The 129,054-nt window shown below is 66.4% G+C and overlaps 34 protein-coding genes across 34 annotated transcripts; 19 read left to right on the top strand and 15 right to left on the bottom strand.

The window, feature by feature from the left end:
• Positions 1-2,380: 2,380 nt before the first annotated feature.
• EMIHUDRAFT_199930 (hypothetical protein) lies at positions 2,381-3,852 on the bottom strand (the record flags this gene model as incomplete). Its single annotated transcript, XM_005791838.1, has 6 exons — positions 2,381-2,458; positions 2,530-2,814; positions 3,029-3,090; positions 3,250-3,284; positions 3,359-3,464; positions 3,528-3,852. The coding sequence occupies 6 exons, from the start codon at positions 3,850-3,852 to the stop codon at positions 2,381-2,383; spliced, it is 891 nt and encodes a 296-aa protein (XP_005791895.1).
• A 3,939-nt stretch (positions 3,853-7,791) lies between these two features.
• On the top strand, positions 7,792-9,998 carry EMIHUDRAFT_199932 (hypothetical protein; the record flags this gene model as incomplete). The annotated part of the gene is made up of 5 exons (XM_005791839.1): positions 7,792-8,455; positions 8,665-8,786; positions 8,861-9,411; positions 9,527-9,635; positions 9,756-9,998. 5 exons carry the CDS (start codon positions 7,792-7,794, stop codon positions 9,996-9,998), a joined length of 1,689 nt encoding a protein of 562 aa, XP_005791896.1.
• A 1,059-nt stretch (positions 9,999-11,057) lies between these two features.
• On the bottom strand, positions 11,058-12,452 carry EMIHUDRAFT_41564 (hypothetical protein; the record flags this gene model as incomplete). Its single annotated transcript, XM_005791840.1, has 2 exons — positions 11,058-11,909; positions 12,255-12,452. Coding segments are annotated over 2 exons (1,050 nt in total), but the record flags the coding sequence as incomplete, so codon positions are not given.
• A 1,240-nt stretch (positions 12,453-13,692) lies between these two features.
• On the top strand, positions 13,693-15,832 carry EMIHUDRAFT_199934 (hypothetical protein; the record flags this gene model as incomplete). Its single annotated transcript, XM_005791841.1, has 7 exons — positions 13,693-13,773; positions 13,858-13,920; positions 14,221-14,328; positions 14,646-14,705; positions 14,779-14,849; positions 14,975-15,008; positions 15,383-15,832. The coding sequence occupies 7 exons, from the start codon at positions 13,693-13,695 to the stop codon at positions 15,830-15,832; spliced, it is 867 nt and encodes a 288-aa protein (XP_005791898.1).
• An 858-nt stretch (positions 15,833-16,690) lies between these two features.
• On the bottom strand, positions 16,691-20,081 carry EMIHUDRAFT_97687 (sarcosine dehydrogenase; the record flags this gene model as incomplete). Its single annotated transcript, XM_005791842.1, has 6 exons — positions 16,691-17,836; positions 18,009-18,512; positions 18,677-18,830; positions 18,955-19,052; positions 19,131-19,304; positions 19,638-20,081. The coding sequence occupies 6 exons, from the start codon at positions 20,079-20,081 to the stop codon at positions 16,691-16,693; spliced, it is 2,520 nt and encodes an 839-aa protein (XP_005791899.1).
• A 756-nt stretch (positions 20,082-20,837) lies between these two features.
• On the top strand, positions 20,838-21,577 carry EMIHUDRAFT_199938 (hypothetical protein; the record flags this gene model as incomplete). Its single annotated transcript, XM_005791843.1, has 2 exons — positions 20,838-21,340; positions 21,481-21,577. The coding sequence occupies 2 exons, from the start codon at positions 20,838-20,840 to the stop codon at positions 21,575-21,577; spliced, it is 600 nt and encodes a 199-aa protein (XP_005791900.1).
• Positions 21,578-22,273: 696 nt separating this feature from the next.
• Positions 22,274-22,791, bottom strand: EMIHUDRAFT_199939 (hypothetical protein; the record flags this gene model as incomplete). Its single annotated transcript, XM_005791844.1, has 3 exons — positions 22,274-22,337; positions 22,418-22,546; positions 22,778-22,791. The coding sequence occupies 3 exons, from the start codon at positions 22,789-22,791 to the stop codon at positions 22,274-22,276; spliced, it is 207 nt and encodes a 68-aa protein (XP_005791901.1).
• A 3,789-nt stretch (positions 22,792-26,580) lies between these two features.
• EMIHUDRAFT_199941 (hypothetical protein) lies at positions 26,581-27,938 on the bottom strand (the record flags this gene model as incomplete). The annotated part of the gene is made up of 3 exons (XM_005791845.1): positions 26,581-26,916; positions 27,012-27,248; positions 27,921-27,938. The coding sequence occupies 3 exons, from the start codon at positions 27,936-27,938 to the stop codon at positions 26,581-26,583; spliced, it is 591 nt and encodes a 196-aa protein (XP_005791902.1).
• Positions 27,939-28,220: 282 nt separating this feature from the next.
• EMIHUDRAFT_199942 (hypothetical protein) lies at positions 28,221-30,418 on the top strand (the record flags this gene model as incomplete). The annotated part of the gene is made up of 6 exons (XM_005791846.1): positions 28,221-28,545; positions 28,609-28,714; positions 28,789-28,823; positions 28,983-29,044; positions 29,259-29,543; positions 30,152-30,418. The coding sequence occupies 6 exons, from the start codon at positions 28,221-28,223 to the stop codon at positions 30,416-30,418; spliced, it is 1,080 nt and encodes a 359-aa protein (XP_005791903.1).
• Positions 30,419-32,666: 2,248 nt separating this feature from the next.
• On the bottom strand, positions 32,667-33,052 carry EMIHUDRAFT_46631 (hypothetical protein; the record flags this gene model as incomplete). The annotated part of the gene is made up of 2 exons (XM_005791847.1): positions 32,667-32,867; positions 32,963-33,052. Coding segments are annotated over 2 exons (291 nt in total), but the record flags the coding sequence as incomplete, so codon positions are not given.
• Positions 33,053-34,971: 1,919 nt separating this feature from the next.
• On the top strand, positions 34,972-37,339 carry EMIHUDRAFT_199945 (hypothetical protein; the record flags this gene model as incomplete). The annotated part of the gene is made up of 6 exons (XM_005791848.1): positions 34,972-35,155; positions 35,224-35,273; positions 35,415-35,732; positions 36,883-36,927; positions 37,003-37,051; positions 37,179-37,339. The coding sequence occupies 6 exons, from the start codon at positions 34,972-34,974 to the stop codon at positions 37,337-37,339; spliced, it is 807 nt and encodes a 268-aa protein (XP_005791905.1).
• Positions 37,340-37,698: 359 nt separating this feature from the next.
• Positions 37,699-39,276, bottom strand: EMIHUDRAFT_309114 (hypothetical protein; the record flags this gene model as incomplete). The annotated part of the gene is made up of 1 exon (XM_005791849.1): positions 37,699-39,276. The coding sequence occupies one exon, from the start codon at positions 39,274-39,276 to the stop codon at positions 37,699-37,701; it is 1,578 nt and encodes a 525-aa protein (XP_005791906.1).
• Positions 39,277-40,126: 850 nt separating this feature from the next.
• EMIHUDRAFT_351411 (hypothetical protein) lies at positions 40,127-41,628 on the bottom strand. The gene is made up of 5 exons (XM_005791850.1): positions 41,547-41,628; positions 41,178-41,423; positions 40,842-40,938; positions 40,696-40,750; positions 40,127-40,521 (listed from the first exon to the last, which is right to left on the bottom strand). Exons 1-5 carry the CDS (start codon positions 41,617-41,619, stop codon positions 40,393-40,395), a joined length of 600 nt encoding a protein of 199 aa, XP_005791907.1. The 5' UTR covers positions 41,620-41,628; the 3' UTR covers positions 40,127-40,392.
• Positions 41,629-42,725: 1,097 nt separating this feature from the next.
• Positions 42,726-43,637, top strand: EMIHUDRAFT_97694 (hypothetical protein; the record flags this gene model as incomplete). The annotated part of the gene is made up of 1 exon (XM_005791851.1): positions 42,726-43,637. One exon carries the CDS (start codon positions 42,726-42,728, stop codon positions 43,635-43,637), a length of 912 nt encoding a protein of 303 aa, XP_005791908.1.
• Positions 43,638-43,889: 252 nt separating this feature from the next.
• EMIHUDRAFT_199949 (hypothetical protein) lies at positions 43,890-44,702 on the top strand (the record flags this gene model as incomplete). The annotated part of the gene is made up of 1 exon (XM_005791852.1): positions 43,890-44,702. One exon carries the CDS (start codon positions 43,890-43,892, stop codon positions 44,700-44,702), a length of 813 nt encoding a protein of 270 aa, XP_005791909.1.
• A 3,986-nt stretch (positions 44,703-48,688) lies between these two features.
• On the top strand, positions 48,689-49,609 carry EMIHUDRAFT_433395 (hypothetical protein). Its single transcript, XM_005791853.1, has 3 exons — positions 48,689-48,788; positions 48,826-48,982; positions 49,031-49,609. The coding sequence occupies exons 2-3, from the start codon at positions 48,879-48,881 to the stop codon at positions 49,440-49,442; spliced, it is 516 nt and encodes a 171-aa protein (XP_005791910.1). The 5' UTR covers positions 48,689-48,788; positions 48,826-48,878; the 3' UTR covers positions 49,443-49,609.
• A 126-nt stretch (positions 49,610-49,735) lies between these two features.
• On the top strand, positions 49,736-50,395 carry EMIHUDRAFT_199952 (hypothetical protein; the record flags this gene model as incomplete). The annotated part of the gene is made up of 1 exon (XM_005791854.1): positions 49,736-50,395. The coding sequence occupies one exon, from the start codon at positions 49,736-49,738 to the stop codon at positions 50,393-50,395; it is 660 nt and encodes a 219-aa protein (XP_005791911.1).
• Positions 50,396-51,655: 1,260 nt separating this feature from the next.
• Positions 51,656-53,008, top strand: EMIHUDRAFT_199953 (hypothetical protein; the record flags this gene model as incomplete). Its single annotated transcript, XM_005791855.1, has 3 exons — positions 51,656-51,718; positions 52,409-52,647; positions 52,954-53,008. The coding sequence occupies 3 exons, from the start codon at positions 51,656-51,658 to the stop codon at positions 53,006-53,008; spliced, it is 357 nt and encodes a 118-aa protein (XP_005791912.1).
• Positions 53,009-53,379: 371 nt separating this feature from the next.
• Positions 53,380-58,996, bottom strand: EMIHUDRAFT_462143 (hypothetical protein). Its single transcript, XM_005791856.1, has 6 exons — positions 58,314-58,996; positions 57,939-58,161; positions 57,341-57,840; positions 56,415-57,311; positions 55,774-56,343; positions 53,380-55,576 (listed from the first exon to the last, which is right to left on the bottom strand). The coding sequence occupies exons 1-6, from the start codon at positions 58,968-58,970 to the stop codon at positions 53,507-53,509; spliced, it is 4,917 nt and encodes a 1,638-aa protein (XP_005791913.1). The 5' UTR covers positions 58,971-58,996; the 3' UTR covers positions 53,380-53,506.
• Positions 58,997-59,282: 286 nt separating this feature from the next.
• EMIHUDRAFT_351413 (hypothetical protein) lies at positions 59,283-60,344 on the top strand. The gene is made up of 2 exons (XM_005791857.1): positions 59,283-59,886; positions 59,914-60,344. The coding sequence occupies exons 1-2, from the start codon at positions 59,326-59,328 to the stop codon at positions 60,325-60,327; spliced, it is 975 nt and encodes a 324-aa protein (XP_005791914.1). The 5' UTR covers positions 59,283-59,325; the 3' UTR covers positions 60,328-60,344.
• A 247-nt stretch (positions 60,345-60,591) lies between these two features.
• On the bottom strand, positions 60,592-61,782 carry EMIHUDRAFT_351414 (hypothetical protein; the record flags this gene model as incomplete). Its single annotated transcript, XM_005791858.1, has 3 exons — positions 60,592-61,429; positions 61,516-61,573; positions 61,651-61,782. Coding segments are annotated over 3 exons (356 nt in total), but the record flags the coding sequence as incomplete, so codon positions are not given.
• Positions 61,783-67,851: 6,069 nt separating this feature from the next.
• On the top strand, positions 67,852-68,673 carry EMIHUDRAFT_62607 (tRNA-pseudouridine synthase I; the record flags this gene model as incomplete). Its single annotated transcript, XM_005791859.1, has 2 exons — positions 67,852-68,480; positions 68,538-68,673. Coding segments are annotated over 2 exons (765 nt in total), but the record flags the coding sequence as incomplete, so codon positions are not given.
• A 3,252-nt stretch (positions 68,674-71,925) lies between these two features.
• Positions 71,926-73,093, top strand: EMIHUDRAFT_433397 (hypothetical protein). Its single transcript, XM_005791860.1, has 2 exons — positions 71,926-72,012; positions 72,063-73,093. Coding segments are annotated over exons 1-2 (681 nt in total). The 5' UTR covers positions 71,926-72,010; the 3' UTR covers positions 72,742-73,093.
• Positions 73,094-73,316: 223 nt separating this feature from the next.
• On the bottom strand, positions 73,317-77,181 carry EMIHUDRAFT_462145 (hypothetical protein; the record flags this gene model as incomplete). The annotated part of the gene is made up of 5 exons (XM_005791861.1): positions 73,317-75,172; positions 75,315-75,799; positions 76,040-76,243; positions 76,422-76,955; positions 77,032-77,181. 5 exons carry the CDS (start codon positions 77,179-77,181, stop codon positions 73,354-73,356), a joined length of 3,192 nt encoding a protein of 1,063 aa, XP_005791918.1. The 3' UTR covers positions 73,317-73,353.
• A 13,483-nt stretch (positions 77,182-90,664) lies between these two features.
• On the top strand, positions 90,665-91,874 carry EMIHUDRAFT_462146 (hypothetical protein). Its single transcript, XM_005791862.1, has 2 exons — positions 90,665-91,255; positions 91,416-91,874. Exons 1-2 carry the CDS (start codon positions 90,698-90,700, stop codon positions 91,737-91,739), a joined length of 882 nt encoding a protein of 293 aa, XP_005791919.1. The 5' UTR covers positions 90,665-90,697; the 3' UTR covers positions 91,740-91,874.
• Positions 91,875-92,675: 801 nt separating this feature from the next.
• EMIHUDRAFT_448837 (hypothetical protein) lies at positions 92,676-94,962 on the top strand (the record flags this gene model as incomplete). Its single annotated transcript, XM_005791863.1, has 6 exons — positions 92,676-93,413; positions 93,483-93,677; positions 94,004-94,200; positions 94,277-94,373; positions 94,442-94,532; positions 94,613-94,962. 6 exons carry the CDS (start codon positions 92,676-92,678, stop codon positions 94,960-94,962), a joined length of 1,668 nt encoding a protein of 555 aa, XP_005791920.1.
• Positions 94,963-98,622: 3,660 nt separating this feature from the next.
• Positions 98,623-99,012, bottom strand: EMIHUDRAFT_199969 (hypothetical protein; the record flags this gene model as incomplete). Its single annotated transcript, XM_005791864.1, has 1 exon — positions 98,623-99,012. The coding sequence occupies one exon, from the start codon at positions 99,010-99,012 to the stop codon at positions 98,623-98,625; it is 390 nt and encodes a 129-aa protein (XP_005791921.1).
• Positions 99,013-101,876: 2,864 nt separating this feature from the next.
• On the top strand, positions 101,877-102,803 carry EMIHUDRAFT_97705 (hypothetical protein; the record flags this gene model as incomplete). The annotated part of the gene is made up of 1 exon (XM_005791865.1): positions 101,877-102,803. The coding sequence occupies one exon, from the start codon at positions 101,877-101,879 to the stop codon at positions 102,801-102,803; it is 927 nt and encodes a 308-aa protein (XP_005791922.1).
• A 1,298-nt stretch (positions 102,804-104,101) lies between these two features.
• EMIHUDRAFT_433399 (hypothetical protein) lies at positions 104,102-104,846 on the bottom strand (the record flags this gene model as incomplete). The annotated part of the gene is made up of 3 exons (XM_005791866.1): positions 104,508-104,846; positions 104,376-104,436; positions 104,102-104,206 (listed from the first exon to the last, which is right to left on the bottom strand). Coding segments are annotated over exons 1-3 (336 nt in total), but the record flags the coding sequence as incomplete, so codon positions are not given.
• Positions 104,847-105,630: 784 nt separating this feature from the next.
• On the bottom strand, positions 105,631-106,679 carry Rab7 (rab family GTPase). Its single transcript, XM_005791867.1, has 3 exons — positions 106,133-106,679; positions 105,945-106,050; positions 105,631-105,855 (listed from the first exon to the last, which is right to left on the bottom strand). The coding sequence occupies exons 1-3, from the start codon at positions 106,549-106,551 to the stop codon at positions 105,763-105,765; spliced, it is 618 nt and encodes a 205-aa protein (XP_005791924.1). The 5' UTR covers positions 106,552-106,679; the 3' UTR covers positions 105,631-105,762.
• A 705-nt stretch (positions 106,680-107,384) lies between these two features.
• EMIHUDRAFT_54983 (hypothetical protein) lies at positions 107,385-107,957 on the top strand (the record flags this gene model as incomplete). Its single annotated transcript, XM_005791868.1, has 1 exon — positions 107,385-107,957. A coding segment is annotated over one exon (573 nt), but the record flags the coding sequence as incomplete, so codon positions are not given.
• Positions 107,958-108,397: 440 nt separating this feature from the next.
• On the bottom strand, positions 108,398-109,234 carry EMIHUDRAFT_97708 (hypothetical protein; the record flags this gene model as incomplete). The annotated part of the gene is made up of 3 exons (XM_005791869.1): positions 108,398-108,672; positions 108,741-108,873; positions 108,947-109,234. 3 exons carry the CDS (start codon positions 109,232-109,234, stop codon positions 108,398-108,400), a joined length of 696 nt encoding a protein of 231 aa, XP_005791926.1.
• Positions 109,235-110,566: 1,332 nt separating this feature from the next.
• EMIHUDRAFT_199976 (FAD binding domain protein) lies at positions 110,567-112,430 on the top strand (the record flags this gene model as incomplete). The annotated part of the gene is made up of 5 exons (XM_005791870.1): positions 110,567-111,355; positions 111,509-111,603; positions 111,676-111,840; positions 111,907-111,955; positions 112,116-112,430. The coding sequence occupies 5 exons, from the start codon at positions 110,567-110,569 to the stop codon at positions 112,428-112,430; spliced, it is 1,413 nt and encodes a 470-aa protein (XP_005791927.1).
• Positions 112,431-124,110: 11,680 nt separating this feature from the next.
• Positions 124,111-128,067, top strand: EMIHUDRAFT_433404 (hypothetical protein). The gene has a single exon (XM_005791871.1). The coding sequence runs from the start codon at positions 124,805-124,807 to the stop codon at positions 127,853-127,855; it is 3,051 nt and encodes a 1,016-aa protein (XP_005791928.1). The 5' UTR covers positions 124,111-124,804; the 3' UTR covers positions 127,856-128,067.
• Positions 128,068-129,054: the final 987 nt, after the last annotated feature.

Genomic DNA, 129,054 nt, shown 5'->3' on the forward strand with positions numbered 1-129,054 from the left:
TACTGGACAAACACAGGGGCCGATTCAAACTCTGTGAGACGCCCACCAAGGTCGGCAAGACGAGCTGCGCTTTCTCGGATGCAATCACAGGCTGCTACCCACCCCCCTCCCCCCCTCCGCCTTCCCCTCCACCGCCGTCGCCTCCCCCGCCATCGCCGCCTCCGCCATCCCCACCCCCGCCATCGCCGCCGCCGTCCCCCCCGCTGCTGTGCACTAGCATCGCAGGGCGTACCGTCACTAGCAAGTGCAGTCACGTTGCATACCCGGCCAATGACTGCACCAACTTTTACTGGACAAACAACAAGGGCCAGTTCAAACTCTGTGAGACGCCCACCAAGGTCGGCAAGACGAGCTGCGCCTCCTCAGATGCAATCACAGGCTGCTACCCACCCCCCTCCCCGCCTCCGCCTTCCCCTCCACCGCCGTCTCCTCCCCCGCCATCGCCGCCTCCGCCGTCGCCGCCGCCGCCTGCGCCGCCACCCTCGCCGCCGCCACTTTCCTGCAGCGACCTGGCAGGGCGCGCAGAAGTTGACAAATGTGGTACCGGCGCAGATATTAGCGATTGCGCGTCTTTCTATGCGGTGAAGGATGCCGCAGAAGGCAAGTACCATCTGTGCTACAAGGAGGAGGGAGAGGACCGGTGTAGCAAAGAGAAGGTGATTTGCGCAAGCTTGCCAACGATTGCGCCGACAAATGCTCCAACGGTTGCACCAACGATTGCACCGACAGCCTGCTTTCCGGAGGGCCTTAGCATCGATTTTGACGGGGCTGGGTACAGCAATGACATCAACAACCTCGGAGGTTATCGCGGCCCTGGCGTGACCCTCAACAAAGAGAACAACGTGTGCAAAGGAAAGCTGGACTGGGGAGTGGAGCCGCCTCTCGGCGGCTGCCCATGCGGCTGCGGCTGCGTCTGTTCGGACCTTCCACCCGCACCTCCGGGCTCACCACAGCAGCTGCTCTTTTCGCAAGTTGCCAAGCAGTACGACGGCACACAAAGCGAGCCGGTCCGGGTCTTGGTGCCGCAGCCTATTGATCATACCCCACCCAACCTCAGACCACCTCATTCACCCCACTCCGCTTGGCCACCTCCGCAGGATCTCATCCTGACGAACGAGACCGAGTATACGCCGTGGAGCTCGATGAACAATGGGCGGCAGGGCAATTCCTTCGGTGAGGTTTCGGTCGCCGCCGGCACCGACACGCGGTTCAAGTTCGCGTTTGCCGACTCGGACGACCCGGAGAAAGTGCCCGTCGAAGTGCCACATTGTGCGCGCCACCGCACCTCCATGGAGTAGTCGTCCGCGCACAGCTGCACAACGCTGACAGAACCCCGTGCGACCCGCTGTGCAGCTTTCGACTTTTGCTTCTTCGACATCGACACGGGGGTCGACGGGGTTCTGTCAGAATCGATTGAGGTAAACCCTCGAGTATAGCCCTGCATGACCACCGAATCTGAATGGTCTCATGCCGCACTGTGCCTCACCTTCACTGGGTCCGATCACCAGGCGTGTGGCATCCTTGACTACTTTCATCATGGAGGTGGGGAGGACGGCGTTCCTGAGGGGCACGCGCTCTCATACTACCTGTGCGACAACATCAAGGGCGACGAGTACTTGGAAGTGACGACTCCCTCGGCTGGCTGCAAGCTCGTCACAGCCTTGCGAGAGGGCATCGGCAGTGATAACCCGGTGACGTGGCTCGATGTGCTCGCGGGTCCTAGCGGCGGCTTCACCTGCGAGGACTATGACTTGTGCCCGAGCAACGGCGTCTCGGGGTATGCCCGGGGTCCGAGCAATGCGGTCGTCGACATAAAGACGTGCGCAACCGACGGCAGCGAGGGGGCTGGCCTCTTCCCCCAGTCGAGCGTGAATGTGACTGCACGCCTGCGCGGCGAGCCAATGCGCTACACGATGCCCAAGTTCGTCTGCTTCACGTACCCCGCCGGGCTCAGTAGCTTTGAGCTGACGTACCACGTAGGGCCAAATCCGGGAGCACCACCCTACTACGGCCGTAATTTCTTCTTCTCGGGGGCTTATATCGTCGCTGCCGACGCCTCTTGTACCGCGTCGGAAAGATAAAGCTTCACCCTCTTCGAAGCCCGGGGCTGGGGCGCGGCCCCGGAGCCCAGCGCGGCCGCCCGGAGCCCAGTCTGGGTCACTGAAAGTAGAGAAACTATTCTCCATCACGTACTGTCTGACGTTGTACTGGTACTGGTGAACTCCGGGAGTACATGTACGACCCTAAAGGAGAAATACACAGTAGCCGCAAATATGTACACGCACACGACCCGAGACGTCTCTTGATCTGGGTGCGGCTCTACATATACTGCCGGGCGCGCGGGGCGGAGATATGGGAGGTGCTTGTTCATGTTCATGCGTCACCGCCTGGCGGTAGCAGCACGCTTCTCTAGCATCCCCTGGATAACCTTGAGGCAGGAGAGTAAACAAAACACAACCTGCAGGCACAAACCGTCACCACGAAGTCAAAACATGTTCATGCGTCAGAGAGCTTGATCGCGAGTGCAACCGTGAGCCACGACCAAGGGACGTGCGCCGTGTTTCCGTGCCGATTGATTGTGCACAAGTCGGGGCGCGCGGCGCCGCTCCCCTCGCCGTCCCCCTCGTCGGCAGCCTCGGGCGGCGCGGCGGCGCGCTCGAGCGCGCTCTTGATGATGTTTGGCGTGCGGTTGGGCGCGAGCGGGGCGGAGTGCCGGCAGAGCGGCTCCAGCAGCGGCGCGAGAGGCACCACGCCGAGAAGCGCGCCGCTCTCATCCACGTGGCGGACGGCGGCGCGCATGGCGCCGACGGCGGACTCTCCATCGCAGCCGGGTCCGAGGACGAGGTGGGTGCACCTGCGAGCTCCGGCGTGTGGCGTCACGGGCGGCGCCATATGGGCGTGAGGGGGCCATAGTGCCGAGAGGGGTGGGAGGGTGGGTTGGTCGGGGAGGACGAGCGTCTGGGCGAGGGAGAAGGGCGAGAGCGGGAGCCGCGCACGGGATCCGACTCGCGCGCAGCGCGTGCAGCACCTGCCTGTCGCGGCCGCACTCCGGGTCGCTTGCAAAGTCGACGCCTCCCGTCAGCGAGTCTCCTGGGGGCAGCGAGGCGGGGCTCGAACGGGGATGCAACGTGCGGGAGTGCAGTGCGAAGGGAGGGCCTCCTCCCCAAGCGCCGTGCAGTGTGCCGAAGTCGACCGACAGAGGGCGCAGTGAGTCTCACTCAGAGCTCTCCCCCGTCATAGCCGAGGCACCTCCGAGGTCGACTGCGAGGATCGCGTCGACGCGCCTAGGGATGCGTCCCACGGCGGGCTGCAGGAGGCGGGCTGCGGCGGGCTGCTTGGCGGCTCCAGTGGAGCGCACAGGCGAGCGAGCGAGGAGGTGATAGCCCCGGTGTTTGCACGTGTCACCTCCTCCACAGAAGAAGGCCCCTTCCCGTCCTCCGGCACCACGAGCAGAAAGGGAGAGCCTGCGGGACGGCAGGGCGGTCGGTGACACGAGGCGAGGCGCCCTGGCGAGCCGGAAGCGACACCTTCGGCGCCGCGCGGAAGGCTCTGCTCGAGGCGGGTGGAGCCGTAGCACCCGTCTCCTGCCGCCAGCGGGACGACGTTCGGAGGGCAGCGCCACAGGTGCGGTGCGAGCTGCTCGTGGCTCGGCATCGGCCGCGGAGAAACGCAGTTGGCAAAGAGCACTGTAGCACCCGGGCTCCGAGCCTCCCACGCCTGCGCGAAGGCCAGTGCACCGAGCACATCGCAGCCTCCGCCCATGCCGATGACGATGCCGCGTTGGCCCGACCGCAGCGACGGCAGCTCAAATATGCTGAGCGCGCGGGGCAGGAGGCCATCGTAGAGGCACATAATTGGGGCCCGGGCGGAGGGACCAACCAACACCGCGCCACCGCTCCACAGCTCGGTGGGTTCGGCCCTCCTGCCACCTAGGGGATGCGCCCCGAGCGCAGGCAGTGCCCACAGGTCGGACCTTAAGACAGGGGATATCACTTTACTGCAGCAGGCGAAAGTAGGTGAAGCCCAAAACCTGGCTGCGCTGCCAAACGCGTCGTCCTCCGCAAATCGCAGCCCATTAGCCCTTCTGAGCCTCCTCCACTAGAAATTGGGCGACGCGCGATGTCGGCGATCGGTACAGTATCCAAGCACCCTCGGTGGTGAGGTGCCTCTGCATGTGACGGACAGACCTAGAGCGCAACCAGGCGAGTGCGGCAGGAGCACGGCGGGTGCGGTGGGCGTCGCGAGAGCGCGACGGGCGTCGCACATATCTCATCTCTCGGAGGCGCCTCAGAGTCAAGCCACCGAGAGCGTGTAGCAACGCGCGCGTCGGGTCCTCCATCCAGCGCCGCTCGTCGATCCGGAGCGTAAAATCTGCATACGGCACGCGTGGAGAGAAGGGGAGGTCCACATACCTGGCCAGCTCCGTCTCTGCAGAGACGTAGCGCGAGTAGCTGCCTGCGTCGGCGAATGGCGGTTAGTCCTCGCCCGGAGGCGCATCATGGAGAAGCGGCGTCGGTGCCTATGAGAAGAGGCAGGCAGCCCGCGGCGATGGCGTCCGAAAACCGGCTCGAGGAGGGTGTGTCGCCTCGGATCACTGGGCAAAACACGCTCGTTGCCATCTCCGCCGCGAGCGCTCGCTTACTGAACACGTCCTTTGAGCAGTTGGCCTTGCGCCTGTCACATCGCCTCACCTGACAGACAGCACGCACACACACTTGCCGTTCCGAGCGAGGACCGCTCGCAGAGCTGTCTGGCGGGCGCTCAACCTCCTCCAAAATGAGCCCGCGCGTGCAGCCGAAGCGAGTGATTGGTAGTGCCGACGTATTGAGTCGACTCAGAGCTTGCCGCGCCGGATAATGCAGCGCCCCCCGGAAGCTGAGCAGCGTCGTCCTGGATGCACCTCGCAGCATCTCTGCCCGGCAATACCTACGGGAGGCGAACGTCCTCTGCCCGCGGCGCTTTTCCCCAATGCACTTGTGGGGCCAGTGCACGCGTGGGCCAAGTGGATACCCCCCCTCCCCTCACGTCTATGGCTGCAGGCACGTGTTTTCCACGTATGGCAGCGGCACAAAGCGGCGGACGCGTCCGAGAAAGGGATGCGCCGTGTCATTCCAGAGGCGCGGGCGGCCACCGTCGACGAACCCAGCCAAGCTGCAGTTCTGTGCCGCGTAGTGCCCGTCCTCCGCCTTCAAGGAGAGAATATCGCCCCAGAGGTAGCTGCGGTTCCAAAAGTTGCTGACGAGCAGACCTGTGAGAAGGAGACGGTTTTTGCGGCGCATCGTTGCGCAGTGAGAGACCAGGTATCGCCCCACCCGCGCGTGTGTGGAGATCTAATGGGCAGACATGTTCTGGGTCGCATCCGCAGGAGACCCCGTGCGACTGTCGTCATGCGCTGCTCGTGCGTGAGGCCGAGGCACCGGGAGCTGAGCAAGCTGAGCTGCGGCAGCACTGGCAGATAAAAGGGCAAGGCGGAGAGTCGAGGGTGGAGGAGGAGCTCCGCCGCGTGCTCCCACTTGACCTGACACGGGTAAAGAGGTGCACGCCCGTCGGGCGGTGGCCCGGGCCAGAGGGCGAGTGTCAGGGGGGGTGTCTGACCGCATCTTTCGAGAATGCGCGCGCAATGCTGCTTCCCCGTCGGCGGAGGCAGCGTTCGTACTCGTGCGGTGCCACGAGCTGGAGGCTGCCGATGGCGCGGGAATTGGCGCCGAGAGTCGGCATACAAGTTTGAATCGGGTCGCTTTAGGCACCAGGCACAGGCCGGTGAAGGTCCAGGGCTCACACCTCTCGTAGACTCGAACAAACAAACAACGCGCAGTCGGGGCGTGATTTCTTTCTTCCAAGTGTGCGTGTCGCGCACTCACATTCATGCATGTCCGGTCTCAATGAATGTCCCACCCCCCTGCGCGCGGGCCTTCTAGGCCTGCGGGTAGTCTCCCCCCCATCCCCAGGGCCCCCAGGGCTCGCACCTCAACCTCTCTAGACCAGTTGTGTTAGGTGCCTATATGGGCTTCCAGTATCGGACCTTCAAGACATGCGCTTTTGGCCGGTGGCCTCTTCGGACATGGTACCGACCGGTGAGCAGTGCGGCACTGAGGCCGACATGAGAGCTGGTGCGGCACACAAGCGAGATGTGTTGCCGCACAGCATTTCCGGCTTACGCTCGATACGTTGGCTGGCACCATGGGCACCTGCGCGAGCCGTGGTGATTGGCTGGGCACAGAGGCTCGGCGCACGGTGGCACAGCGGCCGCCAACTGCTCGGCTCGGAGGCTGAGCAGAATGAGTACAACCGCAACATCAACTTGGGTGCTTGCGGATCTTCTGCGACAGAGCGCATCTCCGCCAGCACTGCGGCTGTGTGGACACGAGTATCCCCTCTTGCTTCTCCTTACCGGTCCGTTCTCCTCGCCTACGGACCACCATCGCAGCTGCTGCCTCCGCTACCAGCTCTCGGGCTGCTGCAACGGCAGTTACCGCAAAGATCTCGCACCGAATGTGGACCCTGCCTTTCGCCGCCGCTACTTCCGACGTCGCCGCTCGACACGACCGGAGCTGTACGCGATGAACACGCGACGATCGACACACGCCCTCTCTGCCTTGTGTGGCGATTACCACGTCGTGGGGGAGTGTTGGGCATCTGTTCGACGTGGCAATGCCACTCTACCTCATTGCTGTCTCTTCCTCGTCTCGCCTCCTCGCGCTAGCCCGTCCCGCTGTCCAACGCCTCTGGCAAGAAGTCCAATGCGCCTCTCTACGAGCGTCTCTGGTCTGCACGTCTGAGACTGAGCCTGCCATCTCCGACGTCGGCGGCCCGTGGCGCAACATCAACGTTCGGGGCATTGAAGATCGTCCTCACGTCCCTGATGCGCTCATCCGCGTCAACGCGGCGAGGCCTCCCAACGGCCCAATCGCCGCGCCGCAAGGGGGCGCCCCCGCTGCCGCTCCCGCGCCCGCCGCTCCCGCCGCGCCCGCTCAAGCCACCGCCCCGCGACGCTCAGCCCGGATTGCAGCTCGCGGCGCACCATGACCGAGCTCCACAACGAGCTCCTGTTCATTATCTCCCCTTTCTCTCTCTCCGCCCACTCGGCCGCGCTTTGACCCCTTCACTGGATCATCTTAGCGCGCAAGTCTTGCCAACAAGCAAGACCATCCTTCGCGAAGACGCAAGGTTGGACGCTTAGCCAGCCCCGGCCCCCGCGAGACGCCGGCGGGTAACCGGCATACCTACGCTCAGACACATTCACACTCTGCTGTTGTTGTCTGCCGCATCCTCATTCATGAAGACTGCGGAGACAATGGGGGAGTGTTGGAGAGTGTGAACTCAAACCTACTTCCTGACCGTAGCCTGACCGTCCATCCTTTTCTCTCTTCTTGTGTATGTATCAAAAACAAAACTTAGTCTTAGAGTTGTTTGGTATTGCTAAAAATCTCTCTCTCTGTATGTAACCGTCTCATGTTTGGACTTTGGTTTGTCCTGCCGCGCACATTGTCATCGACTTGTATCCGACTTGGTGGCTGTGGTGATGTACTCGAGTAGCGATGGTGTGGGTCTCTAGTGACCTATACAGCTCCTCCGTGTTCCGTCTCCTGACAGCTTCCTTAGAAGCCGCGCCATACGATTTAAAAGAATTCTTAAGATACAAGCCTCTCTCACAGCACACTGGCACGACAAGGGCGCGGACTGGCGCGGACTGGCACACTGGCACACACACCAGAAAAAAGAAAGGGCGCGTGGCGCTGAAGAGTTGACCACCTCCCTCGCCCTCGCCGCCGCCGCCAGCCCCGCCGCCGTATGTCTCGCCCGCCTCCCGTCCCGCCACCCGTGCCTCCCGTATCGCCGTTGTCGATCGATACGGCCGGCCACCAATCCCTGGACGACGATTGCCGGGTCTGGTCGCCTGCACGGGCGTGGCGTGAGTCGCCGCGGTGGCAGAGGTCGGCGGATGGGAGCCAGCCTCACCCGGCGGGGCTCGGCGAGCCCTTCCTCGACGAACGTGTGGCCTCAGGTGCCTCGCCGCTCACCAATGAGCGGGTCGTAGCCGCTCTGCTGCCGAACCAGGCGTCGAGCATATCCAGCTCCGGGGAGCACGAGCCGTGGCCACCGGCGGACGGCGTCCCGGTCCATAGCGGGGACGAGCTGCCGCCCTTCCGCTTCAGCTGGCGGAGGCTGTGGCGTTTCCTGGGCCCGGGCTTCCTGATGAGTCTGGCTTACCTCGATCCCGGCAACCTGGAGAGCAACCTGCAGGCGGGGGCCTACACGGGCCTGCGGCTGACGTGGGTGCTCTGGTGGGCGACGATGATGGGGCTGGTGATGCAGGAGAGCGCGGCGCGGCTGGCGCTGGTGACGGGCTGCGACCTCGCCCAGCTCGTGCGCGCGAGGTACCCGCGCTGGCTCAACTACGTCGTGTACTTTAACATGGAGGCCGCGGTCATCGCGGCAGACTTCCAGTGGTGCGGTCCCCGCCACCCATGACACGTCCTTGACGCGTCCCTGACACGCCCCACAGGCAGACATCCAGGAGGTGGTCGGGTCCGCCATCGCCCTCTCGCTGCTCAGCGGAGGGTGGGTCCCCCTCTGGCTCGGCTGCATCATCACCGGCCTCGACAGCCGACCCTTCCCGACGCGCCCGACCCGGCCCCGACCCGGCCCCGCCATGTCGCGCAGGCCTCGACACCTTCACCTTCCTCGCGGTGCAGCAGCTCGGCGTGCGCTACCTCGAGCTTCTCATCTGCGCGATGATCGGCGCGATGGCGGTCTGCTTCTCTCTCAACTTGGGCCACACCGGGGTCGACTCGGCACGAGCCGCAGCTGGCTGTGGGTGTGAAGAGGGTCGTCGCTGCAGGCCGCCGCTTGCGAGTAGGCCGAGCTGCTGCGCGGGTGGGCGCTACCCGGCCTGCAGAGCTACGCCGTCACGCAGGCCGTCGGGACGGTCGGCGCCGTCATCATGCCGCACAACCTCTTTCTGCACTCGGGGGTGGTGCTGTCGCGCCGCGTGCCTCGCTCGACGCCGCGCCGCGTCAACGAGTCGATCTGGTACACGCGGATCGAGTCGACGCTCGCGCTGCTCCTCTCCTTCTACATCAACCTCGCCGTGGTCGCCACCAACGACGCGAGCTTCTTTGACCCCGCGTGCGCCACGCAGCCCGACGGGCCGAAGGCGTGCTTGCCTGCGAGCGCGGCCGATACGACCATCACCTCGCACCACTGCGACCGGCCGGGCGGAGGAAAGGGCGTGTGCGGCGAGCTCGGCCTTCTCGCCGAGGGGTACGCGCTCGAGGCGAGCCTCGGGCCGACTTCGCTCTACGTGTGGGCCATCGGGCTGCTCGCCGCGGGCCAGGCGTCGACGATGGTGTGCACGTACGCGGGACAGATCATCATGGGCGGCTGCCTCGAGCTCTCCCTCGCGCCGTGGTGCGGCGCACACAAGTAGCTCCGCCGGCCAGCAGCTTCGCCCCTCTCCCCCTCTTGCGCCGCCGCGCCTGGCCGCTCCAGCCGCACGCCAGCTGACGCCGAGCGCGACTCACAGGAAGCGCGTCGCGCTCACGCGCTCCCTCGCCCTCGGGCCCGCCCTGCTGGTGGCGGCCTATACCGCGCCCAACCCGGCGCTCTTCTCCAACATCAACGAGTACCTCAACGTCCTCCAGTCGGCAGCCCTGCCCCTCGCACCCGCCAGCCATTCGCCCGCACCGTCACACGCGTAGCCTCTCGCCCCCTCTCCAGTTGCGCCCTCCTCCCTCCTGCCCACCTCAACGCAGGTGCAGCTCCCGTTTGCAGTCTTGCCGGCGCTCACTTTCGCCGCCTCCAAGCCGCTGATGGGCCCCTTCCGCACGCGGCGCGCGCTGCTCGCCGTCTCGTACGCGGTCGCCACCGTCATCATCGCCGTCAACATCTACCTCGTCGCGCAGAGCGTCGCGCACCTCTCCTCGCTCGCGGCGCTCGCCGCCTTCGCCTACTCGGCGCTCTACGTCGCCGTCTGCATCCGGATGGCATGCGGCTGAGTCAACAGTTATGCCGAGCAACTTGCAGGCGGCCATCGATCGACTGTAGCTACACCGCGACAGCACTCAGCAAAAAAAAACGCTCTTCACTTATTTGCATACTCCTCCCTCGAGAAATAGCGCCGTATGGACTATGGTCGACCAGGGCCGGCGAGTACAGTACCGAGTACAATTTTCTCCCGTCACATCCTTCGCGCTTTTCTCTCTCCAAAACGAAACTCCGAGAATGCGCCAGAATCTCGAGAACGGCGGTTCTTCTCGTTTTATCTTTTGGCGGTTCATCTCTCCACCCTCGCCCAGGGATCTACAACGCTGTCTTAAGGTCCGACCTGTGGGCTCTGCCTGCGCTCGGCACCCGGCACCGCCTCGGTATACAAAATGCGCCTGCGGGCGGACCCTCACAGATCACAGATCACAGATCACATCACGACACGCTTACAAGGCACACTGACACAACTGGCGGCAATGACGAAGTTGGCGCATGGCGGCGAGGAAGTGAGGTGGGCGGGTTCCGAACTTTCGACCTTTCCCCGCCCTCCTCTAGGTCACCACTCTGGCCAAGCAGAGCCCGAGAAGCTTCTCAGAAGGGATTTCACCAGCGAGGAGCAGAAGATCGGAAAGCGCTGTTGCGCAACCAACGACAGGCACAGAACCCATGCCAATAGCGCCATGCGCGTCTCCGACGGGTGGGTCTGAGTGAGGTCCTGCCACGTCCTCGTCCTTCTGCTCGTTGGCGTTTGCCGGCTCGCTCTTCTTTAAGCGCAGCGGGCGGGAGAAGTCAGGCCTCGCGGGTACCTGATCTACCTGCCCGCGCATCGCTTGGGAAGTATCAGTACCATCCGTGTGCTCTCGATCACTCGAGACGCGGTCTGGTTCTGGCTCAAGTTGCTTTTGCTGCTTATCTGGCGCCGCAATCCACTCTGGGGTGAGGGCAGCCGCCGCCTGCCGCCGCGACTGATCGTACGAGCCAGTGATTTCTTGCGATCCCTTCTGGCCAGCGGTGAGCGCTCCACGGGCCCAGCTTCCAGAGACCCTGGCTGAGGTTGGCAGCGTGACCATCCCGTGCCCATGACGAAGGCCGCCATGCCACTGGCCTTCGTAGCGCCGCCCGTCTGGCTCGAAGCAAATGCCGTGGTCTTCGGGAGCTCCTGCTCGGAAAGTGCCCTCGAAGCGAGCGCCGTTTGCATACCTCATGCTGCCGCGCCCATCCGGCGCGCCCGACCGTACCTGGCCATCGAAGCGGTGACCGCCCGAAAGCAGGAGCGTCCCACGGCACGAGTGCGCCTCTCCTCCTCGCCATTCGCCCTCGAGCTGGGCACCGCTTGTGTAGGTAAGACGCCCGCGGCCGTGCGGAGCGCCCGCTCGCCAGCTCCCATCGAACGTACCGCCCTTGTGTGGCACGCTGTCGGCATGCGCCGCCTTATCCGGGCACAGTGCGCCCTTTGCAAAGGTCCCCCTCAGTGAGGCGCCTTGCGCTGATTTCAGGACACCTTTGCCGTGTGGCTGACCGCCCACCCAGCCTCCCTCCCAATGGGATCCGTCCCCAATCGTGCATGAGCGCCACACTGGCAGCGCCTCGTCGAGGCAGCCATTCGCCCAAGTGCCCTTCGTCTTCGAGCCATCGGCGGCAGTGAGTATGCCTCGTCGCCGCTCGCCCTCTACCCACTCCCCCTCGAAGGACTCAACGCCTCCGTTCTCGCCCCTGCGCAGCTCGTATCCAGGACCGTGGCGCCGCCCACGCGCGAAGCTTCCTCTGAATTCGACCGTACCGTCCGCCGACACAAAGTTGCCCTCTCCTTCGAACTCGTCGCCGGCAAAGCGGCCTTCGTATCTCCCCTCAGAGCAGTGGAGCACGCCGCCCCCCGTCCTTTTGCCCTCCTGCAGCCTGCCGGAGAAGCTCCCACCGCCGGGCTCGAGGAAGCCTTGCGCCACAACGCAGTCGTGAAACGTGCCTCGGAAGGTGCCGCGAATCGATCGTGGGCCGAGTGCAAGCAGCCCGTCGCCACACCACTGGCCGGCACGCCAAGCCCCACTAAAGCGGACAGGTTCGAGCTCCGTGCGCAGCAGGATGGCCTCGCCCGTGCCGTGCGGCGCGCCGTCCTCCCAATCTCCTCGATACTCCCCCCACCAGCAGTGGCGCTTACCCGACCACCAGCCGGCAGCCTTCATGCTCCAGGGCCAGTCATCCTTCCACAAGCCCTGCAGCCTGTCGCCGCCGTCACCTGCTCGTGTGAGGACGCCCTCGCCGTGCCGGACGCCGCGCTTTTGCCCAGCGATCCCGGTGGTCCTCCAGCCCCCGTCGTAGGCGTCGCCGTTCGTGTAGGTGTGCCGCACCGTCCCCTCCATAAACTCTCCGTCAGCGCTCCAGCTGCCGACCAAGCGATCTCCGTCCTGGAAGGTGAGGCTACTGCGCTCCCCTCCTCGCCGGCCCAAGGTGAAGCTGCCTTGGAAGACCGCCTTTGCTGCGCCCGACACGCCTTCGCGAGCGAGCGAGCCGTCTTTGGTGCACAGCATCGCGAAGCTGCCTTCGGCGTTGTACGGCTGACCCAATCGCCACTCACCGCTGAGCAATCCTATTTTAGTTGTTGCCGTGCCAACGCCGTGACGGAGCCCGCACCAGTGATCGCCCTCGTAGCAGCTGCTGTCGCCCTCCACCCGCCTGCCCGTCCCGCAGAAGAGGGCGTCGCCCGGCTCGTCCCCGGCCCGGCCCTCGACGGAGAAGCGAAGCGAGTACGGCTGGCTACGCGCGCTCGTGCCTCCGCCCACTCCGCCCACCGCCACGAAGAGGCGGCCAGGATGCACGCGACCCTGATAGATCACCCTCTGCAGGGCTGCCATGGATGCGTCCGCCGATTGACCTGGTGCTGTACGGGCATCCCTGGCCTCTTGGCCCGGTGGTTGCAGGAGCAGCTCGCCTGTCAGCGACCTCCAGTCCCAAAACGTCTTGTTGGGCTTTCGATCTCGCTGGACCCACATCCCAAGCATAGAACCGTCCTTCCCATTGTGCTGGTGCCCATCCACCGACAGGCTGAGCCTGTACGGGGGGTAGTCCTTGTCGCCAATCATAATTTCGTGAATCTGCAGCGAACCGCCCGCTAGCCTACCGTGGATCTCGCGGCGGAGCCCCCCGGGCCGAGCCCCGTGCCCTGGGTGGTCTGCCGTCTCAACCGACTGCGGAGCAACTTTAAGCAATGGGGGTGAAGAACATGCCTTTCTTCCATCCACGGCGCGTGGGCTGGCTGCCGCGAGTACCTTGGATTTCTCGTTGCGCGAGCCATCAGAGCGCTTCGCAGCGGGCAGCACCGAGCCGGCGGACAGCTTTTGTGCCATTGCAGCATCGAGCTGGCGCGGTTCTCGCACAGCCTTTGGCGAGGCCTCGCTCGATTGGGCGGAGCTTGTGATCCGAGGTGCAGGTTGGCGGCTGAGTTCCCGTGGTGCTGACTGTGTCGGCTTTGGAGGCGGTGGCCGCTTGGGAGGCGGTGACGGCTTTGGTGGTGACGATCTTGGCGTCGATTGAGCCTGCGGTGGTTGTTGCGCCTTGCGAGGTGGAGGCTGCGACGAAGCAGCAGCTGGAGGCGACGGCGGCAACGCCGTCGTTTTGTCGCGTGGCAGAGGAGTCGGAGATGCGGTGGACTGTTGACTCGTTACGGACACGTGCAATGACACACCAACAGCAGGCGTACTTCCCGAGCATATGAGCTGCAACCGGACCCGTGCCAACTGCCTGTTTCTCACCCCCTTGTCCTGGACGGAGGCTGCTCGCGCACGATTTGCGGTGCCTGTTGTCTCTAAAGTCTCCGTGCCCCTCGATACTTCGACGTCGGCTTGAGCTGCTGTCCTTGGTAGCTCTCCCTCAAAGGAATCGGGCGGCAGCTCCAGCGACTCGAGAAAAGCGCGCTCGCTCGAGGCATACGAGCGGGAGGTGCCCATGACGTTTCCCCATGTCCATGTGACGGTTTCCGTTACGTCGTTGCAAAAAGAAACATAAAACTCGACTTACTTAGTTTTCGTACAACCAACTCATCTTAAGGCCCTTTTCGGCTTTCGGGAATTTCGGCTTTCGGGAGTCAAGTTTGATGACTCCCGCCCAACTTTCGGCTTTCGGGAATCAAGCTTGATGACTCCCGCGCCAACCAACTCATCGTGGAGTAGGCCCTCCGCCGGGGGGTTTCAAGAACGGAGATCGTCCTCCTCTCACAGCCCCCCCCTGCCAACTTCCCAGCGTGAGACTCCGCGTTCCGACTGGGGTCAGCGCTCGGATTGCGACCTACCAATACTGACGCTGGAGGACTGGCGGAAGAAGCATCCCGAGGGTTATCCGCAGATTCCGGTGCTCTTCAAGCCCTCCCCTGAATTGATGAAGCGCTCAAGCGTGGGCCTCTACTCGCAGAGTGTGGGTAAACGAAAGTACCGTATTCGGTACTATCAAGAAAGACACCGAAAAAAGTCGCCGCGACACTCCACGACGAGCCAGCCAGCTGCCGGCTCGCACGGCAGCCTCTTCCTATGGACCAGCCTCGACTTCCATACAGTCAACATTTTGTCGCTGCGTGCTCGTGGTGAGCTGTGGCGGCGGTCGAAGTTCGCCCAGATTCGGTGACGAGCGCCGGACGATAGTACCGCCTCTGTTCGCCCTGTGCATGTCAGGCCAGGCTGCAGCAGAGCACTACCAACGTGCTGCCCTGTTGCAGCCTGACTTTGCCCACTGTGCACAGTCGCCAGAGCACCACCACCGCCCGGCATCGTGTCACGGCGAGCTCCTTCTGCGCCCGCTCGCGAGGCTCTCGCGCTGGCACACTTTGGCCATCTGCTGCTCGCGTTCGGCGAGCTCTTCTCCGCACTCCTGCCACGGTGCCGTCACCACACACCTTCTGGCTGGCCTGAGCCGCGCGGGGTCGCCGGCGGGGGCAACGCGTCGACCTCTCTCTCTGGTGCACCACGGGCCGCAACGGCCTGCGAGCAGCGTGCGCGAGGAGGCAGTGTGCCGGCACAGTCGAGCCGGAGCATCGGGTTCTTGATGCTTCTGGGGTCAAGTTTGACCTTATGTGGTATAATATGCAACAATAATGCTATGCTCTCACCCAGCCTTTTGAGATATGATCCCTCAAAGTCGAATTTTCGTTTACTGGTGACCATAGTACCGTTTGTCTTGTTTGCGTTTCTTCAAACGAATCCTTTAAAGTCTCGACAATCACTCAGCTGCTTATGTGGCACCGCAGAGGCTCCCTTGGGGATGCCTGAGGCCACCCCAACCACACACTAAGCCGTACGTAGACGAATTGCGCGCTACTTTTTTCGTTTACCCACACTCTGCGAGTAACCAGTCGCGAGTTCCTGGACGAATATGGCGACACGATTGTCAATCACGGCCAGGCTACACACAGGCCGGTGGGCAGCTTGCACTGCCCGCCGAGCAACAACGCGCATTGCGAATTCAGGATTACGGGACGCTGAGGAACCTCGCAAGCACGTGGCACAATCAGAGCCGCGGCCGATATGTGAGCCTCTTCCACTGCCGTAGCATCTTCTGCCACAGGCTCTTTTCCACGCTTGGCGTTCCCCGGCAGCTCGACGGCGGCCGGGAGCCCTCGTCTACCAATCTTCTCATTGGCGGACCCGGCAGTGGGCTTCCCTTTCACTTCCATCGAGCCAATTGGCAGATGCAAATATTGGGAGACAAGGCATGGTTCCTTCTGCCTCCGTCGGGCATGACCGCTGAGCTGTCCAAGAAGGTTGGGCCCTTTCTCTATCCCGCAGAGGGCTGGGCGCCTCATCTGAGCGGACGTGCTATTGGCGAGCGTCCGCTGGTGTGCGTGCAACGGCCGCGCGAATAATTTTTTCCCTGATAATTGGTGGCATGCGACGATGAACCTGGCGTACGGAGAGAAGTTGAACGAGGGATGGCAGAGAGGAGGCAGAAGCAGCGTTCAGCTGGCCGACCCGTTCCAAGGTGGCTGCCCTCAGACCGTTGGAAGCTGTGGCCCAAGTTGCGGGGACGGCTACTTCAACTTCATTCGCGCTGCCAAGTTGGCCACGAAGGGCTACCCGCAATCGCTCATCGCGTCACTCGCTGTCATTCGCGCTGCTGCGGACGCAGTCCCTGCCGCCACACCGCTCGGGGTCTCGCCTGTCGCGATGGAGGCGAGGGAGATCTGGAGTGATCATTCGCGTCAGGTGATGCTTGAGACCGCTGCTTTTGCACACTGCGTGGCCGCAATTGTCGTTTCCGCCAGATCGCATCCCTCGTCGGGAGCGGGATCGGACTGCGGTGCTGACACTGGCTCTGCGCAAGCTAGCCACCAGCTGACGACCACCTTGATCAAGCGGTGGAAGAGCGTGGCCTTCAACTTGTCGCAGTCAGTCTATCACAGGCAGTGCAGGATGGCCCCGGGTCCCCTCTGCTCCGCCTTGTCCGAGAGCGAGCAAACCGCTCGAGACCCGAGAGTCGTGGGCGGGGCAAAGCCGCCGGTGCATGATCGAGAGATCCCGCGGTGCTCGCACCGCGGTGCTCCACGGATGATTTGAGTAGGCAGGTGATCAGAAACAACTCCGATCACAAGGCTATGCGACCCTTTTCACATGGTCTTAGATATCTGAATGTACACGCGTTTATACTCTCCAACTGAGGCGCGAGTGGGCGGCCTCACGGTCAGTCGCGCCCTCGTCACGCCTCGAGCAAGTGAGTACTCCGCTTATTGGGCCACCTCGAGCAAGTCCTCCGCCTCGGAGTAGTCGCCAGCAATCCGCTTACCCTCCGGATCGAAGGGCGCCTTGAGGTGGAGCGTCGCGGGCAGCGGCGCGCGCCGCTTGCTGCGCACCGCCCACGACCCCTCGCGCAGCCACTTGGGCGTGATCTTTTCCAGCCCGTCTGGGCAGCGGACGTAGCCCGTCACCACCTGCTTCCCGATGCTGTGCCCGTACGCGGTGGAGCGCACGATGCCGAGCGGCTCGCCGTCGCGCTCGATGAGCTCCGCGCCGTGCAGCGGCGGCGCCCCGCCCGGCCCGCCGTCGGCGTCGAGCGTCAGCGTGACGATGCGGCGCTGCAGGCCACTCTGCATCTTGGCGAGCAGCGCGTCGCGGCCGAGGAAGCCGGGCGCGTCCTCGCGCCGCAGCTTCGGCAGGACGGTGAAGCCGATCGCAGCCTCCTGCGGCGAGTCGCCGCACGCCAGGTCGGCGTGCCAGTGGCGGTAGCTCTTCTCCGCCGAGAGCGAGTCGATGGCAAAGTAGCCGGCGTCGCGCACGGGCGCGCCGCTCCGTCGCTCGAGGGCGGCGCCCGCCTCGCGGAGCGCGGCGTACACCTGCGGCGCGCCGCCCGCCGGCATGTGCAGCTCGAAGCCCAGCTCGCCCACGAAGGTGAGCCGCAGCAGCCGCACGTCCGGCACGCCCGCCACCGTCAGTCCCTCCCTCGCCGTCGAGAACGGGAAGGCGGAGAGGTCGTCGATGGCGCCGCCGCCGACGAGCGGCGCGAGGAGCTGGTGCGAGAGCGGGCCCTGCACCGAGAGCAGGGTCAGCTCGTCCGAGATGTCGGCCACAGACACGCCGCCGCCAAACCCGCCCTCGTCGAGCGCCGACTCGATCCAGCGCAGGTCGTGCGACGCCGTCGCGCCGCCCGTGCACATGTACCAGCGGTTGTCAGCCAGCCGCGTCACCGTCACGTCCGCCTCGACGCCTCCGCGCGCGTTGCAGAGCGGCGTGTAGACGACGGCGCCCGGGGCGCGCCCCTCCATGTCGTTGCCGCACACCCACTGCATCGCCGCGTCGGCGCGCGGGCCGCTGATCAGCAGCTTCCCGAAGTAGGACTGGTCGAAGAGCGCGACGCCGGACCTCGCCGCGCGCACCTGCCGGACGAGTCGCGGGCGTCTCTGCGGCTGTGGCGTGCGCAATGCCGTGGGCGTCGAGAGGCAGGTGCGTGGAGAGGCGAGTGGCGCCAGAGAAGCGCGTGGTGGTGTGGGGAAAAGGAGGAAGGGTGGGGGGGGCGTCTCGGGCGGTGTCCCTCGCCTCCTCCGCCACGCGGCCGAACGAGGCCGGCCAGCCAAAAGTGAGCTCGCCCTCCACAAAGTCGAGGTACGGGTGCGACTCGTGCGCGGCGACATCGGCGCGGCCGGCGCCCAACCGCCACCCGCTCTCCTCGTCCGCATACGCGCCGTAGTAGTCGTAGCTCCGCGGCAGCGCGCCTGCGCCGACGTCCGGCCCGACGAACCAGCCCGGCCGCTCGAAGCCGTGCCGCGCCTGGAAGACACATCCGGCGGCGGCGAGGCAGTCGTGCAGCGCGGAGCGGCGGGCGCCACGACCCGCGAGCGGCTCGTCGGACGGGAAGACGATCGCGTACGTCTTTGCGTAGGACTCGTGCGTCCGGTCCTGCACCCAGCGCGCGTCGGCGACGGTGGACGCGTGGAAGCGCGCCGGGTCGAAGCCGAACAGGTCGAGGGTGGGCGCGCCGTGCAGCACCCACGCGGCGAGCTCTCTGCCGATTCCGCCGCTGAGCATCATGCCCATGGAGTTGAACCCCCCCCCCTGGGGGGATTTTTGGGGGGGGTCGGCCCAGCGGGGGCCTCAAAGGGCGGAACCCCCCCCCCCCCCCCCCCACGCGCGGCCTCTGCCGCCCCGCGCGTGCGCGTGTGGCTCTCTCGCGCGAAGCTTTCTCGCGTGCCGCCGCTCGCCTGCCACAAGCCGCGCACGCCCGGCTGCGGCCCGACGAGAGGCTTGTGGTCGGGGGTGAAGGACTCGGGACCGCAGACGGTCGAGGCGATGCCGGTGTGCTCGACGGCGGGGCAGCGCTGCACGTGCCCCGTCATGTTTTGGAGGAAGGTGTCCCAGTCGAGGTCAAAGAGCCTGGCGAGTCAGAATGGGCTGCGGTGATGGACCGGCGTTCAGCGACGGCGGTCAGTCGTGCTGGCGGCGCCCAAACGCAAAGTCGGACGCCGGCTGTGCCCAAAACTCGGGGTTGGTCTCGTACCCTCCGATGGCCATCGCGCTGCCCTGCGCCTTGAGGTACACGGACAGGTCGTGGTCCCGCACGTTTGGCAGCCCGCCGTGCATCCCCTCGAGCGGCTCCTGCTCACGCGAGACGGGTGTGAAGAGACGCCGTCCACGGGCCCCGCCCCTCGCCCCTCTCGCGCGGCTCTCCGTCACGACGTACGCGTGCTTCATCGCGAGCAGCGGCAGCGGTGCGCCAGCCATCTCCGACACGGCGCCCGCCCACGCGCCGCACGCGTTCACCACGTGGCCCGTCCGGATGGTCTGGCCGCAGGAGGTGTGCACGCCAACCACCCGCCGGCCGACCGTCCCTGTGGGGCTCGCGTACTCCTTGGGGAGGCGACGGCGGGCGGGCGGTCAGCAGGGAGGGCAGCGGCAGCAGGGAGGAGGAGAGCCAGCCAGCAGGGAGGGGAGAGGCGCTCCTCTGTCACTAGACCCGCCACTCGCACGCCCTCGCGCACTGTGGCGCCAAGCCTCCGCGCGCCCTTGGTGTACGCGCTGACTAGCCCGGCTGGGTCGAGCGTGCCTAGAGAACCGGCGTGTTCGTGTCGACGACACGCTCTCCCTCTCCCTCGCGCCTTGGCCGGGCTGCGCTCCGTCGGTCGGCGAGTAGAGAGCGCCGTACACGTCGTCTGTCCGGAGGAGAGGGTGCACCCTGGGCACCTCGCTCGGCGAGAGGACCTCGGAGGCGATGCCGTAGTACTCTCCCGTCTGACCCAGCCGCTCGTACTCGGCGAGCCGCTCCTTGTTGCCCGCGATGAAGAGGCCGCCGTTCTGAGTCCACGCGGCGCCGGGCGCCTCCTCGAGGCGCATCGCAAGCTCGCGCGTGTGCGTGTGCAGCTCGATGTCGACGTAGGACGGGCGCAGCCGCCACAGCATCCCAGCGGTGTGCCACGTCGTGCCGGCCGTGAGCGAGTGAGCCTCGAGCAGCAGCGTCGAGAGGCCCTGCTCCTGCAGGTGATAGCACGCCGAGGCGCCGACGCAGCCACCACCGATGACGACCGCGTCGACCGAGGCTGGCAGCGCCGCAGCGGGCCCGCTGCTCAGCCGGCGAGGAGAGAGGGTTCGCTGGCCGAGGCGACCGAGCTGGGGCGGACGGAGTCGCATGTATGTTGCACCCCTGTGATGTTGCACCCCTGTGGAAGACAAGAAATTCGAGTACCTGGCGGCCCCCCTTAGCTACACAGTGAGAGAGAGAGAACAAAAGTACACTGAAAACCTCGGACCCTCGCGCCTAGGCCCGCCGCCCGCCGCCGACGCCCACCGCCAATCCGACGCCAACAGCGACCTGGGCTCGCCACTCGACGACGACCTCTCCGACCGAGGAGGAGGAGGGTGGAGACCACACGGCCTAGACTCCCAGAGCCCCGACGACGACGGGGAAGGCCCGCCGCTGCTCGTCCCCGCCTCTGCTGTCACCGTCTCCCCCGCCGCCGCGGGCCCCTTTGCCCGCGTCGCGCAAGTAATCCCTGACTCTCCCTTCACACTTACCGACCCGATCCCGTCGACCGATCCCGCGCCCGGCCGATGACAAGCCCTACGTCTGCCCCCTCGCCGACTGCCCATGCGCATATGATGATCGGCCGCGCGCGGCACCCTCCTTTGTGGAAGAGAATACATTTCCCACGAAAAGATGGCCCTGGGTTCCAACTTTTTCCGGGTATGGTATGGTACACTGGTCAGTTGACACGCGAACGTTCGTACGAGTTCCGAGGCGGAGGCGACGCTGCAGGACCCCCCATTAGCGATTGCCTTCGGCGGAGGCATTTTCGACTCACGCTGAGGCACTCGCAGTGGTACCTAGGTAGCGGCGTGTCGGCGACAGCGTCTGCGGCCTGAGGGCGGGATGCTCTGAATGCACGAATGCACGTCGCCCTCGCTGCACTCGCCTTTTTTCCACCAGAGACCGTGGTCGACCCACCGCTTACGGGCGTCATCTGCTCCGTCCTCGACCACGGGGCCGTCGGTGACAACCGCACCCTCAACACGCCTGCCATCCAGGCGGCGATCGACACTTGCCACCGGGCTGCACCAGCGGGATCCACAGTGCTCGTCCCACCTGGTGCCTATCGTCCCGCGGCCAGCATCCACCTCCGTTCAAACTTGCGTCTCCACCTCGCCCTGGGCGCTGGCCTCTATGGAAGCTCCGATCCGAGCGACTACAGCGTCTCGCTGCAGTGGTTTGGTGGTCGGCATGTGGCAAACTTTGACGCACTCGTTCGCGGCGCCAACCTCACGAATGTGAGCGTGACGGGCTCAAACGGTGCGGCGCTTCCAGGTAATGCGTCGATCATTGATGGCGTGGGTTGGAAGTGGTGGTGCTGGGCAAAGGCTGAGGGTCGTGGCATGCCGCTGTACCAACCGTGGTGCCGGCTATTCAACCCAAATATAATGAACTCTTCCCCTCCATGGGCGCCCACGTCTAATCAGGCGGGACGATCCAGTGCCGCCGCCCCTGCCCGGGGAAACCTCGGCCGGGCCATCGACGCACTCGGAACCGGTGGAGCCGGGAGAAGATGGAGAAGAAGAGAGACAGCATCGGAGGAAGCGACACCAACAACGAGGGAAACGGCCACAGCGGCTGTCGCATGTTGCTCGGCTGACGAGCAAGCGAGCGAAGGGGAGAACCGGAAGCCCCGGGAGGACGGTCGGTGAGCCCCGAAACGAGGGTCTAAGCAGGTGTCTGTACAGGAGAGTGGTGTTGCGACGGTGTATCATTCACTTTATGCCACCGTTGCATATCCGGATATGCAACGTACGGTGGCATAAAGTGAATGATACACCGTCGCAGGTGTGCAGTGTTGTGTCTATTAGCTCTGAGTAGAGGGCGCGTCCTGCAGTTAAGGGGACACCCGGTACGCGGGGCCAACCCTCGGAGACCCGTGTTTACTTTACGGCCCTTTCCCTGCGAACGCGCACCCCTGGCGCACCCCCTAGGGCTAGGGCTTTCTTGCCCGCAACCCGATCCCGCTCATCTGGCCCGCTGGGTGTGCTTCTTAGCTCCCCGGCCCTGGATGTGAGGCTGCCGACTGCACTCCAAGTGCTCCAAGTGCCTTCTCAGCGTGCACTAAGAAACCCCAACACCTTCGGAGTACAAACTGTCAACGTCCACTTCATTGCACGGGACGCGGCACAAACGGGGCACAAACGCAAGGCTACAAACACGGGGAGGCACGTAGTGACGCAGGGGAGTCTAGGCGACGGTGGCGCGTCCTCCGCCGCCGCGAGCTTCACTTCACTTTTAGCAAGTTTTCTGTGCAGTCGGTAGCCTCACATGGCTTAATTTTTTAGAATTCTTTTCACTCACTGTCGCGTCTTGGCAGCACAAAGCCGCGCCAGACGTCCGCCAGCTCCCGAGCCTCCCTCGCGGCTGTCGAAGCGCTCCTCGTCCCAGCCCACGCCGCACGCGATCACGGGTACGGCCCAGCCGCATCAGCCATCACCTCGACCGCCCACTTGCGAGCCGCGCCGGCTCCGGGAAGAGCTCGTGCGACTGCGGCGACCACTCCGCCGCCTTGAGGATGAGCCTGCCCACCTCCACCGCCTCGGCCGCTGGCTGCAGGTTGGCCGGCCTGAGGGAGGGCAGAACCAAGCGCGCTGCGCCTGGGCGAAGTCTAGGGGGCCAGGCCGCCGTCGGGCGGGGGCGGCGGCGGCGGCTCGCATCAGGCTGTGAGCTGTGAAATAGTCTGGGTTCAGGCAGATTTATCCCGAGGCGGTACCCGGCGCCGAGCGTATTTGTGAAGAGAGAGAAAAGTCTTTGTGATCGACGTTGCGCTGATACCTGGGTCTGTCCCTTTCTCGACCGTCCCCTTGACATTCTGTGTGACTTGGGGCCGCTGGGCGGGTAGGGGTTGCCGGTTCTTCTTGTTTGTGTGAAGCCTCAGCTTGGACATGGACATGGGCTGTAGGGCCTCCTGGGTCTGTCTCTCACACCCTCACTGTTGGCGTGTCGTGAGAGATCGCCAGAACGCGCAGCTTCTCGTCAGCGCCGCAGCAGGCGGAGCACGACGGCGGCGCGTCCGAAGAGGGCGGCGATAATCAGCGCGGTGCATCCGTCGATGGTCTGCTGGTTCACCTCCGCCCGTGCTGTATCGGCGTGTAGACCACATCCTCGTGGCCGTCGATGGCGGCTAGTATCAGCGCCGTCTTGCCCCTGCAGGTTGAGCTCCGCCCCGTGCTGAAGCAGTGCATCGACCACCCGCTCGTAGCCCTGGTCAGCGGCCCACATCAGCGCGGGCTCGCCTTCACTGTTCTGATGGTCGGTCGAACCGCCACGCCGCAGTCGAGCCAGGCCAGCACTGCCGCTTCGTCGCCCTCCCAAGTCGCGTCCAGGACCTCGTCGGGGACGGCGTCCACGCCCGAATCGCCCTCCACCGAATCGCCCTCCACCCCGTCCGAAGGGGGCGCGGCACTCGCTGCCGCCGCGTCGTCCCCGGTCGAGCCCGCCTCCACCGCTGCCCGCTCACCGCTCCCCGTCACCTCCCGGAGGTGCTGACGGAAGGCCTCGATGCACTCGGTGTGGCCCCCCTCCTTGGCCCTTTGCAGCGCCGTCCCTCCCGGAGTGCGCAGCGTCATGTCTGCGCCCGCACGCAGCAGCCGCAGCACGATGGCGGACCGGCCGCGGTAGACGGCACTCATGAGCGCAGTCCAGCCGGCACCGTTCTGCAGGTCGACCACCGCGCCACACTTCAGCAGCAGCTCGACCAGCTGTGCATGACCGTAGCCGGCTGCGATCATCAGGAGCGTACAGCCACTCCCACTGTCATCTCCCTCTGAGAGGGGAGGCAAATGCGGGGGAGCGGAGTCGGAGGGGGGGCGTCCTGGATGGATGTGAGGCAGTCGAGGCGGTTCTTACTGACCGCACTCCAAGTGCTCCAAGAGCTCTGGATGTGTGAGGTCACTGACTGCACTCCAAGTGCTCCAAGCGGTGCCTAGTGCTGCGCGAAGGCCCGGCCGGTGGTGAGCGTCCCTCCCGGTGTGGTCATGTGTGCTCAAGCACATGTACATGTTGTGCCTCTGTGTGTCTGTGTGTCTGCCCCTCGTTGTATGTGTGATGATTGTGTGAGGATTCCTCGTTCGTTCCCGCTCGTTTCCCCGCACCTGCACCTCCGACACAGCGACTCGGTCGCGTTTTTCTCTCGCGAGTCTCTATCTCGACACTCGCGAGGCTGAGGGTGTGGTGTGCGGACACGATACACGTCTGAGCACTGTGACTGAGCACTGAGGTCTGTCCGTCTGAGGTCGTATGTGCGTGGATGGTGCGGCAGAAAGAGACTGGCCGCCCATCTTTCCTAGGGGTGTCGAGGGGTGTCGAGGTGTCGAGTTTGGCACCTTGACACGGTCGAGCATGGTTTCAGCCTAGGGGGTGTCGAGGGGTGTCGAGGGGTGTCGAGGGGTGTCGAGTTGGTCGAGTTGGCATGGGGTGTCGAGGTGTCGAGTTGGTGTCGAGTTGGTGTCGAGGTTTGGTGTCGAGGTGTCGAGGCCAGGGCTCAGCCTGAAGATTTCAGGGCAGATCTCAGTCTCTAGTCCCGCCCTTGAGATCTCCCAAATCTTCGTCGAGACTTCAGCCACGAAATCTCAGTCTTCCCGTCGCTCGGTGTGAGTTTCTAGAGGAAACGCGTGAGATCTCAAATGGCGAAGATTCCTTTTCGCTTTGGGAGTTTGAGATTTCGATGAGGGGTGGGAGAGACTGAGACTGCAAGCAAGAGAGATTCCGTTTTCGATGCAGAATGCTGTGAACTTCCTCAACCTTCCAACGCCTTTACCTCGCACCGAAATCTACTGAGTAGGCCAGCGTGACTCGAGATTTGAGATTGAGACTGAAAGCAGCACGCTCGGCCTGCAATGCTTTGCGCCGCCGCCGCCGCCCATCTCGCCGCCGCCTGAGGCGGTTCTCCACGAAGCTGTGGCCGCTCGAGAGTGAGGATGAGATCGTCGTGCTTCTCCTCGGCATGGCCCGCTACCCAGTCGACACACCCGATCGCGCAGAGGTCATCGCTGCCGACATGCAAACAAAGCACGCGTCCACGACCATCAACGTCCTCGTCAGCAGCATCGAGAGCGAGGCGGGCATCAGCGCTCTCGTGGATCTTCTCGACCCCATGCGCTCCCATGAGCAGGAGAAGTCCACGCCGCTCCACCTGGTCCCTTGAGTTCTGCGCCGTCTGCGCTTTGCAAGGGCAGAAGGTGCGCCTTGTGGTCAGCGACGAGCCCGTCCGTCCAACCGTATACTGCACGCACGGGCGCTTTGACAGGCTCCTCTACTGCAAGCGCTGCCCAGATTGCCGCGCCAAGCACAACCTCTCATATGCCGAGGAGTCAACTCGGCTGGCTCAGGGCAAGCAGGTGCGGCGTATGACGGCGCGATGGATCGGACTCGCAAGTACGTCCAGCTGTCGCGAGACATCATCTTTGAGGGCGAGATGCTGTGGCGCCTCGACACGCAGATGCTCCACTCGCACACCGGCTTTGAGCCGTACGCCAAGGAGTGGACGACCTTTGCGGACGAGCCGCCGCAGCTGGTCGAGCCTTTGCGGATAGCGCTGTCCCTCTCATCTAATTCGGCGTAGACCGCGCGCGCAGCGCGCTCCGTGTTTGCAGACCGCCCTGGCGGACTCGTTTACACTTCCAAGCTCAAGCCAGGCGCCGCAGGCCATAAAGAGGAGCGCAGATTAAAATGGCGCCGCAGGCTCCCCGGGCCCCAAATCTCAATCTCAAATCTCAATCTCAAATCTCAGACCTCAGACCTCAATCTCACTGCAGGTCAAACCCACCCAACCCTTCTAGAAGCTTCGAGGCTCTTGTCTCAGTATTCACGCCGCAAATCTCCAAATCTCAGCTCTCAAATCTCTAGGTTGGAGGCCGTCCAAAATCTTCAGTCTCAAATCTTGAATCTCGAGCGAACTCGACCGCAGATTCCTTTTGGTGTGGGAAATCTCATTCTCCAAGTCTCTGGTCTCTAATCTCAAAGTCTCCCACCGGAGGCCGAGTGACTGAGCCGTCTCAAATCTCAAATCTCTGGTCTCAAATCTCTGGGTAGCACTGTAGACCCGAGTGGAGTCTTTCAAATCTTTAAGCTCTCAATCTCTAAAAAAGACTAGAGATTTCAATTACTCGTGCAGCGTAGCCCTTGTGTGCTCCGCCTTTCGTGGAGCACACAAGACCATGGGAGCGCGTGCTCGGCCGGCGGCCCCCCAACGCACGAGTATCAGGGTTCAGGTTATCGCCGATACCCTGATACTGACGTATACCCTCCTCTTACCTCTAACGGCTTTACGGCTCTACGGTCTACGCTCTAGCTCTACCGTCTTGCGTCTTCTACGCTCTAGACCTGTCTGCCGTCTCCTTTTCGTAATAAATAAATAAATAAAAACGGACACCTCTACTGTGAGATGGGTAAATAGGAACAGGTCCCCGCCCTTGCGATCTTTGTGCAGGGTTCTTTGTGGGTGTGGTCGGCGACTAGCCGGGGTCGTCCTCCCGTGCGTCCCGATGGCCGATGGGGGACTAGCACTATTCGTAATAAATATCCAGACGCTCTAAATAGTAAAAGAGAAATAAGCAGCTCGCCCCCGCTCTAGATCTCTCACCGCGTTCGGGCACCCCTTCAGCCAATCTTGCAGTGCTCTGTGTCACCCTGCGGCACAGCGGCGCGATAGGCCATGTACGTGTGCCAGGCAGTGGACACAAAGGCGGTCGCAAAGGGCCGTACGAGGGGCGGGATCACAGCGAAGGTGATCACGTCATAGGCCGGCCAGACGCGCAGGTCGGCTGAGAGGACCGACGGCATCTCGGCCGTCACCGTGCAGCAGCAGCGCGAGAGGCGGCACGCCAAGCCCTCGCCCGGCTGCGGCGATGGTTGCGCGTACCGTCGCCACAGCAGCGAGAAGTAGTTGCCCAAGGTGGAGAGGAGGCTGCAGGAGACAATCACCTTGGCGAGCACCTGAAGGGCGAGCACCAGAAGTTGAAGCGAAGAGACCACGAAACCTAACCACCCAACCACCGATGCTAGTTAATACACGCCTTGGCGGGCGAGACTCCGGGAAATAATCCTTCGGCGAGCTGATAAACAGATGGCAGCATGAAGCCGCCGTAGACAAAGCCAAGGCCGGCGGCCGACGCGATGCGCCGAGGCTGCACAAGGGGGACGGGCGCAGCCACGGCTCTGTCCGCCGACAGCGGCCCGATCCATCTGCGAGCAATCTGTAGCCTCCGCTCCATCTGCTGAGCGACGAGATCGCCGGTCGCAAATATGGCGACCGAAGCCAGAGCGTCCTGCGGCGTCAGCTGGATGTGCACGCCGTGCGCAGTGCCGGCGATGAGGCACAGCAGCATGTGACAGCGGGATCACGAGAGGAGGGATGGCGTTCGGCACGTGAGAATAATTCACGGCCTGCGCATCTGCCCCTCTTCTGGCTTCAAACGAGAGTGGACCTGAGCAACGGCTTCACAGGGCGGGATATGCTCGCAGTGGGAGTCAGAAATGTGGTCCTTGCGCGAGGAATGCTCGATAAACTCGAGGGACCAAAATACGCGGAGAGGAGAGCGGAGTTACGCAGAAAGGCGAGAGAAGCAGCGAGAGCAAGCAAGAGATCGGCAGACGACAGCGGCGTCTCAGAACGAGGCCGAGGAGAGCGATGAGTCAGGGGAAGAGAAAGCAGGAGAGAGAACGACGAGAGTGGGAAGAATGCGAGGTGGCATGAAGGTCGCTGCAAGAATCGGTGATAAACTGCGGAGAGAGATAGGAAGTGGTAGACGCCCGAGGGTGGGCGACGGCTAACACCACACTTCTCCCCTAAAATCCCTGTGTGGTGGCGGAGTACCGTCCTCCCATCCCTCCCTTGGGTTGGCTGTTTTCTTTCTTTCTTTCTTTTTCTGGCTTCATTGGGATGCGTAGGTCTGTCCGTCACATGCAGAGGCACCTCACCACCGAGGGTGCTTGGATACTGTACCGATCGCCGACATCGCGCGTCGCCCAATTTCTAGTGGAGGAGGCTCAGAAGGGCTAATGGGCTGCGATTTGCGGAGGACGACGCGTTTGGCAGCGCAGCCAGGTTTGGGGCTTCACCTACTTTCGCCTGCTGCAGTAAAGTGATATCCCCTGTCTTAAGGTCCGACCTGTGGGCACTGCCTGCGCTCGGCATCGAGCACACCTACTCGAGTACCCGGGTAGGTGGCAGGAGAACAAGAAACCCTCCGGCCGGTGGAGCGGTGGCGCGGTGCTCGTTGGTCCTTCCGGCCCCAATTATGTGCCTCTACGATGGCCTCCTGCCCCGCGCGCTCAGCATATTTGAGCTGCCGTCGCTGCGGTCGGGCCAACGCGGCATCGTCATCGGCATGGGCGGAGGCTGCGATGTGCTCGGTGCACTGGCCTTCGCGCAGGCGTGGGAGGCTCGGAGCCCGGGTGCTACAGTGCTCTTTGCCAACTGCGTTTCTCCGCGGCCGATGCCGAGCCACGAGCAGCTCGCACCGCACCTGTGGCGCTGCCCTCCGAACGTCGTCCCGCTGGCGGCAGGAGACGGGTGCTACGGCTCCACCCGCCTCGAGCAGAGCCTTCCGCGCGGCGCCGAAGGTGTCGCTTCCGGCTCGCCAGGGCGCCTCGCCTCGTGTCACCGACCGCCCTGCCGTCCCGCAGGCTCTCCCTTTCTGCTCGTGGTGCCGGAGGACGGGAAGGGGCCTTCTTCTGTGGAGGAGGTGACACGTGCAAACACCGGGGCTATCACCTCCTCGCTCGCTCGCCTGTGCGCTCCACTGGAGCCGCCAAGCAGCCCGCCGCAGCCCGCCTCACGCAGCCCGCCGTGGGACGCATCCCTAGGCGCGTCGACGCGATCCTCGCAGTCGACCTCGGAGGTGCCTCGGCTATGACGGGGGAGAGCTCTGAGTGAGACTCACTGCGCCCTCTGTCGGTCGACTTCGGCACACTGCACGGCGCTTGGGGAGGAGGCCCTCCCTTCGCACTGCACTCCCGCACGTTGCATCCCCGTTCGAGCCCCGCCTCGCTGCCCCCAGGAGACTCGCTGACGGGAGGCGTCGACTTTGCAAGCGACCCGGAGTGCGGCCGCGACAGGCAGGTGCTGCACGCGCTGCGCGCGAGTCGGATCCCGTGCGCGGCTCCCGCTCTCGCCCTTCTCCCTCGCCCAGACGCTCGTCCTCCCCGACCAACCCACCCTCCCACCCCTCTCGGCACTATGGCCCCCTCACGCCCATATGGCGCCGCCCGTGACGCCACACGCCGGAGCTCGCAGGTGCACCCACCTCGTCCTCGGACCCGGCTGCGATGGAGAGTCCGCCGTCGGCGCCATGCGCGCCGCCGTCCGCCACGTGGATGAGAGCGGCGCGCTTCTCGGCGTGGTGCCTCTCGCGCCGCTGCTGGAGCCGCTCTGCCGGCACTCCGCCCCGCTCGCGCCCAACCGCACGCCAAACATCATCAAGAGCGCGCTCGAGCGCGCCGCCGCGCCGCCCGAGGCTGCCGACGAGGGGGACGGCGAGGGGAGCGGCGCCGCGCGCCCCGACTTGTGCACAATCAATCGGCACGGAAACACAGCGCACGTCCCTTGGTCGTGGCTCACGGTTGCACTCGCGATCAAGCTCTCTGACGCATGAACATGTTTTGACTTCGTGGTGACGGTTTGTGCCTGCAGGTTGTGTTTTGTTTACTCTCCTGCCTCAAGGTTATCCAGGGGATGCTAGAGAAGCGTGCTGCTACCGCCAGGCGGTGACGCATGAACATGAACATGCACCTCCCATATCTCCGCCCCGCCCGGCAGTACGTAAACGTATATGCTGAGCCCTGGTCTGACAGCCTGGGACAGCAAACCCCGGACAGCGCATGACAGTGCCCGACAGCCTGACAGCGCTGACAGCACTTTCTCCGACAGTCTGACAGCACGTATCTGACAGCCTGACAGCAGAGCCTGACATCAGAGGCGTCCCGTCGCTGTCAGGCCCTAACGTGACAGCCTGACAGCTGCCCGACAGCCCGACAGCACACAGCGGCCTGACAGCAGCGCTGACAGCCCGACAGCCCGACCAGCCCGACAGCAGCACAGACCGTACTCAGGCCGTGCAGCCTCTTTCTTGTGTCCCATGAGGGTATAGCAAAACTATTACATGCAAAGACATGTGGATGTGGTCCGCGCCTTTGATTCTGTGGAGTCCGCGCCAACCTCTGTGCACAGACCGGCTTCTTCAAGCAGCCGTGCTTGCGCTTTCCTCTGGCTGACACCTATGTCCAGGGTGGCGCGTTGCTGGAGGAGCCGGGAGAGAAGGAGGATGATCCAAACAGCACACCCGATGCTGAGCCGGCCGAGCTGACCGCCATGGGCGCACAGGATGCTGCAGATGCCGAGGCCGTGCTGAACCAGCTGATGCGGACGGGCTGTTGTTTGTCCAGTAAAAGTTGGTGCAGTCATTGGCCGGGTATGCAACGTGACTGCACCTGCTAGTGACGGTACGCCCTGCGATGCTAGTGCACAGCAGCGGGGGGGACGGCGGCGGCGATGGCGGGGGAGGCGACGGCGGAGGCGGCGATGGCGGGGGAGGCGACGGCGGTGGAGGGGAAGGCGGAGGGGGGGAGGGGGGTGGGTAGCAGCCTGTGATTGCATCTGAGGAGGCGCAGCTCGTCTTGCCGACCTTGGTGGGCGTCTCACAGAGTTTGAACTTGCCCCTGTTGTTTGTCCAGTAAAAGTTGGTGCAGTCATTGGCCGGGTATGCAACGTGACTGCACTTGCTAGTGACGGTACGCCCTGCGATGCTAGTGCACAGCAGCGGGGGGGACGGCGGCGGCGACGGCGGGGGAGGCGACGGCGGAGGCGGCGATGGCGGGGGAGGAGACGGCGGTGGAGGGGAAGGCGGAGGGGGGGAGGGGGGTGGGTAGCAGCCTGTGATTGCATCTGAGGAGGCGCAGCTCGTCTTGCCGACCTTGGTGGGCGTCTCACAGAGTTTGAACTTGCCCTTGTTGTTTGTCCAGTAAAAGTTGGTGCAGTCATTGGCCGGGTATGCAACGTGACTGCACCTGCTAGTGACGGTACGCCCTGCGATGCTAGTGCACAGCAGCGGGGGGGACGGCGGCGGCGATGGCGGGGGTGGGGATGGCGGAGGCGGCGATGGCGGGGGAGGCGACGGCGGTGGAGGGGAAGGCGGAGGGGGGGAGGGGGGTGGGTAGCAGCCTGTGATTGCATCTGAGGAGGCGCAGCTCGTCTTGCCGACCTTGGTGGGCGTCTCACAGAGTTTGAACTGGCCCCTGTTGTTTGTCCAGTAAAAGTTGGTGCAGTCATTGGCCGGGTATGCAACGTGACTGCACTTGCTAGTGACGGTACGCCCTGCGATGCTAGTGCACAGCAGCGGGGGGGACGGCGGCGGCGACGGCGGGGGAGGCGACGGCGGAGGCGGCGATGGCGGGGGAGGCGACGGCGGTGGAGGGGAAGGCGGAGGGGGGGAGGGGGGTGGGTAGCAGCCTGTGATTGCATCTGAGGAGGCGCAGCTCGTCTTGCCGACCTTGGTGGGCGTCTCACAGAGTTTGAACTTGCCCTTGTTGTTTGTCCAGTAAAAGTTGGTGCAGTCATTGGCCGGGTATGCAACGTGACTGCACCTGCTAGTGACGGTACGCCCTGCGATGCTAGTGCACAGCAGCGGGGGGGACGGCGGCGGAGAGGGGGGTGGCGGCGAAGGCGGTGGCGGTGAAGGCGGTGGAGGCGAGGGCGGCGGCGGTGAGGGTGGTGGCGGCGACGGCGGCGGCGGCGAGGGTGGCGGCGGCGAAAATGGTAAGGTCGAGAGTTGCAGCAGGGCGCTCGCCAGCATAACCTGCATCTCGGCCGGTCCAACACGCGGCGCCGGGATTGGCTATCAACGTGTGGGGGAAGTGCCCGCCGAACGAGGGTGATTCGCGACCATCGGACGCACGACACAGCAACAGCAGACTCCGGGGTGGTCTCTGAGAACAATTGTCTCGCCCTCCCTCACTTGCGATCGTCGGCGATCCTTGGGGAGTCATAACGTACGTACGGTTCGCCCTCCAGCCTCCACCTCGCCCGCCTCTTGCGCCTACACTCGCCGTCGTGCGTCGATCCAGGATGTGGAATCTTACCGCGCGTCCCTCTGTCTCACAGCTCTTACACAGAGCAGCGCTGTCCACCGCGCCACTCCATCCACAGGACAAAAAACGAACAACCCCCACCCCCACCCCCCCACCACCACCACCGCGAAGCGCGGTGCAAAAGAAGGGGCGCTCAAAGTCGCCCACGCAAAATACGGCGCTCGCAAGTCCCGCTACCCACCTTGCGTGGTTGGCGCTGACTCGCGATCCCGTCCGATCCCGGCTCAGACAGCCTGTGGCTCGGTGGGCAGCGCCACCGTCAAGTCCTTCTCGATGGTCTCGATCGGCCAGGTTGCACCCGAGCTCGCCTTCCAGCGACTGACTGATGTGGCGGCCGTGGGCTTTAGGGGGGTCCCCGACTCCTCGGGCTGTCTGATGCGCTTTGGAGAGGGCGTGTTGTTGGCGTCGTAGCGAAAGCTAGCCCCAACCTCGACCGCGGCGGGCGTGCGTGGCCGGCGCGGCAGCGGCGAAAAGCACTCCTCAGTGCGGGTGGCCGCCAGCTGCAGCGTCGCGGCGGCCGCGGGCGTGGCCGTGGGCTTGGCTACCGGCTTGACCGCGGACTTGGTCGACCCTCCTCCCTCGCCCTGCTGCTGCTGCTGCTGCTTGAGAAGGCGTGAGCAGGTCGAGTACCAGCGGTTCTTGACCGAGTTGTCCGACCTGCCGGGGAGGCTCTTCGCAATCTCCGCCCAGCGCGTCCCGAGGCTGGCGTGGAGGCGGAGGATAACGGCGTCCTCGTCGGCCGTCCAACCCCCCTTTTTCAGCATCGGGTCGAGGTTGTTGCACCAGCGCTCGCGGCATTGCTGCGAAGGGCCAGCGGTGTGTGAGCTGATTCTTTCCTTACCCGGGGCATGTAGGCGGCGAGATACGGCAGAGGGCAATCCCTGCTATGGGGCACCTTGCCGGTGCGACCAGGAAGGACGGACGCAATACGGGCCCACTGCTTGCCGCCAAACTGCTTGACCAGCTCGGTGAGCTGCGCGTCCTCGCACGCGCTCCTGCGAGGTGGAGAAGCCAAGGCGGGAATAAGAAAATGCGGCTCTCGCAGACGAAGGTCATCGGTGCACGGGGGAGGAGCGCGCGCCATGGCCCCTTGATCGACTCTGACGGTGCCATCGTTCGCCACTGCTGGATGGGGCGATCGGTGCGTCCATCGAGCGACGCTACCACCTCGTCCCACCTGGCAGGGAGCACGGAGGAGGCGGGCATCCGAGGCAGAGTCGTGCATCCGAGGCTGGGAGGCGAAGCTAATGGCGGCAGTGACAGCGCCAGCAGCAGCGGCGTCTAGGAGGGTCAGACACTGGCCGAGAGATGTGTCTGACAGACGTCTTCAATCCGGCGTCGGGGTATACGGAAGCGTGCACCTTGCCCGGCCGCGGCTGTCTCGGCCGTCAAGCAGAGGGACGGCCATCTTGCTCGGGACAGGCGAGGGGGTCTTTAGAGCCGCCACTGTGGGAAGCTGCATAGGAGACGTCGAAATCACTCCGGCTGCGGCAATCGGCAGAAGACAGCCGGCATGACGGCGGAGCGACGCCTCGTCCAATGCCACTGCTGTCGAGGTGGCCAGGACAGGGCCTGCAACGGGGCGCGGCAGGCGGGAGGGTTGTGGAGGTACCGCGGAGATGGGCAGATCAAGGGGCTTGGCGGTCTGATGCGCGCGCGGCCCCGGGACGGCAATTGCTGCGCTGTGTCGTCTAGGGGCACGCACCTGGGAAGGGCTGCGGTGCGCGGCAGGCCTCCCCTGCACCAGACGCGCCGGTCGGTACCAGAGTGCCCCTCCTCAATGGAGAGAGAGACGAGATGTCAGACAGGATGCCAGCCGCGATCTCTTCCTGCTGCATCACCACGGCGGAGGCCTGGGCGAGCACCTCCATACCACCCTGCGCGTCAGCGGTTGCTGGCAAAACCGTCGCACCCGCTACCGTTTCGCCCCAAGTCAAGTCGGAAGAATCGTTGACTCGCGAATCGTCTTGACGGGATGAACGGGAGTCAGTTACTTCTTTTCATTGTTTAAATTCTTTTCAGTGCATCCGATGTAGCTCTAACGAAAACTGGGCCAGCAGTCACCTCCGGGTACGTTCTCTCTCCGGGTGCGTACGTACTTTTTTTAGCTTAAGGGGAGAAAAGGGAGGGAGGGAGAGCGGAGGTGTGTGTGTGTGTGTGTGTGTGTGTGTGTGTGTGTGTGTGTGTGTGTTCTCTATCTAGGTAGGCGCCAAAGAAAGGGCCTACTCGAGTACGTACGCGCGGCGTGCATCCCCGTCTTCACGTTTTTCGCGCGAGTACCCTCCCCTTCCAAATTGTCGTGCCGTGGGCGAATATGAGCCTGGTCGTGAGCGCCGCGGGCCTGCTGCGGTTCCTCTCGCTCGCTCGGCTCACCAGCCAGGCACGCAGGCAGGCGGCGGCAAGGAAGACCGCAGCGGCGCCCGGCGGCCAGCTAGGGCGCGGCGGCGCGCCTCTGCCGCCCAATCCCCTCGCCTTCCTCCGCGGGATGCCGAGTGGCGAGGTGCGCCGGACGGATGCGCGCGCGGTACCACCTCCTCTACCGCGACGACTTCGAGGCGCCGTCCGTCCGCAGTCCACTCAATCGCGCGCGAGCTGACGGCGGCGTTCCGGGACGGATGAGAGAGGAGGGCTGTCGCCTGTGCGGGTAAAAGGGTGGGCCGAACCTACGACTGTGAGAATAGTCACGAACGAAAGAGTCAATCACGACACATGTGTGACTCGCCTAGTTAGTGTGGAGACGCCATGTACCGTAGGGCCTTGTTGTCCTAGCACGGGAGTACCCGTGTGGACCGGAGGTAACAGCAGCAGGTTAGAAAGGTGAAGAACAGTCAGGCTCGGAGTACTCGGGACCCGGTGTTTCTCCTTCGGAGCTCTGTCAAGCTCGCGCTGGCGCTTTGCACGCGAATGGCCGCTCCGCTCTCCGACGAAGCCGACGACGAGTTCGAGGAGCGCAAGCAGGTCCAGAGGCGCCCCAAGGTGAGTAAAGGCGGCCGCTGCCAGCAAGACCCCGCTCTCGTCGCTCGCGTGTGTGCTCTCGCTTCGCCTCCGTCCTCCTGCTCCCTGGCGCAGATTGACGCGGCGCTGCACAGTGAGGGTGTGCGAGCCCTCACAGCCCCCGAGAACACTTCGCAAGCTCATTCGCGCCCCTCGGCGCAGGATTTCGCAACTCCAAAGGCACGGAGTGGCCCAACCGCTCCGACGGCATGGTGCTCCGCCGCATTCTCAGCACACACAACATAGCTGTGCCTCCTGAGCAGAGAGCGAGTGCCCCGGCCAAGATGAGGCGGAGGAGTGACAAGCCGTCCACGGCGGGCAAGCGCGCCAGAGTGGATCCGGCTCCGCGGCAGAGTCAGCGCGCACAGCTCGCATTTGGCTTTGACGCCGACTTCCACGAGGCTGCTGCGCCGGCAGGCACTGCCGAGGCCGGCGAGGCGAGCCCTGCACCGGCACACGTCCATCCCGCGCCAGCCACACTCGACACGGACACCGAGACGGCGGCGGCCGGCGACGCGGCTCGCGAGACGGAGGAGGCAGGGCGGACGGGCGGCGGGGTGGCGATCAGGCGGCCGTCTGCCGAGGAGAGCGACAGCGGCAACCCCTTTGGGAGGTTTGAATTTGTGGCAGAGGCGGCTGCGGTGGGGATGGATGCGACGGGGCGAGAGGCAGTGCGGCCGGCGGAGCTGGTGGTGGTGGAGGAGGCGGCGGAGGAGGCGGCGGTGGAGGAGATGGTGGAGGAGGCGGTGGAGGAGGCGGTGGCGGAGGCGGTGGCGGAGACGGTGGCGGTGGCGGAGCCAGCGGCGGAAGAGGAGCCGGGCGGCGAGGCGGTAATGGTGGAGGCAGTGGGAGGGGTGGCGGTGCCTGAGGTGCTGGCGGCGGCGGCGGCTGCGGCGCCTGCCATCACGGCTGCAGTCGAGGGCGTGGCTGAGGGAGACGTCGCTGCGGCCGAGAGGGCGGCTGGGAGGAACGAGGCGGAGGAGGAGGTGGAGGAGGAGGAGGACGCTCAGGACTCGTCGCAACAGGATTCCCCCATCTCCCGCGCACGGCGCTCGGCAGCGGCGCCTCAGCTGCAACCGCCGCCGCCGCAACTGGCGCAGCCGCCGCGATTGCTGCCGCCGCCGCCGCCGCCGCCGCCGCCGCCGCCGCCGCCGCCGCCGCCGCCGCCGCCGCCGCCGCCGCCGCCAGCTCCCACCGCTGCCGCCGCAACGGCTGCCGCTTCCCCGCAGAGCGACGCCACCTCGCCCTTTGAGCGGCTGATGCGCCCAGTCGGCCGCGGCCGCGGCGCGAGGCGCCGCTCGCTGCGCGCACCCCCGAGCGGGAGGAGAGCTCATCGAGAGGGGAGGGCGCGCCTTTTGCTGAATAGGCGGCGCTCCCAGGGCCGGGGCAGGGGGGCGGGGAGGCACGCCGGCGGCGCGGCGGCAGCGGCAAGACCGGTGCGGGCCGAGCGACTCCGCCCGCGCCTCTTCAGACGCACCCCGACACGCGGCTTCGCTCTCCCGCAGAGGCTTTCGCTCTCCTGCAGGCGCGGCGGCCTGCCTCTCCAACTTCGAGTGCGAGCGACGTGGCGCACGACGGAGGAGCGCACCCGGGCTCCGCCGCTCTCACCGCCGGGGGGTGCAGGGGTGGGAGTGCGAGCGCGCGGGGCTGCTCGTAGGCCGCTGCACGCTCTGCTCGCTGCCGTGGCACCGGAGCGGATCGCACCAGGCGAGAGAGACATCGCGCGCACACTCCACGCACCGCCGCCCCCACGCACCGCCGCCCGCCAAACCGCCGCGCGCCCGATCGACGTGCTCTCGCCCTCACCCTCGGGGCTCGCAGGCGTGCACCCTGCCGTGCGGCCACCTGTTTGGGCTCTCGTGCATCGTGGCCGAGCTGCGGCGGCGCAGGGAGACGCCACGCGAGCGGAGGGAGAGGAGCGAGTGTCCCATCTGCCGGCAGGGGGCGGTGGAGCAGCAGGTGCGGCGGGTCTTTGTGACCGCCGAGGCGGGTAGCGACGAGCTGCAGCAGCGGCGACGGCGCGCATCCCACGCGAAGATGCGCGAAGCGGCCACCTCCGATTGCGCGCTGAGCCTCTGTCGCTCCCCGGCCGCACAGGCGCGAGGAGCTAGACGCAGAGCTGCTGCGGGAGGAGGAGCTCCGCAGGCTGGCGGCAGAGCGTCGCGACAAGGCCGAGAGGCGGCTGGCGGAACTGCAGGCCGTCGCTGTCGCACAACCGGGGGCGACCGCAGGTGCGCTGAGCACACCGCCACCGGTCGCGGTCCTTGTCACCTCATGAGAGAGGATGGACACCTCTGAGAAGTTTTTGCTTGTGTTTGTTAAAGAGAAGACCACACAGCAGCGACTGACATACAACCCCGCCGCACGGCAATCACACAGAACCACACAGAGCCTCACGAGTGCACACAGCTCAGAGGACAGCGAGCTCAGTGCAACACCCGCGAGCTCGCACTCTACTCTCTAGAGAGACACTACTCACTAGAGAGAGAGAGAGAGAGACCGCTCACAAGACAGACCCGCCACTATGTACACTGAGAGGAGAAACGCTGCACGTTCACGTTGTTCGGGTGAGCAATATACAGAATAGCGCGAGTGCATGCTGTGCTGCTGCTACTAATGATGGTGCGATTCCATAACCTACTCATCAAGCGAGCAGCCCAGTGACGCCTCGATGGCGGCGTCCGGATGCTGCTGCTGTTGAAACACGTCATAGACGCCGAGGACAGAGCCAGTGCAGCCGATGGCGACCAACGCGATGGCGACGACCACATCCAAGGCGTTCTTGCGCAGCGTCGCCCCCCAGCCGCCGTTGGCTGACGCCCCCGGCGACTCGGCGCGCCCCATGCTCTCCAGCCCCGCGGCGACGGAGCGGTCGAGCGTGACCGCGACCGACGCGTTCGGGTTGAGCTTGAGGAAGAAGAGGCCGGGCAGAATAAAGCCCAGGAGGGAGAAGCCCACCGCGCCCGAGAGAGAGATCATCGCGTCCACCGCGGGGATGAGCACGCAGGCGATCGCGATCAGCGCCACCACCACGCCACGGAGAACAGGCCAAGCGGCCGAGTAGTCGCCACGCCCGAGAATGGCCGGCTCAATGACACCCCACACGGGGTTCATCTGCAGCGCGAAGGTGCAGCCGAGCACCACGGCAAGCACGATTTGCGCGTTCGCCTTGGCCGGGCCCTCCGGGAACGACTTGAGGATGGTTCCCTCGACGCTGCTTCCGAAGGCGAGGTAGCCGAGGGCGCCGACGCAGACATAGATGACGACGCCGCACGAGTAGGCGCCGCCGACCACCCAGCGGAAGGCGCGGTCGGTGTACCGGCGCACGACGGTCGAGGAGGTGCCCGGCGGCGCATCCTCAGCCATCGACTCGCCAATGGATGCGTAGATGCTCATAGCGGTGCCCATGCCCTCAAACGCAAAGACGGCCGGGCCGAACCAGGCGCCGAAGCCGCTCCAGGTGGCCATCGCGATTGGCTCGGCGGCGCCAGGGTGGCAGATCGGAGAGATGCCAGCGATGTCGCCGTTCTTTGCGGCGCACTGCAGCTGGTCAGCCGTGAGCGATGCATTTGCAGCGGAGCAGTCCAGAGCCTCGGAAGAGTACGCGACGAGGAGCGCGATGATGTAGATGTAGGTGATCAGCCCGACGAGGGAGAGGATGGCGACCGAGCTGAGCTTGCGGATCATCGACACCAGGGTGAGGAGAACCCACGTCACAGCGAGCGCGTGCAGGTGGCTCAGGGCGGCGTGCTGCATGATGGTCTCAACGATAAAGTCATAGTAAGCCGCGCTGAGGCCGAGCTGGGCGATGAGCAAGCTGCTGATGATGCTCACGACGCCGAGCCGGCCATACGCCGCCCGTCCAATACGTTCCCACACGCCAACCTCGTCGCCTCCGGAACCGCGCTCGCACACCTTGGCGTTGCAGCGCACCGCGAAAATGATGGCGGCAGACGTGCCATATCCCGCCAACGCTATGCCGACCACGGACGCGAGGAGTCCAAATTTAGAGGTCGCGTGTGGCAGGGTGAGGACGCCTGCCCCTACCATTGTCTTCAGCAGGTTGGCAAAGGCGCGGAACGTGCTACCCGTCCACACCGTCAGCGGAGCGCTCGGCAGCGGCTCCTTTGTTTTAGCGGCACTCTTGGAGTCTCGTGTCGTCGTGATAGCGGTGAGGGGCTCGGGCTCGGGCTCGGTCAGGGCGACCACCTCCATCACGACGGGCTCGGGAAAAGGCGACATGGCAAAGAGGACTTGGAGATGGACAAGGGCGTGTATCACGTCCTTGGAAACAGCTTGGATATACCCCCTCCCGGCCCCAACAGGCGATACTTGGCTATCGCACTGTTGACGCTAAGGCCGAGTAGCCGGTGTTCACAGAGCTCTGTGAACACCGGCGAGAGAATTTTTCTCTCGACGATTTCTGCGAAGACACGTTCAAAACACTCGGTCGGTGTCGAAACACCTCTCCGACGCGCTCGACTATAATCTCCTTGGAAACAGCTCCACCCCCTCCCGGGCTTTGAAAGGGTGTTCCCGACGGCGCGGCGTTAGTGGCGTCGGATGCGCTTCACCTTCCAGATTCCGTATAGCTTGTTATTGATTACGCTCTGATCTGCTTCGTGTCGGCCTGCTCCTTCCTTTTCCTTTTCCATGTGAGCTGAGGGGCGGCCGGCGGACCGCAGCTGCAGGCAGATTTTATATACGCGTGGGAGAAGTTTGTTCGTTGAATCGTCGTTGTTACCCGAAGTCGGTGCCGAGCGCAGGCGGTGCCCACAGGTTGCTGACAGGTATTTTCCATGTATGCAATGGTTCGTTTACTAACTTTTATAACGACAAACGGACGAGAGCACTTGGAGAAAGCCCGCATTTTTTTCCCGCGGGTCGCGCCGAGTTCATGCCGATCGCTCAACCCACATCCGATCATATGACATATCGCGCCCTCCGCGACCCCGCGTGCGGCGTGGGAACTCAGTCAGCGCTCAGCGTCAGCCCTCAGCGGACAGCGCATGCTCGAGCGTCGAGGCGCTTTGAAAATGGAAGATGTCTGAGATCTAACACTACCGAGCGCGAGAGGCCGAGAGCGCTCAAGGAGGCGCTGCACGCGCCGTGGCCTGAGCCACGGCGCCACGGCCCACGCGCCGCGCCGTGAATACTCGTTCGCGAGAGCCACAGTGTACAGCGCCCAGTGTGAGCCCCGAGCGGGTACGACGCGCGTGTCCTAGCCCCACCCATCTCCGCCACACTCGCCCACGCCGCCCCAGCCTCCTCCGCCACGACACCTCACTCTCCCAGCTCCCACTCCGCCCTAGGTGTATTTGCGCCGGCGGCTCAGACCTTCTTGGCCATGGAGGGCATCATGTCGTCGCGCTTCTCGCGCACAAAGGAGAAGGCGGAGAGCAGCCCGCTCTTCTGCTTGACGCCGCCGCCCTCCGAGTAGACCTCGTCCGCCAGGCCGGCCTGGCGGGGCGCCGGCGGCGGGGGGGAGCGGCTCAGAGTGCGACCGCAGTCACGCGGGACATGCCGCACCGCAGCGCGACGGGCGAGGGGAGGGTCGCGGGCGGGTTCGGGGACGGGTACGGAGGCGAGCGGCCGAGAGGGTGGCTGGGCGGGGCGAGGCTCTAGTCTCCGCGCCTGCGTGTTTGGCAGCCGCGCCTCGTTGACCGAGAGGGAGATGAAGAAGCCAAACCTGCGCGGGCGCGCGGGCGGTGGGCGGTGCAATGCGGCATGGTTGGTGTGGTATGGTGCGGGTGGCGCTTGGTGTGCGGTGTGCTGCGCACGGGACAAGCCAGACGTTGAACAGGAAGAAGCAGAGGACGTGAGCTAGCTGGTGGTAGTGGGCGAGGAAGTGGGTGCCCCAGAGGTAGTGCGAGACGCCTGCGCACGGGCGAGTCCGCGAGGGCCAGGCCCGCTCAGTCGCGGTCGGCCGAGGGGCTACGGCGGAGCAGGTGCGGCGGAGCAGGTGGTGCGGTGGAGCAGGTGCGGCGGAGCAGGTGCGGCGGAGCAGGTGCGGCGGAGCAGGTGCGGAGCAGGTGCGGAGCAGGTGCGGCGGAGTAGGTGCGGAGGAGTAGGTGCGGCGGAGAGGTGCGGCGGAGCAGGTGCGGCGTAGCGGGCACCGAAGAGGCTGAGCGAGGTGAGGAAGGCTGGAGAGGCGATCCGGAGGAGCGGGTAGCTCTGGTGGAGCCAGAGGTAGGCGATGTGGTTGGCGAAGCCGGCAGCGAGCGCGACGTACGGCAGGTGCGGCTCGAGCGCGAGCAGCAAGATGTGGACTATCAAGACAGCGGCGATGGCACACGAGAGGAGGCGGCGCGTCAGGGCGTTGTACTCCTCCGCAAGCTCGGCGAGGTAGTAGAGGCCGCAGGCTGCGTGCGGAGAGCCGGGTAAAGGCGCTTGCCGCCCGATCCGCCACTACCAGCGGCGCTGTGCAAGGCAAGACTAGAGGCAGGCACTGAGCGGTGGCAGCGGACTGTACGGGATGCGCGCACCGAGACAGATCGCCACAAAGATGAGAAAGAGATAGCCGCTGACGTAGACGAGGCCAGTGAAGACGAGACCCATGGCAAATTCGACGGCAGCGAAGTGTGCGAGGCAAGCAAGTGTGCGAGGCAAGCTGGCGTGGCGCCGCGCCACCTCACAACAGTCAAAAAAACCAGCTATTTTTCTTTTTGAAAACTAAGAAATCCGCCTACAGGCAGTGAGGAGTTTCAGCGAGTATGCTCACCAATATGGAGCCGAGCCTACCTTCGAGGCGTGGTGCTACGTCATGGCCCGCCCTGGGTTCAAATACGACGCGGCGTTCATGATCTCGGCGCTGGTGGACAACCGAGCGGTCGTCGTCTACCCGACGGGCAAGGGGGGGTTGAGGCTCCCATCGTCTACACGGCGGACCCGACCTCCTGCCGAGGAGCCCGCCAGCCGCCAGCCGCCACCTCGCCCTCGACCGGGACTCGGAGCATGAGAGAGAGAGATTTTTAGATTTGTCGGAGCTTGTGTTGTTTGTTTTTGTTTGCATGTGGTGACGCTGCTGCAGCAGAACGGCACCTGGGCCGACGAGCCAGCCCTGGCGCCGCGCCACCTCACAACAGTCAACAAGAAAAAAATCGTCTGCGTTTTATTTTTGACGTCCTCGCAGGAACCGGTCGAAGTTTTCTTTTTTATAATGCGTCTTCTCCTTTCGCCTGCGGAAACGACCAGGGACCCCATTAGAGAGAGATTTTTGAAGACCAACAAGAAATCACGACTCTCACAGTGATTTGGGCTCGGCAGCTTGTTCGCCCTCAGCCGAAGCTGGGGCTCGGCAGCTTACTTCGGCGTCGCGTGCGACATTTTTTGCTGGTCGCGCGCCACCCCTTCTGCGCAGCAACACCTTAAACTTCATGGCCCTCCAAATTCGGGTCGGAGCGTAGGCCGTAGCGGAGTGGGCCCCGAGTTTGAAAAGGGCGACGGACGCTTGCGTCCTAGCCTCCAACAACGCCTCCCCGGCGCAGAGGGCCGCCCGGAGGGACGCTCAACCGCCCCAACCGCCCCACGCCACGTCGCTTGCGGCGGTACGCTCGCTTTGTTTAGTTTTTTTTTCTTTCCCCTTCACGTGGCATAAATTTTTTTGCTGGTGCAGCGCGAGCGGCGCGGCGTGCGCACGAGCGGCCACCATCGGGTGTGGGTATATGCTCATCCTGCTCACGCACATGAGCGTGCTGCCAAAGCCGCTGCCGGCGAGCGGGCTCACCAAGGGAAGTACAGTTATCCCGACGATCGCAAGGCGAGACGGCGGCAACGTCGAGCAGATGCTTCGGAAGCGGGAGGAGATGCTGTCGGCAGGCCTCTACCCGGGAGTCGACTATCTGATTGAGGACGTGTCGACACAGGGTGGTGGCGTCGTGGTGAGCGTGCGCCCGGCCTACGACCTGGTCAAGAAGCTGGAGCGCAGCGACTGGCCTGTGTCGGTGCCGTTCAGCCTCGCTCCCCGCTGGTACACGCCGCGAGCGTACAACACGCTAGTCGCCTCCTTCGCGGCACTCATCGCGGTCGGATGGCTGGCGGTCGGCGCGCTCCTCGCCTCCGCCCTCACGCTCTCGGTCGTGCCGAGCGACTCGATGCTGCCGGCGGTGCAGCGTCGCGACGTGCTTCTCGTCGACAAGGTGTCGCCGCGCCTCGGCTGGCGGCCCGAGTCCGGCGAGCTCGTCCTCTTCCGCCCGCCCGACGCGCTGCGGGAGATTGTCCGCCGCCAGTCCGCCGCTGCCGGCGGCGGCGAGGGGCGGGGAGAGGCCCTCTTCCTCAAGCGAATCGCGGCGCGCGGCGGCGACGCGGCCTCGCCGCCCGAGGTGGAGGTCTTCCCCGACGGCGCGGCGACCATAGACGGGCGGCGCATCCGGAGCGCGGTGGCGGCAGACAGCCCCGTCGCGCGCTTCGTCGCGCCCACGCGCTTCTCCCTTGCTGACGACGCTTACGTCGTCCTCGGAGACAACGAGGCGGTGAGTGTCGACTCGCGCTGCTGGGGCCCGCTGCGGCAGCGGGAGGTGGCCGGGAGGCCGCTGCTCAGGGTGCTGCCGCCCGGCCGGTTCGGCGTCGTGAAGTGAGGGCCGGACGCGGCTTGGCCTACGTGCGGCTGGCGGGCAGCCTGCGGGTGGTAGCGGTGCTGTGCGCGGCAGCAGCGCCAGCAGTCGTGCCGTTTATTTTAGATTATATGAAATGCGATTGCTTGCACAAGAAGACATGAACGGACTCGACGTGAAAGACCGAAAAAGAATCGGCAAAACAAGAATCGCTTTTTTCCGCATTTTTTCGCGCATTTTACGTCCCGCCTCCGCGTCACTTGGGGCCGACCGTCAATGCGCGTGGCAATCGCTGGCCTTGGCGCCGTCGGCCTGCCCGTCGCCAGGGAGCTGTTCCGTGGGAGCATCCCGGGGATGTCGCTTGCCGCCATGAGCGCGAGCACAGAGGCGAGTGCTCGCTCGAAAGCCGCGTTGGCCGGTCTCACCGACGTTGCTGTGCTCACTGCATCAGAGCTGGCTGCGCACGCAGATGTCGTGGTCGAGGCGCTGCCGCCGTCATTGTTCCTCGACGTTGCGCAGCCAACGCTGGCGGCGGGCAAGACGCTACTCGTCCTGAGCGTGACGCAGCTGCTTCTGGAGTACGAGGTGCTTCAAAAGCTAGCCGCCAGTTCAGGCGGCAGAATCCTCGTCCCGAGTGGTGCTCTCTGCGGCTTGGACGCAGTCAAGGCGGCCACAGAGGGTGGGAATGTGACGTCGGTCGTGATGCAAACGCGCAAGCCACCCGCGTCGCTCGCAAATGCGCCGTTTGTGCGTGAGCAAGGGCTGAACCTGTCAGAGCTCGCTGAACCGCAGCGCCTCTATGCTGGAAGCGTGAGCGACGCGGCCCAGCGATTCCCTGCCAACGTCAACGTCGCCGTCGCACTCTCCTTGGCGGGTATCGGACCGGATCGCACGAAGTACGAGCTCTGGGCCGATCCGGGAGTCGAGCGGAACACGCACACCTTTGCGGTGAAGTCTGCAGAGAGCAACTTTGAGGTTCGAATTGCGGGCGTTCCAACTGAGAGCAACCCGGCTACGGGCGCGCTGACACCGCTCTCTGCCATGGCCACGCTCCGAGGGCTCGTCTCGACAGTGCGAGTGGGTACATGATCGTGACGAGCGCCTCACCGGCCCCCCCCCGCGCGTACATTTTGCGAAACCAGCGGCTCGGCGCTGCACTGGAGCGTAGATGACGCCAAAAAAGGCATGGCCACTAAGACTCTCCATCACTCCGACGCGCTCGATCATACACTCCCTCTCGGCGTCTCGCACTCAAGCAGGCTGAAGGATGGTCGCGCCCGCCCTACGGGCACAAAACGCCGCCGCCTTTCCGAAACCGGACCCTCGAGCAGGGATCAGATACGCCGCTCGCGCCACGAAGAGAAAGTCGTCGTCGGCCGTGCCATTCATTCGAAGCAGCAGCTTCGCGTTTGGCAAGAGCTGGCGGAACGCGTCCGCGACACGGTTGACGTAGTCTCGCGAGTAGTTGGTTGGCCAGCGGCTGTGGAGGCGGTAGGCGGGGTTTCCCACAAGCACAACCTCTTCGTTCACATTCACGGCTGTACACTATATTAATTCGGCCGTCCGCGAGCCCCTAGCTCGCCGACGGCGAGAGAGATGCCACGAGGGGTCGCGGTGGCGTCCATCGCCAGGCTCCCTAGCTCAACCGACGACCCTCGTGCCTCGGGATCGACGGCCGATCGTCAGGCCGCCGCCTCCCTCGCCACCGCCTCCCTCGCCGCCGCCGCCCTCCCCACCGCCGCCGAGCCCTCCACCGCCCTCACCTCCGCCACCCTCACCTCCACCGCCGTCGCCGCCTCCGCCCTCGCCGCCACCGCCTTCACCGCCGCCGCCCTCGCCGCCGCCTCCCTCGCCCCCACCGCCCAGCCCGCCTCCGCCCTCGCCTCGCCGCCGCCTCCCTCGCCGCCACCGCCGTCGCCGCCGCCGCCCTCGCCGCCTCCCCCGTCGCCACCGCCGAAGGCAAGAGAGGTGTAAGACCCTGTTTGGGCCCGGGGTTGTGCGTTTCTGCCTGTTTTTGAGAAAATGAAGAAAAAGCACGCAGTTCACCTTCACAGTTCACAGCCTTTTGTTATGAGAAGAAAATACGGCCTGTGGCGCTACTGAGTATGCGCTGGTCTGCGAGAGGTTGAGGTGCGAGCCCTGGAGGCCCTGGGGATGGGGGGAGACTACCCGCGGGCCTAGAAGGCCCGCGCGCAGGGGGGTGGGGCATTGAGACCGGTCATGAACGAGTGCGCGACACGCATGTTGCGAGCAGCGTTGTTGATGTTCTGCGCGTCGCCACGCGCGCGAGAGCTGTTGCGAGTGGTGCTGGACGAAGCCCCGGGCGCTGCCGGAGGCTGTGGCATAGTCGGTGCGGTCGACGGCGCTCGGGCTGCCGACCTCTTTGGCGAAGTCGTCGATGATTCTCTTCGGGCGGCGCGAGCCGCCTTGCTTTCACACCCAACGGCGTCCAACGCACGAGGTCAAGATGACGATCGTGTCGACGCCGTGCGTGGCTCGCCAGAGCACGCACGGCGCACTTGGCTGCGTTGAGGTGCTGGTGCCCGCTGTCGAGGACCTGTGCACCTCGGTTGCTCCTGCGATGTGTGCTGCGGCGCGGGAGCACTACGTGACCTCGCTAGAATCGGGCGGCACCTGCGACGCGGAGGATTTGGGAGACTTTGGCGAGGGCAGCGGGCTCATGTGGGGCCTCATCGCCTCGCTCGTCGCGGACGTCGTCATTTCCATCGGGCTCGGCTTTCAGAAAGTCGCTCACAACCGCGTCAATACCCTCCGAAAGGGCCTTCGGCCACCCGACGACGTCGAGGGGGCCGCTTCGCCCCCGGGTGACGGCAGCGCAGCAGAGCGCCCCGATGTCGCCATCGATCCCGCCGCCGCGCGGAGCCCCAGCGAGGAGGTGCCGCTGCACCGCCGCACTGCGCCCTCGCCGGCTCACCCGCGGCCGGCCCGCTCCCACCCTCTCAGCTCTCACTCCCAGCCTCACTCCCCGCCCCACAGGAGAACAAAGGCCCAACCGCCCAGTCCCTCCCCGTCTGGTGGCTCGGGATCCTCCTCACCGTCGGCGGAGAGGCGAGACCCGCCGCGAGAGATTCGCAGAAATGTGGCGTCCTCGCTCGCGTCCCCCCTCTCCGCATCGCCGTCGACGACGAGCATCCAGAGCCCCCCCGACGGGGAGAGACGGGGGGGCGGCCCCTCTCCCTCCGAGAGGGGCGACATCGGAGCGATAGGAGACCCAAAGAGGGGGGTCATCGCCGGCACCGCGATCGGCTGCGTCGGCGTCATAGCAAACTCCTTCATCGCGACGCTCGTGCTCGGCGAGCCGCTCTCTCGAGACGCCTCCCGAGCACCTCGTCCCCCAGCCCCCTCCTGGTCCCCTGCTGCCCCCCTCCTGGCTACCTCTAGGCTACCTCGAGGGCCTCCTCTCTCCCCGCTTGCCTCTCTCTCCTCCCAGCTCCCCGCTCTCTCAGCTGCCCCCCCCCCCCCCTCTCTGGCCAGGCGAACCGCTCCGCGTCCGCGACGTGGTGGGCGGTCTGCTCGTGGTGGGCGGCGTCATCTTGATGGTCCCTCTCACGCGCCCGTCAGAAGCCTCTCCCCTCGCACACAGCCCGAGCCAGAGCCGCACATTCTTAACGCACAGGTGATCTACGCGCCGCAGCAGCCGTGCGTACTCACGGCGCAGCGCTTCTACTGGCTGCTCGGCCAGCCAGCCTCGGTGTGGCGTCGCTCTCCCGCTGCCGCCGGCCAGCCGAGCGGTTTCCAGCCATGGGGTCTCCTCGGCTCTCGCAGGTTGTGCTGCTCTCGCTGCTGCTCGCCGCCGTGTGCGCGCTCTTCGTGCTCTGCCCGCGCTACGGCCACAGACACGTGCTGTGGAACCTGACGCAGGCGCAGCAGTAGCCAGTAGTCAGTAGCAGCAGCAGCAGGGTAGTGGTGGTGGTGGTGAACGTGCTGTGGAACCTGACGCAGGCGCCGTCGCCTCCCGGCTCAGCGCCTCCAGCCCCCGCCCCTCCGGCTCTGGTGATGTGACTGCTGACGGCTGCAGGCCTCGCTGCTTGGCTCGCTGACGGTCCTCTCCTCCAAGGCAGTCCGCCGCCGCCTCTCCGCGGCTGGCCACTCTGGTGCCTGAGTCGCCGACTCAAAACAACTCTAGGCCGTCTCCACCTTTGTCGGCCTCTCGCTCGGCGCCCTCCCCTCCTGCCCGAGAGCCAACCCCTCGCTGTTGTCGATGGTTGAGATGGCTCGACCCGCCCGCCACGCCAGGTGCCCTCCTCGACCCGAGCGTGCCTTTCCTCGACCAAGTCGACTCCACCGTCGACGAGGCGGGCTGCGCCAGCCGGCTGCCCTTCGGGGGCCATTGGGGCGAGGTGAGCACGCGCGCACGCGCGCACGCACACGCACGGCTCACGCGCGTTTTACCGGGGGCCTTGCACCACGCCGTCGGCGCTCCTTCCTGCCTCACGATTTGGAGAGGAGGGGCTAGCTCGCCCCCCGCCCCCCCGCCCCCGCCCCCCTGCCGCACTGCGAGCGGGAGAGGTGTCTCTCCGCCCTCTCTCCCCCACCAGGTGAGCAGGGACGGGCGGCTGGGCTGCATCACTGCCCGCCCTCCGGAGGGCGCCATCTGGGACGACAGCGGGCAGATCATCGAGCAGGCGACACCCCCCTCCCCCCCCCCCCTCCCAACGGTCGTTGGCCCCCTGGGCCCACCACATGGGCCATCATGCACTCCTCCGCGCCGCGGGCTGGCTGCCTCCAGGAGGTTGCGGGGGGATAGCGCACGCCCCTGCACCACGCAGGCGTGCGGAGAAGCGCACGCCGCCGCCCTCACCCTGACGCCTCTGGGACAGGGGAGCGGGCAGCTCGGCGAGCCCGCCCTCTACCTCTGCCTCTTGGTCCTCGCCTCGACGGGCGTCGCGCAGGTCAAGTACATCAACGCGGGCATGGCCCTGTTCGGAAACACGCAGGTCATCCCGGTGCACTACGTCACCTTCACCTTCTTCTCCATCATGGCGCGACCTCCACTGAGCACCGTCCACCCCGGCCGAGATCCGCCGAGATCCGCCGAGATCCGCCGAGATTAGGCGACCTCCATCTTCTACCAAGAGTTTGTCGTCGACGAGGCAGTCTACCTCCACTTCTTCCTCGACGGCGCCGCCCCACTTCACCTGGGACGGCTTCGTTGTCAGCCTCGCTGCGACTCTGACTCCGCCGAGACTAGGCGCCGCGCTCACTTTCCTCGGAGTCTTCTTCATCACTTCGTCCGCCGACACGATGACTCACCTCGTCGACTCGCTCATGAACCAGACGCCACTCTACCAACGGCGTGCAGCCTGCGCGCACCTTGCCTTGACTCCTCTCCCATTGCATACCTCAAGGTACATACCCTCTCCCAGCGTACGGTGATCTGCTGCTCCTGTTGCTAGGCCCCCCCTCTTCGATCCTCCGCCCGATCCGCCTAGCGACCCGCCCCACGGCGACGGGGCGGACGGCAATGGCGGCGACCCGGGCGGCGGAGGCTCTCGCAACCAAGCTCCGGCGGCGGGACCCAAGCGCAGGGCGGGCGACACGCGCTTCAAGCCTCTGCGCGAGGAGGATGCCGCGCCCCCGCTCTCGCCGGGAGGGCGGGCCATCGTCTCTGCGCCGGCCCGGCTCGACGTGATCGCACCGCAGTCGGCCGTCGGGTCGTTGCGGACCTCTCGGTGGCGCGTGGTGCGGCGACGCTTGTTGCGACAGCTCGGCCCCGCACGCGACGGGCTGGCGATCCTCAACGGCGTCGCAGGAGGGCAGACGGCCACCTTTCTGTGGAAGGACTCGACGCCACGCCTCCGCGCGTGATAGCGAGATCGGAAGAGGGCAGGGCGCAGGCCAACGCCCAATGGACTCTCCCAGCGGACGGACAGGGCGCGTCGGCGGCGCATGTGTGCATAAACTCGCATTTGTGTAGGTGTTGGCGTATAAGCCTATGTGCGGGCGCGTCGCGTGGCGCTCATAAAACGAGGGAGAAAGAAGGTTGGGCGCGGATACAGATTATTTTCCGGCGCGCGACGGTTACGTGTTGGCGACACAAACGCCGGGGCGACGTACGGCCCAGCCCGCGCGACGGTCACGACGGGCCGTGTCTTAACGCTATGACGGCAAAGGGTGGGAGCTCTTTGGATATTGTGCAGGATGCCATTCACCTGCGCTTTGTCGACATGCGCCGTGCGTTCCAGAACATCGACATCGACGGCAATGGCAGGCTCTCGGAGGCAGAGGTCCGTGGAGCATTGGACAACTGGAACGCGCCACTCGAGGAAAAGCAAATCGCGGCCCTCTTCCGCGCTTGCGATCCCGACCAAGATGGCCAGATTGACTACAAAGAGTTTGTGGCCGCACTGGCTCGCGATACTGTTGCGCCCGAGGCGATGGCGCAGATGCAGAGATGCCAGCCCAAGGTCATGGAGACGCCAACACAGACGCCCGAAGAGATGGCAGCAGCGAGGGCGGCGGCGGGGATTGCGGCTGTCCGTCCTCCAGAGAGGAACGTCGAGCGCTACCGAAGGCAGAACTTTGACGAGCTGCCTGGCCAGAGATGCAAAGGACCTCTCGAGGCACGGCTGGGCGATCCAAAATGCGGAGGACTCGCGAGGCCCGCGACCGCGTATGAGACCTTCTTTGGCGAGCGAAAAGAGGACTCGCCCTCCTCCGTCGCGTTCCGGGACGCGCGCGCGAAGGCCGATGCACTGAGGGCGAATAGTGAGGACCCGTTCAAGATGGTCAGGGAGCTCGAGGCCCTGCAACGACATTGACTGTGCAACTGGACTGCAATCTGTTTTCTTGACTAAAACAACAAACGCAACGCACGCATTCACTGACGGGTAAGGAGCGGCTCCTCTCGGATTCTCCATCCTCTCAGATCTCCTCTCTTGGGGTGGCGTGTGGTGTGTGAAACACGAAACAGAGAGGCGGGGAGGTGGGGTTCTGTGAACCTCTCACAGACCAGCGCACAGCGCCATAGGACGTATTTTCTTCTCAATAACAAGGCCTGTGAATCTCATAGACCAGCGCGCAGCGCCATATGACGTATTTTCTTCTCAAAATCTAACAAAGGTCTGCCGAACGTATTTATTTTTTCTCAATAACAAGGCTGTGAACGCTTAAAGAAAAAACCCAAGAGGGGTGTGGGAGGGCGTGACCCCCCAAAAGCGGTAAAAAAGCCACAAAAAACCGGCGAGCCATCATGATGCGCGGCCAGCGTGGGAGGATGCCGCCGCTGTCAGAGGCAGTGCGCCGCTGCCAGGTCTCGAGGGCGGGCCGTGCTGCGGGCGAGCATCTCTGCTTCCGTTGACGAACTCGAGACTGGCCTTCTGAGCAACGATATTCTCGCGTGCTTTGAGGAGGCGCTCGGCGATCGGCTGCCAGAGATGGGCACGGATGCTGCATCCCGCATGCAGCCGGGCGAGATAGGCGAACGCCGAGAGTGCGGAGGCCGCGCGGCGAGGAGTGGAGGTTGCAGCAGAGCAGCAGCGGGAACACTCGCTGCTCGCACCGACTGCGGGGCGCGGCGTTGAGCCGGTGCTTCAAACCCTTGAAATAAAGAAACACGCGGCGCCTAAGGTACCGTAGGGTGCCGAACTTAAGGTAAGGTAGCTTGAGTTAGGGAGCCCTTTTCCTCTTCCCGAACTCCTGTTCTAATGTACCTAACTCCTGCTACGTGCTACCCACCTCTCGGTCCAGCCGGACCGGCACACGGGCCACGCGGCCCGCACCACTCTGAGGCCGCATCTCCCTCCTACGCTACGAGCACCTACGCCTACGCTCGAGTACGAGTGCCTACGCTACTAGATGCCCTACTCCTCCTCCCCCTCCTCCTCCTCCTCACTCGCCGCACCCTCGTCCTACCACGGTCCACGCAGCGAGGGCCGAGGCGTCGCCGGTACCCAAAAAGAAATCCCCGGTACCGAACTGCTGCTACCCCGTGCCTAACTCAGTGCAAAGCACCGAACCTCACTCAAGCTACCTTACCTTAAGTTCGGCACCCTACGGTAGCGCGCCAGCACGAAACGTATATGCCGGCCCGCGTCAGCGCCGCGCGCCGCAAGCCGCCGCCTCCGTCGACGCGCGGCGGCGCCGTCCCTGCAATCATTCGGAAGGCCGCCATGGATGGCCAAGTGGGAGCGGTGCTGGCGTGGCTCGACGGCGGCGGGTGGGTCGACGGGACGTTCAAGCACAGCTTTGGTGACGGCTCGTGCACGAGCGGCATGACGCTGCTGATGCTCGCAATGGTCCATGGCCACGTGGAGCTGACCGAGGCGCTTCTGCGGCGCGGTGCAGATGTCTCGTTGCAGAAGAGCGACGGTGGCACCGTGCTGAGCCTTGCCGCCTCGAATGGCCTCGAGAAGATGGTCGAGCTGGCATTGCGGCACGGCGCGGAGATCGATCAGAGACGCCGCACGACCGGCGGCACTGCGCTGATGGACGCCGCCTACAAAGGCTACGAGCGGGTGGTCGACACGCTGATCCGGCACGGCGCGCAGATCGACCAGCAGGCTTACGACGGCGGCACTGCGCTGACGGCCGCCGCTTATGTCGGACACCCTGTTGTCGTGCGTCAGCTGCTGCGGGCGGGCGCAGATACGAAGCTGTGCACTAAGCAGCGCAAGACCGCGCTGCAATGTGCCAAGGTGAAGGGCCACGCCGAGTGCGTGCGCGCCTTCGGGGAGCATGCGGCGGCCGAGAAGGCGGCGGAGAAGGCGGCGAAGGAGGCGGCGTGGGCTGCGGGGGCGGCGGAGAGGGAGGCGCAGAGGGCGGCGGCGGAGAAGGAGGCGGCGCGGCACGCCGAGGAGCTGCTGGCGGAGGTCGAGGCGGAGAAGCGCGCCAAGGGCAAGAAGGGCAAGAAGAAGAAGAAGAAGGGCGGCGGGAGTGGCAGCGCTGGGCCGTCGCAGGAGGACGCGCCGCAGGCAGCCGCAGCCAAGCCCGCGCCGTTGGACAAGGCGGGGCTGCTCAAGCTTCTCGCGGAGCTCCACGAGGACAGGATCCGGTTCGGCATCACGCCGGAGACGTCGGTCGAGGGATTGGCGGAGGCGCTGGGAGAGGCGGCGGGCGAGGCGAGCGAGGAGGAGGGCGACGAGGAGACGGCGGAGGCGGCCGAGGAGGAGGCCGACGAGGCGGGCGAGGCGAGGGAGGTGGCCGCGGAGGCGCGACGGAAGGCGGAGGCCGAGGCGGCCGTGGCAGCGGAAGCGGCGGCGGAGGAGGAGGAGGCCGCGGCGGCGGAGGAGGAGGAGGCACTGGCGGCGGCGGAGGCGGCGGCGGAGGCGGCCGTTGCGGCCGCCAAGGCGAAGCGCGCGGCCCGCACAGCCGCCGCCAGGGCCAGGGCAGAGGCGGCCATGGCGGCAGCAGAGGCGGCAGCAGAGCTCTCGTAGCTCTCACACCTCACGGGAGACGCGCCTTGCTGACACTGTTGTACACTGTTGCGTGGTTGGGACCCCCCCTGTGGAGCGAGCACGGGCCCCCATTTTGTGTTCTACTTACTGTACGGGCCGTGTGTCTCCAGGCCGGACGCGACTGTGTCGACCCAGGTCCCTGTATCGGTCTGTGTGTCTGACATGGACACACTGCAAAATCGCCTTGTGCATCTCGCCAGCAGCTCTGAGGACCCGTTTATTGGCCGTTTGTCATTTGTACAGAGCAAATATAGAAAACCTGAGCAGGGCTGCGGCCTGCGCCGCCGCCGTATGTGGGCCAGTGCCACTGTCGCGTGCTCCCTCGAGACCCGGTCCCCTGCGCACGTGCACCCCCCCCAGCACGCAGCGACACGAGCAAGTAGCCCCCCCCCCCCCCCTCTCCCTCTCTCTCTCCCAGCTCCCCAACGCGCTTTGCTCCCCTGCCCTCCCGCCAGCGCAGCACTAGACAAGCAGCCTTCAGATCGAGGCCATGGCCTGCTGCGCGCGCGCCTTTTTGAACTGCGAATACATGTAGTAGGCGCCGCCCCAGATGAGGATGTTCCCCGAGCCGAGCACGGCGAGCACGAGGAGCACCTTGCCGAGCGACATGATGGCGGGCATCGCGTCGGCGGGCGTGAGCGCCTTCGCCTCGTCGAGCATGGCGCGGAAGATCGGGGGCGCGAAGATTGCGACGCAGAGCCGGTCCCACACAAAGGTGCCTAGGATGGAGATGCCGACGAGGGTCATCAGCTTGTAGCGGAAGGCGTCGTTCGGCATTGGCTCCAGGTGGATGAGCTCGTTGACCTCGGGGAAGATGCCCCACGCGCAGACGGCGCAGCCGGCGACGGTCGCAAAGACGGAGAGGAAGAGGGGGTGGTTCTCGGAGATGCCCTTCATCCAGGGCCTCCCCTTGTAGTTGACGAGCAGCACGCCGATGCACTGCGCCGTCTCGACGAGGAAGACGCACGTGTTGAGCAGGTTGGGCATGAAGGGCGTCGTCCACAGCGCCATCGCCTGCGCCATGTAGTCGCCCTCCTCCGAGGCGGCTTGCTGCGCCTCCTCCTTCAGCTCGCGCAAGCGCTCGCGCCGGAAGAACTCGACGACCTCCTGCAGCCGCTCGGGGCCCATCTCGTCGCGCGCCATGTTGACGGCCGCGCGCATCGCGAAGAGGTGCAGCACCGCCTGCCCAAACATCGAGAAGAAGATGGCCGGGTGGAAGAGCGACCGGAGCGGCCGCTGCGGGTGCATCTGCTGGATGGGGGTGGCGTACGAGAAGGCGAGCTGCGCAATCATGAGCAGCCACGAGGAGGCGATCATCTGCCGCTCCGACGAGCGCGCGCCCTCGAGCGAGAGCGCCGACAGCACGTACGCCGAGATGAGGCTCTCGAGCATCATGATCTGCTGCTGCTGCAGCGCGGAGAGCAGCGTGCAGCGGCCCTGCCGCACCAGGTCGACGATGTTGCGCACCGACGGCGAGCGCGACGTGAAGGGCGCGGCGACCGAGGCGTCACCCGGCCGCACCATCGGCAGCTCGTTGGTCCCCTCGCCCATCTCGGCGGTCAGCTTCTCGATGGTGTCCTTCTTGTCGAAGACGTTGCCGTGGACGGCCTGCAGCCGGCGCCTCTCCTCCATCATCTCGCGCTGCACGCGGGCGAGGGTCGCCTTCATGATGCGCATGTGCCCCATCACGCCCAGCTGCTCGCCACGCGCCTCGGCCGCCGCGATCTCCTCCTTGATCCACTCCTGCTGCTTCGCCTGCAGCTCCTTCTGCTTGGCCTTGAGCAGGTCCGACTGCACCTTGCTCGCCTGCGCCTGCTTGAGCGCGAGCGTCTTTGCCGACTGGTTGAGCGCCTCCTCCGCCTTGTTGCCCGCCGCCGGCTTGCCAGACCCCTTGTCGGCCGCCGCCTCGCCGCCAGCCGCCGCCTCGCCGCCCTCGCCCGTCGTGTTCATGTCGCCGTAGCCCGAGAGCAGCGCCAGCCCGATGTCGGCCTGCTTGAGCGCGCCGCAGTCGTTGCCGCCGTCGCCGCACATGACCACCTTGCGCCCGTTGCGCTCCTGCAGCATGCGGATCACCTTGGCCTTGCCCGGGGGCGACATGCGCGCGAACACGCGCAGCGCGTCCAAGTGCGACCAGATGGCGTCGTCCTGCTCGGCCGCCTCCTCGATGGAGCCGTCCGTCGCCATCAGCTCGTACTTGTCGGCGAGGCCGCGCATCTCCTCCGCGCGGAAAGGCGCCACCGTGGCGTCCGACGCGCCCGTGGCGGCGACCCAGCGCGGCCCGCCGCCGGCGCTGTCGGTGCGGAGCAGCAGCGCCGGCTTGTCGGGCGAGCAGATGCGCACCTCGCGCGCGACGTGCAGCGCGGTGAGCGGCGCGTCGCCGGTGAGCATCGACACCTGGTGCGCCGAGTCGAGCAGCGCGCCGACGACCATCGGCGAGTCGCCGCGCGTCTTGCACGCAAAAGCGATGAAGCCGGCGAAGGCCAGGTCCGCCTCCGCCTCCTCGCGGGGCAGCGCGCTCGCGCTCCCGTCCGACTCGACCTCGCACACCTGCCGGCGCGAGGGGGGCATCTAGGAAGTGTCTAGGAAGTGTCTACGAGTGTCTCCGACTCGACCTCGCACACCTGCCGGCGCGAGGGGGGCGGGCATCTCGCGCTCTCCCCCTCTCTCCCTCCCTCTCCCTCCCTCCTCGTCCCCTCCCTCTCCCTCCCTCCTCGTCCCCTCCCTGCCCCCCTTCCTCCGCGCACCTTGTACGCGAGGGCGAGCACGCGCATCCCTCGCTCCGCGAGGCCGCGGTACACCTCGGCGTACCACGCCGGCTCGCCGCCCGACCGCAGCAGCATGCGGACGGCCTCGGGCGAGCCCTTGACGAGCACGCGGTAGGCAGTGCCGCCCGAGCGCTGCGTCACCTTTGTGATGGTCGACATGCGCTGCAGCGCCGACGAGAAGTGGTGCCGGTGCACGATCCGCACCGCCGTCACCGGGCAGCGCGCCTTCGACTCCTGCACGCGCTTCAGCTCCGCCTGCGCCTTGGCGAGCTCGCCCTTGAGCGCCTCGAGCTGCTTGCCCGAGACGGGCGCCGCCGATCCCGCCGCCGCCACGGCGCCCGCCCCCGCCGCCGGCGCCGGCGCCGCCTCGATCCGCTTCTTGAGAGCGCCGATCGCGCGCTCGAGCGGCTCCGAGTCGCCCGGCTTTGCCGTCTGCGAGGGGGCGTCGTACCTCCACCCGATCCCCTCCAGCGCGGCCGTCTCGATCGGGTCGCCCACGAGCTTGGAGCCTACGCGGAAGGTCGCGGCAAGGCTGAGGGGCGGCCTGGCCTCCCGCGATCGGGTCGCCCAACGGCGCAGGAGCCTTCGATGGCGACGAGGGAGTGGCAGCCCGCGAGCACCACCGCGCAGTCGGGCGACGCGTCGACGACGGGCCGCTGCTGCGGCGGCTTGGCGGATGCGCCCGCGCCCGCGTCGAGGATGCCGACGGGGACGAGCTTGTCCGAGGTGAGCGTGCCCGTCTTGTCAAAGAAGACGGCGTCCACCTTGCCGGCCATCGGCAGCCGGAAGGGCTCGGTGCAAAAGATGCCCGCCTTGAGCAGCGCCATGAGGGCGGTGTTGACTGCCATCGCCGTCTGCATCGGCAGGTGGCGCGGCACGACGGACGTGAGGATGATGACGCAGCGCAGCAGCAGCTCGTGCGTGGTGCGGTCGCCCTTCTCGAGCCCCTTGTGGAAGACGTAGCCCGCCGAGACGCAGGCAAACGCAAAGAGCAGCAGCAGCGCCGCCATCGTCTCCTTGGAGTCGTCCGAGACCGCCTGCTGCGAGAACTCGATCATCTGCATCAGCTCGCCCTGCGAGCTCGAGAAGCCCGTGCGCAGCACGTAGCAGAGGCAGCCGCCGTCCGGCGTCGCAGGCACACCCGTGCCCGCCGAGTCGGCGCCGGCAGAGCTCTGCTGCATCGCAGCGATGATGGACGTGCCCGCAAAGAGGGCGTGGACGCGGTCGCCGCCCTCGATGTCGAGCGCGCGGCCCGCCGTCGCCGGCTCCACCGCGAGCCTGTCCTTCATCTGCGGCACCGACTCGCCGGTCAGCGTCGCCTCGTTGACCACCGCAGAGCCGCGCAGCAGCAGGCAGTCGCACGGCACCACGTCGTTGATCGGCTCGCCCGGCGGAGGCGGCGTGGCGCCGGGGGCGGGCTGGCCGGCCGCCGGCGCGGGCGTGCCCGGCTTGCGAGGCGGGAGGAGCGAGATGAGGTCTCCTGGAAGCAGGTCGACCGTGGAGACGCGCTGCCAGGCCTATCCATCAACCATCCATCGCTCGCAACCAATCGAAGCAAGCCGGCGGTGGAGGCGCGCTGCCAGGCCTTCGTGCGGAAGACAAAGACGCCAAACGGCTTGGCGGACATCGAGTTGAGGGTCTTGAAGGTGCGCTGCCGCTGCATGACCGAGGTCGACTCGAGGAGGAGGATCGTGAAGACCTGGAAGGCGGTGAAGCCGTACGAGACCGCGTCGAGGAGCCACAGCACCGAGCAAAACATCTGAAAGATGACGAGCGGGGAGAGGAGCTGCTCGATGTACAGGTCGACGAACCGCGGCGTCTTGACGGAGAGCACGTTGGGGCCGAACTGCTCGGCGCGCAGCGACACGTCCTCATTCTTGGCCAGCCCGGCCGAGGCCGCGTAATGCGACGCGGGCAGCCCGACCGGGCAGCGCATCAGCCTCACCGCGCCGTCGTAGCCGTCTGCCACCGGCTCGTCCTCCGCGGCGGCGTCGCCGCGCATGAAGAGCTCGTAGCGCTGGCGCTGGAACTCGCAGACGAGGCGGCCTACAGGCGAGGCTGCAGGCAGGCTCCAGACAGGCTCCAGCACTGCGCTGCACACCGCGGGCGGCGGGGGCGGCCGGTGCGAGTGGAGCGGGAGACACGCGCGAGCGCGGGCTTGCCCTTGTGCTTCTCTGGCTTAAAGCAGAGGTAGACGCCGGGCTCGAGCGAGCGGGCGGGCGCGTAGAAGGCGCGCAGCCGAAAGTCGATCTGCCAGCGGGGCATGAGGTAGAAGAGCGCGTTGCATGTGCAGAGGAGGAAGAGCAGCACGCAGGCTCCGGCAGAGGGCAGCCACTCGTGGGGAAGGGGCCGCTCCTTCTTCTCGATCTGCGGGGGGGGGGGGGGGGGGGGGGGTCAAAACCGGGGGGCGTGCGTGCGGAAAGGAGGGGAAGAAGGGCCGCGGGGGGCGGCGGGGGGGGGGCGGGGTGCGAGGGCGGGCTCCGAGAGAGGCTGGGGGGAGGGGTTGGGACAGGCGGCACCTCCTCGAGCTCTGCGTCGACCGTGGCGTTCTTACCCTTGCCGCCGGCGAGGGCCTCGCGCTTCTCGCGCTCGAAGCGCTTGCGGTCGACCTCCGCCATCTGGGCGAACTTGCTCTGCGAGCCCCCGTCGAGGGCGAGCCACTCTGCCTTGGCCATCTCCGCCACCTCGTCGTCGCCCACGCCAGGCAGCGCCTGCTTCAGCCTCGCGCTACTCGCCTCGGTGTAGTACTCGAGCGCCGACTTGGCGGGCTTGAGCTCGCTCACCTTGCCGCCGCCGCCTCCTCCTCCTCCGCCGCCGCCGCCCGCACGGCTCGGCGCGGACTCGTCGTCCTCGAAGAGCTCATCGTCCGCAAACGGATCGTGCATCTCCGCCGCCTTGCCGGCGCCGCCCCCGCCCGCCGCGGCGGCGGGAAGCTCGTCCGCTCCGACCCAGCCGCTGTCGGCGGCGCCGTCCTCGCCAGCCTTGGCTTTTGCCAGCGCATCGAGCCGGTCGCGCTCAACCAACGCCTGCTTGTACGGGTCACCGATGGTCTGCCACACGTAGCTGCCGGCGAGCGCGTAGAGGATGGCAAAGACGGCGGGGATGAGCGCGCGTTTGCCTGGCTGATTCCTGTATGGCGCGACCGACGAAAGCGTCGGCGGATGCTCGAGCCGCATGGGGAGAGCACCAGGCGGCTCGGGACACGCCGATCGCTTTGGGGTGTTTGGGGAAGAATTCAGAATTCGCAGTGCCCGACCCCGAGCACGGCCGCTCGCGTAGCGCTCTCAATGACAATGTCCCAACCCCCCTGCGCGCGGGCCTTCAAAGGCCCGCGGGTAGCCTCCCCCCATCCCCAGTGCCTCCAGGGCGCTCGCATCTCAACCTCTCATAACCAGCGCGCAGCGCTGGGGTATTTTTCTCACTCAATAACCAGGTCTGTGAACGGCGGCGTGTGAACGGCGGCGAGCCTCCCTGCCTCCCCTTTCAGGACAGTGAGGACGCGGAAAGCCAGTTGACGCAGTAACGCACAATATGGGGCAGCCTCGCCGACTCCGCCCGCATCGTCACCCGCAGCATGACCCACACTCCTTTTGGGCCTTCAAATGGCCGCCTCCACCGCTGCCAGCTCCTCCGCCAGCGCCGCCGGCGCCGCCGCCACCATCTCCAGAGCCGCCCGCGCCTCCGCCTCCACCGTGCCGGACAAGGCTCGAGCCGGCCTGCACAACGCCCTGTGGTAGCGCCGCTGGCGAATCCTTCTCCAGCGCCATCGACACTCTGCCCGCGGCGGCGCCCGCCGACTCCTGCTTCAGCTGCGTCTCTCTGCCGCTCTTCGGCTCGTGGGCGGAGGAGCCCTATGCGGGCTGGTGCCACCGCAGGCCGTCTGGGTGGCCGACATGGCGCGCGGACGGCTGGGTGCGCGACAAGTGCTGCGCGCTCGTCCCTTGCTGGACGTGCGAGGGCATCCGGAGATACCAGCACGCGCTCGTGCAGCCGCGCGCGCCGCCGCCGCCGCCTCCCCAGTGGCCGGCAGGAGTTGACGAGGGCGAGGAGGGCGAGGAGGGCGAGGAGGGCGAGGAGGGCGAGGAGGGCGAGGAGGGCGAGGAGGGCGAGGAGGGCGAGGAGGGCGGAGCCGAGGCAGACGACGAGGGTGCGGGCGAAGGGGATGAGGGCGAGGGCGAGGGCGACGAGGGCGAGGGACGGTCGCCTGCGCCTCGGACGCCGCCGCCTCCGCCTCCGCCGCAGCTTCTGCCGCGCCTCGGGCCAGGTAGGCTGCCGCCGTCCCCGCAGGCACGCGTGGTCATGCGACTCCTGAATTCCTCCCTCTTCGCCCTCGCCTTTGTGGTGGCGTGCGTCGCCCAGTGCGTCTGGGCGAGGCGCAAGAGACGGCGCGGCGACTCGCGCACTCCGGGACCTCGCCCCCACCGCCTTGGTCTGCCGCTGGGTCCGATCCTACCCGCGCGGAGGGCCAAGGGGTTTGAGCTTGTCCGGGAAGGAACGGCCCCAGAACCACACATAGACGTGGCGGCGGCTTGACGAAATTCATCTCAATCAAATTGTTTGCCCACACCTCACACGCGCTAAGGCCTAAGCGATTTATCATTATCTCTCTCTGAAACTCTCTTTTCAACTCTCACAGCTCACACACCTCCAGCAGCGACCTGGGGAAGGGTCGAGGGTTTACGATTTTTTATGGATTATGTCACAAGTCACATATGTGTGAGAGAGGAGGGTCCCATGACACCATGTGTGTTGACTCATGAGTCATGTGAAGAAGCGCACCGTATATACTCGCAATATTACGCGGTATGAGGAAACCCACACGCGACACGGTGTGTGATGTTACTTGTGACACGTCCGTCGCTCACACCTCACTCACTCGTCCGCTCTCCATCTCTCCCTCGGCCTTCCCCTTCTCCGCCAGCGTCCACACGTGCACAACGCCGTCGTCGCCGCCCGCCACGACCGCGGTGCCGCCGTGCGTCGCCACCGAGCGCACTCCCCACTGGCGCGCGTGCGACTGCGCTCGCAGCGTGCGCAGCGCGGTGGCGGCGCCGCGGCCGGCGGCGAGGCGAGCGACGTCGAAGAGCATCACGCAGATGTGGCCTCCCTCGCCGTCCGCCGAGAGGGCTCCTCCCGCCACGAGCAGGTGGCAGTCGAGCGCGAGGGCCCACACCTTTGCAGCGCGAGGGCGGGGAGTGTGGGACCGCGGCGGCCAAGCTTTGCCCATCGGCCAGCGGGGCGGAGAGACGCGTGGTATCACTGCGCTGAAGGGCGCGCGCCTTGCCCGGCAGCTGCAGCGTCTGCAGAGAAGCTCCCGCGTCGTTGCTCCACCGGCTGTAGCTGTAGTACGACGGGGCGCTTGCGTCGAGGCCATACTTCTCAAACTTACGCGCGTGTCCGTGCTTCATCCCCGTCGCCTTGGCCACCTCCGCCCGCTGCGAGGCGTCCATCCGTTGGAGCGACTCGAGGTCGAGGTACCCCGCCGCGTCAAAGGCGGCGGAGTACCTCTGCAGCCCGATGCGGCCGAGCGCCACGGCGACGTCCGTCAGCGCCAGCCAATACACCCGCTCCGCCTCGGTGCCCGCCGGCCACAGCCGCACGGTGTTGTCGTCGCCGCCGGTGGCAATCAGCCCGCCTGAGCACCGCAAGTCGCGGCGTTTGGGAGCGGGAGGGAGGGCGTCGGGAGGGAGGGCGTCTCGGGCAGCGATCGTCTCCGCGCGCCCCCGATCGCACACGCGTACAGCGGCGCGGTGTGCTCGCGCAGCCGGCGGAGCGGCGCCTACCCGGCCGGCGGCGGTGCGCGGTCAGACCACCGGCACAGCCCCACACGGGCCGCACAGGAAGCCAACGCGGCGCCAGCTCGGGCGGCGCGCTCGCGTCGCCAGATTGGCTTGGCACCGCGCGCCACACGTCCGTGAAGCCGGACCCGAGGTGCGGCGGCGGCCGGGTGAGGTCGAGCGGGTTGTGAGTGACGACGACGAGGCCGTCGGCGGCCGCGAGCGCCGACACATCTCCCGCGCCGTCGTCGAGTCGCGCCTCCCCTCGGCCGTCGTAGTAGCGCGCCACGGAGACGGCCGGCGGAGGCGTGGAGGAGGAGTGGTCGCTGCTGAGGCGCCACGTCCGCAGCACGCGGCAGGGAGGGGCCCCACCCCCTGCGGCGGCGGCCGCCGCGCCGGCCTGCTCGGGCTGACGGCGAGGGGCGGGGGGGCAAGCGGAGGGTGAGCGGCGGGTGGGTGAGGGGCAGGGGAGTTGGGAGGGGGCGGGGAGGAGGGAGGCGGCGGCGGGGAGGGAGGGGGCAGAGGCACCTGCTCTGCGTAGCCAGCCTCGACGAGCGTGCCGTCGTCGAGCCACGCGGCGGCGGCGACAGAGGGGGGCGCGTCCGTGTGGGAGAGGCGCGCGCGCTCGACGTAGTTCCACTCGTGCGTGGACGGGTTTGGCGGCTGCATCCCGGCGGCGGCGATGCGCTCCTGCAGGGAGGGAGCGAGAAGGGTGCGGCAAGGGTCGTGGACACACCCTGGCGGCGATGGCTGCGCGCCGCGGCGAGGTGGACCTGCGGCGGGTCATGCTGGCTGGTGAGGGAGGGGGGTGGAGGAGGAGGTGGCAGAGAAGGGGGGGGGGGGGGGGAGGAAAAGCAGGTGGTGGAAGGGGAGAGGGAGCGGTGCGGTGCGCCGGCTCGAGCTCGTGTACACGCAGCGTGCTGCTGCGTTCGCACGCCGTCAGCAGCGCCCCGCTCGGCCGCACCTCTGCGGCGGTGAGGTGGGAGCCGTGCCTGCGACGGGAGATGCGGCCGACGTGCAGCCGAGTGGCCGCCTCTCCTCACCTCTGCGGGGGTGGGGGGAAGCGTTGCCGGAGGGCGACGGAGAGCGGCGCCGCCTCGAGGGTGTTGCCGCGGGGAGTGACGCCAGACACGCGCGAGATGCCTACCGGCGATAGACTGTGCGTGAAGCGCGCAATCGCTCGTGAGTGTGCCGGTGCCGAGGCGGGGAGAGGCGCGCCGTCGAGGCCGCCGCTCGCGACGAGGTGGCGCGATCGGCGCGCGCGCAGACCGCGGGCGGGCGGCGGCGCCGCGTCTGGCCGGTCGGCGCGGACGATGGCGTCCGGAGCCGCCGAGACGCTCTTGACCGCCTGGTTGTGCGTCGGGCCCTCGACCTCCGTCGTCGTGCGCGTGAGCGGCTCATGCAGAAACTGGGCGAGCGACGGCGCCATGTCGCCGAGTTGAGCCGCGGTCAGCCGGCTCTCGTGACCGATCGGATGCAGCACCACCATCACGAGGTCGCCGCCCGCCTCGCCCTCCTCGTCCACCTCGGCTCCGCCTGCGAGCGCGAGCTCCCGCTCGCCGGCAGTCGAGCAGCGCAGCGACACGACGGTCTGTCCGAGCGGCTGGCTCAAGGCCACGTGCAGGGTGTCGCCGCCGGCGGCCCACTGCGCGGCGTGCAGCGCCGTGCGGTTGCTGGCGGACGCGCACCAGTGCTCGCTGTTGAGAACAAGTGGCACATCCGCCGTGAAGGGAGAGGCGAGCTGCCGCACCGCCGCGAGGGACGCAAAGTCGCAGTGGAGCAGCAGGCACCAGCGGAGGTCGACACTCTGCACAAAGATGTCGAACGTCGCCGCCTCGCCTTCCAACTCGTGCGTCGGGGGCGATTGGGAGCGGTTCATACAGGATTCCTAAATGGGCCCACGCGGAGAGGACGAAGGTGCGAACTCGGCCCCGATCCTTCTCTTCTGCGCGACCACTCGGGGAAAAGGTGTGTCGACCCCAAATCGGGTCCGGACTTCGGACCCGATTACGCTGCCGCCTCGCGCGCACCGCTGCTGCCCTCGCCAGCAGCCGCCGCGGTCGCAGTGCCATCGTACGGACTGGCGGTCGACTCGCCACATCGATTTCAACTCACGCGACGCGCTCGGCCTCCGCTGGCGGCTGCCGCAAGAGCGGCTGGCTCACGGCAGCGTCTCGCCGGTTGCCGGATAGGAGAGTACAGAACGTCTGGAGTGTAACTGTGTACGTGAGATCGGTTTTGATAACAAGCACGGTCGATCCGTCAAAGCGATACACTCGTTCGCTATCTCGCTGGAGGGCTGGCACGGAGCTCTGTGCCGACAAACAGGAAGAGCCGAGCGGCAAGAAGGGCTCGATGGGGAGCGAGAACCGTCAGAGGTGCTCACCCAGGTTTCGGAAGTCCGCCTTGATGCGGTCGGTTCCCCCCAGGTTTGAACGCGCAGCTCGCAAGACTCGTCGAGCACTCGCAGCCTCTCTGCGCCTCTCATGCTGCCGCTCTGCGGGACGTTCAGTCTTTCCGGAAGATATCGTCGAGTTTTGGAAGCTGCGCGGTCAAACCTGGGGGGAAACAAGAGCGTCACGACGGACTTCAGGTTACACCTAAAGCTCTTCTGACGCTTCTCACTCCCCATCGAGCCCTTCTTGCCGCTCGGCTCTTCCTGTTTGTCGGCACAGAGCTCCGTGCCAGCCCTCCAGCGAGATAGGAACGAGTGTATCGCTTTGACGGATCGACCGTGCTTGTTATCAAAACCGATCTCACGTACACAGTTACACTCCAGACGTTCTGTACTCTCCTATCCGGCAACCGGCGAGACGCTGCCGTGAGACAGCCGCTCTTGCGGCAGCCGCAAGCGGAGGCCGAGCGCGTCGCGTATCGATCGAGCTCGCGATCCGGGCCGTGGAGCCCACGAGGAAGACTTCGTCTGCTGGGACGGAGTCCCGACGCTCGCTGCGTCCGATGGAACTGGGGTCTACACACCTTTCGTTTCCGCGTCCCGCAGTGGTTGTTGTTTTTATCCCAGGCGCCTCCGTTTCGTTCACGTGTGTCCGAGCGCCTCTTTCACAAGACTAGTGGGGGACCTGCGGCGGACCCGCCTCTGTTGTTCGCGGGCAGTGAGAGACGCGTGCCACTGATAAGTCAGTCAAAGCAGTCGCCGTTGCATGCAGCGACTCTGCTCACGTGCCACGACTGCTTTGACTGACTTATCGCGCAAACACGATCGGCCATCGCACCCACCGCAAACACCTCGCCGCACAGATGGGGGGAGGCATAATCCCACACACACCGGAGCAGCGCAGACACCTTACACGTCAGCGCTCGCTCGATGTGGCCGGCGCTCTCCCCTCTCCTATCGCCTTTTCAACGACGGCGTGCGGCCACGCGCCGCGCCGAGCCGGTCTCGGCGGGAGACCTCGGAGCCGCACGCGATGCGGGCGTGCGCGATGGCTCCGTTGGCTCCGTGCCTAAGGCAGATAGATTAGGGTGTGAGCTGCGGCAGCCACCGTTTCTGTACCTCGATCACGTGCAGGCCGTCGGAGGCCGCGATGGATGGCCCAGGGCCGGCGGCGGCGAAGGCGTCCGTCGATGAAGGGATGTCCTCGAGGGAGCCATCGTCCTACGCGGCGGTGCACCGGTCCAGTTGTCGGAGTTCGAGATCGCCGTCGACTTGGAGAGTTCGGCCCGTTGACGAACTCACGGAATGTGAGCGACTTGGTGCACGCTGATAGTCGAGCATCATGGCTCGCACCTCATCCTGAGCGCAAGGAACTCGCCCAGGGGCCAGCTGTTGGCGTCGCCGTTTTGATCGACCTGCATCCACTGCATGGTTTCGTAGTCAAGCGTAAACGCCCAGGAGTTGGTGCCTGGGTGACTTGCTGATGAGAGCGCCTTCCAGGCGGGTAGTCGTGCCCCTCACCTAAGGTCAGACGGCGGCGTCAGAAGGGGGGGGGCGGGGGGGGAGGGGGGGGCGAAGCGTGAACATGGAGGCAAGCAGGTGGTGGCTGCACCTGGCCAAAGCCGGCGACCTCGAAGTTCTCGTAGCTTGTGCGGATATCGCTGAGCGTGAGAGGGAAAGGATCGGCAGCAGCATGGGCGGCCGCGTCAGCGGCCGGAGAGGCCGGAGAGCCATCCGACGGAGGCCGGTCGTGCATCGGCGCGTCAGCCGCAGGGGCCGGGGGGGCGGCGGCATCCATCGCTGCGGGTCGCTGCGGGCCGACGATTGTGGACTGATCGATCGTCGGCGGGCGGATTTCGGCTGGGACGTTCTACGGTTAAACCAAGAGCGTCGGCGCCGACACGAGAGACTTATAAGGGTAGAAAATCGAGCACAATTGCGTTACATGGGCATGGCCGGGGTTTCTGCACCGAACGATCTTACTTTCGGTCTACTAGTGTGGGACCTGCGGCGGTACCCGCCTCTCTGTTGTTCGGGCAGTGAGAGACGCAGGATCTGCGGCACGCCAAAGTGGGCACTCCGCATTTGCATTTTTGTTTTGGGTTGTCGGAGATCATCCATCAGCACTCATGTCTCATCAGTCAGTCACGTCAGTCAAAGCAGTCGTGGCACGTGGAGCAGTCGCTGCATGCAACGACGCCGCCACACGCTCCGGACGACCCCGACACACCGACACACCACGCACAAAGGGAGGCTATCGCGCACGATCGGGCATCGCGCCGCAAACACCTCGCCGCACAGATGGGGGGGAGGCAGAATCCCACACACACCGGAGCAGCACAGACACCTTACACGTCAGCGCTCGCTCGATGTGGCCGGCGCTCTCCCCTCGGTCCTATCGCCTTTTCAACGGCGGCGTGCGGCCACGCGCCGCGCCGAGCCGGTCTCGGCGGGAGACCTCGGAGCCGCACGCGATGCGGGCATGCGCGATGGCTCAGTTGGCTCCGTGCCTAAGGCAGATCGATTAGGGTGTGAGCTGTGGCAGCCACCGTTTCTGTACCCGCTCGATCACGTGCAGGCCGTCGGAGGCCGCGCTGGATGGCCCAGGGCCGGCGGCGGTGAAGGCGTCCGTCGATGAAGGGATGTCGTCGAGGGAGCCATCGTCCTCCGTGGCTGGTGCACCGGTCCAGTTGTTGGAGTTCGAGATCGCCGTCGAATTGGAGACGTTCGGCCCGTTGACGAACTCACGGAATGTGAGTGACTTGGTGCACGCTCGGTCGAGCATCATGGCTCGCACCTCATCCTGGGCAAGGAACTCGCCCAGGGACCAGCTGTTGGCGTCGCCGTTTTGATCGAGCTGCATCCACTGCATGGTTTCGTAGCCAAGCGTAAACGCCCAGGAGTTGGTGCCTGGGTGACTTGCTGAGAGCGCCTTCCAGGCGGGTAGTCGTGCCCCTCACCTAAGGTCAGACGGCGGCGTCAGAGAGGGGGGAGGGGCGCGAAGCGTGAACATGGAGGCAAGCAGGTGGTTGCTGCACCTGGCCAAAGCCGGCGACCTCAAAGTTGTCGTAGCTTGTGCGGATATCGCTGAGCGTGAGAGGGACCGGATCGATCCGGGGTGAGAGCGTAGTGGAGACCGTCGTTGACCGTCCGCACGATGAGCGCAGGCCCGCAGCCAGATTTCCAGGGCAGATCGCCGACGAAGGCGTCGATCACGCACTCGGTGCGGGCGGCATGCTGATGGTAGGTCGGCATTTGCTGAAGGTAGGTCGGCATGCCGGGACGGTTTGCAATTGACTTGCTGATGAGAGCGCCTTCCAGGCGGGTAGTCGTGCCCCTCACCTAAGGTCATACGGCGGCGTCAGAAGGGGGGGAGGGGCGCGAAGCGTGAACATGGAGGCAAGCAGGTGTGGTGGCTGCACCTGGCCAAAGCCGACGACCTCAAAGTTGTCGTAGGTTGTGCGGGTATTGCTGAGCGTGAGAGGGACCGGATCGGCAGCAGCGCGGGCGGCAGCGGCCGGAGAGGCCGGAGAGCCGTCCGACGGAGGCCGGTCGTGCATCGGCGCGTCGGCCGCAGGGGCCGTGGGGGCGGCGGCATCCATCGCTGCGGGTCGCTGCGGGCCGACGATTGTGGACTGATCGATCGTCGGCGGGCGGTGTTCAGCTGGGACGTTCTACGTTAAAAGAGCGTCGGCGCCGACACGAGAGACTTATAAGGGTAGATGCCTCGCTCTGCAGGCACCGATGGTCCCCCGGGGGGGCTCAGTTGAAGATCGGTGTTTTTATCCGCTTTCTCGCTTGGACTGCTGCGCCTTCTCCACGCCAGGCCACTTAACACCGGCGCGAAATCGCACAGAATCAGCACTTCACACCCCTCAAGGTCCGATGATCGTCACCGCCGTACCGCCGGGCGCCGCGCTGCGCAGCGGCGACGGCGAGCTCCATAGCATCGCATGGTCCGACGCGCCAGCCTACACTTCCGAGCCGGAGCTGGTTCCGCCCACCGGCCCTCTGTGCGTTGTGCACCGCGACGAACACTGTGTGGTCGTCGAGAAGCCAGCCTACCTGCCGACGGAGAACACAGAGCGCATCAAGGACTCGGTGCGCGCTCGCGTCGAGGCGCTCCTCGGCGCGGATGCTGACGTGCGGATCCCGCACCGGCTCGACTGGGAGACGTCTGGCCTCCTCGTGCTAGCCCTCGGCAGCGAGGCCATGCGCTCGCTCTCGATGCAGTTTGCGTCGCGGACGGTGCGCAAGTCGTACGTGGCGGACGTCGTGGGCGCTCCTCCCGCGAGGCTCGGCACGGTTCGCCTTCCGCTGTCGAGCGACCCCGACCGCAGGCCACGGCAGCGCGTCGACTTTGGCGCGTCCGGCAAGCCCGCGGTCACCGAGTGGGCCGTCGAGCGCAGCACGCCGCACGCGAGTCGGCTCGTGCTGCGCCCAGAGACCGGCCGGCGGCACCAGCTTCGCATGCACTGCCTCGCGCTGGGCTGCCCGATTGCCGGCGATGGCCTGTACTCTCCCCCGGGCAGCGGCGGCCAAGGCCGAGGGAACGAAGGTGGTGGCGGCAGCGGCGGCGGCACCGCCCACGCCGAGGCCCAGGAGGCTGGTCCCGCCCGCCACCGGCTGCACCTCCACGCGGCGGAGCTGGGCTTCACGCACCCCGTGAGCGGCGAGCCGCTCCACTTCCGCTCCTCGCCGCCCTTCCGGCTGGAGAGCGCCGGCGCGGAAGCGAGCGGCAGCGACGCGCCGGGGCTGGAGAGCGCCGGCGCGGAAGCGAGCGGGAGCGACGCGCCGGGAGACGAGGGCGAGCGAGCTGTGCCGCGCCCCGAGGCGCCGCAGGCGGTGCTCACCTGCCGCGAGAGCACCGTCAACTCGGTCGCAGTGGAGGTATCGCTCGGCCTCGGCGCAGCCCGCGGCGGCGGCGGCGGCGGCGGCGGCGGCGGAGGCGAAACGTGCGGAGCCGACGCCTCAAAGAGCTGCGGCAGCTCGGAGGGTGCCGCGGGGGGCACCGAGGACGCCGCGGCCGCCACCTTCCACGCTGTGCTCTTCAGCAGCTGCGGCCAACCCATCGACGGCCACGAGCTCGCTCCGGCGGCGGGCCGCCAGCTCTGCCGCTTCCACTTCTTGCCGCCCGACAGCGAGCTCGAGCTGCAGGTCTGGCGGCTGCCCGCGCAAGACGCCGCGCAGAGCGAGGACGCCGCTTGCGTTCGCGCGCGGGCCGCCTGCCGATTGCTCGCTTCGGCGCAGCTGCGCACCGAGGCGCTCCCGCCCGACCTGGCGTCGCACGGCATGCAGCCCGAGCTCTATGTCGGCGACGCGCACTTGCCGCTCGGCCCGTGGGTGATGACGCATCCCGGCAACTGGCTGTGGGCGGCGGCGCCCGCGTGCTGGCGGCCGGCCTTCGTCTGCGAGCTCTTCCGGTACGGCCTCTTCCCGCTGCCGCACTCGGACTCCCTCGTGCCCATCATCAACCCCGAGGAGCGGTACTGCATCGACTTGCGCGCCGGCCGCGAGGGCGGGCGCGGCGAGGCCGGAGGCGCGGGATCGCCGGTCCGGTGGGACAAGAGCAAGCGCGTCCGCCGGCACGGCCGCGACTTTGTCATGTCGGTGAACCGGAGCTTTGAGAGCAGCCTGCGCAGGCTGCAAGACTACCACTTGGCCAAGGGCAGCGGCTCGACGTGGCTGACGGAGCGGCTGCGGACGCTGCTGGTGGGGCTGCAGGGCGAGCCGTGGGGCGGCTGCGGCGAGCAAAGCAGCGGTGATGGCGGCGGCGGCGGCGGCGGGGGCGATGGCGGCAGAGTGGACCTCTGCATGTTCGAGCTGTGGGAGCAGACCGCAGGCGAGAGCGAGGCGGACTGCGGCGGGGGCGGCGGCGGCGGCGGCGGGAGCAGCGGCGGTGGTCCTCACGACGGGACGAGCGAGAGGAGCAGCGAGCAAGAGCGGCACAGGACGAGCGCCGGCGGGGGTGCAGGCAGAAGCCTCCGACTGGTGGCCGTCGTCGCAGGCTTCGGCGTCGGCCGCGTGTGGCACGACTTCAGCATGGCCACGCTGGTCAGGGACCGGCGGTCGCCAGGCTCGCTGCTGACTAAGGCGGTCGGCCACCTCCTCGCGGCGTGCGGCTACGACCTCTGGTACTGGGGCTGCAAGATTGGGTACATGGCCGAGTACGACGACTACGGAGGCCGAGATTTGGGGAGGGAGGAGTTTTGGAGGCGGTGGGGCGCGGCGAGGGAGCAGCCGCCGCCCGGCGCGGGCAAGGGTGTCAGAGACGTGCTGCGCACGGGGGGTGGGCTTGTGCCGGCTCTGCTCGAGTGAGAGGCTTGCTGTCGGGCAGCCCAGCGCACAACCCGACGAGATCTCACTAAGTACGGAAGGGAAAAAGGGAATATTCCAAAGGTGATTGAGTCCCGTAAGGAACGTCTTCGCCGACTCGAGGTGTCCTTCCCCGATCTCTGCCAACTCAACAATGGTTGCCCCTCAGCCGTCCGGTCGCGCGCCCACCATCCACAGCACTCCTCTCAATCGCGGCTTGGCCGAAGACGAATGGAGCCGCGCTCCTCCGCTCTGCAAACACCTCGGCGATGACGACGACATCGACGATGACCATTATCCCGAGATCCTCGAAGTGCTCAAGACGCTCCCGTGTATCCCCGAAGTCTCGTCGCAGCTTTCAAGCAGCTGCGAGCTCGGCCGCTCGGCCGCGGCGCTGCGTATCGTCCACGTCACGGACGTGTACATGTATGCCTCCCTTGCGCTAGCGTTCTGACCCGACTCGCCCAGCACTAACCAATCCTCCGCCCGACCCGCAGGCTCGACTACTTTCCTCACCTCTCGACGCTCATCAAGGCAAAGCGGGCAGAGTTCAGCGACGCGACCGGCGGCGCGGGCAAGACCGTCTCGATGCTGACGGGTGACTTCCTGATGCCGTACCTGCTCTCGACGCTCGACCAAGGCAAGGGGATGATGGACCTGATCAACGCCACTCCGATCGACTACCTCACCTGGGGCAACCACGAGGACGACCTGCCGCACAAGGAGGTTTGCGCACGCGAGCGCGAGTACCAGGGCACCTGGATCAACACCAACATGACGTCCCACGAGTCCTTCAAGGGGTCGGCGTGCCAGACAGATGCCGCCACCATCCACCTGGCATCCGCGGATGGCAGCAACATGCGCAAGGTCGGTCTGATCGGGCTGCTCTCCGACGGGGTGGACGACAAGCTCTACAAGAAGGGCGCCTTCGGCGGAGCGACCATCGAGGACCCGTGGGAGAAGATGGCCGAGTACAAGCCCAAGCTCGAGCAGCAGGGCTGCGACCTCGTCGTCCCGCTCTGCCACCTCTACGAGCCGCAGGACGAGCGGACGTGCCGCGAGTTCGACTTCCCAGTCATCCTCTCTGGACACGACCACCACCGTGTCGACCGCATCGTCAACGGCACGCGCATCCTCAAGCCCGGCCAGGACGCAAAGGCGGCTATCATCGTCGACATCCACTGGCCGGACGGCGAGCATGGCGAGCCAGTCATCCATGCTGAGACCATCGAGGTGTCCGACTTCGCGCCGGACCCCGCGCTGCAGCAGCGCGTCAAGAAGGCGTACTCCATCCTCGACTCGCTCAAGTACACGCAGCTGGGCGTGATCACGCCCGAGCTCCGCCCCTTCTCATCGGTCGGCACGCGCGAGCGCCGCACCACCACCGCCACCTTCATCTGCTCCAAGCTGCGCGACGCGCTCAACGCAGAGGTGGCGCCCGGGGCCGACCTCCACTGCGAGTGCTGCCTCATTCGTGGCGGCAACATCAAGGGCGGACGCGACTATCCCGACGAGACGCAGTTCACCCTCGAGGTGCTCCGCTCGGAAATGACCAAGCCGTATGAGATCGTCGTGGTCGAGCTCCCGGGGTCGTTGCTGCGCGGAGGCCTGCGCGAGACGTGGCAGCGCCCGTACCCGGGTTGGCTGCAGCACGACGATCGAATCGAGACGGACGAGGAGGGCTTCGTGGCCGCGATCGGCGGCGAGCCGCTGTGCGACGAGCGCAGCTATCGCGTCGGCTTCATCTTCGAGGACGACGGCGTCTCCCTCGTCCACGACGCGCCCTCGATCACGGCCTACATCCGCGCCCACCCCGAGATCGTCCCTGCAGAGTGCGCGGCGATCCCGATCGAGTCGCTTCTCATGAAGCACTGCGCGGCCGACGCCTGGGTGTACATCTTCCGCGCGCTCGACTCGAATGGCGACGGAGCCCTCTCCCGCGCCGAGCTCGCCGCCGTCGGCCAGGCCGGCGTGCTGACCCGTGCCCAGATCAAGAAGGCTCTGCGAGACATTGCCGGCTACGACACGCACGAGGCTCAGGAACTCTTTCTCGACGCGGTCCAGCGCGCCGCGGGGCTGCCGGACGGCAAGGCCGAGCTCACGCTCGAGCGCATGAACGAGCACTTTGAGGCGCACCACTCCCACCGCTCCACGCCGCCGGTGACCCCGAATGCCTCCCCGACGCCAACTCCGGTGATAACGCCCTTCGCGTCCTTCTCGTCGCCAACACCCTCGCCGCTGCCATCGCCCGCAAAGGATGATGACAGGCTGCATCGCGGCTTCGACATGCACCTGTTCAAGTCCTCCCTTCTGGCGGGGCAATCAATTGTCGCCGGGCGCAACCGGTCGTGGCACGTGCGGAGCGCCAAGAAGGGGGCCAAGGGGCAGGAGTCCGCTCGCCCAGGGCGGCCGCGCGGATGGTGGCCGTTCTCGCGGCAGAGCAAGCCTCTGGCCGCGTAGACGGTTGCTTGAATGGGCTCGGCCCAGGACCCGTCCGATGCCACCGCTCTGTGCTCGCAGTGAAGTTGTCTTTGGCTCTGCTAGTCCCCTGAGACTGGGCCTGTACTGACGTACGTATGCGTCTCGAGTATTCTTGCCTTGTGTTTGTGTTGACTATGCGGTACTTTAGCGACTTAGGTGTGCTGGCCCCCTGTCTGTGAGAGCGGGCATGTACGTATATGTGTATCGGAGTATTCTTTCGTGCCTTGTGCTTGTGTGACTGTGTGCGCGGCATTTTACGTTTCACACTTGAGCGATCACTTAGGTGTGTGGATTTCGCATGTCGATGTGGGTGAATATGTGCAATGTACGCGCACTCGGAATTCCTGTCTTTTCGTTGTATTGCGCTCTCGTTTTCCGTCTGTGCGTTTTCTAGTTCCCAAGTTCAACTACTAGTTGTAACATTCTAATGACGAACTCGCTCGGGGGCACAGGACGCGGCACAAACGGGGCACAAACGCCAGGCTACAAAGACGGGGAGGCACGCGCAGTTTGACGCAGGGGAGTGTTTCGCGCGCTCTATTGTGTGCACGTGTGAGAGAAAGATTCTCAGAGAGAAAACTCAGAACGCTCTCAACGCCCCGCCCTCGCCTTCGAAACGCTGGCCCACGCGATGCAGCCCAGTGACCACGCCACACCCAGCGCAAGCAGCTGCCAGCTGCCCCCCGGCGCCACCTCGCCGCTGGCGACACCGCGCTCGCCTGCCGCCGGCGCACCGCGCCCTTCACCCCAGCGGCTGCCCTCCTTGCGTGGCTGCGTCTGCGCGCCGCCGCCCCCGCCGCCCCGCGTAAAGTTGCCATTCTCGTCCAGGTGGCCCCCAAACCACGAGGCGGACAGGTCCTCCTCCTCGAGCGCTGCCGCGGCGGCGGCCGCGGCGGCGCCGTCTCCGTCGCCCTCGCCGCCGCGCCCCTTTGCGCTGCCGCCGAGGCGTTGCCGCGACACGGCGAGCGCCGCCCGCCACAGGGCGCGCGCGTCGTACACTCCGGCGGGCTCGTGCGCCTTCCTCGCGGCCGCCTCCATCTCGGCGAGCGCCCCCTCCGCCGGCGGCGGCATCGGGGGCGGCACGTGCGGCGGCCCGGCGGCGCGGCCGTACGCCTCGCGCCGCAGCCGCACCACGTCCTCGACGAGTGGCTCCGTCAGCGGGAGGATCGTCTTGAGCAGCGACTGGAAGAGGGCGGGGAAGAGCGCCTCCTGCGTGGCGAGGAGGCACTTGACGCGGTACCGCTCCTTTGGCGCCTCGAAGCACGCGGGGCAGGTCTCCGACACGACGGGCAGGTGGTTGCTCTCGGCAAACGCCTCCGCCTCCGCCTCGCGCACGTATGCGAGCGGCCGGATCACGCGCAGGTCGGCGGCGTCGATGAGGTAGTGCGTCTTCATCGAGCGGAGCGCGCCGTTGTGCAGCGCCGACATGAAGAAGGACTCGGCGAGGTCGTCGAGGTGCTGCGCCATGGCGAGCACGTTGTAGCCCTCGCGCCGCGCGGTGGCGTAGAGCACGCCGCGCTTCATGCGCGAGCAGAAGGAGCAGATCGAGACGCGGTTCCCCTCCTTGGCCATGCACGGCTCGGCGAGCGCCATCAGGTTGTGCGCCTCGTAAAAGTACGGGATGCCGAGGCCCTCGAGGTAGGGCACGAGCGGCGAGGGGTCGAAGCCGTCCGCCTTGGGGTCGACCGTGCACGCGCCGAGGTCCCACTGGAAGGGCGTCCGCTTCTGCAGCGCGCGCAGCACGTGCAGCATGCAGAGCGAGTCCTTGCCGCCCGAGAGGCCGACCAGCACGCGGTCGCCCGGCCGCAGCATCCCGTGCTGCAGCACCGCGCGGAAGACCTTGTTGCTCAGCTTCTTGTCGGGCTCGACCCACCCGTCGCCGCCGCCGCCGCCCCCCTTCCGCCCCTTCTTCTTCTTGCCGGCGTTGCCCCTCCCGCCGACCCTCTCCTTTGCCTCCCCCGCACCGGGCTGGCCGGCGGCGGCGGCCTCCCCGCCACCCGCCGCCGCCGCCACCGAATGCGGCGCGAGCGCGCGCGCGGCGTCGGCCTGCGCAAAGGCGGGCGGCGCAAACGGCGCGCGGGCGGCGGGAAGTCTGCCCTTGTGCATGGCGGCCGCCTCGGCCGGCAGCACGAACCAGCGGAGGTGCGCCGCCTCGGGAGGAAGCAGCTCGCCCAAGCTCTGCCCGGCGAGCGGCGCGCCGGTGTTGCGGCGCAGCTCCGACGAGGCGACCTTGGCGACCGCGTGCGCCTCCGCGAGCGCGGACGCGTACCGCGCCTCCGCCGCCGCCTCGCCCCGCTCGTCGGCCCGCAGCTGCGCGGGAGCGCCCGCGGAGCCGCCCCACGCCATCCGGCCGCCGTCGTAGCTCACGCTGCCGAGCCACGCGCGCGCGGGCCGCTTCTGGTGGACGTGCCTACTCTCGGGCAGTCTCGGGTAAGCTCGGGCCACCTCGGCCCCTCCCGTCCGCCCTTCCTGGGCGGTGCTGGGGCGGGCGGTGCTGGGGCGGGCGGTGCTGGGGCGGGCGGTGCCTCCACTCGCCCGAGGCTGCGTCGCACGTGTACTGCGGGAGCAGCTTCCAGCCATGCTCTGCGACGAAGAGGAGCGCGTCGAGCACGTACCGGACGGTGGCGGCGTCGGCGAAGTAGGGGAGCGAGACGCGGGTGTAGCCGGGGCGGAGCACCTCGTTGTCCTCCTTCTTGACGAGCTGCGCTTGGAGGGCGGCCGACAGGGCAGAGTCGATCCCGAGCAGCGCCTGCGAGTACGGGCCGGCGCACATGCAGCCGCCGCGCGCCTGGATGCCGAAGAGGTCGTTGAGGAGCGCGACGACGAAGTTGTGGTGCAGCAGCAGCGGCCGCGTCGCTGCCTCGCCCTCCCCGCCTCCGCCGCCCGGGTCGAAAGCGCGGATGGCGATCGCAAAGATCGGCAGCCGGCGGGCCGTCGGGTGGCCGAGGATCGCTAGCCGTGGGTGGGCGCCCCACGCGGCGCGCGTCGCCGCGAGGAGCGCGGCGTCCGCCTCTGCGATCGCCGCCGCGCCGACGGCCTGCCGCGTGGGTTGGGGGGGGGGGGGGGGGAAGCGGCTTGGTCGCTGGGGAAGCGCGGCGCCGCCGCGGGCGGGGCGGGGCCTTTTGCAGCTGCAGCGCGAGGCCGGCGCGGATGGCGCCGACGATGGCGGGCGTGCCTCCCTCCTCGCGCTCCTCGTCGTTCTTGACGTAGACGTGCTCCTCGCGCGAGACGTAAAAGACGGTCCCGCCGCCCGGCGCCTGCATATCCAGCCTCGGACCTCACCCGAGACGGGCCGAGAGTGCCCGAGACGAGTGCCCCGCCGGCCCCGCGCCGAGGAGACGCCGCGCCGCGCGAGGCTCTTCTTGTAGACGAGGATACCCGACGCCTGCGGCCCGCCCGCGAGCTTGTGCGGCGAGAAGAAGAGCGCGTCCTTGGCGAGGAGCGCCGCCCGCGCCGCATCCTCATGCGGCGGGTTCATCGCCTGCGGGAAGCTTCCGGGAAGGTTCCAAGGAAGAGGCTCGCGCCGGTCCTCGCGTGCGGCGGGTGCATCGCCAGCTCGATCGCATACGGCGCCGCCGACGCGTAGTCCCACACGGCGAGCGCTCCTGCAGGGCACGTCGCGGACACGTCATCGGACACGCCGCGGACGCGCGTCGGACTCGCCTCGACGGCGAGTGTGCGCCGTGCGTGTGCAGCAAGGCGGTGATGTCGTCGACGCGCGCGACGATGCCGGTGACGTTGGAGGCGGCCGAGAAGGCGCCGACGACCAGAGGCCGCCCGTCCGCCTTCGCCTCGAGCAGCGCCTCCTCGAGCGCACCCAGGTCGGCGCCGCCCTGCTCCGCATCCTCGGGAACCGCGACGACGTCGGCGCTGCTGTCGCGCCACGGGAGCAGGTTCGAGTGGTGCTCGTACGGCCCGACCAGCACGAGGGGCCGCTCGCTCACCGGGCGGGCCGCCGCAGCCTCGCGCGCCTCGGGCGTCGGCGCGACGAGGCCGAGGAGCGAGACGAGCCGGTTGGCGCCGGCCGTCGCGCCCGCGCCCGCGAAGAGGAGGCGATCCGCGTTCGTCTTGCCGCGATCGTTGCAGCGCAGGTACGTCTTGATCATAGCGCGCGCCTCCGCGACAAAGTCGGAGGTCTGCCGGCCCGTCTTGGTCGTCGCCGTGTGCGTATTGCCGTACGTCGGCAGGATCGCCTGGCGGTGGCGATTGAGGCGGATGTGGGCGGCGACGTGTGAGCCGGGCGGGTCGGCCAGGAGGCAGCAGCAGCACCTCGCGCACGAACTCCTCGATGAAGGAGAGCGCGCGGCCCGAGGCGGTGTAGTCGGCGTAGATGAGCGCTCGCGTGCCAAAGGGCGTCTGAGAGCAGAGGTTGGCGCCCAGCTCGCTGTCGCGGATGTACTCGAGGAGGTTGGCTGACATGTCGCTCTGTGACGACAAGAACGAGCGGGGTGGGGCACGCTAGCCGCTCGGCTGGAGGCCCGCGTGGCGTCGCGGCGACGGATGGCGAAAAAAGAATTTGGGGTCCTCTCTCTAAGTAGATACTGACGCCGGGTGAGCCAACGAATGAGGCTGGCTTTTGTGCGATGTCGACGGCGATCGCGAACGAATCAGGTAGGATTCCTGAGAGACCATCCGAGAGAGAGATTTTTAGCGATACCAAACAACTCTAACACTCACACGCCATTTGGGGCCTGGAACCATCCGAGCGAGCCGCAGCACAGCACATTGAGCCTACGATTTTTTTAAGTTTATTGTCCGAAGCCTGTGTAGTAGGTATCGGAGAAAGGGGAGAGGGTGTGTGTGTGTGCGAGGGGACGTCCGAGTTCACCCACGATAACTTCGGCGCAGCGTGATGGAGAGACGAGAGACTTTTAAGTCACAGCCTCAACAATTCATCCCCAATCCATGACCGCGGCACGTCCGCTTCCTGGCTTCTGCAGCGTGACAAAGCTCATGCCGAGCCGTGACGAGGCGTCGTGGGGACAGCAGTGCCTGCATCAGGCAAAGGGGGCGTGGGTGGCGTCTGAGCAGGGTGTGGGGTGCCTCCGCGATTGCGCAGATCTCTGCCTGCGCTGCGCTCGTTGCAACTGGGTGTCCTACTCAGAGTCGCGGGACGAGTGCGGCTGGTTCGAGTCCTGCGATTCGAATGCGCTCGAGGTGCGGCACGGCGAGGATTTCTTCACCGCCGCCGTGCACCGCGAGGGATCCCGTGATGAGGCAATCCTCTCGCTGCCAACGCTCCACCACCTGTCCCTCGGGTGCTCGGTCACTCAGATTGCCACCGAGCCGAGTGCGGCCTGTGACGCGCCCGCCGCGCATCCGTGCTGGGTGCCAACAGATGCCGCCTTTCGCCTGAGCGGCGAGGTCGACGCGGGGAGCTTTGCCCCCGACGTCCTTTGGCCGCTGCAGGGCGAGGCTTCTGCGACGGGCGAGCTCAGTGGCGGCGACTGCGCCTCGTGCAGCGTCCCTTATCGCGGACGCAGCTTTGTCTACATCGGGCTGTGCCGGCGCGCCACCATCCACGTCGACGGCGACAGCATTCGCCGCGTCGCCTGCCATAAGACCTCCACCAGGCCGGGAAGCGATGAGGACATCAGCAGTGGGCCCTGGGTCCTCGCCGCCTTCGCTCCGGGCCCGTTTGTGAGCTGGCAGCACCAGCTGTTCCAGGCTCTGCCGGCGCTGGGTGCCCTGCTGCCGCTCCTGCACGCGCGTGTGGCTCGCAACGTCACTTTATTGCACAACGGCCTGCTGGACGACGGCAATGCCATCGGCACGCAGATCAAGACACCGCCCTGCCTGTCTCCGAGGCAGGCGGCGTGGCGCACGCTGCGAGCGGGCAAGGCGGGCGGCGGCCGCAGGGAGTTGCTTCTCGAGAACTTTGCCGCGCCCATCGTACTCCCAGAGAGTGTGGGGCACGAGGATAGCTATCCGCGCTACGCATTTCGGTGGGCGGTGTCCGGCGGTGGCTCGCAGTCAAGCCATCCACGCTGGGAGTCAACGGTCGACGACGGCCACTTTGTGGCCTTTCTATCGCGGCCGGGCTCGCGTCGCTGGGCCGACGAGGAGGCGGTGCTGTCGACTCTGCGCGTCGCCCTCGAGCCGTCGCGCATCCCCCTCGTGGTGGCGGAGAACGAGCCGCTCTCCTTCTTCCGGCGGGCCATCGGGATCATTGGCGTCCATGGCGGCGCGCTGAGCAACATGGTGGCCATGCCGAGGGGTGGGCGTGTCATCGAGGTTGTGGGCAGAACGGGGCCACGCTGCTTTGCCAGCTCGGCGCTCGGCCTCGGCCACGGCTACCACGTCTACCACCCGACGGCGATGCCGCGGCCGATCTCGGACACGAGAGCGAACGATGCTGCGTGGAGCAAGGCCACAACGGTGTACCGGGCGAATGGGAGGTGGGTCCGGCAGAACCTGTCATCGCGGGTCGTCGTCGAGCCGGACCATTTTGCGGCGTTTGTCGCCGAGGCGTGGCGGCTTCCGCGCCGCAGACGCGGGCGAGAAGGGCGGTAGGCTCGGTTGGGCTGCGGTGCAAGAGTCTGGTTTGCGTAAACGCGATGGCATGCACGGCATACCATTCCGATCTATAAGGGCAGCCACGCCGGCTCGCGCAAGAGACATGATGATTCAAACATGCACTACTCCGCACGGTGTATGACTCTGGGGGGCAGGCGACAATCGACGCGATCAGGCCGCAGCGATGGTCGAGTCGGCTGAGTATTCGTGCATCTCGCGCTCGCGTTCGCGATCTACATGCCAGAGCTTCCAGGTGTCTTCGACGCCCCTCGTCGAGCACAGCACCCACACGCCCCCTTCTGCCGTCGCCTACGAGCTGTGAATCGGCAGGGTATTCGTAGAGGTCCCTCTCGGCGTGGTCGCTTGCGTGCCAGAGCCGCCAAACGCCCTCCACACCTGTCGTGGGGCAGAGCACCCACACCCCACCCCGGCCGTCTCCGACGAACTCGGACTGTGCGGGATACACGTACTTCTCGGTTTCCGTACCGCGCAGGTTCGCATGCCAGAGATTCCAGTCATCCTCGCCTTGGCCCTTGCATCGGGCAGAGCACCACACTCCACCCTGGCCATCCGCAACCATCTCCGAACGCGCCCGGTACTCATACAATCCCCCCCCCCCCAAAATCGGTCTGACACGAGCGCGCCGCACTTGGAGCACTTGGAGTGCAGTTATGAAACATCCAGAGGCTGAAGACTTCACGGCAATTCTTTTTTAATAGGCCGCCAAATAACGGCGGAGTGGGGCAGAACCGAGCTCATCGACACGCCGTGGGCAGTGCATCGCCGCTGGCAGAACACAGCTCATAGTGCATCGCCGCCGGCCAGAGCCCGCGCCGATCATCCTGGATGATCGTCCTAGTCGTGTGTGCAGCCGCCGAGCTCCGGCGCGTGACCGTGCTCATGAGGCATGGCACAAAGGTGCCCGACGCGGGCATCGTCTCTCTCTGCCCGTCGTACGGCACGCTGCTCGACGCCTTCAGGTCGCTCTCCACCAAACCGGGCAGCCTCACGCCCAGCGGCGTGGCGCAGTGCCATGCGATGGGACAGTGGGCTCGAACCCGCTACGCCGGCCACTCTGGCCTGCTCCCAGAGGACTACGACCCTCAGAGCTTCGCCTTCATCTCGCAGAGATCCGGTCTCGCCGCCGCCGCGAGAGCGGGCGCGCCACACATCCGCCTGCACGCCGCCTCGGCTCCGCCCTACAGGCTTCTGCGTCGAGTCGACCGCCGCCTTTGCCAGCGGCTATTTCGAGGGGCGCGCCGGCGGACGCTTCGCGAAAGCACAGGGCGCGCCGATCGACGTCCCCTTCCCCGAGCCGGGGACCGACGTGCTCCTCAACTGCCGGGACGGCCCTTGCAAGAGCGCGTTTGACGGCAGCGCGAAGCAGGCGGCCACCTCCACCGCTCTCCCCACCCTTCGCGGGCTGCCATCCTCGCACCACCGCCCTCGCCGCCGGCTCTGTCGCCACCGCCTCCTCCCGCTGCCGCCGCCTCTATTCAGGCCGAGGAGGCACTCGCCGCGGAGTGGGACGAGAAGTTCGGGGGCAACCTCACCTCGCTGATGAGCGCGTGTGGCACCAGCAGCCGGCCAGGCATGGAGGCGGTCAAGGTGGAGATGGGCCGAGATGGGCCGAGATGGGCCGAGATGGGCCGAGATGGGCCGAGGTGGGCCGAGATGGGCCGAGGTGGGCCGAGATGGGCCGAGGTTGCGGATCGAGACTGCGGGCCAAGCCCACCTCGTCCGAGCAACTCCTCGAGCAGCAAGCGCGCCTGGCACCGCCCTCGACACGTCGCACGCTCCTCCCGCGCACCCGCGCCCAGCCGCACCGGCGGGACTGTCTCAAGGCGGTCTCCGACGGGCTGGTGTGGGCCCTCGAGGCGGGGCTGCTCGGCACAGCCGCCCTCGCCTCCTCGCCGCTCGCCTCTCCGGCGCTGCACCGCGCCGTCGACGAGATGGCGGTGCGGCTCACGAGACTATCTCTTGGTCCCGCTGTGAAGAGCGTCTCTTCACACGTCTGGCTGTGAACAGGTGTGGCTCACGAGGCGCATCTTCGTCGACCCCGTCCTCTCCATCGCCGCGTGCGGATGGCGCGCCCCGCCCACACTCACGCCCACGCCGTCGCGGGCGTGCGCCGTCCGCCTCCCGATCGCCCCACACGGCCCCCGCCGCAGGCCAGATCGCTTCTTCTCCTCCCTCGAGGGCGCCGCCGCCGCCACGGCCGACCCCGCGCCGCCGCTGCTCGACTTTTACCTCAACCATCGCGAGGTTGCCCCGCCCCTCACCTCGCTGCTCCCTCCCCACTCGGGGACATCGAGATGCGGGGCGCCCGAGCCCACAGCCCCCAGGCAGAGGAGGAGCCCCTGCAGCCGGAGCCCTGCAGCCGCCCTCTCAAACTGCTGCACTCATCGCATCTCGGCGGTATCTCGGCTACATCTCGGCTATCTCTCCCTCAGGTGCTGTACGGCACCTTCGACGCGCTCGGCGGGAACCAGCCTCTTCCCGCCGGCCGCACAGGGCCGCCTTCTCCGAGCCTCCCCCCGGCGCCCTTGGTAGGCCTGACCGACTTTGCCTTCCCCGACCGAGGCCGGCGAGGCAAGGCGAGGCGCGTGCCGACCGGCAGCGCAGCCCTCCTCCTGCACCCGTGCGGCGGGAGCAGCGCCTCTTCACGCGTCCAGCCGTGGACAGGGACCGCCGTCTTCTTTGAGCTGCACGTCGGCCAGGATGGCGCCGCCGGAGTCGTCGTTCGGGCCGCCCCACCCCTCTAGATGCCCCACCCCTCTAGATGCCCCACCCTCTAGATGCCCCACCCCTCTAGATGCCCCACCCCTCTAGATGCCCCACCCTCTAGATGCCCCACCCCTCTAGATGCCCCACCCTCTAGATGCCCCACCCTCTAGATGCCCCACCCTCTAGATGCCCTAGATGCGGACCACACGTCCCGGTCTTCCCGCCCCTCGGGGAAGACGCGGCCCCTGTGGGCGTTTCGTGCTCGTCTTCACGCGAGGACACGAGTGCACGGCCCCTGTGTCCACACCCTGAACCTCGCGTGCATGCCCGCTGCAGGCTGCCAGCCCGCCGCACGAGCCGCCGACGAGCGCGGCCGTGCGGGCGACTGCGGAGGTGGGCGAGGTGAGCAGCCGCGAGCTGACGCCGCGCGGCTGCGAGGAGGGGGCGGTGTGCCCGCTGCAGACGCTGCGCGACAACTACGACCGCTTCCTCGCAAAGTACGGCTCGCTCGCCTCGAGGTGCCACCTCGACGCCCCGGCCGTGGCAGCAGGCGCCACTGCCGAGAAGCTCCCACACTTCCACAATGCCGTCGCCGCACGGGCGGCCGCGCGCCAGACGGCCGCCCGAGTCTTGCGAGCCACGTCCCGCGCCCTCCTGTCGCCTCTGCTGCCACCGGCGCCCTCTGCCCTCCTCGACCTGTCTTGCCCGCCTCACCATCCGCCCCACCCTTTCCAGCAGCGAAGGACGAGCCCGCCGACGCCGCCGCCGCGGAGCCGCCCTCCGCGTTCGGGCGGCCACAGATGTGTGTGTGCGTGCCCCACCCCGCGCCGCGCCGCTGCACCACCCCGCGCCGCGCCGCTGCAAAGCTATGCGGAACCTCGCGCTCCGCTGACGCGTCCCGCCTCTCACTTGCGCGCTCTCAGATGGGTACTCGCCGCCGCCTCCGCCGGGATGCTCGCTTCGGTGGCAGGCTCGCGCACCCTCTCTTGCCGGCGCAGTGGGCGGCGTGCGTTGCGCGAGGGCTTGCTCAACGTCAAGTGTTAGCACACCCCGACCGACATCGACGGGGACAACGGTCAACGCACGCGACTCAATTTTTGTTTCTTTGGCATCAGCGATCTCAGGCTGACAGGCAGCCATGCAGGTAGCTCTCCGCGTCGTCGGGTACGGGGGTAGAGACGCCGCGCGGCGCAAAAGGTTGTAGCATATAGGCTCTACTGAGACTCTAGGTACCACCACTTGTTGAGGCAAACTGGGTAAATAAATATTTTTGAACGGATGAACGGCGAGGCTCGTGGTTTTTTTGAACGGTAACAAAGACCTGTTGCACGCAAACCCCGTGTCCGTGAACCACCGTCTAGCCAGTCCGGACAAGGCGCAAAAACAGGCATTAGCGCCTCTCGCGTGGGCACTGACGGTACTGGCGCCGGTGTACAGACTGTATAGACTACACACACGAGCTCACACGTCAAAAATATGAGCAGCAGGAGCCAGTTTGGCTCTGGGGGGTGGGTGGAGGCGAGGGCCCTAGGGGGTACCCATGCGGGGGGGAGATGGGGTCCCCCAGCCCGCCGCAGGCGCCGATCTCGCATTTTTTCTTTTCCGCGCATTCTTTTACTTGTTTTCATGGGAATTCGGCGTACTTCCGCGGCCATGCTATCACGCCTTGCGACATCCTTTCGGCGCTGCTGACCGTGCCATGCTGCTCAACTGACCGCCTGCATAGCTCGCGGCCTTAGTCTTCGGCATTCAGTGACGACCTGATCGTACGGCCAGTAGGAAGGTGTCCTTCCAGCTGCGTGCACGCTTCTGACGCAATGCGCGTCACAAACTGCCTCGGATTGGCTGCTGGCACTCTCGAGGCTATGCCTACACAGCCTCGCGCGCATGGGCAGTCAAGAGGGACCATGCACCTTCTCAGGACAGCGCCGGTGCCTCTCTCTTGGACCGGCAAACGTGGTGGTCTCGTGTCACCGATGTGGGACCAGTGCGGCATCGCGCCATCGACAGCTCTGAACTGCGCCTCACCACTGACCGGGAAGGCCGCCAAGTGGGTCAGCACCGGTCGCACATTGTGGCAGCAGTCAGCAGCGCATGTCTGATAGCTAGAGCAGCAGCGTCAGGGTCGCAGGGTCGGATCGTGTCAAGCCTCTCGCCCGGCCGGCCGCGTGCAGACGTCGGCCTGTCTGCTGTCTGGAGTGATCTGTCGGCGGTCAGTACGACCGATCAGGTCGGAGTTTTCTGATGGTTGGAGGGTCTATCTGTATGTACTCCTCGAGATCTCTCCAAATCTGCCCTCTACTTAACCGTACTTAATCGGGAAGTCGGTGCTAGTCGAGACTAGTAGAGCCGGAGCCCCGTTTCCGCACACTGCTGCGCGGCGCACGGTGCCTCCGGGGGCCCCCGCCTCCCCCCAGAGCAGTTTGGCCCCCCATGGCCCTCTGCACCGCGCCTGGCGCCCAGCCGCTGCACGCACTGCGAAGGGCCGAAGGCGCGGAGGTCGACTATCGCCTCTCGGAGAGGCGAGCAGCGCGGCGCGAGCCGGCAAAGCGGCGTGGATCCGTCCTCGTCCCCCACGAGGACTTGCCTCAGCCGCTCAGAAGTGGCCTGCAAGCGTGCGGCCGGCGCCAGCCCTCTCAGTTCACGAGGTGAACCGTGAACCCGGTTCATGAACCAGTTCGCGGTTCACGGTTAGTTCACGGTTCGCGGTTCACGGACTCGGGGCGGGGGCTAGTCGGTTCACGGTTCACGGTTCGGCCCGACGCTGCCCCGCCTGGTTCGTTCACGGTTCGCGGTTCGCCCTTTTGTCCTGCCTCGGTTCGGGTTCACGGTTCAGAGTTCACGGTCGGTTCGAGGGTGAACCACTGAACTAGTTCGTGAACCAAGCTTATTTTCACACCTCTTACACACCGACACAGTTCGAGTCAGAGATTTTTAGCAATACCAAACAACTCTAACACTCACACGTCATTTGGGGCCTGGAGCCCTGTTCACGCGCGCGCGAGACGTGCAGACAGGGTTGCCAGGTGAGAGCGAATGGCGCGGTTCACGCCTCGCACAACAGAGAGAGAGATGCGCTCTGCATGGTGGGACATAAAAGAGAGCGAGTACTTGGGCGAGTAGGCCGTGCGGTCGACGCTGCCGCGCGCGACTTTGCGCGCGAGGCGGCGCAGCTTGAGAACGGCGGTGGGCGAGAAGCCGCCGCCGAACGTCTCCGTAGAGCAGCAGGTTGAAGTTGTTGCGCATGACAAAGATCGCGTCGTGGTAGAAACCGCGATGCGCCTTCACGTAGCCGTGGCCGTTCTTGTGGTCGAAGGGTTGGCCGGGCTGCCCGCGCGCCTTGCAGCCCATGTTTAGGCGGCGGGCCTTCTCTTCGGTGTTGCCGAAGGCGTAGGAGTGGCCGACGGAGGCGGGCGTGCCGCCAGGCCACTCGAGGCGTTGCCAACGCCCGCCGAGGCGGCGGGCCTTCTCTTCGGTGTTGCCGAAGGCGTAGGAGTGGCCAACGGAGGCGGGCGTGCCGCCAGGCCACTCGAGGCGTTGCCAACGCCCGCCGAGGAGGTCTTGAGGAGGGGCGTCCAGAGCTTGACTTCATTCACCTCATCGCATCCTCCCGGGCCAGCGTGGGGTTCCGCGAGGTCGACCTTGTACCCCTCGTTGTACTGCCGGGTGGCGGGTGAGCTCTGGTTTCTCCTTGTCACCGTGCACGACCGGCGCGTTGGCCGGGGCGCGCATCGCGTCCGCCCAGGCGGCGAGGACGCCGTCATGGGGCCGCCGGTGGTTGTTTTGCACAGTTCGCGAACCACAGTTTGCGAACCTGCGCGAGTTGCGGATACACCCTGGTCCCCCAGGTGTGAACGTCACGTGTGAACAGTCTCAGTAGCCACTGTGAGTCTCCCGTGACAGCCGTAGTGTCTGTGAGTATCGGGGGAGCGAGTAGATAGCCGAACGGGGGTTTTTCCCCGACCTCCCCGAGGTCGGCCTGCGACCTCCGAGAGGTCTTGCGCCGCTGCACCCGCCGGGTTTTGCGAGCCCGGAAACGCTGAAAAGTAGGCTAGTAAGCGGGTGTTCTGTGTGGCTTGAGTAACGATCAAAGTTCTAAAACCGCCCAGAGGTGCTGTCACTCCGTAGAACGAACTAAGTAAACCTCACCGAGGTCGCCACTCAACCTCCCGGAGGTCATGGCAGAGCGTCGGGCGCCATGCGCCCGCTCGCCAGGGCCCGGCCCGGGGAGTGGCAGTCGCTCTTCCTGCGACCTGCGTCAAAGGCTGCAGAACACGCTGCATATCGCCGGTTCACGGGCCCAAGGCGATGGTTCACGCCTCGGGTCCGGCGGCAGCTCACGCCCTGCACAAGGTAAACTCCCAGTTCCGCAGATTGGTAGCGGCGGCGGGGGAAAGGCTGCAACCAGCCCTTCCCAGCCCAAAACCTTGGCTTCCAGCCTTCCCAAACCCAACCGTTCAGTTGTTGGGTCAAGGGGCGCAGAACCCCCCAAAGTCAACCGTACAGTAGTTCGACCACAAGGGGGAAACTTTTCCCAAGTCGACCCTTCAGAGGTCGCGTCGGAAAAGGGCAAAGTTGAGCTCTCAGCGGTTGCACCAGAGGTTGCAAACGGCAAAGTTGAGCACTCAGCGGTTGCACCAACGGTTGCGAAGATCCCGTCCAAACTTAACCCAATAAAGGACGCAAGTTCGATATCATACTCTGCCGACCCGACGGCCGCTTCGGCAGCAGAGATGGGCGGCCAGACTGGAGAGGGCTGGATGTGCCAGAAGGCAGCGCAGCTCCTCGCTCCAGCGTCGGAGGCAATGCAGCTGGCCAAGGGTCTCATTGTCGGGAAGGTGCACGGCGAGCCTGTCGACACAACCGCCTGGTCGACTCTCTCCGAGCTTTCAAGCGGGTACGGTGCGAGGGGCTTCATGGGGATCAACTTCCTGAGCCAATTCTTCACTGCGTCCAAAGTTGGCCGTGGGCATGGCAACCCCACAAACATGGTGCTGAACGAGGCGTACAAGGACCTCTCGCTCATGCTCATCCCCAATGACGGCCAGGCCGAGGTCTCCTCTTTTGGCACCATGCTCAAGCTGGCCACTTCCACCAAGCAGCCTGACAACTGGATCAGCCGCCAGCCGCCCGACTTCCGCTACGTACTCACTAGCGGCAACCTCCTGGACGGCACCAACCTCGCCCAAGTCATGAAGCAGCCGCCCGCTGACAAGATCCTGCCCCACCAATCGCCAATCGGCCTCGCCCGCATTGCAGTCTGCAAGGACTTCCTGCTGGGCGGCGGACACGAGTGCCCCAAGATTGGGTGTGATGAAGAGATTGACTGCCACCAGTACCTGGTGACCTCCATCCGGCTGCTCAACCTCAACCCTTCGGCAGTTGGGCTCCCATTCAAGCTCAAGACGCCGGACGGCAACTCCATCACCATCAAGAACGAGGCGGAGTACACCGCCATGACCGAGGCCACGGTCATGATGCTCATCACGATGAGTGTGCAGCACAACTTGACGGCGCTGTGCTGCGACGACGAGGCTGCTCGCAAGGAGATCATGCACTCGCCCGCCATCCATGCTGTCCGGAAGTACGCGGGGGGAGTCGGTTCACGGATCACGGTTCACGGACTTGGGGTGGGGGCTAGTCGGTTCACGGTTCGGGGTTCACGGACTCGGGGCGGGGGCTAGTTGGTTCACGGTTCACGGTTCACGATTCCGGCGTGAACTGAGACGGCTGGCCGGCGCTGGTGAGCGTGAGGGATGGGCTAAACTCCCTCTCGCTGCAGTGGCAGGCAGGCGGGCGAGAGGCACCTCTCGGAGAGGCGAGCAGCGCGGCGCGAGCCGGCAAAGCGGCGTGGATCCGTCCTTGTCCCCCACGAGGACAGCGGCGAACGAGGCACGGTAGCTCTCCGATATGAGGCGCGTTGCACTTGCCAGTGCTGCCCTGGCCTTCTGTCTGCCCGCCCAATGGGTGGCAGGTGCCTCTGCTGCTGTGGCATGCCTCACGGCTGCGACTGGCCGGCGCCTCGGCGCGTCAGCTCCACCTCACCATCACCCCTCACCTCACCATAGCAAAAAAAAACATTAGCCGCCAGCGAGGTTCGAACTCGCGACCTTAGCATTACGAGTGCCACGCTCTACCGCTGAGCTACGGCGGCTAAGTTTGCTGGGAGACGGTGAAACGATCGCTCCGCACCCGCCTATATAGAATGTGAATTTTCCGCGAGAAAGTGGCGAATATTATTATTTTATTGTTTAAAGAATATGTTTTTTTTTGTATAAAGGTAGTAAAGTTATATGATGATGAGGTGGGATGGTGATGGTGAGATGAGATGGTAGGTGGGATGGTGATGGTGAGGTGGGATGGTGAAGGTGAGAATATGTTTTTTTTTGTATAAAGGTAGTAAGGTTATATGATGATGAGGTGGGATGGTGATGGTGAGATGAGATGGTAGGTGGGACAGGTGGCGTTTATTTTTGCTTGGGCGGCCCTCATGCTGAAATTCTGCAAAAACCCTGGCCGGCCCCTGCGGTGCCCCTACCTACCTACCTACCTACCTACCCTACTTATGGGAAACTAAAAAAGAAATCACTCGATGGGTGAAGGTGGGGTACTATACCAACTAGAGTGATGGTTGGTGGTACTCTCCTGCATCCACAGTCCTTCTTGTGACATGGGAGGCCACTCTCAAGCCCTACAAGCATCAGATCACCCATTTGGGGAGGGTTGACATCGTGATTTCCGCGGAAAATTTCTTTTTCTGCTGTGAAAATTCCAGCTTGAAGAGAGGGAAAACCCCGACGGGAGGGCCCAGACCTACCCTACCTACCCCGGCATGAGGGCCGGCCAAGCAAAAATAAACGCCACCTGGGTGGGATGGTGATGGTGAGGTGGGATGGTGAAGGTGAGCTGCTCTCGTACATTCGAGCGGCTCCGAGGCGAAGCGCTGACTCCCAGGCCATGCCGCGCAAGGAGCGCGCGCCTCGAGGCGAGCAACTGCGCGTACGTGCCGCGCGGTCTTGGTGGCGCGAATGTACTGTGCATCGGTAGACCTCGTGCATGCGCAGTGCATGCGTGTGCGTTAATCACACAGACTGTGTGTCACAGTCATCGCGACAGCTAGAGTGTGGTGTATTGTGTTCGCAAAGAGTAAGAGAATGATTAAGAATGCACGCGTCCACACGCACACATGCACACACACACGCCGACCCGCACGCACATGCGTACCCGCGCACTCGCGACTGGCGACAATCCAGACTCCGCGCGCGACCGAGAGCGAGGACCGAAGGTCACGCTCAGCCAGCCCTCTCACACACTCACACCAGCACGCCGCCCTCATCCTCGCCCGTCTGGGAAACCCTCGTTTCCTATGTACTCGGTCCCCCAACGGAAGAGGCCTCGCTCCTATTGGAACTGGCCAACATCAGATTTGCCGCGTGCGTCCCTTTTTGAGCCGGAAAGCTATTTTCTTTTGGGTCCTGTGGGCACCCTAGCAGGCCACCCCTCGGTGACCACGCCGGTCCGGACCGATGGCGCTCGGTGTGGAGCAAGCAAGACCCCCCCCCCCCCATCGGCGCGCGCTCGCCATTCCAACGGCCGCCAGGAGCACCAAGAGGACTCCTCATGGCTGTGGTCAAGTGGGCTTCGACCGGCCTCGGCTGGGGGGGCGGGTTGTCCCGGCTGCGGACGCCTTCTGCAGCCCCCTGGGATGGGGACAGCACCCAAAAACTGCCCCTCGAAGTTGACCTCGCCCGCGGCGGTGCCGTACTCGCCCTTCTCGACGAGGTCCTTGATGAAGTCGTCCCACTTGTCTTCCGGGATTGTCTCCTCGAGGCGCAGCCGCGCGTGCAGCGAAGGAGGCCAGGGGCAGCCGACGCTAACGGAGCGGGGCGACGATCGGAATACTCGAATGAAGCCACCCCCCCGACTCGGCGCCGGCGAAGGAGCTGTTGACGGTGTTTAGGATGCCTGGTGTCGGTAAGCTGAGTACGTCAAACACTGCGCTGCCCAATGCGCTGTGGTAGTCAAGTCGAGTAGTCAAGCAGCAGTGGCGTATGAGTAGTGGATGATCCAGAGGCAAGTGCAGCCCGGCTGATTGTTCCTCCGATTCGGACAATCTCATTCAGTCGGTCTGCAGTCGGGAGCTGATAGTCGGGTCGGAAATGACTGTGAAGGCCATGCATACGCGCAGCCCAGGTTGCAACTACGAGAGCCCGTAGCGCTTGATGGCGAGCCAAGCCAGTAGCGTGGAAATCCTGGTTGCGGGCCATGAGCGGATTCTGACTGGTGTCGGCTTGCGACGGAGAAGGATTGACGGTCAGCGTTCAGCCGCGGGGATGAGTCGCGCGGTTGAAGTTCGACCAATCACGGGTCACCACGTTTGATCGGGGGAGCACGAGGGCTCCCACTCGCGCCCGGCGGCGCGCGGAGGAGGCCGAGGGTATAGGCCAAGTACAGAAAGAGAGCAAGCAGCTACGACACGACACCGCAGTTCGGGAGAGCCGAACTAGTACCTAGGTAGGAGACGCGTGACCACAATGGGACGAACGAAACTCATGTGAGACAGAGGGTCACGCGGGACAGGAGTAAAGTGCCAAAGGGGGCACCACGGAGAGTTGCCGAGGTTTTCTTTTTCTGCGAAGTCCTTCCAAACTCGCCCGTGTCGCAACCCGCCACTCCCGTTCCTCGCCCACACATGGAGCCCGGCTCCAGCGTCCTCGCCATCCTCAGCAACCACGACCCGCGCGCCTGGACCGGCTCCGCCTGCGACGGCGGCGCCAACGCGACGTGCAACCTCCGGCTCTTTGAGGCGGCGATAGCGCGAGGCGCGGCGGCGGGCGCCGGCGCCGTGCTCTTCCCCGAGGGCTACGCGCTCAGCCCCGATTTCGGGACCGAGCCGTGGATCTCGCCGGCGGGCGCCACGCCGTGCGCGGCGGCGCGCACAACCCAAGGAGACTCGCCGCTCCAGTCCGGGCTGGCGTGCGCGGCGAGGCGGCAGCGCGTGGCGGTCGTCGCCAACGTGCTCGTCCGGATGGGCGGCGGCGAGAAGCAGATTCGCGAGGTTGTGATTGACGCGGCGGGCGCGGTCGTCTCCTCGTACGGCAAGCGGCACCTCTTCCCCTCGGAGCGGTGGCCGCTCGGCTTCTCTCCCTCGAGCGACGCGCCGACGGTGGCGCCGCTGCTCGGCGGCCGCGTCGGGCTGCTCATCTGCTACGAGGGCGTCTACCCGGAGCTGAGTGGCGACTGGAGTCAGGTGGATGGCCCGCCCACGCGCGCCGGGCCTCGCGGCTCTGGATTCCGGCTCCGGCTCCCGGACGTGGGAGACGCGGGGCGCAACCCACGCCAAACCGCCCCACGCCACCGCGTGCCGGGGCGCGCGGAGAGAAGCTGAAGCTCGCCTCCCCTCGCCTCAGGTGGACGGCCTCCGGCGCGACGGCGCTCAGGCGCTCCTCTGGTCGATCGGGTCGCACTTGCCGGTGGATGCGGGCGCCGCGCGCCTCGCGCGGCGCACGGGGCTGCCCGTGCTCGCGTCGGCCGATGGCGCGGCCGCGCACGCCGTCGCCGCGACCGGCGCGCCGCTGCCACCATCCCGCAGCGTTGCGCTGCGTGGGGCCGTCGCCGGGTACGTGGGCAACGCGTCGCTTCGCCTCTGGCCCCTCCCGGCGGCTCCTCTCCGCAGAGGCGCGCAAGACATGCGGCGTGTCTGGACCCGAGCGCCCGAGCTGACCGCAAGCTGACCCTCGATCCTCGGACTTTCGATACACATTTTGCCGACTCTAGTTGCCGTAGCCATCTCCCAGCCCCAGAGCCCCCACTTTCCTCCTTTCGAGTGACGGTGTTCACACGTTGTATACTAGCGGCCCCCGCTGCGCTGCGTCACTGTGTTGTAATCGTTTGTGCAGCATGCGCGTGTGTGTGTGTGTGGTACACCGCGTGCGTGGCCCGCCCTTGTAGGGCCCGCCCGAGCTCCGCGGGGAACGGCGCGCGCCCCTCCCCGTCCCGGCGGAGCTGGGTGCGGCAGACGGGCCCACGGGTCGGTTCCGGGCCGATTTGCATTTGGGGCCGTTCTGTCTAGTTCTGCGGGGTCAAATCTCAAAATCGAGCTTGACAGTTAAAAATCCAGTAAAAATCTCGCCCCCACGGATGGTACTTTTTTATTTTTTTTGGCCACGATCGTCGCCCGGGCCCGTGAGCGCATAGGGAATCATCTTCAACTTCGCCAAAGAGGTTGGCAGCCCGAGCGCCGTCGACCGCACCGACTATGGCACAGCCTCCGGCAGCGCCCGGGGCTTCGCCCAGCACCACTCGCAGCAGCTCTCGCGCGCCGCCGTCTGTGGCGACGCGCAAAACATCAACAACGCTGCTCGCAACATGCGTGTCGCGCACTCGTTCATGACCGGTCTCAATGCCCCACCCCCCTGCGCGCGGCCGCGGGCCTTCTAGGCCCGCGGGTAGTCTCCCCCCATCCCCAGGGCCTCCAGGGCTCGCACCTCAACCTCTCACAGACCAGCGCACAGCGCCATGGGACGTATTAAGAATTGTGGATAGAATTCTTCTCAATAACAAGGCTGTGATCGGAGGGTAAGAGGGTATACTGTACGCTCGACGGGCACCTTCGGCGTGGCGCTTCGCTCGCCCCGCTCGCGACGCACCAACCAACGGTCCACACCCATATGCCACCCTCGCCGGCGCTGCCGCTCTGGCCGGGCGTCCCTCCGCACGACCGCGCTCCGGCGGACGCCCTCGTCAGCCGCATCGGCGGCGCGGTTCTGGGCGGCCCATCGCCGCCGGCTCTGACTCCGTGGCTCCTGCAGCCGAGCTCGCAGCCTCGCCCCCTGGTCGTGGTCATGCCCGGGGGCGGGTATGTCCGGCTGAGCACGGTCGACGAGGGCGAAACGGTGTGCGAGTGGCTCAACTCAATCGGATACCACGCCGCGGTCTTGGTCTATCGTGTGCTCCGGCTCCACCCGGCGCCGCTGCTGGATGCCCGGCGCGCCATCCAGCTCGTTCGTCAGCATGCACACGAATGGGGTGTCTCGGGCGTCGGCGTGATCGGCTTCAGTGCTGGAGGCCACCTCGCTGGCCACGTCGCTCTCTCCTGGGACGCAGCTCTGGCGCGCCGGCTCGATTCGCAGATGCGTGAGGAGGGCGATCGACCCGCCTCGAAGCTGGCGCGGCCAGACGCGGCGCTGCTGGCGTACCCTGTGGTGTCAGCTCACAACACGAGTGTTGTGCGCGCGGGAGGAGGGAGCTGGCGCTGCAGCAGCTTCGCGTGCATTGGGCCCAAGGCGGCGGGGCGGCGCGCCAAGTTGAGCGGGAGGCCATCCGAGAGGCCCCTTCGCCACCACGGTTCGATCGCCACACTGCTCGGCTGGGGCGCGGACGCGTCGCCACTGGGCAACGAGAGCGATGTCTCCCTCGAGGACATCGCCCGCGCCGCCGCGTCGCCGCCGCCGCCCTTCTTCATCTGGCACACCGAGGATGACTCTGTCGTGCCCAGCGAGAATAGCGAGGTGCTCGTGCGGGCGCTGCGCGCGCGCTCCTTTCCGGTGGAATATCACCTGTTTCAAGGGAAGCATCTCAAGCACGGGCTCGGCATGGCCTCCAACCTTGCGGCGCGCCGCGACGTGGAGACTGGGCGGTGGCCCAAGCTCGCGGAGGGGTGGCTACGGCGGGTGCTCCTTTGAGATTACATAGTCCCTTGATCGAGACCAGTCCAAGCGTCTCTGAAAGAAAACGGACAACCCAAGGGAGGGATGGGAAGAAGCACCAAAGGATCAGGCTCGCGAAGTTCTTTCTTTTTGGCATAGTACTAGCACGCGCCAGTTCGCACCTGTGTCGAGCCTGTGTGCTGTGAGTGATAGTTGGTTCTTTAAATTCTTTTTGGCACATGCGTCGATCCAGCGCGTCTCGCGTGCCGCCGCCGGCCAAGCGCAGTCGACGTGACGACGCCCCAGCCAGTTCCACGGCGGCGGACCTTCATCTCCTTCCCGGTCTGGAGGCGGCTCACGCCGCGGCGCGTCTCGCCTACTGGTCGGATACGTACCGTGCTGAGGTGCCTTCGCCCACCGTGCTCCGGGGCGTGCTCAGCGCCGAGGAGGTCGCAGCCTGCTGCGCGCTCGCCTCCGCCTCTGGCCGTCGCTCAGAGCCTACCACTGCCTGGAGGACTCCGCCGCCTGTGTGCCCAGCGCTGGCCGAGTGCGTGAGCTCCCGCGCTCCGTGGCAGCATCCTTCTGCCCTCGGTGACGGACCGGCCACCCTTGTGTCCCCGCAGCGCTTGCTTTGACGTCGTCTACACCGCCGAACACGTGGCGCTCTTCCTGCACCGTGACGGCCTGTTTGCAGACAGGTGCAAGCACCTCCTTGCCAAGGCGACAGCGTGCCAGAGCTGCTCCCGAGGCCGGCATTACTCCCCACCGACCACGACGCGCCACTCCAGGTGGTGCGCGTGATGCGAGAGGGCGGGCGCGTCGACCCGGCCACAGAGCTGCAGGTGCGCTGCGTCGAGCTGCACTCGTACTCCGAGGGAGGCGCGCGGCCTCACTCTCACGCACGCACCGACGCGGCCGTGCCTGTGAACACGCGGCAAGCCTTTGGAGACCCTCCCCAGGAGCGCTCGACGCGCCGCTGCACCGCGACTCTGGCTCGCTGCTCACCCTGTCGGTGCAGCTCTGCGAGGCGGGCCGCTTCGAGGGAGGCGACTTTGTCACCTTCCGAGAGGGCGAGCCGGAGAGGCACCGCCTCGAGCGAGGCGCCACCGCCGCGGCCGCCCCCACCCATCTGCGCTCTCTGCGCCGGCCGCCTGAGTCGCCCCGCCCCGCCTTGCGAGCCGCAGGCGACGGAGTGCTGCTGAGCTCGATGGAGCTGCACAATGTCACCCGGGTCACCCGCGGGACTCGCGTCTCCCTCGTCGTTGAGCTCTGGTCCGAGCCGGCCAACAGCCACGACCGGTTCGAGTAACTCACTTATTGATTGACGTGCACGCGCTGCTCAAACCGCACTTATGCCGCGGTTGACTGTCACTCTCTCGCCAGCTCGCACTGAGACTGACCCTCAACAGTCCACACACGGTTTTTATATGGGGTTTTGCAAGCGTATTTTCACTCTCTCTCGCCGGTCGCGGGCGGGGCGGGGGGCCCCGGGGGCGGGGCGCGGCCTTACTAAGTTACCCCTTACTTATGTACTATCCTCAACGGTCTTAGTAGATAGAGTAGCGTAGTAACTGGTTGGGTAGGGACGGTAGTAGTATCTAAGTTCTGAGCCTGGAGGCCTAACGGGTCTAAGTGTGGCTAGCCACGCTGGAGTGCTTGCGCGGTCTAAGATATCAGCGGGAGCCTCTTACATCGGCTAAGTCGGCCGTGGACGGCCTGGGGCCAAGAGGCTCCCACCGTGATCAACGTACAACGATACGGCGCAGCCCCCAAATTTTCTTCGCCTGCGGCATGGCCTGCGGCGGGCGATCGATCCTCCTCATGCTCAGCAATCGCCGCTCAGCATCCTCCTCTTCCGATTCTCGTTGCTGCTTCTTGAGCGCAATCTTCGGCGACTTCTAGCCAAACAGTTCTCACAAATAGCCTCAAGCTCAAACAAACGCATGTCAGAGAAGCCTGTGTATGCTGGTCCTCTTTGAACGATCCGCGCGTGAGGTAGCATAGGGCCTTGTACCCTTGTTGGCAGCAGCCAGCTTGTTGCGCTGCTTCGTTGCGATGAGCTGATTGGGATCGCAGAAGTGCATGCCGCGCCCGCCGCTTCGCCGCAGCCGCCTTAAGACACGCATAGCGGCAGCACATGTTACGTTGCGCGTACTTGAGCAGGCGTTGCGCGCCGCAAGTAGCGCACTGGCCCTGGGAGAAGGCGATATGGCGTCGTGCGCGGCATACGTTGGTCGGGACGCGTCCAGGACCAGGTATTTTTCGGGTAAACCTGAAGGCTTTTCAGGTATACCCGAGTTTTACCCGGAGTTTGCCTGATGTCGTCTAAGTTCATGGCCCCTGACCATACAGCGTCTAAGTCCGAGCCCGGCTCCGTGCGGGGGCTAAGTTGAGCGCTCGCTCGCTGCAGAGGCTAAGTGTAGAGCGACCCTCTAGCCCTAATACCCAACCATTGCGTAAGTACATGGCATATGCTACCGCTTAGTGGGCACATGTACAACATGTGCAACATGCACATGCACAACAACAACATGTACATGTGACATGCGCATGCACATGCGGCCGGGCTCGGACATGCGGCCGGGCACGCCGAAAACGCCACGGGGCGACCGGTCCTCGTCGCGAGCGCCCTCTGGCCGCAGTACGCATGCAAAGAGTTCGGCGGAGCCGGCTGGGCGGCGACCGTGTTGCGATGCTCCAAGCACACCGCAATCGTCCGGTTCACGATTGCCACGACGCGTGATGGCCGACCGTACGAGGACGCGCGCGTCCCGCTCAACCAACTGCGGCCGCTGCCTCCGCGACAACTGGCCGCATAAGGCGCGCTGCAGGGGGTGGAACCCATTATAATCACCAACAGGGTGGAACCCAACATTATCACCGCAGGGTGGAACCCATTATAATCACCGCAGGGTGGAACCCATTATAATCACCGCAGGGTGGAACCCAACATAATCACCGCAGGGTGGAACCCATTATAATCACCGCAGGCTGGAACCCAATATAATCACCGCAGGGTGGAACCCAAGATAATCACCAACAGGGTGGAACCCAATATAATCACCACAGGGTGGAACCCAAGATATTCACCGCAGGGTGCAACCCAACATAATCACCAACAGGGTGGAACCCAACATAATCACCACGCTACTACCCGGCTTGCGAGTAGGGAGGAGGAAGCTGCGCTGCGCAAGCACGGGCGGGAGGGGCTTCTCCTGCGGAGTCGTGCGTGCGCAGGGCTCCTCTTTGCTTTCTTCTACTCCCTACTATCATCTCGTTCCCGTCCTACCAGAGAAGGTTACTTCCCCCAGGATTGGTCTTCTCTGCCTGCGGGAACACCCTTGGGCGGCCGGGTGGGGCTGCGGCTGGAGATAGGTAAGCATGGCTCGGTAGAGCCGAGACCCCGTGTTGAGGCGGCGCTCCTGTGGGCGGCTGTGGAATCGGGAGATATTCGGCAGGCATATCTCCCGATCTCATCCCAGTGATGGACGTCCGTACGTCCCTTCTGAGTGATTGTGTTTCGGACGGCCCTTCGTTGTGTTCTCCCCCGTCCGCCAGCGAGACTGGCTCAGTCGCTGGCGGCCGCAGTTCTCTGTGACCCACCCACCTCTCCCTTGTGTTTTGTCTGGGGAGGGGCTTCTCCTGCGGAGTCGTGCGTGCGCAGGGCTCCTCTTTGCTTTCTTCTACTCCCTACTATCATCTCGTTCCCGTCCTACCAGAGAATGTTCAGAGAGATCGTCTGAGGGTGCGCGCGAAATCACACAGAGAAAGAAATACTATTTGAAAACGGATCATTTACGTTTACACGAGTCAAGACAGTGAACACAGGTTCAAGACCGGCTCGCAGCAAACGTCAAGCTTCGCGATCGCGACACCGCCCGGCGCTATTCCCTGAGCCCGCTTTGCCTCACGCTCACCGGCTGGCGGTGCAGACGCCAGAGGAGGAGCGGGCTCGTCCATGTCCATCTCCATGTCCATGTAGCTCGTGGGCGGGGACGCTGGTGGCGGAGGCGGCGCGGCCGATATTGGTGTCGATGCTGGGGCCATTGGTGGGCGGCCGTCCTGCGCACCTTCAGCAGGTGGATCCCTCTCACCCTTGCGATCAGCACCATCGCTCCAACGCTGCCCTCCTTTAGCCGCCCTCCTCCCCCGTCCGGCCTCCTGTCCAGCCTCCCCATCCTCTCCTGCCTCCTACAGGTTGAGATTCCGACTCAGAACATAGTAGGTCGGGCACTGACTATCTGGGCTGTTGGGGCGCAAGCCACGAGCCAAGTCCAAAGGCCACTCTCCCCCGCCGCCGCTAGCGAAGCGCGGCTACGTCCTCACCAGCAAGCGAACAACGTCGTGGCATTCGTTGCGAAGCGCGAGGAAGTGTGCTGTCCCTCGCCGCTCCCGAGCCGTTAGGTGGCTGCCAAAGCGATCGAGCAGCAGCCGCACAACCTCCACGTTCCTACAGTTGATCATCTGTCGGTCGCAAAGAAGTCGCCGCTCCCTGCCGGTAGGGACGGTTGGGCTGCCCGCTCTCGCAGGCGAGGTGCCACGGGCTCATGCCGTAGCGGTCCTCGGAGAGGAGCTGACACGGAGAGTCCTAGATGGCAGGGGTAAGAAGCTTGCGTAAACCTGAGGCGAGGCGGCTAGTCGTGTCGGGGTGGCGCTGCGAGCCTGCAAGAGGGCCACGACTGCTTGCAGATGGCCGCCCGCCTGAGGTTGCAGGTCACACGCGCTCAATTCCCTCGAAAACGTGTATCCTTGCATCCGCCACACTGCCATGCAATCTGGTGCGTGTCTCATCCCACAGCTGTGTGTCGCGCCTTGTCCTCCTCGCTGCTCGTTTCTCCCACCAAGCCTATTGTGCAATCTAGAATGCCCACCGCAGCAAGGTGTAGAGGCGTTTGGCGGTCTGAGTCCACCTGTGCGATCCAATACGCGATGGTGCCCGCGCACCGGTGCTACTGCGCTACCGGGCGTCCTATGCGGCGAGCGACTTGGTGCCCAAGGGATCTGGGTGGCAGGGTGTGGGATGCCAACGGACAATGTCGGTCGACGCTCCATGGGCGAGCAGCAGCTTGATCGACTCAGCCTGGCCCGCGTCACTAGCGAGGTGCAGCAGGGTGTGCTCTTCCTCGACGGTGGCGTTCACGTCTAGAAAGTGCTCATGGAGCCAGCTGCCCAGCACGTCTGTGTCGCCCGCCCTTGACGCCGCAATGGCTCCGTGGACGTCGGGCGGTGGCAATGGAGCCACGGCGGTCCGGCGTGGAGACCAAGGGCTCAGAGAGGCAAAGAACGGGCCTGTGCGAGGAGACGCGCCGCTCCGACACGGATCCGCTCCCGTGCTGTCCGCCTTTGCGCGCTCTGGCATGAGCGGGGGGCTTCAGTTACATGGGAGAGTTCGCGGGTTTCTTTTATTCATTTTCAAATATTTCTGCCGCGAACGGATGGATGGATGCGGCTTGCGGCCTGTCTCTCCACGTGCATCCTACCAATCGTGAAAAATATTATTGTGCTAAAAGCAGTACACGGGTAGAAACAAAAAGAAATCTAAAGCATACATGTAAGAAAATGTCAGCAGTCCTCCTCCGGGAATGTACTACACACATACACTCGGGCCGAGAGGGAAAAGGCCCTTGACTTTGCTCAGGGCGCAGGGCAGGTTGACGGCGTCTGGACTCTGGTACCTCGACTCCAAGAAACTGAAGCTTGCACTCGACAGGTGGGAGCGGAGGAACGACTCCGACGCAAGCTCTCTCCCACAATCTCTCGCACAATCTCTCGATGTCTCGAACCCAGTGAGCGCGGCAGTGATGACTACCCCATCCTCTCCGAAGATTCGTTCACCGGCTTCTCAGACTGCGCTGAGTGGTAGGGCCCCAAGGGCCTAGAAATCGCGCCTGCCTCTCCCTTTTCTCCCAGTAAGCTAAAAGTACGTACACTGAGAGAGAGAGCGAGAGCACTTGGAGCACTTGGAGTGCAGTCATCAGCCTCACATCCAGGACCGGGGAGCTGAGGAGAGATTCCTGTCCCTTTTCAGAGAAAAGCCGCAGACGCGACCTCAAGGATTGACGGCCTTCCCGCTTTGCATGCGACATGGATCCCAAGCCGAGATCGACGAGTTCTTCACCATCGCAGGTGTCGACCCGACTCGCCAGCGACGACTTTGCCATCGGGACGCAGACGCGCGGCATGTGTCGGGCGCTTGCCGCTTTTGTGTCAGCTCTTCGCTTGGCCGTCGTCGCTCTCGGGCTGCACATGTCCTCTTGCCCGGATGCTGGCGAGCGCTGGGAAGCGACGTTGGAAGGTGACACCTCCCGATCATGCATCGACACACCGGGGATGAAACAGGAGTGGTGGAGACTGAAAGGCGTGCACTGCGCGTCGCCGCCCCAGCCGCAATGGCGATGGCAGCTTGCCGCGAAGGGTGGCAAAGGCTGCCGCCTGCGACCGTGTATCCACTAGTACTGTCCACTAGAGTTGTGCACGATGTTTACTGCTTTTAGCATACATGTTTCGCTCCCGCGAAATTCGAAAGGTAGAGCACGCGAGGGGGGGCCTAGGCGCGAACGCTGCGCGCGAGGAGGGGCGGTGGGCCTCGCCCTGCCAGGCCTCCCCCTTGACCGAATCCTTGGGCCCGGCCCATTCTCATAGGCTGCTCCCCACACCAGCAGCCGAGAGTGCGGGCGCGTGGGTCGCCAAACCACAACGAAAGTCTTAGAGTAAGATGTATCGCGCGCCTTCGCTTGGGGGGGGGGGGGGAGGAATCTTCGCGCCATCGCGCATGGTGAGCTATGAACTAAGGTTATTCGGGTCCCTTTAGGGAGGCAAACCCTGCCCGCCCCCTAGAGCCCCAGGTAAGGCCCAGGTGTGTGGCAAGGCCCAGGTGACCAAAATCACCCCGTTTTGCCCATTTTCGGTCATCCGTCAAAATATCTGAAGATCCTACAATAGGATTCTCCCCAAACCTTGCTCAGCTGATCCAGCCTGGGGAGAGGACCAGCCCTGGGCAAAGAAACCAGCACCTCATCGGGCTTCCCTGAGCGTCACAGCTCGGTGATCGCGCCGGCCGGACACCACTGAGACGGCCGTTCTGGGCATTGAACGGGACCTTCGGGGGCAAAGATATGGGCTCTATGGCTCAGACTGGACTCCTCTTGGTCCCTTCTGATGCCCTAGGCCACACCTGGGCCTTACCTGGGGCTCTCTAGGGGGCGGGCAGGGTTTGCCCCCCGAACTGGCCCGAAGAACCTTAAGCGCACCCAGCGGGCCGGATGATCGGGAATCGGGCTACGGGCTAGAGAGCCCTGGCCATGGGGGTGCACGTTCGCAGCGAGGCGGCCGTCAAGTAAACACGGGTCTCCGAGGGCGATAGCGCCGGGTTCCCTCAAGTCCGCTTCGCAAGGTCTTTTCTCTCCTTTCCCTGGGGGCACCCCGCATTCCTCTTTCTTCCCGCACGAAGAAATTCTTCTGCTTCCCTTCGGTGTCGCTCCTCATCGCAAACTCCGTCAAGCAGTTCACCTTCGGGTTGCACTGAAAAAGATAACCCTTGGGAGAAGGAAGTTTGACCCGGGGTAAAAAGAAACAGGTGCGGTGCGACACCTGGCTCCTGGGCAGAGCCGGTGAACCTTCTTTTCTAGAAGGCCAGGATTGAGAGCAGCCTCGCTCTCAATCCTAGATGTCGAAGGATTGTGAGCAGCACTCCTCGCAATCGTAGCATCTCTGTCTGTGCGATTGTGAGCGCCTACGCTCGCAATTTTACATCTTCAGGACTAAGAGCAGCTCCGCTCCCAAGATGACTGGTGACGCTTACGACTACTTCCAGCGCGCTCGCAATCCGAGCAAAGTCTGGGATTACGAGCAGCACTGCTCACAGTCCTAGCAACATGCCTCCGATTGCGAGCAGTAGCGCTCGCAATCCTACATCTTGTAGGACTAATGAGCGGCGGTGCTCACAATCGTACCAAACAAAGGCCCTCGCGCTGACCCCTTACCCCCTGTATGTATGTATGTAGGTAGGAAGGTGAAGAACAGCCAGGCTCGGACTGGACACCAACGCGGTATGGGTGGACGCTGGACAGATGAATGATGACGACACGCACGAGCGACACACAGACACAAACAGGCTCACAAGACACACAGCCAGCTGGCTGCCACACACCCATTCTTCCTGTCGTTGCTACCCTTCCCCCCAAACACCTCGCAAGAGGGCGCATCTTGCAACACATCTCCAACATGCAGTTGCTGCTATCGTCTTTTGCCACGCTGCACCAGCCTCTGCCGCGATTCACTTGCGCTCGGTTGCCGCTAATCCACATGAACGTTGTCGATCGCACGCCACCGTGGTCATTTAACTTCACCGGCGTCGAGCCGACGTACACCGTGACGGACTGGGCCGCTGCTCGTTCGGTGATGGCTGAGTACCTAAACGTCGCCCGTGCGAGCCGCGGTGCCATGTTTAGCGGCTGGACGTGCGCTGGCGACAAGCTCTCCTGTCGCGAGGCCTTTGGCGACGCCAGCTTCGCGGCTGAGCACCTTGTCGCTGCCCGTGAGACCCTTGCGAAGCTGCAGGCCGTGGCGACGCTTGAGGAGGTGCGGGTGTACACACCCGCAGCCGACGCTGCGCTGATGGAGGCGGCAAGAGAAGCCTTTTCTGCCGACGTGCAGCTGCTGGAGTTGGACGGCGGCGCGACTGCGCTCGTCCGGCCGTGGGGAGGCATGTCACGAGGATCGGAGTTTTGTTCGCTGACGGTCGACTTTGCGGTGTCGGACTGGGCCGCGGCCGCGCCGCTGATGCAGCGCTGCGTCGAGCTCGCTGTGGTGGAGGGGAAGGGGTGCATCTACTTTGGGTTCAGCCGCAACGCGGGCTGCCAGCTGGTGTGTCGGTCGGCCTACGCCACCGCAGACGCGCTCGAGGCCCACCTCCGCGGCGCGTCCCCTCTCGCCGCCGCCGTCGGGACGCTCTCCGAGGATGGCGAGATTGCGACGCTCGACGCGGCGCGGTTGGATGCGCCGGCGGCCACCCTCGAGGCGATGCGCGCGGACACACTCGAGTACCATGGGTGCAAGGTGCAGCCCTTCTCCATCGACCCGAGAGAGGGCGGCTTTCAGCGATTCGAGCTGACAGGCTACAACATGGGGCTGCTGGACCTCAATAAGTGAGCCCTGACTTCCATGAACCCGAACGCGGCCCAACTTGTCTGCGGACCATACTGCCGCCCGCACATGCAACATGTCTCTGCAGGAAGGAACGAAAAGAAGCCATCGCGATACGTCCCTGGGTGTTCGTTCTCTTCGTAGAGCTCTATCCCAGTTTAATACGTCGTATGTTACCCACGGCCTCACGTGTGACACATTTCTAATTTGAATGATTTCCATGCTAGACTCACCGAATATTAGATCTCGCTTCTCGCAACGTTGCGCTACTGGCTACACGTGCACATCTCTCGGCGGGGGGGGCCGCGGCGCCGGCGGCGCGGGGCCGGCCCCTCATCGTCGTCATCCCTCATCGGCTCAATCGCGCAATGTAATTTATGTATATAAGTTGTATTCTCACGTTGTGTCACGGTAATCGCACCGAAGGCCGAGACGAGACGCGAGATCGAGCTCAAAACACGGTGTGGCAAGCACGGCAGGGTGATGGCGCTGCAAGTGTCGCTCTCCACCTCGACGTCTCAACAGACGACACATAGATTCAGGACCACGTCGTGGCACTTTGGTGTCGGCGCGCTGGCCCAGATGCTCGCCCACCTCGCCGCTGGCCCAGAGGCCTCCCCCTCCTCCCCGGCCGCCTCCTCCAGCGGGCCGGCGGCGAGGGGCGGCACCGAGCTCGCGCTGACGACGGCGGAGGAGCGGCGGTCCGAGTCGGAGCCGACCGAGCTGAAAGTGGACGCCTGCGCCTTGACGCGCACGATGCCGCGCCGCAGCTCGAAGAGGGCCCGCTCGTCGGCGTGCGGCATCGGGGTCGCGCCGCTCGCGGTGAGGAAGGGGTGGGAGCGGAGGGACGACGGCGTGAGGCGGGCGGCGGGCTGCTGCTGGAGCAGCGATCGCAGCAAGTCCATCGCGTCGGGGGGCGCACCGGGCGGCGGGGGCGGGAAAGCAACCTCCTCGGACCCGATCCGCTGCAGCACGAGCAGCGGCGTCGGGGCGTCGAAGGGCGGCGCGTGGTGCAGCCAGAGGAAGAGGCAGACGCCGTACGCCCACCAGTCGGCCGCGTAGGAGGAGTAGCCGCCCGCCGACCGCTCGCCTAGAGCGCGGGTACCGCCCCGCTCAACCGCCCCCGCCCCCGCCCCCCTCTCGCGCGGCGGCGCGGCTCTGCACCGACGTGGCACATCTCCGGCGCGAAGAAGGCAATCGTGCCTACAGGCTCGTCCGCAACGATCTCCCACTCCGGACGTGGCACACACACGCAGCGCAGTCGAGGGCTGTCGAGCCGGCGGTCGCGCGCACGTAGTCCGCGCCGAGGGTGCCTCCCACCGGAGCGTCGCGCGAGTGCGATAGGAGCGCCGCCGTCCCAAAGTCGGTCAGCTTTGCGCGCCTCTGCTCCGGGTCCCAGAGGATGTTGTCTGCGCACGCGTCGGGAGGCGGTCGTGGACGTGTCGTGGACGTGTCGTGGGCGCGGTGGATGGGCGTGCTGGCGGCACGAGCGGGTCACAGAGGTGTCTGCCGATCGAGCTTAGGGAGGTTGCGACGGGGCGGGTGGAGAGGGTGCGCGGACTCTCTGTCTGCGTCTGCCTGGCTTGACGTCCCTGTGCGCGACTCCGTGGATGTGCAGGTGCTCCAGGCCGAGGTAGACCTGAAGCAGGGGGCAGGGGGTGGATGGGCCGCGGCGGAGGCGCTGCCACCCCTTCCCTCGGCGCCGCGCGCCTCCCTCAGCCAGTGGCGGAGGTCCTCCTCCGGGATAGACTCGCGCCGCGCCACGGGCCGCTGCAGCGTCCAGCCGCGCACGCACTCCATGACGAGGAACTGCTGGTCGCACCGCGGATCGTCGATGAGCTCGTACAGCCGCACGATGTTGGGGTGCTGCAGCCGCGACATCACCTCAAACTCTCGCTCTATCGAGTTGTTTTCGGTGCCGCTCGCGTTGCCGCGGCTGGTGCGGCTGCTTCCGACCGAGATTGGCCGGGAGAGCGACGGACGGGACGGTTCGTCGGCCGGCACAGAGGACGGGCGGGTCAGAGTCGGCCGTCTGAGCGATCTTCGCTCTGGGGCGGGCCTGCGGAGGATCTTGATGGCGTAGTCCTGGCCGGAGCTGGACGCTCTGTGCACGGTGCCGTACGAGCCGACGCCCAGGATCTGGTGCACGCTGTACTGGTTGACGCGCTCCACCACGTCGTGGTCGTTGAGCGCGGTCTCAGCCGTGCGCGTGAGCGGCGTGGCGGACATGACCACGAACAAGTGGGAGAATGGGGCGCCTGCTTGCCCTTTCGAAAAAAGATTTTCCGTCCGGGTTGTCTGTTTTCTTTCTTTTCTGGCCTGGGAGGGATAGAGTGTCGGGCTCCAGCAAAGGGCCAGTCGAGTCGCTACCACGTGCAAGCCCCACCCGGCTGGCAAGTGGGCTTGGGGGCGTGCGGTGCCGCCCTGCTTGCTCTAGGTGAAACGTCTAAAGGACGAAGAAACACGAGGGTGCGACCAACTCCGCACGACCCACGGGCGGAGAAGACAGACGGGCACTAGACCAGGGAGGACTGGGAGAGTGTGAATGGAGGGACACGTGTGGTTCAGACGTCCCTTGTCAGGCGAGCAGGAGAGCCCCACCTACCTGTGGCTGTGTGCAGTGTGGCCCCTGATCGTCCTTCGACCTCCAAAAAACGATGCAAAATCCTGCTCGTGCAGGTGGGGACCCTGTCCTCCTCCCCTATCCCTCGTTTGGGCTGTGTATGTTTTCTTTCTTTCGCACAACAACACCACCGGGCACGGCCGCGCGCGCACTGGAGCACTAACACAGGTAAAAAGTTCACGGTTTTCTCGTCTACCTCCTCCCGCCTCCCCCTATCTCTCCCAATCGCGCGACCTGCACTCTGTTGGTGTTGCACGCGACTGCCTGTTACATGCACATGTCACAATAATGGTCAATGCCCACACCCACACCTCAGCAGCTCCGAACCAATGCTGTGCAGGCTCAACAACAGCCGCCACCCTGGCGTCCGATGCTGCTCGTCCCAGCGTGGCTCATGTCGATCGTGTCTGGCAGGTAGAGATCCGCCTCCCTCGCCTGGGACGGGACGGGTGTGCGGGTGTGTGCGAGTGCGAGGGGGCGTGCGGGTGTGTGGCAAGGTCTGCGGCTCGGAGGCGGGCCGGCGCCTCTTGTAGCAGCGAGTTTCGCGCGATGAGCTCGAAGGCCTGCTCGATGTTGATGGCCGTCTTTGCGGAGGTCTCGAACAGCGGCACGTTGCCCTTTCCCTCGCACCTGCGCGCGGCGGGCGGCTCTGGGCTCGCTTCGCGCCGAGGCCGGCTGCTGCGTGGGTGTGGGCCGAGGCGCAGCCGCTCACCAGGCGAGAGCCCGCTTCTGCGTCGCGGCGCCCGAGCCCTCCACGTCCACCTTGTTGCCCAGCACGACGAAGGGGAACGCCTCCGCATCGCTCGGCCCAGCCTGGCGGAGGAACTCGTCCCTCCAGGAGTCGAGGCTCTGCAGGGTCCTCTCGTCGTTGCTGTCATAGACTAGCACGCAGCAATCGGCGCCGCGGTAGAAGGCGACGCCGAGCGACTGGAAGCGCTCCTGGCCCGCCGTGTCCCAGATTTGCATCGTGACGGGCCGCCCATCCACTTCCAGCTCCTTGGTGAGGAAGTCGGCTCCGATTGTCGCCTTGTACTGCGACTGGAACTTGCGGTTGACGAACTGATTCATGAGAGAGGTCTTACCGACCCCCGAATCGCCCAAGATGACAACCTTGAGCAGCTTGCGGCCCATTTTCACCGGCGCCTACGCTGTCTGCTATTGCCGCGGCCGCTTCACGCCTCGGGAGGGAGCAGCGTGAGCTCCGCAACTCGCACGGGTCTCAAGGGGCGCCCGGCCGGGGCCACCTTGCTTCTTGTTTTAGAAAAAGAATTTTGACGAGCTGGCACGTGCGCGCACTGGCACTAACACAGGTACACCACGGGAGCCGCCTAAGCGACTCCTGCGAGGACGGCGAGGCACTTAGCTCCGTGCACTGGTGCACTCGACCGCAATAAATCACGACTCTCACAGTGATTTGGGCTCGGCAGCTTGTCAGCCCTCAGCCGAAGCTGGGGCCGGTCCCGTAGCCGAGAGAGCCCGCGCCGTTGATGAGTTCGACGCGGTCGGCGGGCACAACACAGGGGCAGAGACGTTTCACGTCACAAGGACGCACGACGCGTTTAACGCCAGTCTGTGCCAGTTCCGCCGGCATGCAGCGCGCGCGAAGAAGGTTGCTCCTCGACCTCGACGAGGATGCGGGCATTCCGGGCGAGGCGGGCGGCGCCACGCAAGCGACAGCCACGAACACGTCAGACAACGACAGGGAGCCCGATGGTGCGGAAGAGTACGAGGATGACTTTGAAGAGGTGGAATCTGACGATGACTCAACCTCAGCCGCACCTACGCCACCACCGGCGGTTGCTGCCGCGCCTTGCCAAAGTACAGAAGCTCTTCTGGCCGAGCCGGGAGCAGCCGCACCAAACGACCCGCCCAAGGGCCGCGGCCGCTCCCGTCTGCAGGGCGGAGGGGGGAGCTCTGCGTGGACGGCCATCTCCGTCAGCGAGCTGGACCTCCTACCGCGGCCCATTGCCAACGGTGCGATGGGAGCAATCCACGCTGGGGTCTGGCGCGGGAGGAAAATTGCTGCCAAGCAACTCCACGACTGCACCGGGGATGCCGCCATCGCCCTGCGAGAGGAGGTGGAGGTGCATGCGGCGCTCTCTCACATCAACATCGTCGAGTTGCTTGGCGCGAGCCTCGCCCCACCCCACTGCTGCGTCGTCATGGAGCTGTGCACCCGCTCGCTCTTTGAGCGCGTGCACGGCTGCAGGGAGGGCCTCGGCCGCCGACTCAGCCTGAGGTTGGCGGCGCAGGTTGCCTCGGGCCTGGCGTACCTGCACTCGCGCGCCCCACCGGTGGTGCACCGCGACATCAAGTCGCACAATGTCCTGCTCTGCGGCGACACGACCGCAAAGATATGCGACTTTGGCCTGGTGCGAAGCAAGGAGCCCACGGCGGGCACTCCCAACTATATGCCGCCTGAGACTTTCCTCGCCCAGCCCGGCTGCGGCGGGGTGGACGTCTTTGCGCTTGGCATCCTGCTCAACGAGCTGTTTTCGAGCGAGGTGCCGTGGGATGGGTACGAACCCATGAACATCAAGGCCAAGGTGTTGCGCGGCGAACGGCCTCCCGAGAGCAAAACGATGCCGGTGGCAGCACAGACTCTGGTGCGCACTCTCTGGCATCAGAACGTATCGCAGCGTCCGCGTGCTCAGGCGGCTGCGACCGCGCTTGCAGCCATCGAGTCAGCCCTCCCACAGGCGGGGTAGGTTGGCGTTTCGACCCACGCCGGCCGGCGGCAGCCACTGAATTAGCATCGACTAATCAAGCGTTTTATATACTCATCGCTCGTGTATGACGACAAAACGGCAACGCAAAAGCCGGTTGGAGATAGCCGGTTGGAGATAGCCGTAATACGATGCTGAGTCCTTAGATCTAATTGTGCAACGCGCCGCCAAGGTCAAATCCAAACACACTACAACCTCCCACCAATTCTCTCGCGGTGCCCGCCGGGTGCGGGTTGCGTGCGCCTCAAGCTCTATGCCTGAAGTGCCGTCACCCTGGACTTGACATTTTTGAACTTGTTCATCTTCCAAGTCGACTCCGCTGGAAGCGACGGGGGAAAGCTGTAATCCTGCAAGGCGTGGTGCTCAGCGGCGGCCCTTAACAGCCTCGTCGACTTAGTGGGCGACGGCTTGCCGAGCTTGCGCCCGCCGCCCAGGTTCTCGGCGAGCTCCGTCTGGAGGACCCAGTCGTAGCGGTAGCCGTGTGCCATCAGGTCGGTGAACGACTCGGCCTCTCCCGATTGCGTGCCTGCATGCGGGCGAAGGCCGCAGTGGACGCGGGCTAACAGCGAGCGGAGAGGAGTGGCGAGGGCGCACCGGCCGTGACGCTAGCATCCGGAGCGAACGGCGCCCTACGGATCGAGCCGCTCCGGACAGGCATGCGTATGTCGTGCACTGTCGAGTGCTCGCGAACACCCTTCGCTGTGGTGTGCCCCGCCCTGAGTGCCGCCTGAAAATCGGGGGAAGTGGTTGCCGGCTGAGTTCCCTGGCGGCGTTAAGCGCGGCAAGTTCACGCAGCACACCCTGTTCATCGCCTTGAAGTCCTTTGGCGGCCGGGCATTCTTCGTCCCCGTAAACTCTGCCCAGTTGTCGATTACCGTGTGGGCCGTCAGGCCGTCCGGCTTGTTTGCCATTCCAAAGGTGAACGAGAAATCCTGCGGCAGGTCGTACGATGTCGTCCGGACGCACCCGAGGTTCGACTTCTGCAGCAGAGAGTTCTTGGTGTCGACACGGTGGCTCCCGCACAGGGGAGTCATGGTCGCATCCCGACGGTTGTGCGAGTAGCCCTCTGGCTGCATGTCGGCCTCCATGGGGCCGCGAGCGAAAACGAAACGATGCGGTTTCGAAGAACTTGACGGTTTCAGCCTGCGCTAGTGTATATGGCGCTCGACGACAGCTACTTGCACCGCCGACAGGAGAACGCCCGCATTGTGGAGACAGCGCAGAGAGACATCGCGTCAAAGCTCCTTGCGGTGCATGTGACGAAGCGAGCGCCAGTGCCGTTTGAGCCATACGAAGAGGCTCCGCCCGTCACGAGTCCAGTCCCGAGGGACGGTCACCTGGAGCGGACCGCAGACCTAGCCGGATTGCGATGCCACGCGATCAACCTCGGCAACGCCTAGCCTCCTCGAAGGGCTTGGCCAGTCCTTTTGTGCTCACGCGATTGGTCTGAGCCGCTTTGGTGCGCAGGCGCTCCTCCGCCTCACCGTTCCCGTCTCGGCCGTGTTTGACGATGTCATCGCTTCTCTCAGCGGGACGTTTGGTGAGAGGCAGCAGCGACTGGCTGCGCGCGCAGCTGGCCTCAGTTCGGCGAGATTGCTCCGCGCCAAAAGCACCTCAGTGTCGCTCTTCGGCCAGCTCTCTCGCGCGCGGGGCGGCGGCGACGCCTTCCCCTCCACGATCGACACTCGCCGCGAGCATTTTGGGGCCGTCGCTAACCAACGCGACCAAAGGATATCAGCCCCGGTTGCCGTTGAAGATAGACCAGTAAATTAAGGCGCGCGGGGCGGGGGGGGGGGGGGGGCTTGACGCGAGGACGCCGGCCAATATCTCTGCGGAACTGGGAGTTTACCTTGTGCAGGGCGTGAACTGCCGCCGGACCCGACTACTGAGACTGTTCACACGTGACGTTCACACCTGGGGGACCAGGGTGTATCCGCAACTTGCGCAGTATCTTACTCGCAGGGGACCTGGATCCACGTGTGCTGATTACCAAACAAACAAGCAAACAAACACGGGCGGAACAGGTCCCTGTTCCTTTTTACCCATCTCACAGTAGAGGTCTCCGTTTTTATTTATTTATTTGGGGAACCTCCCTCTCCGTCAGAGTTCGCTCCCACTGTGCACTGAGGTCTCCGCTTTTTATTTCGCAGAGGCCCCAGGGTTCCGGCTCCTAGCCGGATAGGGGGTCTGTTGCCACTGGCTGGCCCCTCCCAGATAGGTAGGTAGGTTGGTCTTGTTTCGCCCAAAAGGGCCCTGCAACACGTAGGCACACTGTTTTCATCTTTTTTCGCTTCGCTGCGCGGCCTGGGGATAGGTAGGTAGGTAGGGAATTTTGGCGCGAGTCAGTGTGAACAGACCCCTGTGAACGCGCGCACGAGTGCTGATTACCAGCAGCCGGTGGTGGAGGCTCGCTCGCTGTCATGACCGACACTGCTGACGTCTCGCGAGGCTGCCGCGGCTACGAGGAGAATCACGTGCAGAACTGGTGCGGCAACATCTCCTTCGGCAGCAAGCAGAAGTTCGTGCCGTCCACTGTGGAGGAGTTGCAGCAGGTCGTGCGGGACGCAGCACCGCCGCTGCGCGTGATCGGGCGCGGCCACTCCTTCTCGCCCGTCGCCGAGTGTGCAGGAGGTACGCTCGTGAGCCTCGCTCGCCTCAACCTTGTCCTCGACTTCCAGCCGCCGTCCGATGGAAGCGTCGGCTCCATCACAGTCCAAGGCGGGACAACCTACTCAGAGATTGCCAAGTACCTAGCCGTCGGGCGGCGCGGCGCGCTTCGAAATTTGCCCTCGTGTCCGCAGTTCACCGTCGCCGGCGCCATTGCAACCGGCACGCACGGCTCGGGCGTCCACATCCCGAACCTAGCCGCCGACGTCTCGATGCTCGAGTTTGTGCGCGCCGACGGCACCCTCGTTCGCTACTCGCGCGAGACTGACGCCGCCACGCTCGAGGGCTGCCGCGTCCACTTGGGCTGCCTCGGCGTCGTCAGCGAGCTCCGCCTCGACGTCGTCCCCTTCTTCGAGGTCGACGCGCGCACGTATGCGGATGTGCCACTCGAGGCGGCGGTGCGGGCGCTGCCCGAGCTGTGGACGCGGTGCGACTCGCTCTCGGTGTGGACGTCTGGCTTCGGGCGCGGCGGCGCGGAAGTCGGGGACAGCGACCTCTTGAAGCTTGCAGATCCCTTCCCTCGACTCGAGCCTTTAGGCGCGGTCCCGGGAGCGGCAGCTGCTGGATCACGCTGCGCCACTTCTTGCCTCACTGGGCGCCGCCCGAGCTGCGCGCTCCTCCGGCGAGCCCCCGCTCGAGGCGGCCGTCGAAGGTGGACCATCGGTCCTCCGCTACGGCGACTGGTCGCCGAGTAGGCGGCCCCGCTCGAGGCAGCGCTGCTGGGCGAGAGCGGCTACTTGCTCGAGCGGCCGATGGGGCGCTACTGCAGCGACGTCGACGCTCCGACGACGTGCGCCTTGCCCTTCGGCGCGGCCCGGGTCCGGCAGCGGCGTCTCTTCTCACGCGCTCCGGTTGTGAGCAGCTACTCTCCGACGCGCCGGGAGCCGTGGCACTCTGCGCTCTCCCTCACGCTCGACGACCAGGCGGAGGAGACGTCGATGGCGGTGGTGGACCTGCAGGCGGAGTTCTTCGTCCCGCTCGAGCGTGCGACCGAGGCGCTGCGCGCTGTCTGGGCCGCGTCCGCCGGGTGGGAGTTCGGGTCGCCGGCGTGAGCCTCTGGACCGCGTCTGTTCACGGGTCTGACTGGGAGCAGGTGGGCGTTTGGGTCGCCGCCGACGAGCGCGGAGCGCGTCAAGGGCCTCGTGGACGCGATCGAGTTGCGGCAGGCTAGCGAGACCTCTTGGTATCCCTCACCCCTCCTAGATATCCCTGAGCCCAGTCGGCGCGGTTATCGACGGTTTGCCGTCGCCGCGCGGCGGTCTGAGATCCGCCCTCTGATTGGTTTGGCCGTCGGTGCCGCAGGTCAAGGGCGACAAGGCGTGGCTCTCGCCCGCGCCGGTCGACTCGCTCGGCATCCACGTGTCCTTCAACGCGGACCTCGCCGTGCGCGACGAGGTGATGGCGGCGGTGCCGGCGCTCGAGGCGGCGCTCGCGCCTTTTGGCGCGCGGTTTCATTGGGGGAAGCTCAGTTGCCTACGGGCCGCGCGGGTGGCGGAGCTGTATGGTGAGGGCCTCGAGCAATTCCGGTCTCTGTGCGATGACCACGACCGCGAGGGCAAGTTTAGGAACGACCACGTGAGTGAGCTTCTCTGGCGGCGAGCGGCTCCTGAGTGCTGAGAGAGTATGTTGGGGGGGGGGGGCTCGCAGGTGTCACAAGGGAGGGATTTATATCGTAGAATCCGATTGGGGAAATAATAAAAAATAATTTCTTAAAGAAAGAAGAAAACAGAGGGTCAAGGCAAAAGAGGTAAATAAAGAAAGAAGAAAACAGACAACCCAAGGGAGGGATGGGAGGACGGGGCAATGGCATCCCAATGGACGGCACGCCGCCACCAGACAGGGATTTCAAGGAGAGGAGTGTGGTGCTAGCCGTCGCCCACCCTAACGCTTGGGCGTCTAAAATAATTGCTAAAACAATTTCTTTTCGTCTTCGCGGCCTTGTGACATTCTTTTTGACGCCACCTTGTGTGGCCGGGCAATGTCAGCGGCTGAGTTAAACTAGAGGTCGAGACGCGGCCATGGTAGTGCAGGGCTTGCTCAACGACATACTCGGCGAGCTCGTGCGGCTGCCGCGGCAGGGCCTCAAGCTGGACCTGCTGAATGGCCATGTGCTCCTGCGCAACCTCGAAGTGCAGGCGCGAGGCAGCGCCCACTGCACAGCGTCACACACCCGGCCGCTGAGCCCTCGTCCCTCGCCTCGCAGCCCGCCGCGCTGCAGCTGCTGCTCGGTCTGCCTCTCGTCGTGCTGGCGGGCGTAGTCGGGAGGGCCGAGCTCCACATTCCGTGGGCCAAGCTCGGGTCCGAGCCGGCGCGGGTGCAGCTCGACCGCGTCCTGCTGATCGTCGCGCCGCAGTGCGAGGAGGCGCTGCTGCCGTGCGAGCACGAGCGCAGCTTCCGCGCGAAGCAGCGGCGCCTCGACGCCCACGAGGCCCGCAGGGCGCTGTCGTGTGACGCTGCCGCCGCGCCAAAGCCGCAGAGAGGCTTCTTCTCAAAGCTGGCTGCCAAGCTGCAGGAGAACCTGCAGCTCGACCTGACCAACGTGGTCATCCGCTACGCCGACTCGAGCTTCGGCCGCTCGCCCTTCTCCGTCTCGCTCGCGCTCGACTCCCTCAAGCTGCGCAAGCTCGAGGTTGCCGGAGCGGCGGAAGAGGGAGCGGCGGGCGGGGCCAGGGCGGCGGGCGGGCTGGCCAAGGTGGTCCACCTGACCGGGCTCTCCGTCTGCTGCGCCGAGGCCGTGCCTCCGCCTCCGCCGCACTGCGCCGCCGCCGCGTGTGGCGCAGGCCCGCCCTCGCGCCGCTCCCTCGGCGAGCAGTCGGACGCCTCCTCCTCCGGGTCGGGCCGCGCGTCTGGCGCCTCGTCGGCCTCGAGGGCCTCCGGCCGAAAGTCGGGCTCGCGGCCCGCGGGTGGCGGGACCGGCGGCGGACCCTCCGCCGGCGCCGGCTCGAGTAGGGCGGAGGCGTCCGACCGGCTGCAGTGGCTCAAGACCCACGTGGAGGGCTGGCACCGGCAGGCGACGCGCGCGCGCCTCCCCTCGCTGCTCGCGCGCGGCCTGAGAGTTGAGGTCTTTGGTGGCCGAATCAGGCGAAGCGCGGGGCTCCCCTGGTGCTCGAGCCGCTCTCCGCTTCACTCGAGCTGCACGCCTCTGCCGACTTGCCCGGCGGGGAGGCGGCGGCGCGCGCGGACGGCGAGCAGCCGCTCGAGCTCTCCTCCACCTCTCCTCCACCTCTCCTCCACCTCTCCTCCACCCCTCGAGCCCGGCGCGTGAGCAGCGCCTCTCCACAGCTGCAGCCTGCGAACAGGCGAGCCGCTCGACCTCTCGCGGCTAACCAGCTTCGAGGCGTCGCTCGGCACCACCAGCGTCGGCCTCCGCCTCTCCGCCGTCTCGCTCGGCGCCCTCTCCGCCGCCGCAGGCTACTTGCGCGCCCCGGGCCGGTTTGAGATCTGGAGGCAGCACCGGCCTCCTCCGTGGGAGACGCCTCTCTCGAACCCGCGCCTGTGGTGGAGGAGGGCGTGCGCCGCCGTCAGCGCCGAGGTTGCGCGCACGCGGCCGCGCTGCTCGTGGGACACGATCTGCCGGCGGCGCGACGAGCGGCGCCAGTACGTCTCGCTCTACTTGCGGCAGAGGCGCGCGAGGAGGAGCAGCCGGCGCTTGTCTGACAGCGACCGCGCGGCGCTGGAGCGGTTCGAGGGGGGGGCTGGACCGGGGTCGGCATGTCGAGGGGCCCTCTTCGAGGCGCGCGACACTCCCCTCTGTAGGCTCGAGCGGACGCTGCCCTTCGAGGCGGTGCTCTACTTCCGCCAGTGGGCCGAGTCGCACGCGCGAGTCGAGGAGGAGCGCGCCGCAGCGTCGTACGTCCAGTCGGGGAAGCGGTCGGCGGTGCAGGCGGCGGGGAGCGTGTGGCGGCGCTTGTTCGGCGGCAGGGAGGGCAGCGCCGACGTGCCCGACGCGCTGGAGGGGGCGACGCTCTCCGCGGCACAGCGCGAGGTGCTGAGCTCGATCCTCCGCGACTCGGAGGAGGGTGCGGCGCCGGCGGCGACGGAGCTGCGCGCGAGCGTGCGCGTCTCGGTCCCCGAGGTCTGCCTGCTCTTCTCGGAGAGCGAGGAGGAGCTCGAGGAGGCGGCGCGCCGCCGCTCGAGCTTCGGATCGCCAGCTTCGCCGGCCTCCGCCGCCGCGGCGCTGCACCCCGCGCCGGGCGGCAGAGCCGCGCGGACAAGTCTCCCCTCGCCTCCCCTCGACTCGCCGCGCTCGCCCGCCGGCCCACCCGCGCCGCCCCTCCGGCTGTGCGCCACGCTGCAAAGTGTGGTCGCGACCGGCGCCTTTGAGGGCGAAGGCTTCCACCAAATGATCGTCGGTGCGTCGCCCGCCCCGCCCCGCTGCACGCCCCGCCCCGCTGCACGAGCGCACTTGCGAATGACCGACGGACGAGTGAGCAGGCGGCCTCCTCTCGTCGGCCCTCACGGTGGACAACGCGCAGGCCGTCGACCTCGCCCCCTCCTCGCCCTTCCCCTCGCTGGTGCAGCTGCACCGCCACCTCCGCCTCGCCGAGAGCGGCGTCCTCGAGACGCAGCACGCCCTGACCCCGTCCGTGCTCGGCCGCCACTCCTCGGCGCCGGAGGACGCCTCCAGCCGCCTCTCGCTCCCCTTCTCGGACGGCGACTCCTCGAGCCCCGCCCGCGGGTCGGCAAAGGAGGCGGACGGGCGGCCACGGCGCGGCCACCACCGGCGCGCGAGCACGACGCTCGGCCAGACGCTGCACGCGCGCCGCGCTCCGGCGCTGAGTCTGCAGCTGGCGCCGGGGAGGCCTTCCGGCGAGGGGCCCTCGAGCGGGTGGGAGGTGACGCTGACCCCCCCTCTTCCCCCCTGGAACACACACACTGCTCACCCACGCGCCCCGGCCCTCTCAATGCCGTGGAGCTCGTCGTGGAGATGCGAGCGGTAGCCCTTGGGCAAGTTCAAGTGGAGAGGCTCACCTCCCCCTCGCGTTAGGTGACGCTCGGCCTCGCGCCGCTGCACGCGACGCTGACGTGCGGCATCGTCGACGGGCTCTGCCGGCTCGGCTCGCAGCTGCCGCCGGCGCGGCCGGGCGTGGCGCAGTTGATCGACCATGCGCTACAGCCGCCGTGGTGGGAGGCTTGCGGCCGCAGCAGCTGGAGGAGCGCGCTGCACGGCTACCTCGAGCAGGCGGAGGCGACCGCGCCCCTCGAGGCAGACGGCGGGACGACGGCGACGCGGTTTCAAGTGACGGTCCCCTTCCTCGGCCTCTCTCTGCCGGTGGACGGCACCGACCCGCACTCGCGCCAGATCGCCCTCGCCGTCGCCGAGATCGAGGTGCAGGGCGGCGGGGACGGCGCGGCGGAGCTGGGGCACGCGCCCCTCTTCGCGAGGATGGCTTCGCTCTCGGCGGAGGTGCTGCTCGACCCGCGCGCCGCCGGCTCGAGCATCCCGCTCCTCCGCACCTTCGACCGCGGCAGCCTGCGCCTCACGAGCCTGCGCGTGCCCTCTCCGGGGTTCGTCAACCGCAAGTACCTCGCGGAACTCGAGACGGACGCGCACGCCTTCACCTTCACGCCGGCGGTGGCCGGCACTCTCATGGCGTTTGTCGACGCTTGGTCGGGGCCGAGCCGTGGCTATCGGCGCAAGCCGCCGCTCCCCGCCCGACAGTGCGCCGCGGTGCAGCTCTTCAGCCTGCGCCTCGCCACGCGCCGGGTCGAGCTCCGCCTGCAGCACGACGCTGCAGAGCCGCCCGCCCACTTTGCGCCCCCTGCGCCCGCCGCGCCCGAAACGCCCGCCGACCCCGCCGCCGCCGACCCCGCCGCCGCCGACCCCGCCGCTGCCGGCAGCCGCAGCGAGTCCGAGTCGGGACTCGTCATCGCGCGGGTGCACTTCGGAGCGCCGCGGCTGCGCGTGCAGATCCTCGACGGGGCTCTGGCCCTCGGCGTCACCTCCGAGTCGCTCGAGGTTGTGGCGGAGGGCGAGGCGGCACGCGGGCTCGGGCCGCAGCCCCACCCGCTGCACACAGTGATGGAGGTGCAGCGGACGCTGCTGCCGGAGGAGGCGCCGCCGCTGGTGCCGCCGCCGCTCTTCGAGACCCCGGGGGGCAGATGGCACAACGCGTCGCGGCAGCGCAAGGGCGACACGCAGGCGGGGCCGGAGGCGCGCGCGGCGCCGCAGCTCGCGGTGCGGATCCGGCTCGAGTACCACACGGCGGTGCCCGCCGAAGCTGCGTCGGTCAAGTCCCTCTCCACCGAGCTCGGCGAGACGGCGCTGGTGTGGGACACGGCGTCGGCGCAGCTGCTGCTGCGCTTCCTCTTCCTCTCCTGCCGCGACGCGCTCCCGCCCCGCGAGCCGCGGCCGTACCGCTTGCGCGGCGGCGGCCAGCTGCCGCACGACGCGTGGGCCGTCCGGCTCGCGTGCGACAGCCTGACTTGGCGCTTCGTCGACACGCTCTCGCGCTCGCCGTCGCTGCTGGGGGTGTTGCGGCTCCGGCAGTTCGACGCACTCGCACGCCTCACCGGGGCGAGCACGTCCGCGCTGCATGTCACGGCCGACGTCGACGCCCTCGACGCGCCTCCATCGGCCGACTTCCCGCTCGGGCCGGTGGCGGAAGGCTCGCCGCCGGCGGGTGCTGGCGCCAGCGCCGCTCCCGCCCAGAGCTCCGCGCGGCCCTCGACCGCGTTGGACTTGGGCGTCGACGGCGCTCTGCGCAACGTCTTCTCTCCGCTCGACGCTTCCGGCGACGGCGAGGCCACCACGCGCCTCTCGCTGAGCATCCGCACGCACAACGCCTTCTCCTCGCCATCGGACAAGCAGCTGAACGGCTGTGTCATGTCCACCGACGTCGCCGTCCAGTCGCTGCGAGTCGCCTACCACCACGCCACCGTGATGCGGCTGTGGGACTTCTTATCGGGCGCGGTCCTCGGCGCGCTCACGGCGGCCTCGGTGCCGTGGCTGGGCAGCGCCGCCTCCGTCACCGCTCTCACCCAACGCTTCTCTGGCCTCGAGCTCCTGCTGCCTGCAGCGAGCAGCTCGTCCGACGGCTCTTCCGGGAGCGCCACGCTCTCCATCGAGGAGGTGCACATGCGGAAGCAGCCCCCGGCAGAGGTCACTCCCGGCCAGGCGGCGACCGAGGTCCGGTTCGGGCCGTGTGTCCTCTCGTGCGGTGGCCGCACGGTGGTGTTGCAGCTCGACGCGCTGTCGCTGACTCTCCGCTCCCCGCTCGAGCCGCTCGGCGGGGCCCGGCTCGCCATCCCCGAGCTGCTCGTCGTGGTGGACACGGGCGAGGCGTTCGACGTGTACGTGACGCCGGAGGAGCTTGCGTTGCTCGAGGCCATCCGGGAGTACAACTTTGCCACCACCGCGGCGTGCGTCATGCCGCTCCCGCCCCTGCCGCCCTCCGCGGAGACGCTTGCCGTCTCGTGGGCGAGCGAGGCGGTGCGGCTGCATCTAATGCGCCCCGATGAGGCGGGTGCGCCAGCCCTCGCCTCTTTCTCCCTGAGCGGGTACTGCAGCCGGGTGGCGTGGCGTGCCGACGAGTCGTCGTCCGCGAGCTACACCGTCCGCGGGATCAGCCTCGGCGCTGAGGGAACTTGCCCGCTGCTGCAGTCGGCCGCGCCGCCCACGCTTGCAGAGGGTGGCGAGAGCTGGGCCCAGCAGGCCGCCGCCGGCCGAGGCGGGGACGAGGGCGGAGGGAGCGGCGACCGGGACGGTGCGAGGCAAGGGCTGGGCGGAGGAGCGGCGGCGACGCTCTCCGCAGCAGAGGCCGACGAGGCCGGCCCTCGGCTCGGGTCCGCCGAGGGGGAGCAGGCCCCTCCGACGGGCTCGCCCGAGCGCCCGGCGCGGCGCTTGTCACTCTTTGGCCTCGAGCTGGCGCACCGACGCACCACCTCCTCTGGGTCGGCTCTGGGCCACTCCCGTACCCCCTCGGGGACGGCCCGGCGCAGCTCGACGGCAGAGTGGCTGAAGTCGGCCTTTGGCCGCGCCTCAGGGGCTGGGGCTCCAGCGTCCGCCGACGTCCTGATGCCGCCGAGTTCGCCGGGCTCCTCCGCCGAGGCACGCATGCGCCGCTGGGCCGGCGGGGATGGGGTGTCGCAGCCCGACTCACACGCGGGCGAGGGGGCTGGTGAGGACCCGTATGCTCTGCCGGTGCTTGTGCCGGCGAAGCGCTCTTCCGGCCGCGTCGGCCTCCGCGGCTCCTTCCGCCGGCGCAGCCTGTCGCACGACGTGTCCGACCCTGTGGCGCGTGCGCGCTTGGCTCCGGCCATCCCTGAAGGCGCCGCGGACGTGTCGGTCACCCGCGGCCGCGCGTGCTCCATGGACCCGCGCGTGCCAGAGCCACAGGGCACTCTGAGGCTGGAGGTCCCGGAGATCGAGCTCGAGATCGACGCCGCGCAGGAGCCGGCGCACGTGGCGGTGGAGCCGCGCCGCGCCGCTCCCGCCCCCGCCGCCCTCGCTCTCAGCTACGACGTTAGCGGAGGCGCCGAGGCGAAGCCGACCGTCACGGCCGCGCTCGGCCCCCTCGAGGCGGTGCTGCTTCCGCACACCGTGGCTGCCCTCGCGCACTTCGCGGCCGCCACTCGCGACGTTGCCCGCCGCCTCTTCGAGCGCCCGCTCCCGCCGCTGCCGCGGCCAGCCGGCCTGCTAGAGACCCACTTGCGGCTGGAGTCACTCAGCGTGTGGCTTCTCCCGGCGCAGCCGCCGCCCATCCCTGCCGATTGCGCCCCTGCCGCCGCCGCCCCTCCTATCCGCGTGCGGGCTCTCGTGGGCAGCGTCGGCGCGAGCAGCTTGGACGGGTCGGAGGGCGTGATGGCCGCCTCCGTCTCGCTCGCGCAGGCGCGGCTGCGCGAGGCCTGGTCGTCGCTCCGGCCTTCTCGGAACCCTCTCGGAACCTGCCCGAAACCTTCCCCCGTAGGCGCGGCTGCGCGAGGCGTCCGTCGGCTGTCGCCTCGAGCCGGCTGACGCGGCGGAGGGGCTAGCGCTGCTCGAGGGCTGCTCGCTCACCGCGACCTTCGACTCCAACAACCCGGAGCAGGCCGCGCTGAGCGTCGTCGTGCCCGGCCCCGTCCGGCTGCAGATCGACGCGTGCCACGCGCGGCTGCTGCGCGACGCGCTCGCCGGGCTCAGTGCGAGTCTCCGGGCCGCGTGGGCGCCGATCCCCCCCGCTCGCGGCGCAGCGGCGCCTCTCCCGGACGGCGCACCATGGCCGGCACCGGCCGATGCGTTGGGGCAACAGCATGGCTGGGCGCCGCTCTCGCCGCTGGCCGAGCGCGTGCGCGCCGATTCGCTGTCGCGGCGCGACCGGGTCCTCGAGGCGACGGCGATGCCCTCCACGCCCAAGGGGGGCGAGTCGTCGCAGGCGGGCGTGCCGGGTCCTCGGGCGTGCCGGCTGCGGCTCTCGGTGGGCGAGGTGGCGGTCGTTCTCGTCACGTCGCTGCTCAACGCGCCGACGCCGGTGATGCAGCTCCTCCTGCCGCAGATCGAGCTCGAGGCGGCGCTTGACGGCGGCGGAGAGGCGAGCGAGGCGAGCGACCGCTCCGCCTCGAGCGCGGCCGTGGGGCCGCAGTCGCTCTCGTCGACGTCGTCGCTGCAGCTCGACGTCTTTAGCCGCTCGACGGCGCAGTGGGAGCCCATCGTCGAGCTGACCCCGATCGCCGTGGAGGTGCAGCGGGACGGCCCGACGAGCGCGACCCTCCACCTCCCCGCGCCGCTCGAGGTGGTCCTCTCCAACTCGGCCATCAACACGCTCGCGAGCTTCGCCGGCCGGATGCGCGACGCGATGGCTTCGCCGCTCGAGATAGTCCTCTCGCGCCGCTCCGCCAAGCCGTACCGCGTGGCCAACGAGACGGGCGTGGCGTTGTGGTACGGAGAATCCCTTTTGTCGGCGATGAGCCTGATCCGGCCCGCGAAGGAAGCGTCGATGGACCTGTGGGGCCACGGCGAGCTCAAGGACGCCGGCGTGCGCACCGTCGCGCTCCAGCTCTGCGGCATGGAAACCTCGCGCCGCGTCGCCGTCGATTACGCCGGCTCGCGCATCGTCCCGCTCCGCCCGATCCAGGGAGGGCACGCCCAGCCGGCCGCGCACGCGCTGCGCTGCTCGGTCGAGGTGCTCGACGATGGCGTGACGACGCTCCTGCGGGTCGAGTCGCTCGTGCAGGTCCTCAACCGGACGGGCGTGCCCCTGCAGCTGCGCGTGATCCGCACCAGCAGGGCGGGCGCGAGCGGCTCGCACTTGGCCGAGGAGGTCGGCGCCCTGCAGGCCGACGCCTCGCTGCCCATTCCGATGGACTTGCTTCAGGGCGGGCTGATCTTCCGCCCTCGGCCGGGCCTGTCGGGCGCGGCGGCCGGTGCGGACGCGGACGCGGCTTTGCCCCGTCGGCTCTCGTCCGCCTCCGTCCTCGGCGAGAGCGCGACGGTGGTGGACGAGCCCTCTGACCCGTTCGCGTTCGCTTGGCCCGACGCGGGCTCGACGATCTGGCTCTCGAAAATCGTGGCCGTGCCGAGGGGCGCGGCCTTCTCCCGCCAGCAGCTGCGCTCCTCGGCGCGTGTGCGCCGCATCTTCGCGCTGCCCGACTCGGAGACGGTGCTCGAGGAGTACGCCTGCCGCGCGCGCTCGAGCGCGAGCTCTCGCCCGCACCGGCACGTCTCCTCCGTCCGCATCAGCGGGACGGTCTTCATCACGTCCGCCTCGGTCGGCTTCTACGCGCGCACCGCGCGTGCGCGCGTGCAGCAGCTCGCGCCCCTCGCGGCGGTGACCGCCCTCGACTGGTCACCGGAGGGCGACATCGTGCTCCGCTGGCTGCCGCCAGGCGGCGCTGGCCGCGGCTCGGAGGCGGGCGGCGTGCAGCGCCGATCCATGCGGGTCACCTTCCGCTCGCCCAAGCGGAAGTCGGGCGGCTGGGACCCGTCCCCGTCCTCCAGTCTGTCGACTCGGGTCTTCGACCGCGACGAGCTCGAGATGCGGCTCCGCCCCACGAAGCACCGGCAGCGCTTCTTTGACGCCCTCGAGAAGCACGTCGAGCGGCACGCGCCGCAGGCGGTGCGCTCGACCGCGACCCAGGCGCTCAAGGGCAAGTTTGGGCTCGGTTCGAGCGAGCGCGTGCTCGGCTCCTTCCGCTGCTGCTTCCACCCGCCCGGCGCGAAGCGCGAGGGCGGCGTGGGGCGGCAGCCCGGGCCGGCGGGCACGGGGGCGCTCAAGACGCTCCGGTCGGTGCTGCAGCGAGGCACTCTGTACCTCTTCACCTCGCACCTCTGCTTCCTGGGCAAGGGGTGGGACGGCAAGGAGACGCAGCGCGTCGTCGCGCTCGAGCAGCTCGTCTCCGTCAAGTGCAAGACGGGCTGGTGGGGCCTCGGTCGGCTCTCGTCGGCGCTCGTCCTCTCGACGCTCGACGAGCAGCTCCTCTTCTCGCGCTTCTGGCAGCCGCAGGTGACGCTCCACCGCATCATCGAGGCGTGGGAGCTCGCCCAGGAGCTCGCCGACGACACGTCCGGCGTCGCCGACGACGCGGCCGCCGACGAGGCGCCGAGCGAGGCCGCAGAGATGCACGAGGCGGACCTGCTCGCGATGCGGCTCCCTCCGGTGGTGGTGTGCCAGCGCGAGGCGGCGGCGCACGCGGGGGAGGCGCTCGACGCGACCGACGGGCTCGCCGAGTTCCGCTCGCCGGCCCTTGCCGCGCCCGCCTTCTCCCTCTTGCGCGGCGCCGACGCGGCGATGCCGCCGGCCGGCCCCTTCTACGCGTGCCTCCGTGTCACGCGGCAGCAGGCGCAGGTAGGGCGCGGAGGGGGAGGCCGCGACTCGAGCCTGCTGCAGTCGGTCGCGGTGTCGCTGCACACCCCGCTGGAGCTGCACTCGCTCTTGCCCTTCGCCGTGCACTGGCGGCTGCTCGCGACGCGCAAGGAGGCGGCGCCACCGCCGACCCGCCTCACTCGCTTCGGCTCGAAGGGGCCGCTCGCGCGGTTGGCGTCGCGATCCAGCTCGAAGGATCTGCTGCAGCGCACGACCTCCGTGCTCTCCGCCTCCTCCGCGGGCGCCTCGAGAGAGCCCAGCGCGAGGAGCTCAGGCGCGCACAGCGCGAAGAGCCGGAGGGCGGGGGGTCTCACCTTCGATACCGTCGCTTCGGGTAAGGTCGACGCGTTTGGCGTCGCCCTCTGCCACGAGGCGCCACCGGGCCAGGACTGGCAGCTCGTGCTCTCGACGGACGAGCACGAGGAATCGCCGCCCTTTATGATCCACCACGGCCGATCCGACGACGCGGCGGGCGCGCGGCTGCCGGACTCGGTCGAGCTGCAGCCGGCGGACGGGGCGAGTGCGCCCGGCCCGCTCACCCTCCTCGTCGACAACGCGCTCCACGTGGGAGGCTTCCGGACGCTGCGCCTGTACGCGCCCTTCTGGCTCGTCAACAGGACGGGCCTGCCTCTCCTCTTCCGCGAGGTTGTGCGCGGCGCCGCCGCCGGCCCCGCCCACGCGATTGGAGAGGCGGGCGCCGGCCGGGCCAGGAATCGAGACTGGGACGACGCCTCCACGACCGACACGCGCACCGCGGTGGACGACTCGTCGGAGATGTCGGCGTCAGAGATCTCTGTCGCCTCCTCGCTGCTCGCGCGCCCGGCGCCGCTCCTCGGGACGCTGCTCGAGAGCTCGCCCGCGGGGCCGTCCAGAGACGCCTCGCCCGCCTCGCTCTCCGCCTCTGAGCCACCCGGCGGCGCCGACTCCAACCCGGAGCTGTTCTACCTCTCCCCCGCCGAGGAGGAGCTCGCCGAGCCGACGCACCTGGCGCCGCGCGTGACGCCGCTCCTCTTCGCCTGCTCGCGCAGGGACGCCCTCACCAAGCTCCAGGTCAAGCTCGCCAAAGAGGGGCCGGGCGCCGACCCGGTCGCCTACCGGCCGCGCGCCGGCTGGTCCAAGCCCTTCTCGATCGCGGCGGTCGACACGACCGGGACGGTCCGACTCGGCTCGGGCCCGAGCGCCGTCGAGGTGTGCGTCTCGATCACGCGCGGCGCGGGCGCCGCCGCCGAGTACTCGAACGTGGTCACCCTCGCGCCCCATTTCGTCCTCGTCTCGGAGGTTGCCTTCCCGCTCCGCTTCCGGCAGGCGGGCTGCGCGGAGTGGGAGCAGGTGCTGCCGCCGGCCGCCAGGCTGCCCTTCAATTGGGCGCACCCCAAGGGCGAGCGGCTCATCGAGCTCGCGCTCGAGGGCAGCGCCGGCGCCGGCCACTCCCACTTTTGCGGCGGCTTCCCCGTCGACGAGGTGGAGGAGTTTCTGCTCGAGGTGGGGATGCCGGGCGAGGAGTTTGAGGTGGTGAGCGAGAACCAGCGCCGCCTCTCCTCCTTCTCGTCGTGGAGCGAGACCAGCCTCCTCCCGACGGACCGCCACGGCCCGTGGTCCGACGGGCTGCTCGAGCGGCGATACGCGGGCGGGCTGCCGTCGGTCGAGCCGCCCCCAGGCTGGGAGTGGGCGGACGAGAGCTGGTCGCTGTTCCTCGCGCCAAAGGAGCAGCCGCGCGCCGCGGCCCGCCAGGCTGGGGCCGCGCCCGCGGGCGCGGCCGACGGCTGGGAGTATGCGACCAACTGGCCGGCGCCGGCGGGCAGCCACCGCGCGAGCGACGCCATCAACCCGAACCGCTGGCACACCGAGCCGACCGCCTCCACGTTTGTGCGCCGCCGCCGCTGGGTGCGCCGGCGGCGGCGAGCCGACTGCCCCGCCGCGCTCAGGGCGCGGCTGCTCGCGGTCGATGTCGAGGAGAGCGGCGCCTCTGTCCGGATTCGCATTTCGGACGGCTCCGCGCGCGCGCCGCAGTACGTGCTGGAGAACGCGTCCGCCGCGAGCTTGCTCGTCTCGCAAAAAGGGCAGCCGGCGGCGCCCGCGGTGCTGTTGCCGCCGGGCGCGTGCAAGGCGTTCGTGTGGCCGGCCGTGTCGAGGGAGCACTGCCTGCTCGTCGCGCTCGAGAGCGGCGAGCCGACCGCCGTCAAGTTCGACGAGGTTGGCTTCGAGGCGACGATGGACTGGGGCGGCCTCCCCATCGCGCTCATGGTGGTGGCGCGCGGCAACACGCGGACGCTGATCGCGGCGCCGAAGCTCGACGTGCCGGCGGCGCCGACGGCGAGCACCCTCCTCTTCCACGTGCACATGGCTGGCATCGGCGTCTCGCTCGTGCGCTCGGGCGTCGAGGAGCTCGCGTACCTCAGCCTGGCGCGGATCGGCATGGTCTTCGACGCGTCGGCCGCGGCGCACAAGTTCGGACTCACCGTCGGCGACCTGCGGCTCGACAACCAGACGCGCGCCGCAACGCTGCCCGCGGTCCTCATCCGCTCGTCTTACGTCATCCGCCAGCGCAACCTCATCGAGGAGACCACGAGCGCGGCGCAGAAGCGCGTGCCCTGCCTGACGCTGGCCGTCGACCGAAATGTCCTCGAGTACGGCGTCGCCAACGCCGGCCAGTCATTCCGCCAGCTCGTGCTCGCGGTCGACGAGTTCGACGCGCAGGTGGAGGAGTCGTTCGTGCGCGCGCTCGCTGGCTTTGCCGCGACGCTGCACACGCCCCGTGCCGGCGCGGCGCAAGCCAGCGCGCAGCCGGCGGCGGCGGCGCCGCCGCCGCCGCTGACGCCGCGGATGGACGAGAAGAGGCGGGCGAGGACGTTGCGCTCCTCTCGACGAAAGAGCGCCGAAGGGCGGCACACGTCGCGCTTTAGCGCGGCCTCAGCCTTCAAGGACGTGCCGCGTATGTCGATGGATCTCGCGACGGGCGCGTCCGGGATGCGGCTGGCCGGCGACGACCACTCCGAGCTCACGCTGAGGCGTGCCGTCTCCAGTGTCAGCGCTGCTTCGATCGACTCGGCCCGCAGCTCAAGAAGGCGCTCCACTGAGGCCTTCCCGGCCCCCGCGACGCTCCACGAACCCTTCGCTCCGCCGGCTGCACCCGGAGCCGGCCGGTCCCCTCCCGGCGGCGACGCCCTGCCGCCGTTGACGCCGTCCGCCAAGGGCGGCGGCGGCAGCGGCGGCGGAGGCGGAGGTGGTGCGGCCGGTGACAAGCCGCCCTTGGCGGAGGAGAAGTGGCACTTCCACGAGCTGCAGATTGCGCCGCTGAGGCTCAACGTGAGCTACACGCAGAGCCGCGACGCGGACGGCGAGCAGCCCCGCGGCGCGCTCGAGCGGACGGCGATCCCCAACCTCGACCGCACCCCTCTCGTGCTCGAGCGGGTCGTGCTGCGCGACACGTTCACCACGCCGCGCCAGCTGGCGCACGCGATCCTCGCCAACTACCAGGCGGCGCTGCGCCGCCAGATCTACCGGCTCGTGCTCAACATCGAGGTCTTCGGCAACCCCATCGGGCTCGTCAAGGGCCTCGGCGCTGGCATGCGCGACTTGGTCATGCTCCCCGCGCGAGGACTGCTCGAGTCGCCAGAGGACTTTGGGCGCGGCATCGTCAACGGCTCGTGGGCCTTCATGCGAGGCGTGGTCGGCGCGCCCTCGCGCACGGTGTCGCAGGTGACGGGCTCGCTCTCGCGCCGCGTCACCGCCCTCTCGATGGACGGCGCCTACATCTCGGACCGCGCCGCGAGGGAGCGCGCGCGGCGCGACGTGCGCGGGCAGGGGCCGAGGCACGCCGTGGACGGGCTGCGGTACGGCGCCGAGGGGCTGGGGCGCGGCGTGGTGGAGGGCGTGGCGGGGCTGCTCTCGCAGCCGATCGAGGGGGCGCAGACGCAGGGGCTGCGCGGCTTCGTGAAGGGCGCGGGCAAGGGGCTCGTCGGCCTCGCGCTCAAGCCGGCGGCGGGGATGCTCGACCTGGCGTCGCGCACGATGGAGGGCTTCGCAAACACGTTCGAGTACGTGGAGGACGCGCGCGGCGCGACGCACGAGCGGGCGTCGGACCCGCACGAGAGGATGCGGCTGCCGCGCATGCTGTACGGGCAGGAGGGGGCGATCTACCCCTACAGCAACGACGCGGCCGTCGCGCGCATCGTGCTGCAGTCGCTGCGCGCGGGCGTCTACCTGCGAGAGCCTCTGCTGCTCTGCAAGATGCTCTCTGAGGGGGAGGTGGTGCTGCTCACCGCCAACAGGTTGCTGCTCGCCGCGACGAAGGACCACCGCTGCCACCGCCACTACCCCCTCCACGTCATCTCTTCGGTCGCCCGCGGCAGCAACGAGCGCACGGTACTGCTCTCGCTTCGGCCGGCGAGCAACGTGCGCAGGTCGCCGGCGGCGGCCGACTCGCAGGCGGAGCCGGGAGGCGCCACCCCGCGGCGCGTCTCCATCGTGACGCAGCGCCGCTCCTCGGTCCGCGCCGACGCGCCGGCGTCGCCGGCGTCGCCGCGCTCGCCGCGCTCGCCGCGCTCGCCGCGGCTGCGCACCGTGGCGTCTTCGATGCCGCCCTCCGAGCCCCTCCGCCGGACGTCGACCGGCGGCAGCGGCGTGTTTGGCGGCGGCGGCGGCGGCGGCGGCGAGGGAGACGACATGGGCTCTGGCGCCGAGCTGTCGACGCCGAGGGGGACCCGCCTCCCGCGCCCCTTCGCGCGGGTTAGCAGCGCGCTGCGGCGAAAGCCCACGCAGATGGTGCACGAGATCGTGTGCAGCAGCGCGTCGGACGCCGGACTCGTGCACCACCTCGTCACGCTCGCCGTCGGCGCGGTGGAGCGCGGTCAACCGATGGCGCAGCCGAAGCGTCGGATGCCGGGCAGCGCCTCCCTGCCTTCGGCAAGCGGCAGCAGGACGGAGGCGGAGGAGGACGGCTCCCTCGCAGCGGTCTCCCTCACAGCGGTCTCGCTGCCGGCGCGCGCGCGGAGAGAGGAGGACGCCCTCTCACCGATGAGCTGCCCGAGCTCGCCGGAGAGGCCCTTCATGCGGACTCTAGCCACGACGAAGAGCTGCCCAAGCTCGCCAGACAGGGACGCGCGAGCGGTGCTTCAGGCGGACGGGCGCCGTCGCGCATCCGTCCGCTGGCAGAGCGTCCCTGATCTGCCTCCATTGCCGGCGAGCGGGTCTGAGGTCGAGACCTCGAATGAGGCGTCGCAGAAGCTCCGGGCGCTGTCGGACGAGCAGGAATCCGAATGACCCCCCCCCCCCCTCTGGACAAGTCAAGCTTAGCTCCGTAATGTATTCCCGGGACTGTCGCTCACAGTCCCGGCTCCCGCCAGGGGGACACTCTGTCGCAGGTCTTGACTCCGAGTCGCCTTTTTTCCTACGTTGTGTGTGTGTGTGCATGAGAGAGGTTTATACGTACGTTTACGTACCGGAACCGGGAGGCTCCAGTGATATGTCCAAAAAACCATGTTTCACACATACGGCGATCCTTGGTCGATCTCGAGGAGCTCAAATCGAGGGGTCCCGTACCATGCGGAATCGACCCTATCCAGTGCTCTCAAGGAGCTCAAACTTCAGCTTCCTCCGAACGGCAACCCGGTTCCCAACCCGCGCGGTGTTGCTGTTGGAGTGCGTGCGTCCCCAATCCTAGCTCCGCCCTCGCTGTCTTTCGCAGAATGCCGGCCGTTCCCTCGACGCCCTGCGACTGGCACGGGTGTCCCATCGGCGCTGCTGCGTCCTCGACCGGCCGCGTCAAATACGCCGACTTCCGCTGCCCTCTCCCCGAGACGATGCGCCGCGTGAGAGACTACTACCAGGTCCACACCATGTATTTTCACAGGGTTGTAGACTGCCTCTTGCCCCTGCTGCCGCTACTGCACCACATCGTCGAGCAGCAAAAGCGCGGGCGGAGGCCGATCGCGCTTGCTCAGGCCGATAGCGTTGCCCCCTTGCTGAGGGCTCTCGAGCCTTCTCTGCGCATCCACGAAGTGGGCATGCCCCGAGGAAAGTACCGCTATCCGCTCGACGCGCACAACGCGACTCTGCTCCAGCAGCCCTCCTGCTGCTTAAAGTCGCCAACCGGGCGGGAGCTGCTCCAGCGCTTCACCAGCCGCTGGTTTGGAGGTCACGCGCAGCCTCCCTCGAGTCGGCCGCGGCTCACCATCATCATTCAGCGGTCTACCGCGCTTTCTCGCGGCTTCGAGGCGGGCAGTCTCGACCGGCTCGTCGCGGCGATGCGAGCGGCACGGCCTCTGACGCGCATCTACTCCGGCGCCGAGCCACTCGCGGAAGTGCTGAAGCTCTTTGCCGACGCCGAGTCGGTTGTAGGCTACCACGGGGCCGCCTTTGCCAACATGGCCTTCTCTCGCTTAGCCTGCGCGCATGAAGTCACGACGATGGCCTGTTTGAGGACCGATGCCTCCGACCTGAGCACCCGGATGTTTCGCACC

Source organism: Emiliania huxleyi (genome assembly GCF_000372725.1).
Source record: "Emiliania huxleyi CCMP1516 unplaced genomic scaffold EMIHUscaffold_11, whole genome shotgun sequence".
Lineage (NCBI taxonomy): Eukaryota > Haptophyta > Isochrysidales > Noelaerhabdaceae > Emiliania > Emiliania huxleyi.

Excerpts from the sequence above, each read along its gene's own strand:
- EMIHUDRAFT_462146 (XM_005791862.1), top strand. The coding sequence starts at position 90,698 with ATGGAGCCCGGCTCCAGCGTCCTCGCCATCCTCAGCAACCACGACCCG. Across the intron at positions 91,256-91,415 it reads TGAGTGGCGACTGGAGTCAG|GTGGACGGCCTCCGGCGCGA; the intron begins GTGGATGGCCCG and ends CCCTCGCCTCAG.
- EMIHUDRAFT_351413 (XM_005791857.1), top strand. The coding sequence starts at position 59,326 with ATGGGGCAGCCTCGCCGACTCCGCCCGCATCGTCACCCGCAGCATGAC. Across the intron at positions 59,887-59,913 it reads AGGAGGGCGAGGAGGGCGAG|GAGGGCGGAGCCGAGGCAGA; the intron begins GAGGGCGAGGAG and ends GAGGAGGGCGAG.
- Rab7 (XM_005791867.1), bottom strand. The coding sequence starts at position 106,551 with ATGGGCCGCAAGCTGCTCAAGGTTGTCATCTTGGGCGATTCGGGGGTC. Across the intron at positions 106,051-106,132 it reads CAGAAGCGGGCTCTCGCCTG|GTGCGAGGGAAAGGGCAACG; the intron begins GTGAGCGGCTGC and ends CGCCGCGCGCAG. Across the intron at positions 105,856-105,944 it reads GAAACTCGCTGCTACAAGAG|GCGAGGGAGGCGGATCTCTA; the intron begins GCGCCGGCCCGC and ends GTCCCGTCCCAG.
- EMIHUDRAFT_433404 (XM_005791871.1), top strand. The coding sequence starts at position 124,805 with ATGGACTGGGGCGGCCTCCCCATCGCGCTCATGGTGGTGGCGCGCGGC.
- EMIHUDRAFT_433395 (XM_005791853.1), top strand. The coding sequence starts at position 48,879 with ATGACTCACCTCGTCGACTCGCTCATGAACCAGACGCCACTCTACCAA. Across the intron at positions 48,983-49,030 it reads CTCCCATTGCATACCTCAAG|GCCCCCCCTCTTCGATCCTC; the intron begins GTACATACCCTC and ends TCCTGTTGCTAG.
- EMIHUDRAFT_351411 (XM_005791850.1), bottom strand. The coding sequence starts at position 41,619 with ATGGGTCTCGTCTTCACTGGCCTCGTCTACGTCAGCGGCTATCTCTTT. Across the intron at positions 41,424-41,546 it reads CTTTGTGGCGATCTGTCTCG|CCTGCGGCCTCTACTACCTC; the intron begins GTGCGCGCATCC and ends CTCCGCACGCAG. Across the intron at positions 40,939-41,177 it reads CACCTCGCTCAGCCTCTTCG|GCGTCTCGCACTACCTCTGG; the intron begins GTGCCCGCTACG and ends GCCCGTGCGCAG.
- EMIHUDRAFT_462143 (XM_005791856.1), bottom strand. The coding sequence starts at position 58,970 with ATGCGGCTCGAGCATCCGCCGACGCTTTCGTCGGTCGCGCCATACAGG. Across the intron at positions 57,312-57,340 it reads CCGCCGGCTTGCTTCGATTG|GCCTGGCAGCGCGTCTCCAC; the intron begins GTTGCGAGCGAT and ends GTTGATGGATAG. Across the intron at positions 56,344-56,414 it reads CGTCGCCCGACTGCGCGGTG|GCCAGGCCGCCCCTCAGCCT; the intron begins GTGCTCGCGGGC and ends CGATCGCGGGAG.